The following is a 144,179-nucleotide window of genomic DNA, read 5'->3' on the forward strand; positions in this document are numbered from 1 at the left end:
TCATATTCTATTAAAATCTTGTGAACCCGTCTTTCTTTAACTCCTCATTTACCTATTTTCTTTGTAGCCCAAGGAAATACTGAAATAGCAGACATTGGGTCAGATGAAGAAGATGCCGACACGCTGATCCTTCAGGAAGCTGCAATTGAGGCTAAGAGGCGAGATGCTGGAGAAGATGCGGATATTTCTGAGCTTTTTGGGTACTCGGAGGCTAAGGAAGAGCTCGAAGCAAACACTCGAGCACCTAGGCGGGCACGAACAGTTATGGTAGAAACATCTGATTCTAAGCCTGAAAAGCAACCTAAACCCAAGCAGGCAACTCTAACAGGAAAAATACAAAAGCTCAGACCTCTAAATCCTCAAAAGCTGCATCTGCTTCAAATACCTCTAAGGTTGCTATTTCCATAACAAGCAGGCATAAACAAAAAACCTTTAGTAAGGGCATTTTGCCTCAATCTTCAGTTTATATTTTACGTTTAAGAGATAACAATTTCTTTTTTCTTGCATTTAGGACCCCCGGCATCCAAGAATCCTTCTTTTGTTTCAAGGGATGAGCCATTGGGCATAGAAATGCGGCGGAGGGCCAAAGAACATCAAAATGTTATCCTTAAAGAGTTAGAGGTATTGTAAGATCCCACATCACCTAGGGGTGAGGATCCTGTAAGCCTTATATGTATATTCCCATCTCTATCTAGCACGAGGCCTTTTAGGAGCTCACTGGCTTCAGGTTCCGTAGGAACTCTGAAGTTAAACGAGTTCGCACAAGAGTAATCCAAAGATGGGTGACCCACTGGGAAGTTTTCGTGTGAGTTCCCATAAATAAAATCGTGAGGGTGTGGTCAGGGCCCAAAGTAGACAATATTGTGCTACGAAGGAGTCGAGCCCAGGATGTGGTAGAGCCCAGGTCGGGATATGACAATTTGGTATCTGAGCCAATCCCTGGTCGGAAATGTGCCGACAAAGACGTCGGGCGCCTAAAGGGGGTGGATTGTAAGATCCCACATCACCTAGACATAATGATCATGTAAGCCTTATATGTATATTCTCATCTCTACCTAGCACGAGGCATTTTGGGAGCTCACTGGCTTCAGGTTCTATAGGAACTTCGACGAGTTCACACGAGAGCAATCCCAAGATAGGTGACCCACTGGGAAGTTCTCGTCTGAGTTCCCAGAAACAAAACCGTGAGGGCATGGTCAGGGCCCAAAACGGACAATATGGTACTACGGTGGAGTCGAGTCGGGGATGTGACAGGTATAGCCTGCCATTTCTTCAAATTTTTCCTCTCTATCTTCTCTTTTTTAATAACTCTCTACCTAACTGTTTGTAATAGAAGATTCAGGCATAAAAGATCTCACTGCTTGAGGTTTCTTTTGATTCATCCCTAATTAAGGTAAGCTCCTCCCTCTCAAGCAAAATTCATTCCTTTGGAGGTATTCCCATTTCTCAGTTTAATCGTTCAATTGGGAAGATGATGCACTATGTGGAGGATGACAGTAACTCAGTAAGTGCTTACTTCTAATACTTTCATACTAAGAATCCATTTTCTTTGTATTCATCATCTTCTATCTTTTCCAACCTTCTCGAGCACAGGAAATCCATCAAACTCCAATTTATACTTTTGGGGAGCCCATAGTCCCTGAGATTCCTATGGTTTCAGAGGTAATTATCCCGCAAGCTTCTTGGGTAAATCCTATTGATGTACCCGAAGCCTCTGAAGTGCCTGTTTCCCAACCTCAGGTATATTATTACTTAGACCCTCTGATTTTCTTCTTCATAAGTTAATCACTGACTTTTATACCTACTTCTGTTATTTGTATATCTCTGTTGAAGGTTTGAGCACTGTCTTTCCTCCTTTAGTAAGCCATGACAATCTCCCCTAGCAATCAGGGGAAGTAACTTCCCCTCCACCTCCTTCCAAAGCTTCAGGCTTATCTTAGGTAAATTTACCTTGTCTTCTTTTAACTTGTAAATTTTTCTTTTTAACATGTTTGTCTTGGTTGCAACAATGTTTTGAATAAGGTTTGGGTAAATCTCCACCATGCATGGTGCGCAAGAGAGACCTTCCTCATCCTCATTCGATTTTTGGTATCATAGGAATCTCTGCCCCTAAGCCTGTGAGTAAGCGAGCCAAGACTTCTACAACAGCTACTTTCATTCCTACTCCTACTCCTCTAGCTGAGGCTGCCCCAACTGTTACTGTCGGAGGTGCGAGAGGCACCTTCCACTTTATCAACGTCATCCTTGCCCAACCTGGTAAAGAAGTTCGGGCAAATCAAAACTAAACTGCAGTCACCTTCCACATCTTTTGAGTCTCATTCTTTTCAAAATGCTCGTCAAATCTTCAAAGATTGGATGAAAAAGGACTTCACAGCTTCTTTCAGCCTTAAAACCCTCCATGACGCAGAGAAAGCCCTTATTGAGCTTTACCAAGCTCAGTTGTTGTCCCAGGCTAAGTACAAGTCTTTTTTGAGTTTCTTTGAGAATTTACGGGCACTAAGGGATTAACATCAGAAGGCAGAGCGGGCATCAAATCGAGTGAAGTGCTTTCAGGAAAAACATGGGAAGAGTATAGCCGCACTTCGGCAGTTGGTGGAAGAAGGGTCAGTGATGGAAGAAAAGATTGCAGTGGTTGATTATGAAATCCAGCGCTTGGAAGAGCAGTTGTCTTCACTTAAAGCCTAAAAAGTGACCCTTACCAACCACCTCTCCCGAAAAGTAAAAGAGATGGAGAAAATTTCCCAAGAGGTTGAGGATTCCAAAACCCAACTTGTGAATAGCAACATGTATTTAGGAGAACCAAGCCGAATTTTCACTATTATGCAAACTTACTTCTCTAGAATAGTTTCTTTGGCCGAAGATGTAAAGTTGTTAGATTAAGATTTTTGTAATCCCTTCATGAAACGAAATCTTTTTCTACTTGGACCCCATTTTCTGAATTTTTAATAATAGAAGTCCCTTTCTACCCTTATCAACTTGCTTAAACCATTTTGATAACGATCCTTCATATTTGAAAACTTATCATTTGACTGAACGTTTTTCGTAGACCTCCCCCCAAATTTACCCAATCTTGTAAGAAAACTTGTGAGAACTTCTGACAACCTTTTTAGTTGAAAATTCTCTTCCAACCTTTGGACAACCTTTTCTGATGCTTCTTTTTCCGACTGTCCACAAAACACTTATGCAAGTTTCTAGCTCTTCTTTCTTTCTTTTCTTGATCATCTCATGATTTAAGGATAGCTCCTGTTGCTAGTACCTTTAGCTCACACTTATATTTGCGTTGACTGTATAAAATTACCCCATTTATTATGGCTGCTTTGGATTGTTCGGCCATCTTAAGATTTTCCCCTGTAGATTTTTCATTATGCTTTTTCCTACCAAGTGGCTTTCCCTTTCCCTTTCTTGGACCATGTTAAGTTAATCATGTTTATTGGGGCTTCTGGGAAGGGATCTGTATCGATCATAATGTTGGCATGAGGTTTCTCTAATATCCAGTCTCTAAACTAAACACAGTTCGTGATAAAGTGGTTGAAGGTGTAATGCAGCTTGCAATACTTTTTCCCTCTTAATTCCTCAGGTTTAGGTAGTTTTTTGGTGTTATCGGGCACCATTACTCTTGCTCGCACCAATTCCTCATAGATTTATGTGGCCTTGGTTAAGTCAAAGGAATAGTTTTGGTATTTTAGGGGTTTCATGATAACAAATCCACCGTTGTTCATCACCACCTTTTGATCTTTGACCGGTTGGACCAATCCCTTCACTATCAAAGGTTTAAAGGGAATGGTCATCTCTGCTGCACACATGTCTACCACTTCTCTCCCATGACCATCATTTTCTTCTAGCTCTCCCTTAAGCTCCACTTAATGGATGGCGGCTTTACTTTTGTAAAAAGATGGTGTTTTAGAGGAGTGCTTCAATTGTTGCTCTTCAAGCAACAACTTCTCATACTTAGTGGCCGCAATCACCAACTCTTGCAGCACATTAAACTGCACATTATAAAATTTCTTTTTTAAGGGTAGTCTCAAGGCTTTCTGAGCAATAGCTATAAGCTAGACATGGTTGATAGGAACCTGGCATCTCATCCTCGTCTTCCTAAACCTCATAATGAAGTCTTCAGTAGATTCATGCTCGTATTGTTTTACCTCAATGAGATCGTTAATGGTCATTTCTGGCTCCATCCTATAAAACTGCTTGTGGAAAGCCATCTCCATTTGCCCCCAGCTAGCGATGGAATTTGGGGGCAACAGAGAGTACCATTAAGACATTAAGCCAACCAACGAGTTCCCAAATAACTCGTGCATTTACGTTATGTTTCTCTAGTTATTTTAGTCCTTTATGCTTCCTTTGTGTGTTTTCAGGTTCTAAGGGCAAGGTATGCAAAAGGATGCCTTTTGGAGCCTTTTGGAGCAAATTAGAGATTGGAATGGATATCATATGCTTGGAGCCAAGAGGATGGACGAAATTAAAGACTTGAAGTAGGAAAGTTAAATCCTAAAAGACCTCATGTTTAAGCATCATTGAAGACTCCTACGCATTTTAGAACACAAAAACAACATTCCTTGCAACCTTAGAACATTGTCGTGTGTTTCCTTGTGTCTCCCTTCCTTGCATGGCAAGGAAGGGCTTTATTCCCTATTTTAAACACTTAAAGCATTCACTTATCATATCATTCACTTATCATAAGCATTCACTTATCATATCATTCACTTATCAAACCATTCACTTATCACTTCCATTCACTTATCACTTATCACTTCCATTCACTTATCACTCACCACATATCATTCATTTATCACTTAACATATCATTCATTTATCACTTAATACATCATTCACTTATCACTTATCATACTTATAATCATCTACACATTTCAACCATTTAAACATATGCATTTCAACTCACATGCATCATCATCATGCAACCAACCTTGCCACATGCTTTCCAAGCTTTCCCCCTTCATCATTAAGCCACATTCACTCCCATTTCTCTCCCCTTAACAGCCCTAAACCGTGCATAATTAAAGGACACCATTCAACACACACATGCACCAAAAGACAACATTGGCATGCATCACATGCATTTCCAACACTTCCCCCTTTGTGCCGTGCCTTCCCTTCCACTTTCCAACCACATTCTTTCAATTCCCACTTCATCATTACACCACCTAAGCCACATGCACTCCCATTCTTTAATTCAGCCACTTAATCATTCAACCACAAAACAATCACACAACACACCAACACACATGCATCCTGAAATTCTTTGCCGTGCAATCACATGCATTTCCCTTGACATTTTCAGCCATCACACTTCATCATTACACCACCATTCACTCTTTAACCCACACACACTTCACACAAACAACATTCACATGCATTCACATGCATTTCCAACACAAAACACACTCAAAACCGTGGCCACCTTTGCATTTCAGCATTCCCATTTGCATTTTCAGATTTCCAGCTTTCCAACCTAGCCACATTCACATGCATTCACTCATAATCATTCACCAAACTTGCAGCCACATTTCCACCCACCTTCTAGCTGTCATGTTCCCTCCATTACTCCTATAAATACCCTTGCATTCATTCATTCAAGAACATCTCATTTTCATACACAACACACCACAAACACATCCATTCTTCCTTTGTGCCGTGAGCTCCCATTCCCTTATAATCCAAACACCACTCCTCATCCATTTCCATAATCCCCCAAACCTCACCTTAGACCTTGTGCTACAACAACGAGGAAGATAAGAGGGCCTAAACGTTCATACAATTCAAGTGTGAGTTGTTGGAATGTTTAGGTGTTTCTTTGATTTCAAAGTTTAAATTCAATTCTCTTTGTTTTGTATGTATGAGGAATGGAAGAGAAGAGTGCCTAAACGTTCATACAATTCAAGTTTGAGTTGTTGGAATGTTTAGGTGTTTCTTTGATTTCAAAGTTATGAGGAACTAATCCCCCTTTAGCTAGGGGGTGATTCGAAACTATGTTTATATTTGCAATATGAATTGATTAACTTTCGTTGGAATTTCATAAGTTGTTGATTCAATTTGTTTAACCGTTTGATTGATAACTTATTTATGTATGTTTATTAAGAATGCGCGCTTAATTTTCATGCATGAATATGACACTAGAATATAAGTGAGTTTCACCTAATCGTTATGAACTTATATTCACAAGTAGTGGAGGTTGCTTATAAACAATCGCGTTAAATGAATTCTTGGCACGAGTTTCATGCTCATCATAGTAACGAATGCCTCGTCAACACTTATAGTTTTCATGATGCTTAATAATCTTTGACTGTATCTTTATTGTGCTGTTCACGTAAAGGACTTTTGGAGAATGTTGTGAATTGCGTTGCGCTAACCCATCCAATTCATTAACTTAAGGAAAACTTGATGGTTAATTTAAGCGGACTTAATTAACCCGGGGCGTTGAGTTTCATAATTTATCAAAAGACCAACTGAGAATCAATCTTGTATGCAAGTGTAACATGTATGGAGATGAACCCCTTAGCTAGCATTCATCCATAAATTTCATATTTACATTCTGTCTAGGTTATTAACTTGTTTCGTTATTTCAATTTTCGTAAAACCTCAATCCCCCTTTTGCTTTAATGTTCATTTTAGTTAGAATTCAATTTAGTTTGTGTTTTTAAAGCATTTTGAGTTTTTGGTTTGTCTTAGTGTTTTAAACTTTAATTTTGCATTCTTTGAGTCTAGTTTAGTGTTTTAAACTTTATTTTACGTTTTTGAGTCAGTTTCCAAGAGATTTCCAATCCCTCCTAATCCCCGGTCCAGAACGATCCCTACTTATACTTATACTACAATTGTCAAAAAGAGGGTTTAATTTGTGCGCGTATAAATCTCGCATCAATAACCTCAACTTATAGTTCGGATTATCTTTAAATGCCACACAATGGTTAGAGAACTTGAAGATGTGATCCTTAGATGACACATTGTTATCTTCTCCGCTAAATGTTAAGAATCTGGGCATCTTGAAGTTAAAAGGAAAGGGATTCTGCTCATCAATGAACTCCGAGTAGGGCTTTTGATAGGAGATTCTAAACAGCGAGCAAGCTTGTGGCTAGCCATTCTTCACTAGCATCCTTCTTAACTCAGCCAACTCATCTTTGAGTTGTTGATTGGCTGTATTATTAGGCGAGGTATGATGAAGTGGTTCCCACTTCGGGCTACGATCGTTGCCCGAGTTAATCTCCTTTCTTGCCTTGGGCTTTATTCACTTAACCTCTCGTCGTTTAATGGCCATTGGTGATGGCCTGTAAGGAGGAGGTTTGTCTGCTTTGGTAGGCTCCCATTTCCCACTGGATTCCCCAATCAACTGGGGCATCCCATATTTTGTTCTTTCTTGCCCACTCTGCCCCTACTATTTAGTAAAAATAGGGGTTCGAGCAACTCTTATTCCAGGATTTCTTCCAACACTAGCTGACTGGTTCCGGATTCTTCTTTGTTTTTTCCTTTATTCCTCTTTTCCTCAAGCAAAGGAAAAAAAGGAATAACTGGCTCCTCCACAAAGCTGGCTTCTTTCATCATTTCTCTAACACGGTCATTTTCAGGGGTAGAATATTCCAGATCTAGCCTTCTTTGCAGATTTCCTATTAAAGAACAGGAAACATAGTCTGCTTATTTCCTCTTTCGTTTCTAGAGAGTTTTTCTCCATGCTTTTCAAGAAAGCTATCATGGTAGCCCACAGGTCTTCGTTTGTGACCTCCCTCCTGATTTCTTAGAAGAAGTCGGGCTTTCTATCAAGAAAAGCCCTTGCAAGTCTTCAGGGAGATTTGCCATGCTAGATCTTGGTGTATACTAGGGTGTTTTCTGCTCTGTTTTCCTCCTGAAGGTTTGTTATTTCCTTCATCTTCTTGACATACAAGACTTGTGGTCCCACCAGGCATGCCAAAACTATGTTCGAGCAGGAAATCTTGCTGGGAAGGGTCCATGCTTTGTTGGTTATTGGGCTCCGACTTGCCGAGATGCTGCAAGAGGAGGACAAAGTTAACTCTGAAATGTGCATTTGTGGGGCCTTAGGTGTAGGCCTTGAGACTCATAATCAAAACTAACTAAGTGCTTAGGCGTGCCACTGCCATCTCAGTATGGCAAATGTAGAACAAATGTGTTTAAGCCGATTACTTGCGCTCTAAGTTATTCTGACTTCTTGTTATCAAATGATTGTCGTAGATGGGTTAAGTCTACATTAAGTTCTTTTCTATGCCTTGAGATCAAGGACTTTTAATTGGTTATCCTGTATGCTTAAAGGGTTGAGGTCCAAATCTGATCAAGTCATCAATTTAATTCACATTTAGTCTTCTTATGATAGTAAAACCACTAAGTGAACCAGGTCTGAGAAATGACGGAACTTTGATTCATCAAAAGAATGTAAATAACTTGAATATATACTGGGGACTACATCATAACACCAGATCTATTAACTTAAAGACAAAACAAAGAGAGTCGGGCAAGATTTCACCTTGTCGGGTAAGGTTTAAATGTCTTACGGTCTCTTCTCTTTGTAGTTACAGGGGTTGAGTACTAAAGCAAGATGAGTAATGAACAAGTTTACACAAGAGAATTGATACTATAGAATTTAGAAAAGGTAGCAGAGCTTTTATACTAGAGAAAAAAATGTCTTTTTAAGGGGAGTCTAAGGCTAAAAGGGTATAGAATCTAGGTAAAGCACAACTTTCTGGGTATTTGCTTGACTAAGAGGCAAGTTGTATGCTTGGTTGTTTGTTTGGTTGAGTGTCCTTGTCTCTAGGGCCTCTTCCTCCTTTTATAGACGAATTAGCTCAACTGATATGCCTTTGTATTTGCTCAAAAGTAACTTGGGGGTAGTGAGTCATCAACATTCTACTTGTATTGCCACCATAAAGTGCTTTTTGGCTAATAGTAGGTTGATTTCCATCGGTTGTCACTTCTCTTGTATAGTTCTTTCATTAATAATGAGCCATCATATTGTCTTGAGATAGATAGCTGGGCCTGGTGCTGGGCCTTGGGCGAGTTCCTTCACTTTAGCTCTTTTGGGCTTCCATTCCTTCAAGTCCAAAGTTCAAATATTAACCCAAACACCATGGAAATCAGAACAACGGATTCTTCCCATCTAGCATTCCCATCAAATGATCAAAAACATATCTTCCTCCATCTCATAAACCAGAATGCATGAATTCGTTGGTTATCCAGAGCCGAATGTCTGCTATTTGCAAAGCGGTTTCCATGGCCAGCTTGAAATTGACAAGTATATCTTCATAGAAAACAGAAGCTGCAACAGGTACTTGTCAACATTGATAGAACCAAATTTAAGTATTTACACACTTGCGGGCGAAACTGCTGATATTTATATTAAGGATTCGGTAAAAATGAAAAACACCATAGGCTGCTAGAAAGTTTAGGTCTCCTTCTCCTTGTAAAACCCTTATGGCGAGATGCTATTCAAGTAGATTAACTTCACATAAAGGTAACACACCTTGTTATTTTTTAATGCATAGATGTCATATAGTGTAGGCTAATCCTTCTTCTCAGCCAACACATGAACAACACCTTTGACTTTCCTTTAAGCATGAATCTCATCAAACAATCCATGGGAAGATTATCTACAAGAGCAAAAAGCCCAAATTTTGTGTGAGGTACTTGTCAAAATCTGCAAGTAACAACATGCTGGCGGTGAGCTCCAAGGTACTCTACAATTTTCATCAAGACCCTTGCCCTGCATACAACACAGATGTGGGTCTACTGCTTACCAGATAGATGTCAATTGACCCCATAGAACAGAGATGTATGAATTTTATACCATCATGCGAGTAAATAATAAATTGTTTGCACAGTTAAATATCATATCCATTTGAGTTTATGTACAAATTTGGTACTGAGGTGCTTTTATAAAAAGTGGGTATCAAAAAAAGCTGAGCTAAAAAAGGTGTTTGGTAAACACTTAAAAACAGCTTATTTTCACAGTTTTGGGTGAAAAAAAGTTGAAAACGTGAAGCAGCAAAAATTAGCTTATTCTCACAGCACAGCAGAAGCAGTTTTTCTTCAAAGTACAACAATCCAAACCAGCCATATGACTCCCCAAAATACTCTACATCTCATATGCTGTCAATTATTTCCATCCACGAGATATATAAAATGAATATAATACCTAAATAAATCGTTAATGGCCTGTTTGATGAACTCATAGAACTAAATGTCAACATTATCACTTTTTGTCATTTTGAAAGAGAAGGTTGGAACAACCACAGCAAGTAGCCCAATGGAAAAGGCGCAAACTGCGGCTCCTCAGTAAATAAATAAATGTGGAAGATCCCAAATTTGATGCTCCGAGGTTAGTGAGTTTGCTTGATTGTGGCCACAAACATGGTAAAATTCCACATAGCCTCTTCGGGCCCCGAAAATGATGGATAACCATGACTTGCCACTAATTGTTTCCCTCTTAAAAAAAAAAAAAAAAAAAAAAAGGTTGGAACAAATGCCTACCTCTCATGTGAAAAATGGGGACGACCTTCTTTTGCAACCCAGACTGCATCAAATTTTCTCTCATCTTCAATCCTTATTCTAGGAACAGACCACCGCAATGAAGCACCCCTTCAACATATCTTCTTTATATATAAAACCAACAACTCCTTTTAGGTTCACAAGTTTCACCAAAAAATTTTAGACAAAAGTGCCCCCAAAACAAAAAATTTCAAAAGCAGCCCAAAATAATGCCGAAGTATTTTCATCATTTTAACAGTGTTTTTTTTTAATAATTAATTATTTTTGTATATTTTTTTAATTAATATCTCACAATAGACTAGCAATAATGTGATTCAATCAGTTGTTCATTAAATATTATTTTCTCCATTTTTAACACATTCAAATCATCTTAAGAGGCATGCAATGCCAATAATAAAAAATGTTTTTCGCACGCGCATAATAATATGATTAAATTAGTTGTCAAATGACTTTTTTTTTTTTTTGAACAAACGATATTATCTACACTAAAGGGGAGAGAGCTGGGTTTAGCCTCATAATAGGCTAGCAATAATGTGATTCAATCAGTTGTTTATTAAATATTATTTTCTCTATTCTTAATGTAAATTCAATAGAATGTAGATGGAAATTGGAAGAGCAATTAATTATGTGAATTCAATGCTTTGATTGGTTTGTGAGGGGGTTTTCTAGCACAATCTAAGATTATTCATTTGCTTCAAATATTTGATTTTCATTTTGTCAATTCACGCATATAAATACATTTAAAACGTGTAAGTCGTGCGTAGCACAATGTGATTTAAAAAATACCTTATGCACTCATGTGAGCGCGTGCATTAACGCTAGTAAACAACAACATAACTAATGAACTAATAGGCTAATGAAAATTATATAACATTTAACATATACTTCTGTAAAATAATGAGATTAAGGCTATCTGATAGTATATGGACTCGTGAAGGAGATAGGATCCTCCCCAGATCCTCTTTGCAAGGATCGCGGGGATCCTTTAGTCCTATCATTTCATCGTACATCGTGAGATAAAAAATTATTTTAAATTATATTATTTAAAATTGAGAACAAACATTACCTGACGAAAACTGACCACACGATGTACGATGAATGGACAAGATTAAAGGATTTCATCTTACATCGTGTGGTCACAAACGGGATCCTTTAATCTTGTGTTTTCATCATACATCATGTGGTCACAAATCATTTTAAATTATATTATTTAAAATTGAATACAAATAGTATCTGACGAAAACTGACCTTACGATGTAGATGAACAAACATGATTGACGAATTCCCGGAATCCTTTAATCCTGTCATTTTATCGTACTTTGTGTAGTAAAAAATTATTTAAAATTAAACACAAACAATGCCTGACGAAAACTGACTACACGATGTATGATAAATGAACAGAATTAAAAAAATCCCAAAATCCTCACAAAGGGGATCCAGCGAGGATCCTATCTCCTCATGAAGAAGTGCATGAGAGAGGATCCTCGTTGGATCCTCTTTGTGAGGATCTTGAGGATCCTCCAATCACATCCGTTCATCATATATCGTGCGGTCAGTTTTTGTTAGGTAATGTTTATATTCAAATTTTAATAAAAAATTTACAATATTTTTTAACCGCACGATATACGATGAACAGATATGATTAAAAGATCTCCAGGGAATCATACTCGAGTTGAGTTCAATTACAGATGAAGATCGAAGATATGAGAGCAATGACCAACTAACAAATGAGACTGATTTGCGAACGAATATGTTTGGTTCCAGTTCTTTTCGAATCTTCAAACAGAATGCCATGTGAAAAATGTTGTACCGCAACCATCTTATGCTTTTTCCTTTTTAGACTACATATTTTCTAATGGATAATGAAGTAAATTCCCTAATCTATGACTCATCACAAAACAAAACGTGAGAGGATCCTCCTCCTGGGAAGAGCATAAAGTGGATTTGTGTCAAAAGCTGACAACTTGTCAAACTCCACACACAGAATGGTTTAAGGCTTATAACTTTAGGACTCGTACCAGGTGATCCAAAAAAAAAAAAACTTTATACCAGGAATATTCAAATTAATTAGACCTCGAAATCTCAAGTAGATACCATACCACGAGTGCAAGTGGCTCTAAAAATAGTATTCTTCTTGTACTATGTAACGTGAGTTTAAATTTTGTCGATTTCGTAATTTAATATTTAATTAACGAATCTTGACAAACAAAACAAAAAAAAAAAAAAAAAAAACCATACCGTCAGCAATTTACCCATTTGCCTCCAAAATGTGGCCCGCAGATGAAATTTATCATAAAAGTCAAAATCACAGTGGGTCAAATATCGCCCAATTCAACTTCCCTTCTCTCGCTCATTCCACTCCCACTTAACTTCCAGCTGCCTCAGTTTTGGGTGGCGCAGCCGAAACAAACCCCCCAATTTCTCTCTCTCTCTCTCTCTCTCTCTCTCTCTCTCTCTCTCTCTCTCTCTCTCTCTCAAAATATGGCACTGTTAGCAGCAGCCGTCAAGCGAGCCACATCGATGTCGCGAGCCTTCTCTCCAATCCTCCGTTGCATGAGCAACGTGCCGGAAAACACCGTATACGGTGGGCCAAAGCCCCAAAACCCGGACCAGAGAGTCACGGTGACCCACTTGAAGCAGAAGCACAAGAAGGGCGAGCCGATCACCATGGTCACCGCCTACGATTACCCTTCTGCGGTGCACTTGGATTCGGCCGGCATAGACATTTGCTTGGTCGGCGATTCGGCGGCGATGGTGGTTCATGGCTACGACACCACTCTGCCCATCACGCTTGACGAAATGCTTGTTCACTGCCGAGCTGTGGCGCGTGGCGCCAAGCGGCCGCTTTTGGTTGGGGACTTGCCGTTTGGGTTCTATGAGTCTAGCTCCAATCAGGTATTTACTAAATCAAATGGAAAATTGCGTTGTTAATTTGGGTTTTGATGTTACTTCTTTTATTAGTTTTATTTTTCATGTAGAGATAAACCTGTTTGGATAGTGAGAATGTTAAGGAAAATGACATTTGAAGACTGATTGGTTGCTGAGAAAGTAAAGAAATAAATTTATCAATTTTTCGTTTTCTGTTTTTGACAGATGGAATTTACATCCCAGATGGTGAAATAAATAAATTTACCTGATTTCTTACATTTTCGAATTTCATGGTTGCCAAGCAGAAACAATCCAGTATTGGATTGCAGAAATGAGTGTGTGTTTTGCTTTTCTGATTGGGTTTGTGATTTTGTAAGTGAGCCATGGTTGGTGATGTTGCAGTTTCGATTATGAGCAGGCTGTCGATACGGCGGTGAGGGTTTTAAAGGAGGGAGGAATGGATGCGATTAAATTGGAAGGAGGGGCACCTTCGAGGATTACTGCGGCAAAATCTATCGTTGAAGCTGGAATTGCCGTGATGGGGCATGTGGGACTTACTCCCCAGGCCATTAGTGTTCTTGGGGGTTTTAGGCCCCAGGGAAGGAATGTTGCTAGTGCTGTAAAGGTCTGTACATATGCAAATGGTAATTCTGTTTTGCTATTTAGGTTTTCAGGTTTTCTTTGCTGTAATAATTTGTTGCGTTGGATTCTGTGTGCAGGTTGTGGAGACAGCCCTGGCTCTGCAAGAAGCTGGGTGTTTTTCTGTTGTTTTAGAATGCGTACCTCCACCGGTGGCTGCTGCTGCAACGTCTGCTCTTCAGATTCCTACCATTGGCATTGGTGCAGGGCCTTTCTGCAGTGGGCAGGTTAGTCGATTAAGTAATCCTAATCATGTTGGTTGTATGCATATGCCTTGTGTATGCAATTCCATTTGGTGTTAAATAGATATACCATGTTCGAGGTAGTTTGTTTAGTAGCATATTGTTCAAATCTATGTAGTGTGTCTTTCTGTAACTTGAAATTTTCTTGTTGCAACGGGTTTTTTGATTTTCGGGCGGGGAAATAAATAACAATTTTCATTGTTCCACAGTTTTTTCACATCGGCATTCATAGCTGATAAAAAAGGTTGCATGCTAGTAATTGAATGTAGTCGGTTAGTCAGCTCAAAGCTACTAAATTTGAGTTAGGATCAAGCTCCGGAGATATGTAGAACCAAAGCTAGATGACTCATGAGCTTGAATTGTGTTAATTCACTTCTTTGAACTTGTAGTTAATGCAGTTTTTGCATGCCTTTTCTTCATAGACCAAGTTCCGTTATTTCTGCGCACTAATTCTCTCTTCCCTATATCACGCAGGTGCTAGTTTACCATGATCTTCTTGGAATGATGCAACATCCACATCATGCCAAGGTTAACTCAACAGTTGCATCTCTTTAATAATGCTGTTTACTCTCCAATCATGTGAATTTCATCTAAACAAATAACCATCGCACCTTTTTCAGGTTACCCCGAAATTCTGCAAGCAGTTTGCACATGTTGGAGAAGTCATCAACAAAGCTCTAGTAGAATACAAGGAAGAAGTGACTAGTGGTACGTTTCCTGGTGCTGCACACAGCCCATATAAAATCAGTGCTGCTGATGTTGATGGCTTTTCAAGTGAGTTACAAAAGTTGGGTTTCGACAAGGCGGCATCTGCAGCAGCTGAAGCAGCTGAGAAGATCAATAGAGGCGAATAACCTTGAGGCAACCCCAAAAGTGACCGGTAAGGGCCCAACCTAACATAGCATTTAGCCAGGGCTCGTGGTAGTTGGTTATTACCGATTCAATTCAAGGTTGCATAACAAAGTAAATAGGTATGAAATGAAAATGTGCAACATTCATGCGGTCTCTTGGAAACTCTCAACACAACGGTCTTGCCTTGTCTTTGTGACAATAAGAGTTTGAAGGAACATGACAAATCTATCTTTTGTAACAGTGAGGTATCCGGATTATGCAGTTCGGTTCCCCCTTGTAATAGAAAAGTTTGATCCTTTTGCATAAAGTTATGTTCGGAATTTCGAAGCAAATTCAGAAATAAAGATTTGAAGCCATTTCGGAATTTATTCGAAACTTCGTGTGATTACTATTTGCGCATACGATATAGGGTTTCCCTTTCATTTCCTCTTTTTATATAAGTTTACGTGCGGTCCAATATCCTAGGACAGGTTGCTAAGTTTTTACGCATGCATCTCAAGTTCGATACTTCCCTTTACCCTAAATTATTGTAATGGTTTCAAACTCATCCACTATCCTTAATAATAATATCAAAAAATAAAAAAATAAAAAACAAAGGTTGAGAACATTATTATTTGCGGTAGGATCTGCTGCAATTGAGGAGTGACTTGATTTATATTCTTTTGGGTTGGACAACATATGAATGGTTTTAGGAGTGTGCAATGTACAAAAAATTGTGGAGCTTTGCTAGTTCGAAGAATTTTGTGCAAAATTGATTAGAAAATAGTAACTTTTGGATCCTATTCACAAATTCTACGTCACGAAATACGCTCAAAATTCAGTAACTGACCCCAAAAAAAAAAAAAAAAAAAACAACTCTAAAACAAGGTCTTTAGGATCTTTTGACTTGGACAAGGCCGCTCCACTCTTGATGTCGACCGTGGGATTACCATCCTAACATTTCGTTTACAAAGTTTTATCTATAAATTTAGTTTTTCTAGCATTACCGTTTGAAAAAGTTCATCTCAACTACAAAAAGTCACTAAAAATGCTATTGACTATATCTTGCATGCCCTTCATTCCATCACCTCAATTCAAATTAATCCCGAGAGAGGTTCATTACCAAAGTTCCACATATAAACAAAACCAATCATAAAGAGAGCGCGACTTCAATGCTACGTAGCATATTGTGATACTAGTGTTTTAACTTTTAGATTTGATTTCGACAATTATTTTTATTTTCAATTTCAATCATTCATTTTTCATATCCATCTATATACAGCTGAAAGAAAAAATTGCAGAAAATGGTTTTAAGTTAGAGATGGCGTAAGCAACGAACCCCATTTTGTGTATTCTCCGAAATCCTAGCTCATCGAATCCTTCAATTCCTTGTTGAAAATCATTCAAAGCCTACACTAAAATTTACTCAGAAACTGTCAAAATACTAACAAGAAGTACACAGCAGGATACACTAATAAAAAAACATAAGTTAAAAAACTAAGCTCATGAACCACAAATTTATACAAGTATTAAAATCGCAATTCAATAAAGGCAATAACAAACTAACCCGTAAAAGCAGTATAAGAAGAAGCCAAAGCAAACTTCTAAACAGTGCACCTTCTCCTCTATTGCAAAACCAAAAGTACTGAAAACTAACAATAGGTCTTAATTCAATATTGAGCATACATTTTATCAGAGCAGTGATCACTATTTATAATAGATCAATCCTAAAAATTATCCTATTAGAAACCATAGGATACCAACTATGAATACAAACATATTATAAGTGCATCATCAAAATAGATTTCCAGTCCCACTAGGACTAAGATAATTTGAATTAAATCCTACAAAAAAAATTAGGATAGTTTTAAGCTTTCTAGGAAGACTTTTCTATCTTAATTGAAACACTACAATCGGCTATAATATTCAGTTTCATATTCATATTCTAACACGTGTATGTATTAATTTTTTTTAGTAGAACAATATCGACAATGCACGTCGATAAAAAAAAAAAACTATTTCTCATCACTAGAACCAAAGCTACTGAATTTGAGCTAGGCTAGCTCAAGCTCGGACAAGCCTAGAACCAAAGCTTGATTGGGCACATGAGCTTCACTCCTCTGAACTTGTACGATGCGCATAATTTAAATAATTTTCCTCACAGATTTTGCACGCCCTTGCTTACATGGTTCCGATGTTCTGCACACTTGTTCTCTTTCCCCTCTATCAGGCGTGCTAGTATGTCATAGTCTTCTTGGAATGATGCAGCATCCATATCATGCCAAGGTTACAAGGAAGAAGTGACTAACGGTTCATTTCCTGGCGCTGCCCACGGCCCATATAGAACAAGTGCTCAAGATGTCAATGGTTTCTAAAGTTCGTTGCAAAAGTGGGGTTTGGACAAGGCAGCATCTGCAGCAGCTGAAGCAGCTGAGAAGATCAATAGAAGCAACTAACCTAGCGGAGGCAGCCAGACAAGCGACGGATAAGGGGCGAACCTAGCAGAATTCGTTTCTAAGGGCAGGGCTCGCGTTGAAAGTTAGATAACGAAGTAAATAGGTATGTAATGAAAAAGTGCAACACCGACGCTGTCTGGTGGTCTCTATGCAACAGTGAGGTATCCAAAATATGCAACTGGTTTCCACCTTAAGTTGTCATAGAAATGTTGTATTCTTCTGCATAAAGTTGTGTTTAGAATTTGGAAGCAACTTCAGAGACAAGACTCGAATCCATTTCGGGGTTTTATTCGTAACTTTATGTGATTACTATTTGAGGATAAAGAATATGAGAACATTATTATTTGCTGCAGTTGAGGAGTGATTTATATTCTGTCCGATGTAACAACAGAGGAATGGTTTCTACGAGTGTGAAGTGCATACCAACTTCTCCCGTGGAACTTTGCTAGTCGCATGTATTTTGTGCAAACGGAATCGAAGCTAGAATCTTATACATGTACAATTTCTACGATTACTTGTAGTTGTAACGAGGGAAATAAGAAATTAGGTCTATATACGAGAGTAAGGAATGTGGATTGGATCGACTAGATGGGATCATAGGAGTAGTTGATCTAATTTCTGATTTACAGAGGATTAGATTACTAATTTTGATGTATACTTGCATATTTTTATTTTATTTGAATGTATATTGATTTTTTATGTGTCAGTAAACAGATAAAATGAGAGGTTAGAAATCGAAATCATTCTCTTTTTTCTCAAACAAATGATTGAACAATCACAATTTTACTAACAAACCCATTAAAGAAAAATTAGACACCAAATCAAAATTGAAATAAACAGTCCTAAAGTGCAATCCCATGTCTTCTGAAACCCTAATCCCCTACTTCAAATTTCCCCCAAAACAAAATGAACCACCTATCACTCTCAGCCTCAAAGCACCTCCTTAAACCCCAACCCTCCAAAACCCAATCCTCCGTCGTTCTCCTCCTCCTCAATCACCAATTCTCCACCGATTCCGATCCCAATCCCAACCCCAAACCCAGCAAACAACCCCATGAAGATGACTCGCTAGTAACCCAAGTCGTCCAACTCCTCGAATCCGATGAAAAAGACTGGAACTTGGACCAGCTCCGCCACCTCCTCTTCTCCGACTCCGCCGCCGCTCCTTCTCCTCGCTCTCTCTTCCGCATCACTCGCCGCCTCAACACTTCCTCCAAAGCCCTCAAGTTCTTCGACTACGTTTCCGAGAATGTGGCAACCTCACCAGACTCGGCGGCGGCGGCCTCGCTCTCTTCATCATTCCAGGCCGTTCTCGAGCTCGCTAAGCGAGAACCCAACTCGCAAACTAGGCTTTTCGACATGTATAAGATGGCGAAAGAGCGGAACATTCCGGTTAATATGAGCGCCGCTGTTCTGCTAGTTCGATCGCTGGGCTTTGCTGGTATGGTGGATGAGGCGGTCAATGTGTATAACGGTCTGGACCCCGGTTCGAAGAATACCCATCTTCGCAATGGGGTGATTAGTGTGCTGTTGAAATGGGGACGGGTCGATGATGCACTGAAGGTGCTCGACAAAATGTTTGATCCAAATGCAGAGTTCCGGGTTGACAGTGTTACTGCTGATATTGTGCTTTCCTCTTTGCTGAAGAGAGAGCGGCCCGGGAGGAGCGTCAGTGAGGAGGACATTATGGGTTTGGTGCAGAAATTTGGGGAGCATGGTGTGTTTCGTGATAGTTTGAAACTTACGAAATTGATCACGTCGTTGTGTAGGAACAGGAACACTAGTCGGGCTTGGGACGTTTTACATTACATCATTAATTCTGGTGGTGCTGTAGAAGCTGCTTGTTGCAATGCGCTTTTGACTGATTTGGGAAGAGTTAAAGATTTTAAGAGGATGAATGAGCTTATGGTAAAGATGAAAGAAATGGGCATCCCTCCCAATGTTGTAACTTTCGGTATTGTCATTAACTATTTGTGCAAGTCTAGGAGGGTGGATGAGGCCTTGGAGTTGTTTCAAAGGATAAGTGGAGGAGGAGAGAAAACTGATGGGATTTCGGCTGAACCCGATGTGATCATTTATAACACTCTGATTGATGGACTTTGTAAAGTGGGAAGGCAAGAAGAAGGATTACGTCTGATGGAAAAAATGAGATTGCAAGATGGCTGTGCACCTAATACTGTTACCTACAATAGTTTGATTGACGGTTTCAACAAGGTTGGGGACATCGAGAGGGGTCGTGAGCTCTATGATCAAATGAAGGAGGAAGGTATACCGCCAAGTGTAGTTACCCTCAATACTTTGATTGACGGTCTCTGTAAACATGGGAGGCTCAACAGCGCACTGGAATTCCTTAATGAAATGCAGAGGGATGGTATAAAAGGCAATGTCACGACGTACACGATGCTAATCACTTCCTTTTGTAATGTAAACAATATTGGCATGGCACTGGAACTGTTTGAGCAAATGTTAAGTTCTGGATGCTCCACAGATGCAAAAGTTTACTACTGCTTGATCTCTGGTTTAAGCCAAGCCGGAAGGATGGATGATGCCAGCATTGTTGTATCAAAGTTGAAGGAGGCCGGGTTCTCCCTGGATGTCATTGCCTTCAATGTTTTGATTAACGGGTTCTGCAAGACAAAAAAACTCGAGAAGGTGCATGAGATGATCCAGGAAATGGAGACAGCTGGAGTAAAGCCTGATAGCATCACATACAACACGCTGATTTCGTATTTGTGCTCAGCTGGGGAACTTACAACTGCTAATAGAGTACTGAGCAAGATGATAAATGAGGGCCTTGTTCCTACGGTTTTCACTTTTGGATCATTGATTCACGCATATTGTTTGAAGGGCGATACATACAAAGCCATGAAGATCTTCAGAGACATGGGTTCTAAGTGGAGTGCTCCTCCCAACACAGTAGTATACAACATCTTAATAGATTCTTTATGCAAGAATAATGAAGTGGACGTCGCACTTTCGTTGATGGATAGTATGAAAGATAAGGGAGTGAGACCTAATACCTTGACATTCAACGCCATGTTCAAAGGTCTTAAGGAGAATAATTTGCTGGAGAAAGCATTTAAATTAATGGATCAAATGATTGAACAGGCTTGTAATCCGGATTATATAACCATGGAGATCCTGAGCGAATGGCTTTCTGCTGTTGGTGAAACTGAAAAGTTGAGAAGGTTTGTGCAAGGATATGAAGTTGCTGCTTCCACTGCATAGAGTATCTGCACTTACAGAAGGATGCGAGCATTGATTATAGATTGTCAGCCGTTCTCAGGAGAAAGCATAACTGCTTAACTGAGCCTTTGTTTCTGCAGCATCGTTCGTGTCCTTGGCGGAAGGGATTCCACCCTTCCGTGTTGAGATTAGGCCAAGTAAGATTGCAGCGAATGAGTTTATACTGGTTCCCATTTCCTTGTATGAAAACACTATATTGGTCCGTGTTGATCTCTTGTGGTTGTATACAAGGATTTCTCATGTTTGAGTTCTATTTCATATGGTCCGATTTTTCTGGGGCACGAATGCGTATGAAGAACTAAGAACGACCCATCGGATGGTTTACCAGACTGGAGTGGTGCTACGCCGCTCAATCGGCGAAAGTACCACTTAGCACCACTCCACGGGAACAATGATAAGTACGTGTTCGTTGTGTAGACGGACCCGACGATCATGTCCTAACAAATGTTTTGGTTCTCTAGGACTAGAGTAATTACATCTTTTTGTGTAACGTGGGTCGACCTCCACCGTCGATATGGGCAAGAAAGATATGCCCATTTGCACCATGTTTCATTAATTGAGCCAATCAGTATCCGATGTACAAGTTCTTTGCCTACAACGGGAACCAAAAAGTAAATAAAATTGTAGCATCTTGTTTGTGGAGGTTTCCTCATTTTTCTGATTCCATCTAACTTCTGGCTCGTCCTTGTGTGAATGAGATTGACTTTTCCGAAACAAACTGTTTTTGTTTGTTTTGTAGCATTGATCGATGCACTGAAGGGATGAGGATCCTCTCCATACGTTCTTTGTGAGGATTCTATAAATTCTGACATTCTATCAATCCATCTTATATCGTATAATTAGTTTTCGTTAGATACTATTTGTGTTTAATTTTAAATAAAAAAAAATATAATGATTTCTGCTGCACAATGTACGATGAAAGAATAGGATAAATCATGACGAACACTACCAAACTACAAGCTTACTATGGGCGAAATTTTGTCTTGTTAGGACATTGCATTTATGCTAGCCTCAACCTCCAAGCTTGTCAGTATTTCTTACTTTCTTAATGACCACTGAACAAGATAAACCTCTAAAAAATTATTATGCTTTAAAAAGAAAATTTTATATGTATTATTGTGAGTCATAGAGGATGCATTGCTAGATCCCACATCGCCTAGGGGAATGGATCATGTAAGTCTTATATGTATATTTTCATCTCTACCTAGCACAAGGCATTTTGGGAGCTCACTAGCTTCGGGTTCCATAGGAACTCTGAAGTTAAGCGAGTTTGCGTGAAAGCAATCCTAGAATGGGTGACCCACCGGGAAGTTCTCATGTGAGTTCCGAGAAACAAAACCATGAGGGCGTGGTCAGGGCCCAAAACGGACAATATCGTGCTATGGTGGAGTCGAGTACGGGATGTGGTGGGGGCCCGGGCCGGGATGTGACAATTTGGTATCAGAGTCAATCCCTGGTCGGAGGTGTGCCGACGAGGACGTCGGGCCCCTAATAGGGGTGGATTGTTACATCCCACATCACCTTAATGGATCCTATAAGCCTTATATGTATATTCCCATCTCTACCTAGCTCGAGGCCTTTTGGTAGCTCACTGGGTTCAGGTTCCGTAGGAACTCTGAAGTTAAGTGAGTTCGCGCGAGAGCAATCCCAGGATGGGTGACCCACCGAGAAGTTCTCGAGTGAGTTCCCATAAACAAAATCGTGAGGGCGTGGTCGGGGCTCAAAGCGGACAATATCGTGCTACAGTAGAGTCGAGGCATAAGATGTGATGGGGGCTCGGGCCGGGATGTGACAATTTGGTATCAGAGCCAATCCCTGGGCGGAGGTGTGCCGACGAGGACATCGGGCCCCTAATAGGGGTGGATTGTTACATCCCACATCGCCTAGGGGAATGGATCTTGTAAGCCTTATATGTATATTCTCATCTCTACCTAGCACGAGGCCTTTTGGGAGCTCACTGGATTCGGGTTCCGTAGGAACTTTGAAGTTAAGCAAGTTCACGCAAGAGCAATCCCAGGATGGGTGACCCACTGGGAAGTTCTCGTGTGAGTTCCCAGAAACAAAACCTTGAGGGCGTGGTCAAGACCCAAAGCGGATAATATCGTGCTATAGTGGAGTCGAGTTCGAGATGTGGTAGGGGCTCAGGCCAGGATGTGACAATTTGGTGTTAGAGCCAATCCCTAGCCGAAGGTGTGCCGACGAGGACGTCAGGCCCTTAAGGGGTGGTGGATTGTTACACCCCACATCGCCTAGGGGAGTGAATCCTGTAAGCCTTATATGTATATTCTCATCTCTACCTAGCACGAGGCATTTTGGAAGCTCACTGGCTTCGGGTTCCGTAGGAACTCTAAAGTTAAGTGAGTTCACGTGAGAGCAATCCCAGGATGGGTGACCCACTGAGAAATTCTTGTATAAGTTCTCACAAACAAAACCGTGAGGGCGTGGTCGGGACCCAAAGCAAACAATATCATGCTACAGTAGAGTCGAGTTCAGGATGTGATGGGGACCCAGGCCGGAATGTGACATGCAACTTTTGGGGACTTTCTTCGAAAATTTAGTATTAGCCAGTTTACGTCAAGAAGAAAGATTTAGACCATGTCCAACTGGGCTATTAAACCTATTATGCCATATTTAATCTTAAAATTGATAAAAATAATCTCTCCAAAAAGCTAAAGGGATTCTGACCAGAAGAATTAAGCTAAGTTTAGCCTCATGACACGTGACATGCAGCCCATGGCAGACAAGCTTGGCCCAAAAAAAAGTAACTAAATGTGAAGGAAAATAAAATATAATCATGCATGGTTAGAGATGAACTAAAGTAATTTTTAAAATATTAATTTTTAAAAAGCTAAAACATATATCTAAGGACTACGTTTAACCTTTCATTAATAGAAATGGCTTTACATAAAGAAAGGGTAACTTTAAGAGAGAATCCGACTTTATATTTACGAGATTCATTTCAAACAATAATCAACCAAAACCCACTATTTTTTTAGAACAATGATATTCACACATTCATTTCCACTTCCCACACACTTTGGTCATTGATATTTTTTAATTCAATCAATCCGATGATCGAAAATTAAGAAAGATGTGTAAGAAGTAAAACTTATGTGTGGATAACATTACCTCTTTTATAAAAAAAAAAATACAAATACCGTTAACATTATATTTGTCAATATTAACATTTAGTCTTCAATTTATTAAGAAACAAACTGTAAATTTAAATTACTTATGTGTACTAATCACTTGGGACTCCAAGTCTAAACCTTGCTCTCTTGTGACCACAAACTTGGGCATTGTGTGTATGTTGCTAAAGCTGTGATTGATGTTGATAGTTTCATTAATATAAAGCCCAAATAAGAAAATATTTAGTTTACCCCAACTGGACTTTATACAATCTCTAGAAATTCCATTCTAATCGAGAGGTTAAGTCTATCTTCAAATAAGATATCAAATTTTAAACATATAATTTAAATTTAATAGCTTATGTGACACTTTGACATCTTTTAAAATTTTGTTCTCCACCTGATATGTCAAATTTTAAACACAACATAAAAATTCAAACATGGTATTGGTAATGAAAAGAAATTAAAAGGTAAGGCTTTAAACTAATAAAAATAATAGGATGAAGTGCCGATTTGGTCTCTGAGCTATCATCTCAGTGAAATTAGGTTCCTGAATTATTTTTTCGGTCAAATAAGTTCCTAAATTCATTAAAACTTGATAATTTCATCCCCTCTCTATTCAAAGCTATTTCATCTAATTTTTCATCAACTTCAGTCACTTAACACACCTTAGAGTGTAATATCATCATTTTCTCGCCTATAAGCCATTAACATTTCATATAGGTTGCGAATCTAATGTTTAATTTACGGAGAGTTAACTTACACTATTTTTAGGAAAACTACCAATTTACCCTCCAAAGTTAACTCCATACACTATTTATAAAAACTACAAATCTACCTTCCAATGTGTATCACATGTAAGTAATGTGACTTAAATTGACGGAAAATTGAATGTAGTAACTTTGAATATAATATTAGAGATGTAGTTGACAAATTTTTATAATTCAATGACTGATTTTTCTTAAAAAAATAGATTAGGAACTTAATTTTTACTGAAATGATAATTCATGAACAAAATGAGCAGTTCACCAAAATAATAATGAAAAACATTTAATAATTAATTAAAAAAATTTTAAAGCTTCGTTCAAATTTGGGAGAAAAACTTGTGTGTAGCTTGCTTGCTACTGGACATTATTGAGTGACACTACAATCTAATTAAAACTCATCACATGACAAATCTTAAATAGTATTTTATATTTAAATCTCATAATTTTTCATTCTAATTAATATTCACCATGAAACTAATCTAATAGGTTCATTATTTTCCTCTCTCTCTCTCTCTCTCTCTCTCTCCTTTTTCTTCCAAAATTTCACTACCGTCTTCTTCCAAATTTTCTCTGCATTCCAACCTAGGGTTCAATTTGGTGGCGTTGGGCGGAAATGGGCAATTGCAGGCTTCTTGGGGTTCGATTTTGAGCGGTGCAACCGCGGGTGGTGGTGGAAGCTGCTCTTCTAGTTTGGGAGATGCAGATTATAGGGAGCTTCAGTTCATGGGGCAGGCTGCAAATTCTCCAACGCCATCCACAAACCCTATCTAGTGTAGTATTTTTTTTTTTTTTTTAGACTTGTAGGTTTAGGCCTTTTTCAGACTTTCCCAATATTGTTATGAAGAATGGAAAGACACAGATCTTGGGGAAGCAGTAGAGAAAATTTGGAAAGAGAAAAGAAGACGGAGGAGAGGAGAAGAAATCATTTGAATAATTTCATGTATATATTAATTAGTTGGAAAAATAATTATGGAATTTTAAATATAAAAAATAATAAAAAATTATATTTAAGACTTGTCATGTGATGAGTTTTTATTGACTTGTAGTGCCACTCAGCGAAGTCTAATGCAAGACAAAATCATACACAAGTTTTTCTCTAAATTTGGTAGCAAGGGGAGAGATGTCACTCCATATCCTGCCACATCATATTTGGCTTATCTCTTGGAAAACATTGTTGCTGTCCTTTTTAATGTTATTATTTATTTAGACATTTTGACATCCTCTTTGAAGATGCTCTAAAATATCAAATAAATAAACATAAAAACAAACTTTGGTGCCAAAACTGGCTTTTGGACTTTGGTACCAAATTGGCTTTTGGAACTTGAGTCATGCTCTCTTTAAGTCCTCATTTTGAAGACTTGTGGGGATCAAATACATATTAGTCACATGATTATATTAGTTTAGATTCAAATACTTAAAATATTTGACAACTTAATAAACCAAAATCAACTTAAAATCTATGAACCATTAGAAAACTCATTTTATTGTTTTGTTTTTAAGTTGTCAAATATTTGAAGTATTTAATTATAAATTAATATAATTTTGTGACTGATATGCATTAATCCTCATTCCTTATAGATTTTTAAAATGAAGACCTCAACCGAGCAGGACTCAACTGATTTGGCTATGCGCATGTACAAGAAAGCTTATTGCATCGAATTAAAAAGGGATTCGCTTGATGAAACCGTCACAGGAGCCAACAGCAAAGTGGAAATTTCACTGTTCTTTGTAGTAGTAGTTAATCACTACCATTAACTTTGCTCAAAGTTCAAACAAAAACCAATCAACAAATAAAAAAGATAATTAATTGACTAATCTAAAAATCTACAAGCCTTTTTACCCCTATTATTCTCATAATTAAGCATTAATCAAGATTCCCACCCATAATTACAACCCCTGTACTCCCTCTCTCTAACCCCAATGGAAATTAAAAAGTTAAATATACCCCCACAGGAAAAAGAGAGCTGTTTTTGTTTCCTCTTTTTTTATTTTTCTCTGTAGTTTTGTTTTCTTCACAAAAGCGCTGACTTTTCTTTGCTGAATCAGAAACTACCAGCAGCAGTGGCAGCACTACTGGAAATCCAAGGCATGCCGAAGCTCACCGGCGAGTGATCGGAGAAGTAATCTTCGGCGAGACCGTCCAACCCTTCAAAGAAATCGTCACTCACTACCGAGTCGCATATCCCCAACAACTCGTCCTCCTCGTCGGTAATCAAAGGACTCCCCTTCTCCTCCTTGCAGCTGCTTTCCACGGTCGTACTCCGATCTGCAACGACAGGCTCCTCGTCCACAGAAGCCGAGGTTGTCGGAGATGTAGGTTTCGCAGAGTCACCGCCCGTGGTTTTTTGTGGTGAGAGGGGCTTCTGGCGCGTGGAGCCGGCGAGCGAGTTGCGGTGAGTCGGGGCTGGGTGGTTGTGCTCCGCCGTGTAGGTGACTATAAAAATATTCGGGTCGGACTTGTTCCGCTCCACTTGCTTCCGGGCCATACAACCCTTTGAGCTGCTACATCTGTAATATCCCCTGTTTTTTTGTTCCAAAAACAGAACATTTAATTTAATAAAAAAATTCAAATTTTAAATTTCTGAGAAAAATTATATGAAAAAAAAAATGAAAAACCCACCTTGGATATGGGGAGCCCTTGATGGGCTTTTGGCCGTACTTCCGCCATGCCCATATGTCTGAAGAGAGACCCTCCGCCGGAACTTGGCACACTTTTTTAAGCTGGTTCTTTCTGAAATGTTAAAAAAATCGTAAATAAATGAAATTATGAATTAAATAGCGCAATTTCGAGATGGGTATCTTTCAAAATTCGATATTTTTGAAGTTCGAAACAAAAAAGGAGTGAAAAATCGTACCTTTTTTTGGATCGTGCGGTGGTGGAAGATGATGGCTTGGAGTGCTGGGTTTGTTGCTGGCGGTGATACTGTATGGGATGTGTTTGATCTTTGGGTGTGGTCAGAGAAGAGAGAGAAGTCAAGGGAGAGAGAGTGGGTGGTGTGATTTGTGGGGAGGACAGAGGAGGTTGAGATTTGGGGTAGAAGGGCCTGTAAAGGTCATGTAGTTCTTCAATGGCACTTTTGGGTTTAATGATGGGATCTGAAAGTGGGAGAGAGAAGAGGAGTTGCTGTTGTTGAGAAGTTTGATCAAATGAAGAGAAGGAAGCAGCTGCTGGGTTTGAATGGAAGCCAGAGATATTGAGACTTGTGGTGGCGGCAGTGGAGGAGGCTCTGGTGGATGTTGTAGTGGTGTTGCTTGTGGTGGTGGCGGTGAAGCAGCCTCTGACCACCGCTTGAAGATCCCAATCGTCCTCCATGAGAAGAGAGAGAGAGACAAGGCTTCTGAATCTGTACCTAGTGTCTGCTAACTATCACTGTTTGAGGACAGAGAAAAGGAGAGAGACAAAAGAAGGCGCTGACCTTTTATTAGAGAGAGAGAGAGAGGGGGATGATAAGGGGGTAACGAGAGAGGAATTATACAAACAATGTATTTATAGGGAGGGAGTGGGATTTTGATGCACAAAAGTCTAAAGGGGCAGAAAACAAGTGGTTTTCCTAGTGAGAGAAAGGGGGAGGAGAGAGAAAGAGAGAGGGCATCTCTATGCATTTGTTTTTGCTTTTAGAAAGAAAAAATTAAATAAATTAGGGAAAATGGAATCCGGTTTTGGGGTTGACTTAGTGAAATGTCAAAGAGGGTTTTGATAGGAAAAGTTCCACACGGTGTCTAGGAGTGGAGCTCGTGAGTTATACCGACAGTGGAGATAGAGATAAGGAAATTGAAATTTTTATTTTTAATTTTGATTTGAAATATAATAATATAAATTTAAAAGTGGAAGCCGGTTAATTTGGGTGCTCCTGATCAGCTATTGCAAGATTTTTAGTGGGTAGATAAAGTTGGTAAAATGACGATTCGCATTTAATTAGCAATTCTTAACACCCAATTAAGAGAATAAACACCTAATTATGATCATTCTGGATTAATCAGTTCAATTAAGCCTTCAATTTAGTTTGATCAATTTCGATGATTTTGGCATTTAATTAGTTTGATCAATTTCGATGATGGTGGCATTTAATTAGTTCTGCAATTTAAGAAATCATTGTATTTGAATGTATTTATATTCAAGGATTAAGTACTTGAAACTCTCCAATATTTTAGTGTCATTCTAAATTAATCTCAACTTTTTTAAACATTCCAAACAAGCACCCAACCTATTGAAATCTCACAACCATTAAGTCCAAGTTAATTTTTCAAGCATAAATTATAAGAAAAACTAATGAAAAGAGCTTCAAATCTTTACATTTTAATAAAAAAATCATACACTAAATTTTATTTAATGATAAGGACAAAAAATAAAAAGAAATAAAAAACTTAAAAAAATCCAACCCCACTCCCCAAAATTCTGTAACTCCAACTCACCCTCCTCCGTAACCCCATCCCAATCCCCTCTCCCACAGTACCTATAGTCTATCCCTCATTCACTAATACCACTAATTACGATGCAAGATCATCTCCATCCTCCACTCCCGTTGCTCGTTACTCCTTGCCATCGTCAATTTTCGATCCCCCAACCTTTACAGAAAGCTTCACCTACAACTCATATGCCCAACACTTCATCGTTAGCTCCATCCACAAACACACCATCCTCTCTGTCTCCGCGCCTCCTTCCACGACAAAGCCTAGCAAACCTATACCCTAATTGCCTAACCTTCAAATCAAACCCAATTTCCTTCGTGCCTCATTTTCTAGAAAGCCATAGCTTGATGGAACAAGGTTGCATAAGGGAAGGTTTGCCAATAATAGAAGGGAACAATATCAAATCAAATCAAGTCCATTAACTATATTTTTCAATAAAAAGTGAATTGTTTGAGAAAATTGCAAATTCTGATTAATCTATGGTATCGCAAGTTCTAGATGGTTGCTAACTTTGACTGTATTTTCATAAATAGTGTAGTAAGTTTCATAAACAGTGTCTAAGTTTTCATAACCAATGTCTAAGTTTTCATAAACAGTGTAGTAAGTTTCATAAACAGTGTCATAAGTTTCATAAACAGTGTCATAAGTTTCATAAATAATGTAGAAAGTTTCATAAACAGTTTGTGCACGTGTCAGATTTTTTTTTAAATATTAAAATTATGCCTTTTTCATTAAAATTTAAGTTATTTTGTCCTTTTTATTAAAATTTAAGGGTCTTTCATTAAATGTTAAGTCTTTTTAATTAAATAAAGTTATAGCATGGTTTTTAATTAAAATAAACTTTGCCCAAGCTCTTTTCATGAAAGTTCCCTAAATTATATTCAAAATTCACCAATTGGGTATATCATGGTCATTCTAAATTAGTCTCAACCCTTAATCAAATAAGTATTGATTGAATCGAAAAGAGACCCAAATTGAAATTACATTAGGAGGGCAATCTCCTATCAAAGAAGAGGGTTGAGAATGTAGTTAGGGTTTCCAGCAGCTTGTTTCTGCTCATGTGATTTCCTCATATGACGCTTTTGAGCTCGTAAAACCTCCAACTCTTCTTTGTGGACGGTGAAGATGGTGGTGATCACATCATGATAGTCCATATCATTTCAGCAACCTCTTTGGCCTTCTTGTCGATGTTGGTGGCTTGAGTTGTAGGGTTGAGTTGGTGGTTTTGTGTTGGGTTTGGAGGTGATCACATGATGAAGGTGGTGGTGACCATTAATTGGTGGAGGTTATGCCTTCCATGATCTTCTATTGATTTTGGAGACAAAGTAACCCCTAGTTAATTTAATAGATTTTTTTTTTTTTGACAAAAAAAATGTAACGTCTTTTTTTATTTTTTAACAAACGATAACATCTACACTAAGGGGGAGAGGAGTGGGCTAAACCTTACAATGGGCTTACCATAGTAATGTGGTTCAACTTCGCATTTGGCGAGAATTGAACCTAATACCTCACTTACAAGTGAAAAAGAAATACCACTAGACCGTAGTACTAAGTGTCAATTTAACAAACTTTTAACTAGGGTTTAACGGATATGACATTTTCAATAAGTTGGATACTTATTTGGAATGCTTAAAAAGGTTAAGACCAATTTGAAACGACACTAAAAAGTTGGGAGAGTTTTAAGTACTTAATCTTAAATTCAATGTGACTCAATTTTAATTGAAAAATGCTAAATAGACTCACTAGCGACTCCCTTCAGACTCGTTTTTATACACATGGCTATTAACAGGTGATTCGATTTGATGACAACTTCGTTGAGTGTTGAATAATTTTCTTCTCTGACAACAAATCAATTATCCAATCCCCAATTAGTTTAACTTGAAATTGGATTTGATCGTAGTTGTAACAAGTCATATTATGGTCAATTGTATATATCAAAATTAACTCATAAATGATGTCAAGATTTGTCCATCTATGGGTGACCAACCCTTTAATCAATTCAATGATTCACGCACAAATTTGGTACAAAACTCTACAAACCACAATTGATTTTCATGGTCATTGGTGACCAAAGGATTAAAGCTACTTACATATGTGTTTATATGTTACAATTTAGAAATACTAGTAACATATCAGGAAAAAAAAAATAATTCAAATGCGCACCATATATGTAATTTAGATTCAATCCACAATAGAAATTTTTAAAATAGATTTCATATGAAAAATTCATCAAATTGAAGATGAAGTAGTCATATACATTTGTCGGTCTTTTGGCTAAGGATCAAGTGAAATGAAGAAAAGAAGTGGTCATATACTCTATGTGAGTTTGCCTGATTGGTTAGGGCAGTGTATCCGTTCTCTTTCCTATTACGCACGAATCTGAATTACCCAACCTATAGATTGTAGTAATTTACACTACTGCTTCATTTGTATATAAAAAAATCTATAAATATAATTAAATGGTTGATCAATTCCAACTTTGATGATTTTTTTTGTTTCTTCAAAAGAATCTAAAAAATTTGAAATGTTCCGAACATAAAATCACGTTGTGGCTTGAACTCAATAAAGTAGTATCTCTAGTATTTGGTATGTGTCTCTAAAATTTCCTCCTAATGCAAGAGTTGAGATTTGTGGATACAAATTTCTTCCTTCTTGTTCTTGGACAAAATTGCACTTTCAAAACAAATAACACCTTAGGTCAAGGCCAATAGCCTCACGCGCCCATGATGAATTGGGGGGGGGGGGGGGCTTGAGAAAAGTGTTTGGAGAGTTTTTGGGAGTTTTGCAAGTGTTGGAACTAGCTTTTTAGAGAAAATAGGGTCATATATATAGGGAATGGAGGTGGCCGGCCCTTAGAGGTTTTTTGTGTGAAAATGGGTGATTTAATTGGTGATTAATGGATTAATTAGGAATTAATCCATTAATTAGCCAATTAATCTCCATTTATATGGAATAATTTGTAGGTTATGAAGAAATTACCTAAGATGAGGATGGATGAGATAATTTAGAATTTGTTACCTATTTTGGACACTCTCGGCTGATTGTCCACTGCACGCGCGTAGGACAACCGGTGTTTCTTAAGGATGACTTTGTCATTTTTTCCAAAAATTCACGTGTCGCCTTGTGATTATTTTGGCTCCACAAGATTCACTTATGTTTCCTGTCTCTGCAATGCACGTAGTAGCATCTTAAGAATGTTCTACCTATTACTCAGTACTACGGTCTGATGATCTTTCTCTTCACTTGTAAGTGAGATGTTTTATATTCAAATCTTGTAAATAACAAATTTTATATCAAATTAAATTGTTTATTGTGTAACTTAGTAGAACTCTCCCTCTTCTTAATATAAAATATACGATCGTAATAAAAAAGAATACTCCCCGCTCTCTCTCAGTTGGGAAATGTATACATCGGGGGAGAGGGGTTGCATTGTGGTTGGAATATTAAAATTCCATTTCTGTAGAGGGAGCAGCATCTGTTCCCTCTTTTGGGGTTTTGATGCCTTGTTCTAGACTGCCCCTGTTCCCACTTTTCTCCCAAAAGGAGCACTCAAATCCTGCACGCGGCGCCTCGTGCCCACCACGTGGTCTACTATGATCAACCATCCACGTGTCAACCTTCCACCGCTATGATGTCTACGAGTCAAATTCCAAAGCGGTGATCTAACAGCTGAACGATTGATGATTGTAAGACGACCTGACGGCTCATAGGGAGATTCACACTAGAGTGCCACACTGAAACAGTTGGATCGACGGCGTAGGAAAGCTGATGTGTCGTGACAGCTAGCAGATTTTGTGGTCCCCACACTCCGCATATTAAAGAACAAGTCGCGCGATATCCAGAATTTTATTTTATCTGCATAATGCCAGACATGTGACGTGCCACTATTTTCTTTGACTGATCTGAAGATATGTGCAAATAATACTGTTAAAATGGATTTGTTAATTCATTTCGCATTTAAGTGAGTGTGACATGCGATATTTTTTTTTTTACCAAATGTAAATTAGATGCTGTTGCAATTTAGTACTATGATTTAGGAATATTTCTTTTTATTTGTAGATAAGAGATTTTAAATTCGATTATTGTCAAAGATGAATCTGAATTGCACTGTTATGGCTAGTCCAGTCTAAAACTTAACTCACTTCTCCTCTCCTTTAAAGTACATGATATCGTCTGTTAAAATAAATTAAAAATTAGGTGCTACTATACTCACTTCTTATGTCCAATCATAAATGAGAAATGCTAAGGAACTTTATCAAAAGTAAGACTATTCATGAACTTTCTGCTCTCTCTTTTTTTTTTTTTACAATGTTTTATAATGTTGGCACGAGAATTGTGTAAAAAACATAAGATGTGAGAAAGTCCATAGAATCTCACTTTTGAAAAAGTCTCTTCAGTATTTCTCATCATAAATATTAACCCAACATTATGTTTTATTTCAACCCAAAACCTAATAAAACTAGATGGATTCATAATGCCGCATTGACATTAAATAAGATGGTATTACCAGAAATAAAAATTTTCACTCTCATGTTTAAGTAATTGTTAAGTAGAGAAATCGTATGCAATACTGTATCGAACAACGAAGAATTGTCCGAATTTTTTTTATAAAAACATACAGTGATTTGGGCGACACAAACTCATTGGCCAGACACTTCCACAATAGGCCACTAGAGATGAGACACCACTCTAGTTGGTTATCGTCAAATCTCACGTAGATACAACTTTTAATACACACAAAGACATTTTTTGTGGGAATAACTTGGCCAAGTAACTGATAAAACTGCTCTGCTAAATATTGGAATCGCCTAAATATTTTCTTCTTTCCATACTCTTATGGTTGAGTAATTCTTAAGTAAGACTTTCGTATGAAACATTGAATCGAACAGCGAAGAACAGTTAGATCATTTTATAAGAAAAATGAGTAATTAGAATCTCCACCTCTTCTTTTACATTTTTTTTTATTAAACATTTGTTCGTATTCAAATTTTGCTTAAGACGTTTTGGCTAATAGTCACATCATCACTTTTGAATTTTGTATTTGGCTTATTTTTAGCTATGCTCATAGAACTCTATTTTAATTTCACTTTGTTTTTTGTAACTAAAAAATCACCATTTTACTCTCTACAACTCAAAGTTTGCTTCATTTTGCCTCATGTAACTCGATTTTAATCAAATTTATATTAAACTTAATATTTTCAAAGTGTTGAATGTTAACACATAATGAAGATTTATAATCAAATTTATTGCACATGTGACAATCTTATTGAGTGTTGCGTCACACATGTTAGTTTCAGGGAGATGAGAGACACCACAAGTCAAAGTGAAACGAATTTTGAGTTTCAGAGTAAAGTGATGACTTTCGAATTACAGGGGCAAAGTGAGATCAAAATAGAGTTCCAGGGAACATAGCTAAAAATAAGCTTTTATATTTTTACATGTCATTATTGTGCTTATTTGTGAGAACCCGTATTTTATAATTATATTATTGGATTATTTGTGTAAAAGAAGTTCGTTTTTCTTTTATATTTATTTTTAGTTCGTGCAGCGTGATGCGTGAATTTATACGCACACAAATTAAACCCTCTTTTCGTCAAATTGTAGTATATGTATAAGTAGGGATCGTTCTAGACCGGGGATTAGGAGGGATTGTTAACCACTTGGATTTGACTCAAAAACGTAAAATAACAATATGAAACACTGTACTAGACTCAAAGAATGCAAAGCTAAACTTTAAAACACTAAGACAAACCAAAAGACTCAAAACAACACAAACACACTCAAATCTGCCTAAAAACCACTTTCTGGGCAGATTTGAGCACAAACACAAATTTGGACGAAATTAAGTAATAACTTGACTCAAGAACGTAAAAACACAATATAAAACACTAAACTAACTCAAAGAATGTAAAACTAAACACTTAAAACATTAAAACAAACCAAAAGACTCAAACATCACCCAAAACACTCAAAACTGCCTTAAAATCACTTTCTGGGCAGTTTTGAGCACTTTGGTGAATTTGGACGAAATTGGGAAATAAAATTGAATCAAAACACTTTAAAACATAAACTAAACAAATTCTAAACACAAGAAAGTAAAGGGGGGGTTTTAAATTGACGAGAATTGAAATAACAAAACAAGTTAATAAACTAAACAGATTGTAAAACGAATTTGATGGAATGGAATGAATGGATGATAGAATGGCTAAGGGGTTCATCTCCATACATGTTATACTTGCATAATAAAATGATTTCCAATTGCATTTCAATAAACCATGAAACTCAACACCCCGGGTTAATCGTGATGCACTAATTAACCTTCAAATCTTCCTAACGTTATTGAATTGGATGGGTTAGCGCATACAACAATTCAAAACATTCCCCACAAGTCCTCAACATGAATGCATAGAAGAGATACAAGCAAGAATCATTACGCTCTATGAAAATTATAAGTGTTGACGAGGCATTCGTTACTATGGATTGCATGAAACTTATGCCAAGAATTCGTTTAACGCGATTGTTTATAAGCAACCTCCACTACTTGTGAATATAAGCTCATAACGATTAGGTGAAACTCACTTATATTCTAGCGTCATATTCATGCATGAAAATTAAGCGCGCATTCTCAATAAACATACATAAATAAGTTATCAATCAAACGGTTAAACAAATTGAATCCACAACTTATGAAACGCAATTAGAAGTAATCAAATCAAAATGCAAGCATAAACATATATTTCGAATCCCCCCCCTAGCCAAGGGGGGTTTAGTTGAATTTAAACATTGGAATCAAAGAAACACCTAAACATTCCAACAACTCAAACTTGAATTGTATGAACGTTTAGGCCCTCTTCTCTTCCATTCCTCATTCGTACAAAACAAAGAGTATTGAAATTAAACATTGAAATCAAAGAAACACCTAAACATTCCAACAACTCAAACTTGAATTGTATGAACGTTTAGGCCCTCTTATCTTCCTCTTCGTTGTAGCACAAGGTCTAAGGATAGTTTGATGGTGTGAATGGTTTGGGGAGTGGTTGGAGTGGCTGCAATGGAGGAGAAAAGTGTTTTGGTGGCTGCTGCAAGGGTGTGGAGAGGTTTTGACGAATTTCTGGAATATGGAAGAGTGAATGAGAATGAATGAAGTGTGTATGGTTTTTATAGGGAGATGGATGGATGGGAGAGGGAACATGACAGCTAGGTTGCATGTGCAAATGCTAGAAATCTGAAATGGTGATGGGAGATGCATGTGGCTGCTTTATGCATGTGATTAAAGGGTGGAAATGCATGTGCTTTGAATAAGTGGCTGCATGTGCAAGGGGACAATCTGAAAATGCATGTGAATATGATGGAAATGCAATCTGAAATGGGATAGCATGTGGGTGAATGTGTGGCTGCAATGATGAAGTGAATGCATGTGTTGAATGATTAAAGTGCATGTGCAATGTTTTAAAGGATGGAATGATGGAGGAACAAGTGCATGTATGGTGATAGCATGTGCACGGTTTTGGTTGGAATGATGGCAGATTGTGAAAACATGTGAATGCATGTGTTTGATGAATGATAAGTGGTGAATGATATGATAAGTGATAAGTGGTGAATGATAAGTGATGAATGATAAGTGGTGAATGATATGATAAGTGATAAGTGGTGAATGATAAGTGATGAATGATAAGTGGTGAATGATAAGTGATATGATATGTGATTATGATAAGTAATGGGAGCATGTGAGGGAATGAATAATGAATGCATGTTATGGTTTTGGGAGAAAGGTGGAGATGCACGGCATAAGGGAATTGGAAAGGTTTAAATGTCCTAAAACTAAAGGGAACAAAGTTCCAACACTTTGGTCTTCAATTTCGTCCAACATTTTGGCGCCAAGCATAAGCTATCCATCCTTAGCCCAAAAGTGCTCCAAAAGTCTCCAAAATGCATCTTTTTGCTCCTTTAGCCCTTTGGACCTACAAACACACGAAAATAGCTTAAAGGACTAAAATAACTAAAGAAACATAACGTAAATGCACGAGAACAAGCCATTTAAGTCGCATGAATATGCTCCTATCAAATACCCCCACACTTATCTTTTGCTAGTCCTCGAGCAAAACAAAACAACAAAAGAACACGAAACTAGAGAAAACGAACAAAACACAACCTACACCTTCCAACAATCGTCTCACGGATTTCCAATGCTCATGACAAGTTAAAAATCATTATTCCCACAGATTTTAGCCATCTTTACACTTAAGTACATTCTTAATCATAGTCACCACATACTAGTTCACATTTAAGCATTTAAAACCATTTCGAATGTAGTAACATGCCTTAGAGAATTTCCTCAATTCCTTACTAGAATGCACTCTATTTTCACATAGATTTTCTGACTATACACCCTACACTAGTTATATGTGAGAGATTGATGTAAACATGAAAGACTAGTATCTCACATATGTTATAACAAAGAAAGCATTTTCTGGATTTACGATAATGACATGAATATGATCTCATGAATGGAATGCTACTACTTAGAATGAGAACCAGTGATTCCATAAGCTCATATCAATTCCAAACTCCACATATTGAACACATAACGATCAAGATAGAAGCATAAGGGTTGAAACGGGGCTAAAGGTGTTTGGCTAACAAAGAAAGGATAGGGAAAACAAACGTTCTTTAAGCAATAGTGAGCAAAGTATTGAATTAGGCACTTAGAATTCCCTTTAGAACGCAGAAGTCAACTTTGAACACCCAAGGGGAAGTCACACAAAACTTAGGGCCATATTCAAACTTTTTGGGCCCTTTCTTCAACAATCACACTTGTGAGTCCATTCTCACTTATTTTCACTCTTTTTCTTTCTTTTCTTCTTCTTTTTCTCACATTTTTTTTTTCTTTTTCCCGTGCCTCCTTTAAGACTTAGGCACATACATACACACAAAAATCCCTTCCCCCACACTTATTTTCTGCAACATATTAATCAAAAGGAATTCATTTAAGTCATGCTCACTATACTTCAAGAACAAGGGTATAGGAAAGTCCTACTCTAGGCTAGGTAAGGGGTGATGTGGTTAGCAAAGAAAATAGGCTAAACGAGGCTCAACGAGGTTAAAACTAATATATACGAAATATGGGAAGAAAGGCTATTTGGCTATGGTGGCAACTACACAACTTCATCTTGATATATGTTATGCAACTCAATGTCATGCTTTGAATGAAACGGATATAAGTTCTAGCATTTAGTTCTATCATGATACAATTGCATTCTAAGTAGCAACCAAGCAAGAAATAATGAGATCATGCAACAACTTTAGAAAACAAAGAATCACAGAAAATAACTCTCCAAAGAAAGTAATGGCTCGAGTCTCACAGGGATGTAGCGTTTGTTTGAGTTCCTTCCTTCAAGCATGTTACAAAAACGAATTTTTCTTTTATGATTGCATGTGAAGTCATACATTATAACCATATCCAAGCATATACCAAGAGTAAATCAAACTTTTCTCTATGTTCATAACTCTTTTTAACAGTCATGCAATTACAAACCAAATCCTTATCATTTTGTTGGAAGGTACCCTAAGACACAAACACACAAAAATGACTCAAAACACTCTTTTTAGGTTTTTTAAAACATGTTTTTCAAATTTTTATGTGATTTTCGGAGTTATAAAACAAAACACACTAAAAACACTCTAAAACAACTTAAAAACACCTTAAAACAGCAAGGAACAACATTTGAAGTAATGGGTGATAAAATCCCACGAATTTGCATTAAATATACTTAGTTACCCCCCCACACTTAAATCAAACATTGTCCTCAATGTTTTAAGCATAGATTCACACAAAACATAAGTAAACACACAAAAAAGAACAATTTAAACATACTAAACATGGCAGAATGTAATTAACAAAGAGAAGAGTTTAGGGACGCAAATCTGGTTATGGAGTGTAAATTCCCTCTTCTCCTTGGTAATTGCATTGAGGCTTTGATCATAGTGACTCCACAGGCTTACTCTTGAACTGGTTTCCGGCCATCATTGATTTTCCTTTGTGCTACTTCTTGAACTGGGCAGCAGGATGGTTCTTTTGGTCTCCCCCGAAGGTCTGAGCTTACCCCTTTGGTCTGTTTCTTTGTTCAATCTTTCCAATTCGTATTGAAAAGGGTTGGAGGATAACTCAGCCTATGTTTGTCTCCACATGCTTCAATGTATCATTTTCACTTGCCTTACTCGCTCCCCTTTGCAGAAGTGGTCCCTTCTCCGGAAGTGTATCAACCTTTGAAGATGACTACTCGAGAGCAACGCTAGGTAAGCAATCAGGAATAGATTCCAGGCAGTTGGCTCCAGATCGGAAGACTGACTCCAAGTGCCGGCTGATTGCTTCTTTTACTTTGCCATGCGAGTAAGAACAAGGACAAAGAAAAAGACAGGGAAAGAGCATGATATGAGATACTTTTGCTTTAGACCTTGATGATATGAGATACCTTTGCTTTTGAAGAAACGGTGAACGAAGCAGCACATGTATTTGTTGTGGTTGTCTCCACATGCTTCGATCGACCGTTTCCTTCTGCCTCATTTGTACTCCAGTTTTCTGGTATCTTCTTTGGGGGAGAAAAAATTGAGTATTTCAAGAGGCTTTGCTGGGAGTGCGCCCTCAGAGGTGAGAGAGAGTTGGGCATGGTTCTTCAGGTTTGCCTTGCCATAAAAGACGAAGGTCGACATATATAGAGATAATATCAAATGGTGGTACTATTCTTTTACCCTTGTCGACAAATGTCTCTTCGATATCAGAACGACGCCTCTTCGATTTCTGAGCAGGCGCCCCTTCGATTTCTGAACGACGCCCCTTTGCTTTCTGAACGACACGTGGTAGTGCGGATGCGGCTCCTTTTGACAAAGCTGCACGCGTTTTCTGAAAAGCAGAGAAAGCGTCGCCGAACTTTGCGCTTGTCGGCTAAAGACGTGTAGTTGCGATGATGGCGTCCACGTGTTTTCAGCTTTGTCAGAAATCTTTTGACAAAGTTGAACGCGTTTTCTGAAAAGCCGAGAAAGCGTCGCCTAAATTTCGCCGAAAATTCCGGCTTTTTGAATCGGAGGACGCGTCGCCTTGGCTTCTTATAGAGGTATCGATCACCGCCAAGAAACACACTCTGAACACTTCCCATTCTTGAAAATCGACTCCGGCCCTTTGAAATTTAACTCCATCCCTCCTTCTCTTTGAACACTTTTGAAAGAAAATGGCAAACTCATCGAACCTTAGCTTAGATTTGAGTCTCAGCAGCGATCCGGTTGCGCCCCGTCAAGGTAATGTATGGCGCCCTTCTTTTTTATCTTCTAACGGTCCTCTTTCAGGTGAAGACTCTGTGATGCAGGACGCCACAACAGCTACAATAGTAGCTAGGAACCTCCTCACTCCAAAAGATAGTAGGCTGCTGTCAGGACGGTCCGATGAGTTGGCCGTTCAAGAGTCCCTCGCACTTAGTGTTCAGTGTGCGAGTTCTGTGTCCAACATGGGCCAACGCCTGCTTGCCCGCTCCCGTCAGGTGGAATCATTGATGGCAGAAGTGGAAAGTCTTAAGCAAGAGATCCAGCAACTTAAGTACGAGAATAGAAGTTTGCATGTGCTTGCAAACAACTATTCGACGGGCATGAAGAGGAAGCTTGATGAGCTGCAAGAGTCTGAAGGTCGGATTCACAGTGACCGTCAAAGGTTTTCGTCTTTCCTCCAGAGGCACCTTTTTCCTGGCTCATCCAGCGCTTGGCCAAGTATTGAGGCCTGGAATGCTCTAGCTCCGATGCCTCCCGCTCCGATGCCTTCCGCTCTGATGCCTCCCGCTCCGATGCTTTCCGCTCCGATGCCTTCCGCTTCGATGCCTTCCGCTTCAAAGCCTTCCGCTTCGATGCCTCGTAGTGGGGCTTCACGTAAACAACCTTTGTGAAGCACCACCTTTCTCCATGTTTAGTATTTTATTTAATATATGAAATTTTTTTTTTTATTCTTTTTTTTTTTTTTTTTTTTTTTTTTTTTTTTTTTGCATTGGGTTGCCTCCCAAGTAGCGCTTTCTTTTACGTCTTACAGCCGGACGAAGAACCCAATCACTCCAGGATATGTTCACGAATCGGATGAGAACTCCGAGTCATGAACTAGTACCTAAAACAAGATACAAAACAAAATTAAGAATCTGGAAAAATAAAAACAAACGAAAATAAAACAATCCAAGGGATTAGCAAATTTTCTAATCCCCGGCAACGGCGCCAAAATTTGATGCGTGAATTTATACGCACACAAATTAAACCCTCTTTTCGTCAAATTGTAGTATATGTATAAGTAGGGATCGTTCTAGACCGGGGATTAGGAGGGATTGTTAACCACTTGGATTTGACTCAAAAACGTAAAATAACAATATGAAACACTGTACTAGACTCAAAGAATGCAAAGCTAAACTTTAAAACACTAAGACAAACCAAAAGACTCAAAACAACACAAACACACTCAAATCTGCCTAAAAACCACTTTCTGGGCAGATTTGAGCACAAACACAAATTTGGACGAAATTAAGTAATAACTTGACTCAAGAACGTAAAAACACAATATAAAACACTAAACTAACTCAAAGAATGTAAAACTAAACACTTAAAACATTAAAACAAACCAAAAGACTCAAACATCACCCAAAACACTCAAAACTGCCTTAAAATCACTTTCTGGGCAGTTTTGAGCACTTTGGTGAATTTGGACGAAATTGGGAAATAAAATTGAATCAAAACACTTTAAAACATAAACTAAACAAATTCTAAACACAAGAAAGTAAAGGGGGGGTTTTAAATTGACGAGAATTGAAATAACAAAACAAGTTAATAAACTAAACAGATTGTAAAACGAATTTGATGGAATGGAATGAATGGATGATAGAATGGCTAAGGGGTTCATCTCCATACATGTTATACTTGCATAATAAAATGATTTCCAATTGCATTTCAATAAACCATGAAACTCAACACCCCGGGTTAATCGTGATGCACTAATTAACCTTCAAATCTTCCTAACGTTATTGAATTGGATGGGTTAGCGCATACAACAATTCAAAACATTCCCCACAAGTCCTCAACATGAATGCATAGAAGAGATACAAGCAAGAATCATTACGCTCTATGAAAATTATAAGTGTTGACGAGGCATTCGTTACTATGGATTGCATGAAACTTATGCCAAGAATTCGTTTAACGCGATTGTTTATAAGCAACCTCCACTACTTGTGAATATAAGCTCATAACGATTAGGTGAAACTCACTTATATTCTAGCGTCATATTCATGCATGAAAATTAAGCGCGCATTCTCAATAAACATACATAAATAAGTTATCAATCAAACGGTTAAACAAATTGAATCCACAACTTATGAAACGCAATTAGAAGTAATCAAATCAAAATGCAAGCATAAACATATATTTCGAATCCCCCCCCTAGCCAAGGGGGGTTTAGTTGAATTTAAACATTGGAATCAAAGAAACACCTAAACATTCCAACAACTCAAACTTGAATTGTATGAACGTTTAGGCCCTCTTCTCTTCCATTCCTCATTCGTACAAAACAAAGAGTATTGAAATTAAACATTGAAATCAAAGAAACACCTAAACATTCCAACAACTCAAACTTGAATTGTATGAACGTTTAGGCCCTCTTATCTTCCTCTTCGTTGTAGCACAAGGTCTAAGGATAGTTTGATGGTGTGAATGGTTTGGGGAGTGGTTGGAGTGGCTGCAATGGAGGAGAAAAGTGTTTTGGTGGCTGCTGCAAGGGTGTGGAGAGGTTTTGACGAATTTCTGGAATATGGAAGAGTGAATGAGAATGAATGAAGTGTGTATGGTTTTTATAGGGAGATGGATGGATGGGAGAGGGAACATGACAGCTAGGTTGCATGTGCAAATGCTAGAAATCTGAAATGGTGATGGGAGATGCATGTGGCTGCTTTATGCATGTGATTAAAGGGTGGAAATGCATGTGCTTTGAATAAGTGGCTGCATGTGCAAGGGGACAATCTGAAAATGCATGTGAATATGATGGAAATGCAATCTGAAATGGGATAGCATGTGGGTGAATGTGTGGCTGCAATGATGAAGTGAATGCATGTGTTGAATGATTAAAGTGCATGTACAATGTTTTAAAGGATGGAATGATGGAGGAACAAGTGCATGTATGGTGATAGCATGTGCACGGTTTTGGTTGGAATGATGGCAGATTGTGAAAACATGTGAATGCATGTGTTTGATGAATGATAAGTGGTGAATGATATGATAAGTGATAAGTGGTGAATGATAAGTGATGAATGATAAGTGGTGAATGATATGATAAGTGATAAGTGGTGAATGATAAGTGATGAATGATAAGTGGTGAATGATAAGTGATATGATATGTGATTATGATAAGTAATGGGAGCATGTGAGGGAATGAATAATGAATGCATGTTATGGTTTTGGGAGAAAGGTGGAGATGCACGGCATAAGGGAATTGGAAAGGTTTAAATGTCCTAAAACTAAAGGGAACAAAGTTCCAACACTTTGGTCTTCAATTTCGTCCAACATTTTGGCGCCAAGCATAAGCTATCCATCCTTAGCCCAAAAGTGCTCCAAAAGTCTCCAAAATGCATCTTTTTGCTCCTTTAGCCCTTTGGACCTACAAACACACGAAAATAGCTTAAAGGACTAAAATAACTAAAGAAACATAACGTAAATGCACGAGAACAAGCCATTTAAGTCGCATGAATATGCTCCTATCACAGCGCATGTGGGGTTGAATTTTTTCACTGACCCTGTGTCCGGGGAGTGACAAAATGTTATCAGAGTTGCGAGGGATTAGATACCCTTGGACTTGTAATCTTAGTTTGTCTTGTAGGTTTTGATTGACATTTTGAGGACGAAATTTTTTAAGGAGAGTAGATTGTGAGTACCCATATTTTATAATTATATGATGCAATTATTTGTAATGAGAAGTTCATTTTTCTTTTCTATTCATTTTTTGCTCGCACACCAAGTGCGTGGTTGAATCATTTTATTGACCCCGGGTCTAGGACGTGACATTTTTAAATCAAAATGTCCTATATTAATATCTCAATTTTTTCATTTAGTTGTTAGAGGTTTTTCTTCCTAATTTCATGGTTATTGATTTTTGGTGATTGATTTAATCACCACAATTATATCTTTTTCAATAATATATTTCGGACAAAATATTTTCTGTGTTTCTCTGAAATATTTTTTGTCCAAAAGGAGTTCACAGTATGTCCATCATTTTTTTTTAATCAATTTCGTAAATTTAGTTTTTGACCCAATGTTATTAGTTTGAGTTTGATACGTCTATGGTACATTTCAGTTTAAATGTACCAAAAAGTTGGTACTGTCTATGGTACACTTGGGTTTTGATTTGTGACATTTTTAGTGGTGCTACTATGTAGGAAGATACTGATGTTTTATATTCAACAAAACATAAAAAATAAAAAATAAAAAACTTCTTTTATTTTTTTTATTATAATTTCTCCATTACATTAATAATTTTTTAATTTCATTATTCCCCTATATTGTCACATCCCGGGCTCGACTCCAGCGTAGCACGATATTGTCCGCTTTGGGCCCCAACCATACCCTCACGGTTTTGTTTCTGAGAACTCACGAGAATTTCGCAGTGGGTCACCCATCCTGTGAATGCTCTCGTCCAAACTCGCTTAACTTCGGAGTTCCGATGGAACCCGAAGCCAGTGAGCTCCCAAAAGGTCTCGTGCTAGGTAGATATAAGAATATACATATAAGGCTTACATGATCCACTCCTCTGGACAATGTGGGATGTTATATATCTTCTAGGCAATGAATTGTTGGCTTGTTAAAAAAAAATATTGGTTGATTAAAAATTTAACATTAATGATATTTGGTGTAATGTTGTATTTTGAAAAAGATTTAGTAACTGTTGTGTTTTGTTATTTAAAAAAAAAAAAAAATTCCAAATCCTAGTACGAAGAGAATGAATGGCGTCGTTTGTCTTTTAAAAAAAAAAAAAAAAAAAAAAAAGAAAAATAGACGGTGGAGTGTGGACAACGTCGTTTGGGCATAAAAAGTTATAAAAAAAAAAAGAGACGTTTTGATATAGATGCTTTGTTTTTAAATATCATAGACTAAACATCTATTTCTTTTGCAAATTTGATTAAACATTTTCCCTACAATTTTGGTACTTTAATTTTATTTCATTAGAAGTCTATTCACATTAGTATTCCCTTTTTTCCTCCTATTTTTATGCATCACTTATTAGGATGATTTAAGATTTTTTTTTTTAATTTTTATTAAAATATTTATTTTAGTAAATTAAATAGAATGTACTAAAACTTGTTGTTAGGTACGTTTGGTTATATCGGTACGTTTGATTATAATAGTATATTTAGTTACTTGGTACATTTGAATTTTTAGTCCATTTGGCTTCTTGGTACATTTGAATTTTTGGTATGTTTGTTTTCAAAACATAAGTTTTATTACTTTTTGTCCTAATAATGAGGCATTACTTTAATTAATAATTATAGAAAGAGTCGTTAACAATGTAAAAGTTTAAATTACTTAAATTATTATTTTTTTATATAGAAAGAGTCATTAATTAACGGGCAATAATTTTTTTGTTAATTCAAAATTATATGATTTATTGTTGTTATTTAGCATTATTTACAATAATAAGGATTTATCTCTGATCAACTAAAAGTTATTCCAGAGACTTATCTACCAAAAAACAAGACTATCTAGAGCATTGTGTATGAATCAGACATATTTTTAAACATTCCAAAAAGATGAATATTCATTTTAATATAGTTTATAATTGGGTACGTTTTAATTCGGGGTTGGTACATTTTCGTTTGATGTTGGTATGTTTTCATTTAATGTTGGTACGTTTCCATTTGGCGTGGGTGTACATTTAGATTCGAAAAGTTTAAATTTTTAGATTTAAATATAGTTGAAATTATTTAAAATATATAGCAGATATTTAAATGTAAATTAATTTCATTTAATCTGAAGTAGTTCAAGTCTGAGTATCTTAATCAAATATTTCAAAAGCTTAATAAAAAACTCAAAAAATATAAATGTTTAGTCTACAAAGTCTAAAATGAGGCATCTAATTCTAATTTTCTCTAAAAAAAAAATGGGTTATCTCAGTTTACTACTCTGAAGTTTCTTGATTTTCAACATTTCATACATCCAGGTACCAGACTTGGATGAAAAAAACTTAATATATGAAATGTTGAAAACCAATAAATTTTAGGGCAGTAAACTGAGTTTTACCCTAGTTTTTAATTTTTAATTTTTAATTTTTAAAATGTTCACGTGGTGCTAAATTGATAAGTGGCACTCAATTACTGTCCATGTGGGTATTACATCATCAGTTAACGGAGGTTCTACAGAAAATTTAACAGATGTATGAAAGTGGTCCAAAATTATGACTTGAAGTACTAGACTGTGACGAAAAAAAACTTGATGTATGAAATGTTGAAAAAAAATAAAAAAATTTAAGATAATAAACTGAAATTAACCGTAAAAAAATACAAAAATAAAAAATAAAAAATAAAAAAAAATAACAACAAAAGGGGACCACTCGTCCCCCATTAAGTTAGTAACCCTCACACATTCACTTTCCCCAATTCCCACCCCACTCCACTGCCTTCTGCCTTCTCTCTGTTCTATTCTCCCATTGGCTGCAAGTGCAGCATTCAACTCTCAGCAGCCATCTTCCACTAATATTTTCCATCCCAACAGAGTTGATATAGGTCTTGATTATTGCTTAATTGACATAATAATTATAGCGTAAATTTATATTAACTTGTAATTTAATATAATTTTTTGCTTAATTGACATAAGAATTGTAGCGTAATATAGGTATTGGTTATTGATTATTAATATGAATCATATGATAATTGATGAGTAGGTGGATATGTTTGTCCTTGATTGGAATTTAAAGAATTGAATCTTGATGCATTATTTACCTGATTGTTATTGCAATTTGATCTTTGATTTAGACTACCTTTTCACCAGCCTAATCCTTCATTTTTGCTGCTTATTTCATTGTGGGAGTCAGATGGGTCCTCAAAATCGTAGATTTTTAGGCAAATTTAGTTGCCATTTTCGAAAGAGTGCATCTTTTGTTAAAATTTGATGCTTGAAGGGGGTTGACGCATCAACCATTGGTTAAAGTTGCAGTTTTTATCTGGAAAAGAAAATTTCATTTTTATTGACACACTCCGATCCGGAATGTCCATCTGGATTCTGAATTGAGCTGTGATGGCTGACATCAAGAAGGTGATGAAGCCATAAAGTGTAGTAATGTGAAAAATGTAAGTGAATTTAAACCTAAAAGTGCCTAAATGTGATAGGAGCATATTCATGCGACTTAATTAGCTTGTTCTCGTGCCTTTATGTTGTGTTTACTTAGCTATTTTAGTGTTTAAGGCTACTTTTGTGTATTTTCAGATTATAAGGCCAAAGTGTGCAAGAAGATGCAAATTGGAGTCTTTTGGAGCGAAAGAGGAATGAATGAGTTGAAGACTTGAAGAAACGACGAATTCGTACTCCAACGATGAATTCTTACCAAAACGAGGAATCCTACTCAAACAAGGTTTCCTATTTGAAGAAGGAAAGTTAACCCTAAGTTTCCCATTTTGGTAACCTTTCCTAAACTTAAACGTCCGTATTTTTTAGCCACTTTGACGGCCTTGTATGCATTTTAGGACACAAAACCATAACCCTAGCCGCACCTTGCAACCATCCCTTTTAATTTCTGATTTTATTTCCTAATTCTAGAAGCTTTTAACTTAATTCTAATTCACCAAAATAAATTAGGGTTTGATTTTCTTAAACCCTAGGTTTTCCACCACCTAGCCGCACCTTAGGGACCTCTCATTATTACTTTTCATATTTTTCAGCCACCAAATAACCTAGCAGCCGCAAGAATCTATCCCTTTTTTCCACTAAAAGCCGTGGCCTCCCCCCATTTATCATCTACCCTAATAAACCAAAAAAGAAGATCTAAGCCGTGATTATTCTATCATGGACCCCATTGTTACCATTGACCCTAATAGCCGCATCTATTCACCCTAATTCACTAGCCGTCACAACCTAATTTCTCTCTAAGCCATTCACCGCCCAATCCCATAATTGATTCAGCCTTCATACAAAAAAAGATCACAGCCACAACCTCCCATTCACCTTTTTCTCCATGCTGCCGTAGCCATTATCACCCATATTGCATAATCATTAGCCTCCCATTATTGCCGTGCTGCCACCACACCAATCCGCAGCCAACCATTCACCCTTTTTCTTAAACAGCCGCAGCACCATATCCCATTTTTCTGGACAGCCGCACCTTCCCCCACTCCCCACTCTATTCCACACCATTCCACACCATTCACCAACCTTGCCGCACACCTTTACCTCCCTAAATCCATCTATAACCCCGAAACACATCCAAAAACCAACCACAACCAATCTGCCGCAGCAAGGAGAAGAGAAAAGAGGAGCTTAGACGCGCAGAAATTCAAGTGGATTCATTGGGCGTTCTAGGTGTAATCAATCCTTTGTTCGTTATGTTTAAATTCAATTTTATTTCTCTTTTTGTGAACATGAGAGGCTAAACCCCCTAAGTTGCAGTTTTTATCTGGAAAAGAAAATTTCATTTTTATTGACACACTCCGATCCGGAATGTCCATCTGGATTCTGAATTGAGCTGTGATGGCTGACATCAAGAAGGTGATGAAGCCATAAAGTGTAGTAATGTGAAAAATGTAAGTGAATTTAAACCTAAAAGTGCCTAAATGCAAGAGTGCGCATGTGAGTGGGATAAACCCCAATTAACACATGATGTCAAAGCACAAGTAAAGTACAGTAAGCGTATGATAATAATTACACCATTGAAGGTAATCACCTATACCAAGATTTGCCAAGAATCCTCGTCAACACAGAAGCTTTGCCACTAAAACCTGGAGGGGTGAAAAACAAGGGTGAGTGGGCCTAAAAATCAAGCTATGCAAAAACTTTTTCAAAAACGTATAACCCTTCGCCGTAAAACAAGTATAGTTTCCAAATATAGCATACTATGTATAGTATGAAAATACTTACCGTAAACAATGATATCACAAAAATGCAATGATCCACCATTTTTTGCATATAAAACAAATAATATCTGGCAATCACAATATCTCGCATAAAAGAACATATCATATCGAGTGCTCATTGACATATGTTGACACACGAGCTCATGCAGAAATATTCTGACATGAACGTGATCGGGTGTAATAATGATTTACTCTCTAATACTACAATCACGTAAAGACTGGCGCTATGTACATCACATACAAGTTCTAATTGCCTATAGCACTCTAGGACATGATTGTCACCTACAATGGATCCAAAGTCAGCGTACGGTGCGATGTAAACATACATGTGAAGACTGGCCCTGGTTTGGACGAGTACTAACACTAGTCTAGCACACGAAGAGCAAATAGCATAAATATGATCATACAACGATAAATCGATAATTCTAGTCGACATAATATTATTCAATAAAATATTAATCATAGCCATAAGAAAAATCCCATAATAACACGCATCCCTGTGCATCCCGTAGGATTTAACATAATTTTGTAAATTTCATTATTTCGCTCATTCTTAAAAACGTTAATCTAATCTAGGCATACGTAGAAAATTCTTTATAATATATATATATATATATATATATATATATGAAAACTAAATAAATATATAAAAACAAAGACCCACTCACAGTTACTTGCGATGTCACATTCGTTCGAGCTAGAAAAGTCGGAGTCTCTAATTATTATCACATGTAAGCATAATATTGGGACCTAAAACGAGTAAATTTGAAAAAACGGAGCAGGTTTCAAATCAGGGCGTCGAAAACGGAGTGAGTTCATGGGTTTGACCTCGATTCTAGGAGAAGGATTAGTGAAGGTGGTGGTGTGGTCGTGTTTGCCGAAGCCGCGATATGTGGTGGTGGTGGTATCGGGTTTTTGCCGGATTTCCTTAGAGAGAATAGGTGGGAGTCCGAGAGAAAGAGAGATGAAGTGAGGGAAAAAGGAACACGTGCATGAGAGGAGAGGAGAGTTAAGTGATGTGTGGGCCCACGGGCCAAATAAATTATTAAAATAATAAAATATTTCACAAAAAATTATTAAAATAATAGTATAATAATATAATAATTATGAGAAATATATAAAATATAAAATAGTAGTTTTTACAAAAGTATTTTTCAAATTCGTAGTTCCATAAAACTTCTATAGTAATTCTGATTTCGATTCTGCTTGCGCCTACACGTTCGTATCGTCAAGAATTTTGAGAATACGGTAAAATAGTAGCTCGTACACATCACGAAATGACAGTCAACGAAAATCAACAATCTCACCACTAAGGGCATTTTCATCAATTCACTCTTTTAAAATTAATAAAATCGTAAAATTAGGGACGGGTTGTTGCATTTATTAGGTGGATATGTTTGCAAAAAAACGCAAATTGGTATGATAATGTTTACTACTTTCACATTTGGCATACCACACTAGAGTTGCTTGTACAAAATATAGGCCTCGTTTGGATTCTAAGATTGGATTTGAATGGACAAACATATAAATTTTATTCTTCTAGACCAAACGAGACCATATATTATGATCAAAGTGATGACGTCACCGCAATGCCCCCTTCCCTTAAGGCTATCGAACGAGTAGTAATTATGGCATAAAATCTCGCTAGCAATAATTATAACTTGTGTGTCTTGATAAATTATGAACCACATTAATATTATTTATTATCTAAAAGAATTTGATCATTTACATTTTTTTGAAACCTTTTACCCTCTTAAGTTTCTCTTCTACCCAACACTTCTTGACTTCACCACTGCCTATATCTAAAGGCCCCTAAAAAATGCAGTTATTAGTGTGTGACTCGGAGTCGGTGACATGGAGTTAAGAGTGCTAAGATCATCTCCACCTGTTTGTGGAGGGTAAAGACAATTACAGGGGCAAGGGCAATCGGGAATGGATGGAGATGTTCTTAGAGTAAGAAGGAGGTGAGCAAATGCATGTGAAGGTGGTGCCATAGAAGTGGGTGGCACGAGGCATTGATTTATTTGCAAGCGTGTGGGTCAATTTCCCAATTTTTGAAACAAATAAAATATAGTGGGCAAAAATAAAGAATAACTAAATTGGTTGAGAAACAACCAAAGCAGGAAAATGAAATAATGTGTATCGAAAATAGTTAACCCCCAACTTTGAGGCAGATGAATTGAATTTTGGCTTGCCCATCATCCTATTCTATTTGTATTTTTTTTTTAATGAAGATAATTCAGTTTATTCTCGTTTCTTAGTACTCTTTTAATTTACTCAAGAAGGGTTATCTCATTTCTTTCCTCCCTCTTATCAAATCTTAAATCTACAAATCCTATAGCCGTTGTTCCCTTATTTTGATGCGGGGCTGGTGGCAAACCTTCTTCCATTTTTCTAGCCTTCCTCCTTCATCTTGTCATGGATTGCTACTTATCTAGTTTTCGTCTCAGTATTTCCGTCAATAGTGTCTCTTTGGTGAGATTATTGTGAATCTCTCTGATTGAATATTTTAATTTTGTGTTGGTGTGTTAATCAGCTTCTCTTAGGTCTACTTTGTTAAAATTTGTATCTATGTTCATATTGTTGCGCATAAAATTCAGATTGGTATAAAACTAGTTGGTTTGCTATCTGTTCCTCTTTGAAGTTAGGTCTGCTCATTGTCAAATAGTATCATTCTGTCCGTTGTGTTCAAGATTTCGTGTAGAGATTCTTATATTCCAATTCATTGAGTGCTTGACATTTTCATCAGGAATGGAGTTCCTTCGGTTTTGAAGTACTATCTCAATCCCCTGAGTTTGAGTGTGGAAGATTTCAATAATTGGATGCATTCCTTTGCTTATTCTGAGGTCTGTCTCGCCCTCAAATCCACCAATACAGTAGCTTTGGTCAAATTAGTCGTTCATGTTTAGTTAAATTTCCTTTAGATTAAGGACCTTTTAAATGTTATGTTGAATGTACTTTATAATATTTATATGAATTCTTAATAGGAAATTGTTATTAGTACTCCAAAATTCTCATATGGCACTCCAAAGTTTCCAACGTGACAAACCGTCCCTACTTTTACTATTTTATTCATTTTAAAGGCATGAACTGACGAAAATGCCCTTCGAGGCAAAAACGTTGACTTTTCTTGACCATCTTGTCGTGTCATGTAAGATTCATTTCCTTGGCGTATCCTTGTAGCATTCATCGCTACGAACGCGTGGGCACAAGCGAATTTGAATTTGGAGCAAAAACGAGGATATTACGGAATTCAAAACGTAAAGGTATTTTGGTAATTTTCCAAGTAAAGATATTTTCCACTTAGGACCACTCCTTAGCTGACACGTGGCAACCTCCCACATTTCTGGGTTGTTCTTCCCAATTCTCTCTATCTAGATCTCTCTGTTTCTCCCTCTCACGCTCCTTGTCTCTTCCTCGAGAGCACTTCATTTCTCCGAGCAAAACACATCACCGTGACCTCCACCACTGTGGTTCATTCTCCGGCGACCTCACCACCCTCGAGACCTCTCCATCTTTAATCCTTTATTCTCTTTCCCTGCACCGTGGAACCATCATTGTTCCCATAATTATTCTGGCGAGTTCTTTATGATCCAGGACTAGGTAAGCCTTGCAGACACCTTCTTTCTCTCCCTTTTGATGTTCTGATGTGATTGCTGAGCCTAAATGCATGAATGGGTGAAGTTTTGATGCAGAAATGGCACGGGGGAATTTCCCTAGTTTTCCGACGAGGAATCTGGTAGCTTCGAGCCCTTTTTCGGCCAACTCCGACCACAGTTGAGGAAACTAATGGTATATTTCAAATCCTTGTTCCATGGGCTTCATTTTGGTATATAGAATGATTAGTTTTGGTTAAGATTTAGTCATGATCGGAGCTTGGGAAGCTCTAGCTTTCTTCTTCGTGGAATCCGACTGACCCATGGCATGAAACTGGGTCGACCAGATCCACAACCCAAAACTGGCCCAACCCAGTTGCTGGGCCTAATCCAATAACCCTTGGTCGATCAACCCAATCCAACGCATGTAGGCCAGGCCCAACTCAGCAACCCCGCCCCAGATCTATGGGCCAGACCAACCCGAATCCATTTCTAATTTGGAGGAAATATTCCCTTGGAATATTCTGTTAACCTTCTAGTTAGCTTTAACAGAATATTCCATCTGAGAAAGGAATATTTCGTTAAAGTTAACTGTTCACCATTAGTTGACTTTTTTGAAATTTTCTCGGAAACCCTCCTAGGCGAATTCAATGTCCCGAGTCCATTTTGACATCTGTTTAGTGAAATTCCAAAGTTTTAATGTGGTTGATCACCGGGGCGTCTCGATTGACTTTTAGGGTTGATCGTTGACATTTTATAAAATGTACCTGAGACCCCTCTTAATGTATTTCGATGCTCTGATTCCGAATCCGCACTTCGTTTTTCCGAATTTAGTCATTTAAGATGAGTTTTACTAATGGGTCCCAATATTATGCTTAGATGTGATTACTATCGGAGACTCCGGCTATCCTAGCTCGAACAGCTATGTCCTCGCAAGTATTTGTGAGTGGGTCTTTACTTTTAAATATTATATATTTATTTAGTTTCCATTTATACATTTGAAAAAGAATTTCTAGCGTATGCCTAGATTAGACTAATGTTTGTAAGAATTAGCGAAATAACGAAAATTACGAAATTATCCTAAATCCTACGGGATGCACAGGTATGCGTACTTTTATGGGATTTTAATTACGGCCATGATTCATATTTTATTTATGGGAAAACTTGATATAAGTCCAATTTTTTTAGCCAATAGTAGGAATAGTCCAATTTATTAAAATAGGTCAAATTCCTTAAATTTAATTATTTTATTATCAATAATTATCTATTCAATGATAAGATTTATTATTTCTTCAAATTATCTATTTGATTATTTCTTTTTTTTATTTTATTATTATTATTTCTTGTTCTTCCTCCTGCTTTAAACCCCATTTATAGATTTTATTTTTAATTTTTATAATCAACCTATATCACAGGTTAATTATTTTTATGTATCTATATGACAGATTCTTTTTTATAATTAACGTGTCACAAATTAATGTGTCTTGCTTGTAGGTATATTATGTTTTTTCCTACTTTTTAGTTAGGTTTCATATCTCTCTTGTAGGTATAATATATATTCATAAATTTGTTACTTGAGTTAATTATTTTATGTATCTATATGACAGATTCTTTTTTATAATCAACGTGTCATAAATTAATGTGTCTTGCTTATAGGTATATTATGTTTTTTCCTACCTTTTAGCTATGTTTCATATCTCTCTTATAGGAATAATATATATTCATATATTTGTTACTTGAGTTAAGGTAGAATGTTTTGTAGATAATTTATGTTAGTATATTAGTTTTTGTTGTTGTAAGATATTAATTAGATTTTTTGGAGTTGAAAAATGCATAATATTAGAAGATTTTTAATTGATTTTTAATATTTTAAAAAAATATAAAATGAGTATAAAAAAAATAAAAACATGTAATTAGATAACTGGACTCACTCCTAAAAACCATCTATGTTTTTGGATCTAGATCTAAAAGCCCCTTTATTTATTACTATTATGTCGATGTGAATTATCGATTTACTGTTGTGTGATCGTATTTAAGTTATTTGCTCATCATTGTTGCACTAGTGTTAGTACTCGCTCGGACCAAGGGCAGTCTTTCACGTGTATGTGCACATCACACCGTACACTCACTTTGGATCCATTGTAGGTGCCAGTCCTGTCCTAGATTGCTATAGGCAATTAGGACTAGTATGTGTTGTGCATAGCGCCAGTCTTCACGTGATTGAAGTACTAGAACGTATATTATTGTTACACTTGTTCATGTTCATGTCATAATATCTTTGCATGAACTCGTGTGTCAGCATATGTCGATGACCATTCAATATGATATGTTTGCTTATGCGAGATTATGTGATTACGGACGTCATGTGTTTACTTACGAAATATTGTGTTGTATTTAATTCTTGAGATATTGCATGCTACAATAAGTATTTTCTTATTATACGTAGTATGTATATTTTGGAAACTATACTTGTTTTACAGTGATGGGTTATTATGTTTTTGAAAAGGTTTTTACAAAGCTTGTTTTTAGGCCCACTCACCCTTGTTTTTCGTCCCTCTAGGTTTTAGTGCCGAGCTTTCGTGTTGACGAGGATTCTTGGCAAATCTTGGTATAGGTAGCTATCTTTGATGGTATAATTCTTATCCTACCGCATTGTACTTTACTTATGCTCTAACATCACGTGTGAAATGGGTTCGTTCCTGCTCACATGCGCACTCTTATATTTAGGCACTTTTAGGTTTAAATTTATTCACATTTTCCACATCACTTCACTTTATGGCTTTGTCACCCTCCTGGTGTCAGCCAGCACAGCTAGATTCGGAGTCTAAGTGGACTTTTCGGGACAGGGTGTGTCATCCATAATTAGAAGAAAAATACACTTGTGTGGAGTATAAAATGAAATTTTTGGAATATTAATAACAGTTCCCTTCTTAGTATTACAATAAAATAGTTATTGTTTCATCTAAAAAAAGTTATATATTAATCCAAAGAGAGAGAAAAGTATATCAAAATCATTTCCCTTTTTAATTCATTAATTAAAACAAATTTGATTGTTTGACTTGACAATTGGTATAGCTTGTCAGAAATGGATCTTCTTTGGATCATTTCCTCATAATCCACCAAGTCCAGAGATCCGGACTACTAAAATTTGATTTAACGGCTAAAGTTATTATAACTTTTAAAGTGAGCCTCTATTTGTAGACGTTGGATCAAATTTCAATGACACGGATCTTCAGACTTGGTGGATTAGAAGGAAAGGATCCGGAGAGAATCTATTTCCATAGTTTGTCATCATGTAGTAGTTTTGGGGAAGACCCAAAGTGGTCTAACATGTTTCTCACAAAAAAAAAAAAAAAAAAAAAAAAAAGAAGAGAGAGGTGGTATAACATAGGTTATCTTATACACACATATATATTTTTATTTTATGCGCATATATATAAATGATAATTGTTATTAGCACTTAAAAAAATTTCATTCTACACTTCAAACTTACTATATTTGGAAAGAAAAATACACTTGTAAGAAGTGTAGAAAGAGATTTTTGGAGTGCTAATAACACTTTCTATTTATATATATATATATATATATTTCATTTACTTTTTTTTTTATATAAAATATATTTTATTTAATAGAGGTCAGGTCTATACTTATAGCTAAAAATTTAGTTATATAGGCATGTACCCACATCCACATGCATCATTCACAGATATTTGGAGGACACCAATGCAATCGTTTCCCCTTTTTCCCCTATGGAGGGAGGCTTTCGCACCAAAAAGAATTATAATTATAATTTGTGAAGAAGTTAAACTTTATCCGCAAGAGAATTTTTAGTGTATAGGAAGGGGTGGTAATAAGTAGTGAGATACTTGTATTAAAAAATTATCAACTTAAAAAATAATTTTTTTTTCAATTATATAATAACACGAGATGTATCATTCATATTCCTTAGGCAATGAAAAATTTCTTTTTATCCACAATCTTTAACAGGGCCGAACCTGAGAGGGTGCAAAGCGTGGACATAATCACAGTGTTTTCTTAGTGAAGTTGTCAAGCGCTGGATTTGTCATTCACCTGGGCACGAGTTCGACTCCTCGGGTAACCACTTTGGAGCCTTTTTGTGCTACACTATTTGTTTTCTCTTTTTAAATATTTGTAGTTTAATTTCTTCCACTGTTTATTAAAAAAAAAGAAAAATCTTTCATTAAAACATAACTTTTTCTTATAAATATATAATTAGGAATATCATAATAAATTAAAATTCTTAAATGTTTAAAATAATAAGCTCCCTTGCTTATATGACTTCATTTAATAGAATATATGTAATAACAAGAATCGTTTATTCTTTTGGTCACACTTTAAAGGTCATATAATTAAAATTTTCATCATTCGAAGACTTTAGTCATCCATATATCAAAAGAAAATTATAATACAACTTTGCTCATACCCGCCGTTAGATTATGGTTTAATTGTTTAAGACATGAATCTCGAAATTTTAACTAATCTAACAACAATCAACCTATAAGATGCTATCAATATCATAACCAGTGAGTCATTTAACATAAATTCTAGATGATAATGAAGAGCATTAATGGTTATAGTATTTGTACGGTGACATGACAAGTATATAGCCATCACACCATGCTTTTATATTTACAAGGGAGTTTCGAACAAAAAACATAGGAGATTGCGGAGAGGTGCATAAACACCACACTGTACTTCATTTTTTTATTTTTTTAAATTTTTTTGGCTTTATATCAATTTATACATAATAAGAAAAATTATTAGATACAAAAGAAATGTAGCAATCAAAATTTTATACAAGGTAAAGGCCTCCGTTTGAGTCTCGTACAGGACCTCTAAAATCTCATAACCGACATCTTTAGACTACAGATTTGTTAGCCATGCCTTTAGAATGGTTGCAAGTGTTTTCATATTGTTAGGCCACAAATATTATAATTGTCAACAAGTTCAACCTAGACTTACTTTCAAGAGGCCTAAATACTATAAATATTAACATACATCTCGAAGAAAAAGTAAAAAGCGGTTTTAGGTCATAAAAGAACCTATTTTGCTGATTTTTTTTTTTTATTATGTACTTTTTCAGGAACACGTCCAACAAAATCGTTTATCAACAAAAATGTATTCAGCGACAGCACCCGTAAATAATTTCCAATCGCATAAGTTGAAATTGTGTAGCCATTTAATACTATGATATAGTAGTATTCATTTTCATTTGTAAGTGAGAGGTTCTAGATTCAATTCTCACCAAAGACGAATCTAAATCACATTATTGCTAGCCTATTATTAGGCTAAACTCACTTCCTCCCTTTTAATATAGATAACATCGTTTATTAAAAAATAAAATTGTGTTAATTAAATGGCCCATACTTCATATTGGAGGGATAGAGTTTGGACCACCCCCACACAGAAGTTACTTATGACACACACCTCACGTCACTCACTCTCTCTCTCTCTCTCTCTCTCTCTCTCTCTCTCTCTCTCTCCCCATCCATTTGGGTGGTCAAAGGTCAAAGCATACACGGTCTTTACTCTATTTATAGGTTTCTATTCATTTTGAAATTCAGGAAAATGATACATGCATATGTATGAAGCAGATTTTTTTTCACAAACACATCACAATTTAGCATGTGTTCTTGAACTTCTCTTGTTGAATTTTTAGTTAGTCAGTTCAGTATACGCGTTAGTTTGTAATTTATTGTTCAAGAGCCAAGCACCGTTCATTTGAATGTTTTGTATGTGTCAAATATATAGAAACTTGTGGAAAGGTGGGGGATGGAAAATATGAGAAGCAACCGCACAACCACAAACTTAGGGAATTGTGTGGGCGACGTACACTATCTTACACTTGTTTGATGATCTTTGGTGGCTTTTTCTGCAAGTCTCTGTAGCCCATTCTAAGAGATGAAGATGGTTTATATTAATGGGTTTGGCACAAGCACATCTAAGTGACCTTTGCTATCAGATGAGGTACTCCATTACTAGCCACCCCCACTACACTTTCGATCGATCGAGAGAGAGAGAGAGAGAGAGGTGGGTGCCTATAGGAAGGGTTCTAGAAGACACTAGGTGCTTGTCAGACGGCGGGTTGGGACTTAGTGCCTAAACGGTTAGGTGGGATTTAGGCAGGAGCCTAGGTGAACTAGGTCGATTTAAGTAAATTCATTATAAATCGCATAAATAAGTGTCTAATTATACTAAAAAAATACATAATTTGATTGGGATACTAAACTGCAAAATAGAATGGTATATAGATTAAAAGTATTAGAACATAATAAAAACATGGAGAACAAGCATATAATATGTATTCATCTAAGTATTCAATAAGTCTATTACAATTTATTTAAAAGTAAATAAAATGCAAACTAAAAGTTATGTATTTTCTGTCTAAGTGAGAATCGTGACCTATGTGGGTCTAGGAGGGCGAGACTAATGCCTAAGCACACCTAGACACCATTTCTTAATTGTCAAACATCTAGAAATTAATTAAGACGGTGGTTAGCTGCTGAGCCTAGAAAGTGTTAGGCGAGAATTTTTAAAACAATGCCTATAAACAGCCAAATCTCCATAGGAGGCAGCCCACCACGAATGGCATGGACCTTTTTCCCTTTTTCCGCTCATTCCTGCATGTGATTGATGGACTTGGAGTAAAAACATCACTTCAATGTTGAACCTTCCCTTTAGTGACTTTTGTTGCTGATTTGAGACAACAGTAGAGCTCACTATAAGTACCATAAATTCCAGTGAAACTAATCCGTAGTTAAAAACGTATTAATCCAAAGTTTGACAAGAACATAAGAAACAGCAATACAAAGTTTGACAAGAACATAAGAAACAGCAATACATTCACCTCGAAAATTAGCTACTTTGTTCAACAAATTATCCTCGATTATCTTTAATTTACTTCTCAAAAGTACACTTACAAAAGGCAAACACTGGTACAACGAATTCAAGCTCCCGACTACAAATCTTTGCCGGTCCTCCTATTTATACCTTTTAAACAATATACAATGATCAGTCCAAAGATGATCTTAACCAGACAGTTAACTTAGTTTGAACCAGTTCCCGAGCTTCTGTGCCTCCAAATGAATTCAACTAGAAGTGACATTTTTCTAAGCTCTGGAACCCTTGATGACAAGTAAAATTTGGGAGGTCGTATCTAATCAGCACGTACTGCTTCTGTATCAACTAGAACTTGTCCACAAGGAACTAAGTCTGGCAGCAAGCTTTGCGCTCTTGTAGTCCTCTCGAAGCTCAATAAACCTAATTTGGCATCCGAATTGAAATTTATCACAACATAAAACCTCTAACCAAAAAAGAAATATGATACATTGAGAAAGAAAGAAATGTCGATCTTGACAAAATATTTCAAGCTGAATGGTGTATTTCTTTCCGGATGTTTTCAATATGATAACAGGATATTTTGAAACTTTTCATCATTTGGGAAGCATCCCTTTTCTTTAATTGGAAGATAAACTGAGATGTGCACGTGCGTGCGCGTGTGTGTGTTCTAAGAGTGTCTTTACATTCTACAATTCAACATGTTCAAAGTGATACCTTTGTGCATCTTTCCGTATACTGGGTGTACCCTCAAAGAGAGTTGAGAGACTTTCAGGAGCAACAATGAAGACATTGGCCATTCTGAAGGCAAAAGCTCATCATTAAATTGATATTAAAAATCAAGATGAATAGAAGCTGAAAATTTAGCAATTTCTACGAAACTTACATCCCCAGCAATTCAAAATTTTCATCAACAGACGGAGCATTGAAACTACGCACATATTCTCCATACTCAGTTATGTCACGCTTCAGCCGCAGTCCTCCACTGAGAAAGAAATTAGGAATTAGGATATGTTACTTGTACAACTTTCAACTCTATTAGCCAGCCACAGAAAATATGAGAAAGTCCACCTACCTCGGATTAAAAGTGAACTTTTGCCAATGATTTAGCAGCCCCTTATGCAAGCGGTTACCCTGGTAAACATTTCACAATTACATAAATTCAAATGTGAAGGTTTCCAACTCATCATTACTATATAATCACTACAACTTCCCTAATCCTATGCAGCCAAACCAAAAAAGAGCAAGTTTATACCACACACATTACAATAAAAAGCAACAACAATGAGAAATATCAATAACACGATATAATGTGCATGGCCTTGTAAAATGCAAGTCATTGTGCACTTTACTGTGTTATATCAATTTTGATACAATCATCATTCATTGTATCATATAATAGGAAAAGCATTCTTTGCTGTGTTGAAGCCCTGTGTGATCCCTTCACTGAATTCAGTGCGGAGGCCTCTTATTCTACAGTATCAATCTAATCCTAATCTATGGTTGCAAAAGGGCCATCATAGGCATGAATCACATAAATAAGTCAGGCGAGATCACAAATGAACTACTTACTAATTCAGTCACAAACGCTTGTTTGTTAAGACCTTCAAGTGCTGTGAATGCTGATTCTAGTACACGGGAAAGATATGCTACAACTCTAGACAAGAGAAGAGAAACGTTAGTAAACATCCAGAAACAACATGGTTTATATTGATCAAGATCATTAATTAGTATCAAATTAGTAGGGAATTTAAGTGATAAAATTTGCAAAGTAAATATTACATAAGACAAAAACTAATAATTTTGACCAGGAAAATCATTTAAAAAGCATCAGACATAGCGAAAAGAAACGAAGGTGTCAAAATCTCTAGATCTCAGAACTTATTGTAGCATTAGCTAATTTTTGGTTCATATTAGGCTTCTCCCTCCAAGAAAACAAATTCATGTAAATCAGTTTTTGGAAGCCCTTAAGTTGTAGGCTTTAATTATTCGTTCATCGTACCTTGTACAGGCGTTTGTTGGCCGATGATCAGGAGCAAATCCATCTTCACGTGATCTATAATCTGTTGCCTTCTGTTCAGCAGAAAGTAACCGCTCCACCTGGATAGTAGGAATTTCAGAGAAGGAAAAAGAAGAAACAAGTAGGAAATGTCATAGAGCTCAAATACGTATACGGCCTAATGCCTATACAGGAACTATGAGAATCAACAAGAACAAGTCCATACAGATATAAAGCAGCACCCAGCAAGAAAGACAAGCCATTATTATGTCCAGATACTAACGGGGTTGAAATCATGAAATATTTAAGCCTGTTGACCACCTTCCTTAGACAAGATTCTAAATAGCAGGTCTACAATTCAATAACTGACCTCTGCCATCACAGTTTCAATGCACTGTTGAAGCCCTTTATATGCAGCACCCTCTGCACTGGACATAGCTGTTGCCATTTCTTCACAAGAAGCAGCATGTGCACCATCGACAGGGAGTAGAAGCCGAGATATAGAATTTGAGAAATACTGGAGAGAATCCCAATTAGTTCAACATATCATGTCTTCCACTAAAAGCAACATTCAATGCATTTAGATAAATGGCAATCCAATCAACATACCTGCTGAACTATAGCCACACTACTACCACAACGTTGTACAGCAACCATGAAAGATCTGAAACTGCTTTCACCAGCAGCGGCAGCAGCTTCTGCCTATGGATCAGCCATTGATATCCTTAAGTTCCCTATGGGTAGACTATACATTTTATCTTAACAACTTCATAATTTAGAATGCAATAAAAGGTCTATGATCAGGTTAGTACAGCAGAAGCAGCAGCAGCAGCCACCCTTCTAACGCTAGTCCCAAGTACAAATCTTTCCCTCAAAGCTGCAGCTTCAGTCAGGCCATCTCTTGCTCGCTCAAGACCTTCCGTTATATATTGACTGACCTGAAAAATGAAAAACATACACGAATTTCTGTCTTAATATTAATTTAAAAAAATAACAAGTGAATATCTATGAACTAACATTTGATTGAACCCTCAATTGAAGCAACCAACTTACTTGGTCTAGCAGGGAAGTGAACACCACCTTTACATTTGCTGCAAGTGTTGCAGGCTGTCCAATAACATGTAAAAAATAATAATCTGACAAACTGGCACTATATCTGAAAGATAATAAAAATCCAGTACAATTCAAAACCATTTCAACATCTAAAGAACATTTTATTTTCAATTCCTATTTTACCACTCAGTTTGAGTTCTCCCATCACCCAATTCTCAGTTTTATACTGCATGTCAAGATTTCTTCCAGGCTAATGATCAGCAGTAACATACAGCTGACTTGTGCACCAATGCAATGAATTTCTTATCCACAAGGGAAAGAGCTAATTTAAGTATGACTTTCATACAACTGTCTCTGTATGCAGATACATTTTGAGATTTCAATTTCCATGTTGCACAAAGAACCTTTGTGTATGTTAACCAATTCTTACCAAAATAGAAAAGAACAGGTAAACCCCAACCTATATTGGGGAGTACAGAAGAAAAATTAGACTACAATGGAGTTCAAAGAAAAACGTGAGAGTTATATTTCAAATATGCTCTTCCAGAATTTAAAAGATTACTTAAAAAAGAATTCCGTGAATCCCAAGTAAATTAAATACAAGTTTAAAATGAGCAATCATATGTAGCTTCAATAGCAAACATTACTTGAGATGAAAACAAAGTGCATCTGGCAATTGCTTCTTCATTCCAGCGGACAAACTCTGTCACAACAGTGATGGATATTTGCTGGTGGGAAGATGCAACTGCAGCACCTTTTGAGCGCCCAATTGTTCCACTTGATTCAGATATCTGTTGGCTTTCAGCACGTAGTTCTGCCACCTGCACAGTATAATAACTTTTATGCATTGTTACAACCATGAAAGAATGAGGACTACAGCTTGGTCAGAAAAAATGCAGTTGATGCAAACCTTAGCTAGATATAGTTGTTTAAGAGAGGCCTGCTCATGTTCAGGATATCCATCCTTGTGAGAAGAAAACAGAGATTCTGTGAGGCCTGGACCATCAAAGGAAGTTTCTATGAAGATCCCACAGTTGATAAATACAATAATCAATTTCAACCACGCAAAATGCGGACTGACATTAAAAACACTAACTTCCCACCAAGTAAGACAGCACAAGTTAATATATGTCAGCTTTGAGCCAAGGATTTGTTACTCAAATGGCAAATTCTGCTCTTCTCATCATTTTTTCTGCTTTCAAAGGAACTGGGCAAAGACCACGTATATTGGAGGTAACAAGGTACCCCAATCTGCAACCATCTAGTTACGATTCCACTGCAGAATAACTCATTAAAATAAGAACTAAAAGTTCCTTATATTGTGTTAGGCATCTCGTGTGATGCATCCTTGTTTCCCAATTAATCTTTTCAGTGTCCAGGAACCAAACACAATCCACAAGCTCGTTTTATTTTTTGCTAAAATAACATTGTCCAAATGGTTATCTTGCCTTCACCCACCATCATATCCACACTCGCATTGAGAGAAAAAAAAAATAAACAATAAGGAGACAGATTCCATATAGTTAATTCATACCCTCAATATCCAAGTCACCACATCCCACAGCTCGTAGGTCCCTAGCAAGTTCTTGTGTCTTCTCATATGCCACTGCTAGCATTCTAAGATACTGCAGCATCCGGTCAAATACAAGTCAAGTGACAAGCTGATTGCTACTTCATAAGCATTTGGTGATGAAGCAAGAGATGGGGGAGGGGGAGAGGGAAACAGGCATGGTAATTTACTCACTAATAGAAGTCCGCCTTCTTCCATAGGAGGTAGATTCACCAAAGATGGCTTCACTAATAATTTGTCCAGCAGAGCAGTAACTCTCTGCTCCAAAACTCGCTACACCCAACATAACAAAACTAGTTACATATATGAAGTAACTCCAGTAATACATTAACAGGAAACCGAAAAGGACCCCAAAAGTAAGATTTATTATCACCACCATTAACCCTCTTGTAGCAGAATCAATCCCTTCTAAGGCTGCCATGTGTTGTATAAACTAAACATGGGCTCACCATTGAAATCAATGCATCCAGAGGTAAAGCAGAAAGTGTATTTGTCACAATGCTAATTAACATTCTCTTCATCATTACAGCATATGGATGTCTTGATTGCAAAGGGTTCGGCACGGTTTGTAATATGAGAAGTGCTATTCACACACCCCTTTTTACCTCCCACACACCCTTGTTAATTTTTGTCCATTGATCTTCTTCAATTCATCCGATCCAACGGCCCAAAATTGAGAGGAGTGCGTGAGAAGTAAAAATAGGTGTGTGGATAGCACCACCCTTGTAATATATATGATACATAGCATGCATAAAACGGGATTGGTGAGGCTACCCTGGGTCTAATGCGATGAGAAAATATATACACACCCAAAAAAGATAAAAAAAATTAAATCCTTCTCAGTACCTGAACTAAGATTGACATAACTTCATTTGGAGAAGGGAAGACAGCCATAACTGTTGCAGCTTCCTTACGTACATTATCTGCAAGTGGAACTAAGATATAACAAATATACTGAAGAATTCAACCACTTGTATTAGATTAATATCTATCTTTAAACCTGTGATTTCTTTATACAAGGACGAAAGTCCACGAGCAACATTGCTAGGACTAGCCTGTGAACCCTCATCACCAAGAACCAACCTGGTATCTGCATTCATGACTTCCACGTCAATAAACATTGGACGTGTTGCCACATAATGTTGCATAGCACTAGTGCCCCTGTTAAACTGCATTGCAATTTTAAATCAACAAAATAAGGCAAAGGTATTCATGTGTAAAAACTAAAGGGATCTTTGATTCACTATGAAATTAGAGGTAATGATACAGAGAGGTCAGGAGTCCTGGTGTTAAATTCTCTAGGTACAATGATCCACTAGGTTCAGAAACAATGATTACCTGAGATAATATTTTAGCACATTCTGCCATGGTTGACAGTTCTCTTCTCTGTGATGCAGCATCAAAACGAGATAACAATCTGTTCTCCAATTCTATTCAAAATTTGGAAGCAAAAGTCTTTAATTAGAATCAAGCACCATAGTTTGTAGGAATTATCCCTCCGAAACTAATTTCTAGGATTCAAGATTTTCAACAAAATCATTAAGGAGGTGTGCCATCCATGATTTTGAATTAAGAACAAAAAACGAAAGCAATGAGGGAAACATAGTGTATTCTTCTACAGATTGCATAGAAACCGTAGTACAATTTTCCAATGAGGCTTAATACTTTATGACTATGTAAAAGTCAGCATACCATTGCAGTAGTCCTGAAGATTAGGAACTGCAACTTCTAACCCTCTGCTAGCTGTTGCATTGCCCATAACTGATGGTACAGATATCCCTTGTCTTCCAATATCTTCCTCAGCAAATGCCCCTAATATTAACAGAAGCCTGGAAGGTTATTATATCTCGAAATGATGAGCAAAAAAATTCTATCACTCCTAAAATTAAACCATTCTTGGAAGAACCTTAATACCATTAGTAAAGATCACAACTTTACCTCCATTTTCAAAATATTGGATGATATTACCATAATTAAAATTCAGTTTTAATTGATACCATCAGCTTCTTCTACAATTCTATAGGGCTCCTAGATACTCATTAGAAAGAATGGTAATAATTTGACACTCATAAAGCACAAAGACCTTTTTCACATTAGATGGCCACGTAGCAAAAGGACATTTAATATGGTATCTCTCACAGTTTCAGCCCATTGAACCCAACTGCTCCAGATGCCGATTATATCTTAACATATCTACATAAGTTAGATCAAAATTATTCTGGTTTCATCCACCTAAACATATATCATAACCATATCCTGAAGACAAATCACAGCTACTGCTACTTTCTGATGTCCTTAATCCCCATTCCCAGAAAGAGAGTAAGAGGTGGAGGGAGAGATGCTCATAAATAGTGTTCCTTGGCAAAATAACTACAGATTTTGAAACTAATAAATCCATCTTACGCAATTTTTGTGCAATTTTAGCAGCCTCTGCAACACGGCTATCATCAGAAAATAAGGGTGAAAGTTCCATCAGATCGCCAGGGCTACTATTGAACTCCATCAAGTACTGAAAGAATAAAAGGCAACATGGTGTTAACTTCTTAGGAATAAAGGGTAGCATATAGCAAACGGACGGTGACTACCTTTATGAGCTCTATTGTTTGACTAGCAGTTTCCCTCTGAGCATCTGCACTCTAACAAGAAAACACATAATCATAAAACACAAATATTTAATGAAACGATGGCACAATAGATATCAAGTACCAACTTCAGATGTTAGCCATTGGTAACCGGGCATAGGAAAAGACTTCACCTGCAGATGGTCTCCTATTTTTGCAGCGGTCTGGCCAACACTTGATATACGTGAATCCAACCTGGCAAAGCTACCAAACAAGCCATCTACTCCTTTTTCAAGCTGAGAAAAAAATATGCATAGCAATACAGTCAGTTCACTGTTCATTTCAGATTTCATCTAATGCTTTAAAGCACTTTTGGAATTTAGATCCTCACTTCACATGTGAAAAACTTGCATGTTCTCACTTAAGAGTTAAGATTGGCAGACAATGTTAGAAACGAATTTAAATAGTAAGCATTCATTTTTACCAAAACAAGAACAAGAATAAAATATGTAAATTCCATGGAGCTCTTCACATATGATACTCATTGCACATTGATAGGTGAAATCTACAAAAGATGAGTTGCCATAATTTTCATATTTTCCAACAGTTAATTGTTATTTCCAGCTCAGAGAACTGTATTAGGTTCAACCCAATATCCATATCGCACTCTAACAATGATATTTTAGCTCTGACGGTAACATTCTCAATTGGAAAGAACTTCCGCTCCTTCTCGGAGTGCAGTGTGCAAAACATTTTCTGAATAAACAGTAAAATACATGCTTTCCTCTAACTAACCTCAACAAGTGTCTTGCGGTGCTTAGAATCTTGTACAGAAACCTCCTTCTTAAGATTGTAGAGTCTTCCATCAATCTTCAATGGTGACAGGGTGGAATCAGCAACTTCAGAAAAAAAATTAAAATGACTTTTTAAGTCCAATACCTACACTGTCCCAAGACATACCTGTTTCTGGAGATCAACCAACTCTTTACAAGAATCCTTGAACAGAGATAAGATCTTATCTACTTCCGGAAATAACGGGTCTGACAGTCCTTGTGCAAATTTTGCTGCATCTGATGGTACTCGCATATGTCCATTTTGTAAAGAATCGTTCCCACTGACGTTGCTATGACCTTCAGATGAGTCTGTTTCTTCTTCTTGAAAAGATGGGAGCAGCTCATTTACCAGGTTCCCAAACAATGCATCAAATGAAAACTCACCCTACAAATCAAATGTCAAAGAATATCAATCGTTATTTTAATTCACAGCCAAGTTCACAACAGGTACACTACAAAAGTTACAGAAACACATATGATATGTTTTCCGTTTTTCACCTTAAAGTCGTCTATGTCCAAGATGAGTGGAAGTGAGCTAACGGATGAAGATTTTGACATTCTATTGCTCTTGGTTCCATCTCTACCCTCTTTCATCTGGTTCAGGATAAATCAGCAATGAAGCAGCAGCCAAAAGTTCCATCATTACAGACAGATTAACAACTAGCTTGATTCGAGAACCAAAGTCTTGATGCTCAAATCACAAAAAGCATATTAATACATTCAACTTTGACAATTTTTCAAACTAATAGCTCAAAAGTTCAACCATGATCATATACAAATTGAATGCATTACAGAAACATATTCAAAACCCAATAATTTAAAACATGCTGAAGATAATGAATCAATGTTGCCTTGAATTATGCATGTTAAAATTATCATTTTCTTCTAATTAAAAAGGTCACATATTCTCTAGTTTTGATGGCTTTTTCAGCTGGAAGGTACCGGAGTTGATAACTCCATTTCCAATTTTCCACTATTCTCCTCTATTTTCTCACCAACCAAACACATGGAACAATAAAACAAAATTTACCATTAGAGTCACAGAGTCACAGCTCCACCATCTCTAAATTCAAAGTTACAATTGTCACAGTAGGGTTGCTTAAATTTGAACCCCATAAAATTGCAAAAACTACTAAAAAAAACTCTTACCTTTTCATCACACATTCAGGCAAAAATCGACAACTACTATTCCTAATTTTCACTTTGTAAATAAAAAATAAATAAATAAAAATAAAATATAATTAAATAAAATCCAAAACTGGAACCTGTACCTCTATTCGAATTCAATGAGAGAGAGAGTAGCAGAGAGTTTTGCAAGTTCCCGCTTCGCTGGGTCTGGTTCGGGTCTGATTGAGAGAGAGGAGAGAGAGCTCATAAACGAAAAGACTACAATGGACAGATGATAAAGAGACTTTAAAGTCGATTGTTGTCAACTATTTCAAAGATCTCTTCTCCTTTCGCATAACGACGTCAACTATAGAGAATCTGCCTCACCTGTTCCCGTGTCTTATTGGTGAAGATTTACTTGTCCTAAATGGGGATGTCACCGATGATGAGATTAAAGCTTGTATGTTTGCTATTGGTGGGCTCAAGGCACCTGGACCTGATGGTATTCCTGCTAGATTCTATCAAAAATTTTGGCATCTTTGTGGCAAGGATGTTTGTGATATGGTTAAGGTTTGTTTCAATACAACTCAACTCCCTGACAACATTAATAACACCTTCATCTCGTTGATTCCTAAGGTTGATAACCCTACAAGCATGACACAGTTGAGGCCTATCAGTCTGTGTTCTACGCTCTACAAGGTCATCTCTAAAATTTTGGTGGGTAAATTGAGGTCGTTTCTCCATAAACTTGTTAGCCCTACTCAAGTGAGCTTCGTCCGGGTAGACAAATTATTGATAATGTCATTGTTGCTCAAGAAATCCTCCATAAGTACAGAAACACCAAAGGTAAAAAAGGGTTCATTGCTTGGAAAATTGACCTTTCCAAAGCTTATGATCATCTTCAGTGGAGTTTTATTAGAGAAGTTCTATGGGAGATTGGGCTAAGAGGGAAAATTTTGGAACTCACCATGCAATGCGTTACCACAGTCAATTACCAAGCCATTGTTAATGGTGAGCTCACTGATTCTTTCTCCCCTCAATGTGGAATCAGACAGGGATATCCCCTTTCTCCCTATTTATTTGTGCTTTGCATGGAAAAACTATCTCATATCATTAATGGTTGCATCACTACTAAGAAATGGAAGCCAGTTAAGCTATCTAGCAATGGGCCTCCTGTCTCTTATCTCTTTTTTGCAGATGATCTTATTTTGTTTGCGGAAGCCTCCTCAACTCAAGCCAGATTACTGAAGGATTGTCTTGATATTTTTTGTGCCGTGTCTGGTCAGCAGGTGAATTTTGATAAATCATGTATCTATTGCTCTCCTAATATCTCTCGAAGTAAGGCTATTAAAATTGCCAACATCTGTGGTTCTCCTCTCACTTCTGATCTAGGACACTACTTGGGTGTTCCGTACTGCATTCTAGAGTCAATAAAGAGACGTATGGAAACATTGTGGAAAAAGTTCAACGACGACTTTCTGCGTGGAAGAGCAATACTCTCTCTATGGCAGGTAGGCTTGTCTACCTACAATCAGTTGCCTCAGCTATTCCAATCTACTCAATGCAATCTACTCACCTCCCAGTTTCCATATGTGATAAAATTGATAAGTTGAACAGGAATTTCTTATGGGGTCACACTGAGGATAATTCCAAGATTCACCTTGTTAAGTGGGAGACAGTATCCACGCCTAAATTTATGGGTGGTTTAGGCTTGAAAGATACTCATTTTATGAACCAAGCCCTCCTTGCTAAAACTGGTTGGAAACTTATGCAAAGAGACCCGGGCCTCTGCGCACAAGTTTTGAAGGGAAAATATCTCAAACACTACGACATGGTGGGTGCTTGCTCTGCTAAGTTCACTAATTGTTCTCATACTTGGCGTGGAATCCTCTTTGGTGCCCAAATCCTCCCTAATGGTATGAGATGGAGAGTCGGAACTGGAAGCCAAATTCTTTTTTGGAAAGACAACTGGCTTGAGAGTGGCGTTCTCGAAAATTTTGCTACCATCCCTCTTTCAGCTGACATGCTTGAATGGATTGTTGATGACTTCCTTATTGATGATGGTTGGAATGTAGACTTGTTATATTCCTGCCTTCCTCCTGATAGTGTGGAACATATCTTCAGTTTACATGTTGGAACTGCGAATCATACGGATGATAAGGTAATTTGGAGCCTCACTAATTCTGGAACCTTCTCCGTGAAAACTGCTTATCTCTCTCTCTTTGGCGATGATGATATCATTCCTTGGAAATGGAATTTCATTTGGAAACTCAAGCTCCCACCCAAATTAGTGACTTTTCTTTGGACTATTGGCCATGGGAAAATTCTCACCAATGTGCAGAGAGCTAGAAGAGGTTTTACTAATAACCCGTGTTGTCCAATCTGCCCTAATATTGAGGAATCAATGGATCATATTTTCAGGTCTTGTAGGCATTCCCCTTCCTTTTGGAACGGTGTTGGAATCCCTTCTGAAGTTGCCCATTCCTTTGCTCTTGATTTCCAGAGTTGGATGGCCATAAACCTTAGGACACACTATTCTACCATTCATGGGTTACCCTGGAATCTAATCTTTGCTTCAACTCTCTGGTATTGCTGGAAAGGGAGGAACAATCTTGTCTTCAATGATGGTCAACAACCGCCTGTCTCACCCCAGAAGTTCATTTTTCAATTTGCAAGGGATTGGTATAATGCCAACAAGTGTTCTTCTAGTAAGCCTCCTAGACAAATCATCTCAATCCATTGGATCCACCCGCCAATTGGTAGATATAAAATCAATACAGATGGGAGTTGTAAAGACCCATTTAGGCACATAAGTGCTGGAGGTTTGATTCGCAATTCTGAAGGGGATTGGATTAAGGGATTTGCTGCTAATTTGGGCAAAGGAACCATCATGGAAGCTGAGCTTTGGGGTGTTTTCATGGGCCTTTCTATAGCTTGGGATGAGGGATGCAGGGATGTAATCCTTGAATGTGATTCCTGGGATGCTGTTATTTTGATCCAAAAACCTATTCTGGATTCGCACCCGCTCTACAACCTCATTATTGACTGCAAAGAAGCCATCGGAAAAAATTGGAGATGTGAAGTCACTCATATCTATAGAGAAATGAATGCCTCAGCTGATCACATGGCTGACTTGGGTCATGGGCTATCTCTTGGCCTTCATGTTTTTGTTTCTCCTCCTACCACTGCTAGCAACTGCCTAGTTTCTGACTCTATTGGCAGGGCCCTCCCTAGGGCTGTTCTTGCCTGATTTTTCTCTGTTTTGTTTGCCGGGCTTTGCCCTCCCTTGTACCAAAAAAAAAAGAAAAGACTACAATGAAAATTCGTTTACTCAAATGACGGTTCTACCCATTTCTTGTGATGCAAATTAGTTTGAATCCGCTGTCCCGAAGATCCTCTGCGCACTCTCTGCCAGCACTGTGGTTGTGACAAGTGTCCCACAACTTCACTTCAACTTGACTCTATTAGATCATCTCCAGTCGAAATGACATACTTATATATCATCTTCAGTTGAAATGGCTAAACATATCCCCTCAATAATTTATTAGTTTTAAGTTTATACTTTAAATTTATTGTTAGTTTAATTAAACACCGTTAAATGTTTTCAAATCTAATCGTTGAGTTTGAATCAATTATTACAATTGAAGAGCTGAGTTCCCAAAAAAAGACTAAGAGGAGGGCTACATTTGGCTTTAGCCTGATGTCGATTGCGAAATAATGGTTTGGTGGGCTCCATAGAATTATAACCCAGTCATCTATTGGAGATGAATTTTTGGGCACATCAGGTCATTTTTTGACTTTTGGACCCTTAGCCCTCTCAATTTGAGATTGTAACAACCCATCCCTAATTTTATAATTTTATAAATTGTAAAGGAGTGAATTGACGAAAATGCCCCTTGAGGCGAGGTTGTTGATTTTCATTGACCATTAATTTGTGACACGTACGAACCATTATCTTATCATATACTCGTAGTACTCATCGCTACGAACGCGTGGGCATAATCAGAATCAATTTTGGATTTACTAAGGAGATTTTACAGACTTACAAAGTCGAAGGGCATTTTGGTAAATTCATAATTCTAGATATTTGACCTTTAGTTATTTTATTATCTTTTTATAAAAATTTATGTGTTATGGGTCCTACACCCACTTACCACTCTCATCCCCATGTTTTCTTCCTCCAAATCTCTCAGCGTCTCTCTCATTTTTCACTATTTCTTTATTTCCCTCTTATCTCTCATCTCTTACCTTCATCTCAAAATCCTCTCTGCGTGCACAGTGCACTGATCCACCACTACTAGCCACCTGCAACAGTGGCCACTCCGACGAGTGTCAAAAATCCAGTACACCACTTCACTGTATTCCATACACTCTTAAACTCTCTCATTTAAACTTTCACTCGTCTCTCTACAAGCATCGAGATGGTGCAACAGAAGCATCACCATCACCACTTAAACTCACCACCTCAATGGTGTTCAACAATATTTCATCCCAAAAACTTGGATCTTGAGCTGCGAACTCAAAATTAAAGCACGAAACCGTACACTGTACAGTGTTGCTGCACTATTCAATGTGTTTCCAGCGAGTTTCCTCCGCTCACAACCAAGGTAGGCTTCGGGTCCCTTCCTTTCTTCCCATTTCGTTAAAATGGTTGATTTCTGAGCTTCAATGTAAGTTGTACACATGATTTGACGCAGATACATCACGAGGAAGAAATTCCCAGATTTCTGGATAAATTTGACCGTGCCCATCAGGCCATTTTTAGGTTGTTCCCTTGGTTAACTCCGACCATGATTGGGCCTTGAACTGGTATAAACCTCTTCCCCACATTCCTAGCTTCTAGTTGGCTTTTGAATCATTGCATTTGGTTGAGAGCTCATTTTCAGCTCTGAAAGTTAGCCCAAAAACCTACAAAAATTTGGAAATTGCTTGATGACGGCGCGTGGCTGCTTGTGCAGCCACCTTGTGGCGGCGTGTGGGGGAACCCGAGGTCTCCCCCTAGGTTTCTCGACATGTTGAACCTGAATCCGCCCTCCGTTTTCTGAAATTTGACCGTTTTAAAAGAGTTCCTTTATTAGTCGTACTTTGTACGGAAACGTGTTTATACGTTAGTACATTACATATTTACGTAAATAGTTTTGTTTCTAGGTGAAATGCATTGTAAGAACTCTTGATGTCACGAGGCGGGTTCGACTTGACGACATGATTTGTGAGTGGGTCTTTACTTTTAAATATTATATATTTATTTAGTTTCCACACATATACTTAATAAAGAATTTTCTACGTATACCTAGATTAGACTAATGCTTATAAGAACAAGCGCATTAACGGAAATTTTGAAATTATATTACGTTCTACGAGATGCATAGGTATGTGTAGTCTTATTGATGCCTTAATTGAATTTACGGTCATGAATAACATTGTATTGATTAGAATTATCGAATTATCGATTTACTGTGACAAGATCATATTTATGTTATCTACTTATCGTGTGCTACACTAGTGTTAGTACTCACCCAAACCAGGACCAGTCTTTCACGTGTATGTTCATATTGCACGGTACACTCACTTTGGATCCATTGTAGGTGCCAGTCTTGTTCAAGATTGCTATAAGCAACTAGGACTCGTATATGATGTGCATAGTGCCAGTCTTCACGTGATTGTAATACTAAAGCATAAATCATTATTACATACAGTCATGTTCATGTCAGAATACCTCTGCATGAACGTGTCGATGAACACTCGATGTAATATATTTATTTCTACGAGATATTGGGATTACTCGAAGTTATAAACTTATTTACAAATTTGTGACGTATTGAAGTCTTAGGATATTGCAGGCTACGATAAGTATTTTTTATACTACACGTAGTATGTATATTTTGGAAACTATACTTGTTTTACAACGAGGGGTTACTATGTTTTTTAAAAGGTTTTTACAAAACTTTATTTTTAGGCCCACTCACCTTTATTTTTTGCCCTTCCAGGTTTTAGTGCTGAGCTTTCATGTTGACGAGGATTCTTGGCAAATCTTGGTATAGGTGGTTATCTTCGATGGTATAATTCTCATCCTACTTTACTGTACTTTACCTATGCCCTGACACCACATATAAAATGGGTTCATTCCCGCTCACAAACGCACTCTTACATTTAGGCACTTTTAGGTTTAAATTTAGTCTCATTTTTCACATCATTATACATTATGGCTTTGTCACCCTCCTGGTGTCGGCCAACACAGTTCGATTCGAAGTCCAGGTGGACATTCTGAGTTGGGGTGTGTCAGTTTGGTATCAGAGCATAAGTTTGGGCAATATGGCACTCATCATACGCATAATGTAAGCATTCTTAATTTTTGAACCTAATGTCGAATCTTGCCACCTCGTCGAGCACGAAAAAATGTGTTAACTTTTTCTAAGTTTTGAGTGACTTAGACGACTTATCAACTTTCTAGAAGAACATTTGATAGCCACTTCTAGACTTAAACGAAGAACCTCACTGCCAAGGAAAAATCACGAATTGAGACAAGTCGATGGCCCTGAAGCAGGGCTAATGTATTAATAGTTGTGTGCTACTAGAGATTTACCAATCAATCCTACCACCATTTAGTCATTTTTACCAACCCTTCTGAGAACCAGAAATAGCTTCAATTCCTTGGCAATAGGCGCTAGAATACTACCTATCAGAATTCTTGCAAAGTTTCACTTTTTGTCAAAATCTCTGAGGATGTCTCAAACAACAATGTGGTGCTAAAGTGGTAGCACTCAATGGAGGAACATCTAAGGGACAATCATTTTTGGTCCCCGATAACACTAATCTTCTCAAACGCACTAGTTGTAATCCTGGATCTTCAAGAAGAAAATCGAATTCCATTTAAGTCCATTCTAAAGTAGGTTACTAGTAAATTCCTTTTTCTGACCTTAGGACATTTCAATCGTCACTAGTTCCCAGAATTCCTTTTGATGATTTACTCGACATTTCAATGAGTATAAACATAAGTAGATGAGTTATTATACCTTAACAGTAATCATTTTTCCCTAGAATCAATAAACCAATTCATAGGACCAATTTCTTACTAGTAATATGAAACCATATACCTGAGCGGGCTCTAACCTGTAATCAGCCTATGGTGACGCTACTAATTGACGATATTGTCTGATATCCAGGAACTGTCAACCAATATTCAGGCAGTATGATTTCTGATACCGAACACAGGTACTAGTATCTAGGAGTGATACCTTTATGTCAAAATACCGATTCACAGTTTCAGGATAGCGAACAATATCAAAATATCATATGTGGGTTAATTAGCGGTGCAATTGTTAGACTGATTAACAGTGATTACCTGAGCTGAAAAATAAAATAAAATCATGAAAACTTAGGAGCAAGTCTTGTATTAGGATAGTAAATTCATAGTTGTGTTAACCATATACCCAGTTAGGCAATCCAAACATTCGCGACAAGTCATTCTTGTGGCCACATCCACGGACAAACATTAGAATTGATGCATGAGTTACTTTCCCGCTATGAGAGCAAATTGAGTATTGAGAAAGTTGTGAAGACCTTTTAGTACGTGTTGTAGAGAAAGGAAGTAGTATGGTATGCTTCAAGGACGTATATTTCTGGCGTCATTTCTTAAAATTTTACCTAGGATATCACCAATTTGTGAAGTGAAATACACTATCGATCCACTTTCTCATAATACACCAATTTTCATTGTATTTTTTGAACAACTCCTACATCCTTAAGAGAACTTAGTTACAAAAGCTTATTGATTAGGAACTTACTGAACCAAACACTTTATCTAGGGAACCTTAAACCTAACCATGAAGGCGAAAGACTGAACCTTAGGATCGTACCTAGATTTTTGCAACTCAATCGGGTGACGATTAAAAACCGTTAACTCATACTTCGAATTGGTGGTCTACCCGACCAACCTTTTGAGTCCAAGTTTTCTTCCATAGACTGACGAATTTGTAGTAGTCCTACCGAGGACCTTCTCACCTATTTCAACCACAAGATCAATTCTTTAAACGATGGCAGTAATCTTTATACCAAGTTCTTCAAATGTTAACCTTGTTTAGATCAAGTACTTTTCTTGGGGGATGTGATCTCAATAGACAATATTCTTTTCTTTTCTCCAAAAGGTTGTAGCAAAAAAAAGTTGAAATCCTCACAAAGTGTTGTGAAATATGAGATATCCTTGGTTTCTTCGATTTCTATTGAGGATATATTAGTGATTCTTCAGTTATAGCGTTTTCCTCACATGTCGACCGAGGAAAGTTAGTTAAATCGAAGATGTTGAATGTGAATAAAGTTTTTGACAACCGAAATGTTGTCTCACTTCACCTTTGTCTTACATATTTCGATGACTTTGATCATTTTGAAATCTACTGTGTTGTTTCTCTGGATGTTTTGGTTGAATGGTGATCTAGCATGACGGAGTGTCGATCAATTTCCAAGGGTCAGAACTATACGAAATGAACAATCTTATTCATGTTCATTTGAAAATCGGATGACATTTCTTTGTGAAGAAATGTGTCAAAATCTTTACCAACCTCAAAAACTTCTCAAATACATCTTCATGTGAAATGAGTTTAATTCTTGACAGCGACAATGAAAGAACTAAACCAACATCTACAATTTCACTATCATGTATTACTCGTAAGTGCCAACATAAAAGCTATTTAACGCAGCAAAAGACATATCTACCCTTAAACACCTTCAGTCTATCATATCCCATTTCAGCTAGAAGTCACGAGTATTGATATATGTTATTTACAAATTAGTAAGCAATTTCTTGAGCTTAGGTGTCATCTTGGAGAAAATTTTTCTTGTACCTGTAACACAAGTGGTACACCACGTGTCATTATGTAAGTAGTAGGATTTTTTTTTATTTTTTATGTTATTAATTTTTTTATCATAAGAATCTGACCACTTGTATAGAGACACATGGTATATCACCCCGTGTTCCAAGCACATTGAGGCTACTTTGTCTAGAGTATACAATAAGGTATACAATGGAAAGTCTAAACATATTAGCTTGAGACATGAATATGTTAAACAATTAATAAATGATGGAGTTATTAATATTATTTATGTTAAATCAAGTAATAACTTGGCGGATTCGTTAACAAAAGCACTTTCAAGAGGTTTGGTAGTTAGTACATCTAGTGGAATGGGGGTAAAACCCTTTATTAAAAATTAGCCATCAATAATGGTAACCCGATTTATCTTGAACATCACTAGTTTAAGAGTTTAATAGGTAATAACAAGTTATTGATAAGATGGTAGATATTATTATTAAGTTTATGTAGTTTATGAATTATCGATTGTATTAAGTTTATGTGGTTTATGAATTGTCGTTTGTATTAAGTTTATGTACTTTATTAATTTTCGTGCGCATTAAATTTATGGCTTATTAATTATTGTTTCTATTAATCAAGATGCCTTCAATAATTATTGTACTTATTATTACACACTTTGATGTACAATAGATGCCTTCAATAATTCAAACGGCATTCAATAATTTTGACAACGTACTAGACAAAAGATTTTGCACAAGAAGACACTTCAATTTATTACTAGAAAATACCAACATAGTAGACTTAAAATTATTACATAAAATAACAACATAGCACACTTAAATTTAACACAACAACACATTAATGCACCAACATCATCAACGTTCACCTTCTCGGTGCCATATATGCTCAACCAAATCCTTGCGGAGTGTGTCATGATCTTAAGGAGCTTGAATTCTATTTAAACATCACATATACTCACTCAATGTGACTCTATCATGTCGGGTCTCATATGTGGTTGCAGCAAGATATTCAACATCTTTTGTCATAGCTCTCGCATGTGTTGGTTGGTCATCATCCACATCTTTGTCTAAATCTTCTTCAATTTCGATGTACTCAATTTCCACAATCATGTTGTGCAAAATTATGCATGTCATCATGATTGAATGGAGGTCTTCAATATGCCAAAGTTGTGCAGGCCCTCTAACAATTGCCCATCAAGCTTGTAGGATCTCGAACGCTCTCTCCACATCATTCATATAAGACTCTTGCCTCTGTGAAAATAATTTCTTCTTTGCACTATCGGGATGAGAAAAACTTTTGACAAAGGTAGACCAACTAGGATAAATACCATAAGTTAGGTAGTAACTTAGCTCATACCTATTACCATTTACCTTGTACCGAAATTATGGTGCCCATCCATTGACAACATCATCGAACAGAGGAGAAGACCAAAGAACGTTGATATCATTGTTTAATCTAGAAGCGCCGAAGAATGCATGCCAAATCCATGTGTCGTAAGGTGCCACAGCCTCGAGCACGATGGTTGGCTTGTTATAACCGCTTTAAATTGGCCAGCCCATGCAGTAAGACAATTCTTCTACTCCCAATGCATACAATAGAGACTTCATATCATGCTAGGGAAGCCTTTTTTGTCTGCCTTGCGTATATGCCTCTTCAAGTCATCACGATTTGGCTTGTGAAGATATGTGGTTCCATATATGGCTTCAATTGCCTTATAGAAGCGCTTCACGTTCTCAATAGCAGTAGTTTCTACAAGTCGGCAATACTCATCAGTTGAGTTTGCAAAGCACCCATTAGTTAGCATCCAAAATGCAGATGTGAGCTTCTGATGAGGTGATATAGTTTGTAGGCCTACGACATTTATCTTCCTTGCAAAGTAGTGGTCATGATTTACAACTGTGTTTAAGATGCTTTCAAAAAGATTTCTCCTCATCTGAAACCGTCTTCGAAAATCATGAGCAGGAAATCTCAGACACTTGATGAAATAATCTTTCATCATTTGGTCACAACACTATTCTCTATAATGCTGCACAAATGAATGCCCCATGACAGAACCACGATAGCTAGATTCTACATGGTGCTCATATTGCATAAGCGAGTTTGCAAATTCAGCTTCTGCGCTGATCATTTCTACATCCTCAATGTCAAGGCTTGCTTGGTATTGTGTTATCTGCATTGCCCTGCTACGCCTTCTTCTATCACCCATTGATGAGATATTGAGGATTTTTAGGAAAGAAAAACAGTTTGAAGGTTGAAAGATTGGTGAATATAGAGGATGATTGAAGGTTAAAAGATTGTGTGATCAACTGATATTCAACCTGTGTTTATATAGATGATGATTGAAGGTTTAGGGTTTCATGTGTGTAGGTTTATGTTTCTTGCGTTTCATGTGTTTTGTATGTATTTTGTATGTGTTTCGTGTGTGTCATGTGTTTTACATGTGTTCTGTGTGTGCTTCATCTCTATCATGTGTTTTGTATGTATTTTGTATGTGTTTCATGTGTGTCATGTGTTTCATAATTGTTATGTGTGTGCTTCATCTCTATCATGTGTTTTGTATGTCCTTCACATGTGTTTTGTATGTGCTTCACATGTGTTCTGTGTGTTTTTATGTATTTTGTGTTTATACAGCTCTATTATGATTTTCATATTCTTCCATAGTGTTTTATGAGTTTCATGTATCGATTTAGTGATTTTTCAATATTTATTGGAATTTAAATATTTTTGGATTAAAATGTTCATAAAAGTAATTTACGATAGTCTACATTTTTTTTAAAAAAAGTAAATTTAAGAAAAAAAAATTAGCCTAAGTTCATTCTTTAATAATTTGGGGCTAAAATTTTAGGCCAGAAGGATTAGAGAAGAAAAGTTGTTTCTGCGCTAAAAGCTAAATTTTTGGGCTAACAATTTTGGCTTTTAGCCTAAGGGTTAGAGATGACCTAATAGGATAATATCTAACCCTAGAGAATATTCTAAGATATTCTTAGATATATTAGAATTTATACAATCACATCCTTAATATAATAGAACTGCAACAAATGAGTCATTTTTTACAATTTTCCTATAATAATTTAGCTTACACAAAAAAAAAAAAATCAAACATGGTAATAATAATTTAGTTTGAATCCGCATACCTCCTGCACCTTTTAAATTTAAAAAAGAGAGAAGATTTGAACTCCAAATCGTGAACACACGATAAAAAAGTGTGGTCATTTCCCCTCCCTCCTTTTACATTTTCTTCCCGCGCAGTTGGCTTCATTTTTCAAAATTGGCTCCATATTCCCGAGAAAATTCATGACACAACTAAATCCCAAATCCTAAACCCTAGAATAGAGACCAGAGAGATGCGCGATGCAGATTCCACCAACTTCACCAAAACAATCGGCTCAATCTGTTACGAAGACCTCAAGCCCATTTCTGAGGACCTCCAATCCATCTCCATCTGCGGCCATGTCTTCCACGAGCTCTGGTCTCTCTCTCCACTCTTCTCTCTCTCTCTCTCTCTATGTGTGTACATATATATATGTATTCAATTTGTTTAATTTCGTTGTGCTCACGATTGGAAATTGATGCTTAATACGGCGACGTTTTGGATGTGAAACTTAGTCTCCAACAGTGGTTCGAGTACTCTGCAAGGGCGAAGAAGTACACTTGCCCGGTGTGCAAGCAAAACTGCAAGCAGAAGGATGCCGGCCGGCTTTATTTTCAGTCGGTGGGGGACGCGGCGGATGCGACTCTGAGGCCGATTAGCAAATGAGAAGATCCCCAGGTGCTGCGTCTAGAGGTGAAAAGGTTGGAGGTGGCAGAGCTGGGGATTCGTTCGGCTGTCGGGCTTCAGGCGAGGGAGCTTAAGGAGCTTAAAGAGGAGGTATGGGATTATCTTTATGCTTTGTTGGGTGTGTAAGAAATTGAGGGAGAACAAAGGAAAGGAATTTAGATTAGGACTTTGGTTAATTGGTGTTATAATACTTGGTTACACATTTTAGGGTTAGTTTTGTTTTTCGTTTTTTACTTTTGAGTATTGGATTGAAGCACAATGATTATAGTATCAATTAGAGAGTTGAACTTGAATATTTGTTTGATGATGGTAACTTGGTACTATTCTTTGATTTGATTAATGGAGGAATTTAAAACAATGAAACCGTGATACCGAATAGTTTGTTTCATCCTTGTCGGAAGACGATAATGTCGGAAAAGTTAGACCAGGAAGAAGGTTTTATATTTTAGTTTGGCAATTCTCTACTATTGAAAGACAAAGAAACCATTCATATGGGCTGTGACATCAATTTTTTAAAATGGAATAGAAGATTATGAAGTTTATATTTAATTTCTTTGCTCAAAGGTCGGGATGCTACTATTAAAACTCTGGATTTTCAGTATTTATTTTCTTCAAGATTATAGCAGATTGTTTCTTGATGTGGTTCTCATGAGGAAAGTTTTCTGTCAGCTTTGTCAATGTACGGAGGTGGCACAGAAAGAAGTTGTGTTTTAAAATGAAGCATTGAAACAACAAGCATACATGTAGCTGCAGCTTAAGATGAAAACTGGTGTAGTTTCCAAGTGCTCATTGTAATTTTGTTAATCAGAATGTTTGTACATAAGACTTACTCAACCCTACACATGCTTCGCCACTTGAGCCAACGCCTAAATTGGTTACGTGGGTTGCAATTATAGGGTATCGGATCTAGATCTGGATGAAGATGAGGTTTCAAAGCTTTCGACTCTTGGTAATGGAGCCAACACCAAAGACACGATAGATATTATACGAGAGTCCTTGGAGATGAGTAAGAGGTTAGCCATATAAATATTATCCTGTAATTTACTTAATTCTTATGGATGGAGCAGAATGTTTGAGATTTCCTTGAGTGTTTCCATCTTAAGTAAAATTAAACAGCAGTCACCTTTCATTTCATCCTTGTATGCTTTTTTCTGTCTCATATTTTAATTTGCATTCTTTGATGTTCATTCTTCTAATAGGAATTACAAAGACTTAATAAACAAATACAATGGTCTTGCACGAGAAGCTCGTGAGAGCAAAAAACTGGAGCAGGAGGCTAAAAGATTAAAAAACTGAAGGTAAGTTTGTGATGGAATGAGCTTAATTGAATCTCAATTGATGAGTGAAACCTAATTTAGTGATTTGTTTTGTCTATTATCAGACAAGGGTACAAGACAGCTATCAAAGTAAAAGATAATGAAGTTTTGAGGGCTTTAAAAGCTTCAAAGACAACTTGGGGTGAAGGAATTATGCAGAATGGTGGATTATGTAACACTAATTCAGTGTCTGTCAACAGTTCACCAGAAGTTCAAAGAAAACATCCTTATGCTTCCATCCATAACTTGGATAGGACTGAAAGCGAAAATGATCTACTGTGTCATAGGAAAACAGAAAACTCAAACTTCACTGACCATCTGGATCTAAGTTGTACTAAAATGGTACAAGCACCATTGCTCATGATAAAGTAAGAGATGCCTACTCTTTAATAGATAAGGATGCTCCAAAACTTTCCACAGCTAAGCGTGGACTTTCAAATCCCTAATTGAAAGAATAAATCTATGAGGATGTTGTTAACTAGAAGTGCACTTGATTGAGGTCAGATGCAGTTTCTGATACTAGGAAAGAAACTCCCACTTGTAACGATACTGCCAGGACTCCTGCTACTGACATTGCTGATGTTGTTATTCTTGACGATGTTGAACAAGATTACCCATGTTTAACATTAGAAAGGAGCCTCGTATCCCACAACTGCTTCCCGGACCAGGTAAACTTTTGAAGCAATTTTTTGAGTTACTGTGCAAGATATCATGAATGAGTACATTTTCCTGAAGATTTATGTGATGAGAATGTAATTTTGTTTTTGTTATTCCAATTCAAAATACAGGGGATGTTTGATTTTCTGGGGACTTGCTTGGGTTTGATGGAACAAACAGGTATTTAGGTAAATGGTGCAAGTGGGGTCTGAATCAAAGTTCTGGTAATTTGATTATTGTAGGAGCTGATGGAAGAGGTGGTAGAATCAAAGTTCTCAGATCACTGAATCAATCTACAGTGGTGAGTGTAAGTGCTTGTTTTCATTCAATATTTGTCTAAAAACTTAGATTGCTTGGTTCCACGATTTGTAATTTTGCAAGGGAATCTGTAATTCATAGTCGGAAGGGTTAGAATAAGAAGAAAGTTTGAAACTTGAGTGTGAGTACATCAAAGAGCAGTTGGCGGCGTGAAAGTTACTTTCTTTGCTGAGGGAAGGGTTGCAGGGGTGGTAGAAATGTCAAAACTTTGGATAATTCAGTGATTCATTTTGTGCTAGATTATAACCACAAATGCTATTCTTACCATCTATTTATAACATCATTTGTACCATCTTTGTAATAGAGATGGGACCTGCATGCGTTTGCGGACCCTATCTCTACTAGACAGATGGTCAAGTGATGGTACAAATAGATGGTAAGTGTAGCACTACTTGATTATAATAGCTTGATTTCTGTTTACATGGTTTTTACGATGCAAGTCTTGTTCCAGCTTTGTCAATCCAAGATTCCAAGGTGCAGGCAAGTATACAAGTTGCAACAGCAACTTCAAGTGAAATATGAGGTAGGTACACTATTAGCTGTCTTCTTTCAATATACTTTTAAATAATGCTCATTTTTATAACAAGAAAAAGAAGCTGATCAAGTTTCGCAAATTTTTCATAGGAATTTGATAAACTGTTCAATCTCTCAGTTACATCTTTCCTTTTCTGCTCCTAACATGGTTATGTGTTGCAATCCAGGGTATTCGATTTAGATCTGGATAAAGAGGAGGTCCCATATCTTGCTACTTTTGGTGATGGGGCCAACAAGGACACAATAGAAGTTCAAAGCGTTTCCTTGGCGATGTTTAATTGGTTAGCCATCTAAATCTTATTTTGAACTATAGTTAATTTAATGGACGGAGAAAACTGTTTGACGTTGGCTATATCGTAGTACTAAGTGACTAGTCTTGTTAACTATTGAATGCGATAAAATATAAATTATATTTCCTTATAGGCTAGGATTAAAAGTTTGGGACTTGAGACCCCAACTCAAGACCTTGAATATGAAACCCCATATTTATGACCTTAAACTCGAAACAAACAATGAAATTTCTCCAATGCACATAAAAAATGTACATATTTAAGTTACACATTTAAACAAGAATCGGTAGATGTCGTTCGGACAAATAATCTAATTGCTCTTGTACATATATATAACTTAATTCTACATTTTGATGTGCATTGGAGAAAGTCCCCTTAAAATTTAGCTCTATGTTTGACAGCGGCAAAGCCACCCACAAGGCTAAGGTGGTTGTAGCCCAGGGAGGTTTTCTATAAGGGTAGTGCTATTCATGCGTTTATTTTTACTTCTCATACACTACTCTTAATTTTCGGTTGTCGAATAGAATAAATTGAAGATAATCAACGACAAAAAAATTAATAAGAGTGCGTTGGAGGTAAAAATGAATGTGTGAATAATACTATTCTTTTGTAAACTCATACTTATAGCCTACTTAATTTCAATACAAGTTATTATTTAATATACAATTTAGTAGAGGATAGGTAATAAATAATAAGTTTTATGCTAAAAATTATAAATTAGTTCCATCTCTCGTCCCCCTTTATACTATTTGTAAAAGAAAAGGACCATTTATCCTATGCGATTTAGTCTCTGTGCTTCTTACTCAAGAAAAGAAAAATAAGTTTTTTAAAATCCACTATTAATCCCTATTTCCGCAATTCTTTTCTGTTATGATTTTCCAGTGAAGTCACCTTTGGTACGTTCTTAATCTCTTTATTACTTATTCTTGATTTAATTAGTAGGTTAATTATTTATATGATCCTTGAATTTATTGGCTATGTGACAACCCGTTCCAAATTTTACGTTTTTATTTTATTTTAAAAGCGTGAATTTACGAAATTGCCCTAGAGGCAAGGACTTTGACTTCTGTTGACCATCGTCTAGAGAGACGTATGACTTATTCTTTTAACATATTCTCGTAATACTCGTGGATGTGAACGCATAGGCGAAAGCCGTTTGCGAGTCCGGATTATAACGGTATAGTTACGGACGTTCGAAATTGGTTATTTAAGGTGAAGCCCAATCAGAAAAAGGAAAGAAAGAAAAAGAAAGAAAAAAAAAAAATCCCAGCATTTCCCGTGGGTTTTCCCACTCACGACCACCCATTTTCCAAGGCCGATTCCGGCCAACTCCGGTGGAGTTTTTCGATGCCACCACCACCATCTTAAAGCTCTCATTCCCCTCTACAAAACCCACCCAAGAACCACCTTGATTAACCATGGGATGTGGAGGTTTGAGGCCACGAAAGTTGACGAAAATCAATGGTGCTCCGGCCACCCTTTTCGATTTTCCGGCAAATCGGCAAAGCAATGGCCGATGCCACAACTTGGGCTTTGTAGCCCATCATCCCAGGAGCAAAACCCAACCAACCTTGACCCCGTTGGACCATCGTAGACGACGAATCGACGTCGGGAAGTTTTAGGCACCTGCCGGCTTCATGGGCAAAATTGACCATCTTCCGTCCACTTTTGGACTTCGTGGCAGGTATGAAAGTTGCTCCACTCACTGAGATCTTTATTTCTGTGAAGTTTGAGAATTTTTGGAAATAGTTGGATTTTCCGGCGAATCGGGGCGGTCGACCGCCACCCACGGCGGCGCGTGGCCAGTGGGCCGCCAATGCTATTTTTAGGCTATGTCGAATGTCTTGAATTCATTTTTGTTATTAGAATGACATAGGTTGATCGTTGGAACCTAAATTCGTTACGATACATTGCTTGATGAAAATGTGAATCGACAATCTGACCGTTGGATCGTCACCAAACTTGGGTACATTATAATACGTAATATTTAAAGATCATAGGAATTTATGGATCGGGAATCCGATGTACGGATCTTCCCGAATTGGATTTGTAAGTTAGTAAAATAAATGTTCACGACCACTTGTTTTAGGCAATTGACGGAGATCTGACCGTTGGATCGTAATGAAATTTTAATATGTTATTCTAGAAACATATTGTGGATCGTTGGAAGTTGCTGATTGGAAATCTGATATGCGGATCTTCCGGGTCAGGTTATACAGGGTTGTAAACCCTACCGTCAATCTTTGATCGACGGTTGACTTGTGGTCAATGGGTCTCAAACTATTTTAGAATGTTGTTGAGGTTGTGTTTTATGTGAATTACATATTCTACGGATAAGAGTTCTGAGATGTGATTTGATAATTGGTCACAGGGACCAATCATTCAGGACGCCTCGATGCGTGCGCTAGAGAATCATAGCGTGGACTCCAGGTGAGTGCATCTTTTCCTTTTTATCGTACATATTATTGAGAGTTCTATCGACATCTTTAAATTGATTAGGCATATTACTTTCATATATAATTATTGTGAATGCTTGAAGTACTATGTGAACTACGAATGGCTTGATCCCTGTTTAGGGTACGTAGGCAGTCTAACGAGACGTTAGATGCAGCCATAAAATATTTGAGACAAAAGCCTTGCTTGGGAAATTGAGTAATGCGAAGGAAATTGATTAAGGCAAGTTTTAGTTTTTTTGAATTAGTTAGTTAAATTAGTGTTAATTGGGTTGTCATGAATAATTATCCTTGAAAATAAGTAGTTTGGGAGTAGGGCGTTATTGATTGTACACTTCACACTATATTGTTTATAATTGAAAATGCTACGACATGGTTGAGTGGTAGTTTGCATCATGATATATCCATATGTATATTACTTGCATATAATTATTGGGAATGCTTTCAAGTGCAAAGGTGAACTCAGGACACCCAGGTAAGTTGAGGTGAGTTTATGGTACTAGTTGAATCGATTGCGTTATAGCATGACTACAGTTATGAGTTAGGCAACTTCAATACGGTCGTCTGGTTGCCATGAGTTGCACATGTTATATTGAGATGCATTGAGAGCTCATAAACCTGCACCTCGGTGTTAGTGCTCCCGCCCGTGGACAGGGCACAGTCCTTCACGTGATGTTCACCTCCCGCACCTTACACTCACCTTGGATCCAAGGTAGGTGCACAGTTTTGTCGTACAGACCACTTTAGGTGGTTCCGACTTGTAGGTGACCCGCGATTATTCGCCCAGTCTTCACGTGATCGTAGCACTTGAGCGTATTTATTTACACCTAGTCCTGTCGTACAGACCACTTTAGGTGGTTCCCACTCGTGTGCAGGTATACTTATTGAGCTATTGGCTAGCCAGGATTGACGAGATATGGATAAGTCGTACAGGTCACTATAGGTGACTCCGACTTATATGCTAGCCAGGATTGACGAGATATGGATAAGTCGTACAGGTCACTATAGGTGACTCCGACTTATATGCTAGTCAGGATTGACGAGATATGGATAAGTCGTACAGGTCACTATAGGTGACTCCGACTTATATGCTAGCCAGGATTGACGAGATATGGATAAGTCGTACAGGTTACTATAGGTGACTCCGACTTATATGCTAGCCAGGATTGATGAGATATGGATAAGTCGTACAGGTCACTATAGGTGACTCCGACTTATATGCTAGTCAGGATTGACGAGATATGAATAAGTTGTACAGGTCACTATAGGTGACTCCGACTTATATGCTAGCCATGATTGATGAGATACGGATAAGTTGTACATGTCATTTTAGTTGACTCTGACTGATATATCACTTTGTATTGATTTAGTTCATTTGGCCTACTTATTAATGTATGGTGGATGTGATGGCAAACCGTGGTTTTGGTCATTTCCAAGTATGGTTTGGATATATGTATATATGTTGTACTGTCTTATGGAAAACGATACGGGTTTTACATTTAGGGGCATTACTTTTTGAGAGGTAGTAACTTTGGGAAGCTTGGTTTTATTGCTTACTCACACCTTCTGTTTGGTGCCCTCCAGGTTTTAGCTGCTGAGTTTGTATCGACAAGAATCTATGGCGAATCTTAGTATTGATGGATATTTTTGAGGGTATGATTCTTACCCACATTACTGCACCTTACTTATGCTCTGACATCGCGTGTGAAATGGGTTCACTCCCACTTGTAGCGCACTCTGGTACTTAGACACTTTTAGATTCAAATTTATTCACTTTTTATGCACTATCACATTTTATGGCTTCGTCACCTTCCAGGTGTCGGCCAGCACAGCTCGATTCAGGGTCCGAGTGGACTTTCTGGGTCGGGGTGTGTCAGTTTGGTATCAGAGCATATGTTGGGCAGTATTGTGTTCATCACACGCGTGATGTGAGCACTCTTGGTTTTTGTGTTTGACGTTCGAATGATGCCACTTTGTCGAATATGGAAAAATATGTTAACTTTTCTTCAGTTTTGGACAATTTTGTGGTTTTGACGACATTTTATAAAATCATTTTGGCGGTTGTCCTTAGAATTAAAACGAAGATTTTCCTTGTGGAGGAAAGGTATAAAAGTGAGGCGAGTTGATGGCCTAAGTAAATGTTTTGATAATCATGTATCGCCAGAGATATTACCAAATAATTCTATCATTGTCCTACCGCTGTTAGTATTGATTCTTTAAAGATTGGAAATCTTAGTTAGTCTTGATTTCTTAGTAACATTTCGCGGAAGATCATCTGAGGGATAATTATTGTTCGGTCCCTATTAGCACTAATATCTTCAAGCATACTTGTGTTCATGTTGAATCTTTAGGAGGAAGATCGACTGTCGATGAAGTCTTTTTGAAAGTAGATCTTAAGCAAGGTCTTTTTCTAGCATTGGGATTTTTCAATCAACGCTATTCCTAGATTTTTGCTTTCGTAGTTGTACTATTTAAATGGGTGAGAATAGGCTTGCAAATGTAAGTTGTCATATCCTGGGAGTTGTAGGAATCCAAAAAAAGCAATCATCAAATCCTCCTAGGATCAATGAACTACTTCGCTTGAGCTGAATAAATTAGGATCGTGGAAGCTTAGGAATAAGCTTTGCAATAGGACGGTAAACTTATGATTGTTGTTTTTACCCTATCACTTATCTAGGTAAACGAAAACCCTTTGACTAACCACCTCTCGATCACTTCCATAGGTAGACATTAGAATCGAAATGCGGGATGATATCTCACTGTTAGATTGTTATGAGTGTTGAGGAAACTGTTAAGACCTTTTAGTTCGTGTCGTAGAGTTGGTTAGTAGTACTGTAAATTCGAGGACGTATACTTTTGGCGTCATATCCCAAAAATCTTACCGCGGATACCACCACATTGTTAAGTTGGTATGGCAACATGACGGAGTATTGCTTTTATTTTTCACGATTAGAATCGTTTGAAACGAACCATCTTATTCATTGACCTAAAGTCAACAGTCATCACCTTATTTCGAAGGCTAGATGACACTTCTCGGTGGAGATTTTGATGATGCATAGTGATTGTCGATTGATGTGACAAGTCAATTCGGATTCAGACTTTCTTAGTATGTTAACGCTTATGTTTCTCGGTGGTAGAACCGCTAAAGATGAACCATTATACTTATGACCTAAAATTAACAATTTCTAATTTCATTGGAATATTGATTGGGACTCTTATGTAGAAAAGTGTGTCCAAATCTTCATTGATCCTCAAACTTTTTATTACATTTACTTTTTGGAACAAGCTAAGTTTTGTCAGAGGCAATAGTAGAATTAAATTGGCATCTATGAGTGCACTATGGTGTATCTACTCTCGCACACTTCCAGCCTGTCCTTTTCTATTTAATTGGGAAGTATGAGTATTGATATAGAGTTACCTTTAATCTACCCAGAAATGGTTCAAATGATTTTAATCATTTTGTATGAATGGAGTTAGGAAGTATCTTTTTATATGCTCAGTTCGAGATATGTTGTATATGTAAAGAATGTGAAATTCATTAATCGTGATGCTAAACCAATGATACGCTTATATGATGTTCCAATTGGTAGTTGTTTACTTAAGTAGAAAACAATATTCTTCTTGCTCTAAAAATTGAAGTATTGGCAATAGTTATTTCCTGAAATGGGTGTTGAAATTTCAACAACAAGACACTTGTGAAGACCACTAAGATAGAAGTGGGATGTAGTCAACCTCTTCGGGGGATGTGATCTAGAAATTCTCTTTGTGACGTGATCAAATGTGGAAGTAGGAAAGAGATAAAATCGAAGCTCCCGTTGATGTGTTCTAAATGAATCCTCACTCTAGATGCACCCCACTTTCGTTTAATGTTGTGGGGATATTGAGGATATAAAGTTCAAACTTCCTTGGGCAACTACAATTTTCTAATTGCGTCCAGAGGACGATGACTTTTTGAGAAAACTACTCCTAGACTTCTATACAAATTCAACAAATAGAAACCTGACAAGATTATCATCTTGGTGTATTTATATTTCATCGTGTTACATGTTTCACTTCCAAGCCTTTGGAAGTCGTTATGAAGGTTTTGAGTATTAGAAGTTGTTCATTATTGCATTTCTATCCCTAGATTAACGATTAGTTTGAAATGAGTTACTCAGACCTTTGTGGACGAGTTACATCTTGTTTGTCCCACCAGTAGCATGGTTGCAGTATATCCTTATCTCCATTCTAGTCACTTGTAACCACAGTTACAATTTCGGGTTAACTATGGTATCATTGGAGTTGATGTATGAAGATTTTACACACAACGCATATTTAATGGACGCATACTTTTGTTAGAATTATGGGTAACTACGGTTACATTCCTGTTTAGGAGTATGGTATCCTTCAAAATATAATACAAATATTGTATGCGCAGCTTGTGATTTACAGCAGCTTATTGCGAACAAATATTTGATTGAGATTGTGATGTAGAAAATTTATGTTATTGAAGATGTTGCCTCAGAAGGTAGTGAATGAGTACGATCGAGGTTGGTATGTGTATTTCCCATTGAGGGGCAAGATGGTAATATTGCATCCTCGGGAATTGTTACTTGCTTATCAAGACAACAGTGAATTGTCGGTTTTGTAGGGTGCAGACCGTAATATTAATAACTTATTCGTTGGATTGTTAAGCAAGTAAACAAGTAGATTATTCTACGTTAATATTTGTATTTACTTATTTAATTCGTTAATTGTTATTTGGGCTTGACCCAAAAATATTACATGCTTAATTTCGAAGTGCATTACGCATTGAACACGTTTATGAGAGGATAGTAGGAATTTGGAGGCATGAAAGAAGAGTCACTACACTCCGATCATGACGGAATGTCATCCTCTTTTATGTAGTCGCTATCACTTTGTGTCTTCCTCGTGTATGTATTTACATACATATATCTCTTTAATTTTGAATATTCTACTTTGGACTTATGATTTTAAATTTCGAGGACGAAATTTTCTTAAGGTGGGTAGATTGTGACAACCCGTTCCAAATTTTACGTTTTTATTTTATTTTAAAAGCGTGAATTTACGAAATTGCCCTAGAGGTAAGGACTTTGACTTCTGTTGACCATCGTCTAGAGAGACGTATGACTTATTCTTTTAACATATTCTCGTAATACTCGTGGATGTGAACGCATAGGCGAAAGCCGTTTGCGAGTCCGGATTATAACGGTATAGTTACGGACGTTCGAAATTGGTTATTTAAGGTGAAGCCCAATCAGAAAAAAGAAAAGAAAGAAAAAGAAAGAAAAAGAAAGAAAAAAAAAAAAATCCCAGCATTTCCCGTGGGTTTTCCCACTCACGACCACCCATTTTCCAAGGCCGATTCCGGCCAACTCCGGTGGAGTTTTTCGATGCCACCACCACCATCTTGAAGCTCTCATTCCCCTCTACAAAACCCACCCAAGAACCACCTTGATTAACCATGGGATGTGGAGGTTTGAGGCCACGAAAGTTGACGAAAATCAATGGTGCTCCGGCCACCCTTTTCGATTTTCCGGCAAATCGGCAAAGCAATGGCCGATGCCACCACTTGGGCTTTGTAGCCCATCATCCCAGGAGCAAAACCCAACCAACCTTGACCCCGTTGGACCACCGTAGACGACGAATCGACGGCGGGAAGTTTTAGGCACCCGCCGGCTTCGTGGGCAAAATTGACCATCTTCCGTCCACTTTTGGACTTCGTGGCAGGTATGAAAGTTGCTCTACTCACTGAGATATTTATTTCTGTGAAGTTTAAGAATTTTTGGAAATAGTTGGATTTTCCGGCGAATCGGGGCGGCCGACTGCCACCCGCGGCGGCGCGTGGCCAGTGGGCCGCCAATGCTATTTTTAGGCTATGTCGAATGTCTTGAATTCAGTTTTGTTATTAGAATGACATAGGTTGATCGTTGGAACCTAAATTCGTTACGATACATTGTTTGATGAAAATGTGAATCGACGATCTGACCGTTGGATCGTCACCAAACTTGGGTACATTATAATACGTAATATTTAAAGATCATAGGAATTTATGGATCGGGAATCCGATGTACGGATCTTCCCGAATTGGATTTGTAAGTTAGTAAAATAAATGTTCACGGCCACTTGTTTTAGGCAATTGACGGAGATCTGACCGTTGGATCGTAATGAAATTTTAATATGTTATTCTAGAAACATATTGTGGATCGTTGGAAGTTGCTGATTGGAAATCTGATATGCGGATCTTCCGGGTCAGGTTATACAGGGTTGTAAACCCTACCGTCAATCTTTGATCGACGGTTGACTTGTGGTCAATGGGTCTCAAACTATTTTAGAATGTCGTTGAGGTTGTGTTTTATGTGAATTACATATTCTACGGATAAGAGTTCTGAGATGTGATTTGATAATTGGTCACAGGGACCAATCATTCAGGATGCCTCGATGCGTGCGCTAGAGAATCATAGCGTGGACTCCAGGTGAGTGCATCTTTTCCTTTTTATCGTACATATTGTTGAGAGTTCTATCGACATCTTTAAATTGATTAGGCATATTACTTTCATATATAATTATTGTGAATGCTTGAAGTACTATGTGAACTACGAATGACTTGATCCCTGTTTAGGGTACGTAGGCAGTCTAACGAGACGTTAGATGCAGCCATAAAATATTTGAGACAAAAACCTTGCTTGGGAAATTGAGTAATGCGAAGGAAATTGATTAAGGCAAGTTTTAGTTTTTTTGAATTAGTTAGTTAAATTAGTGTTAATTGGGTTGTCATGAATAATTATCCTTGAAAATAAGTAGTTTGGGAGTAGGGCGTTATTGATTGTACACTTCACACTATATTTTTTATAATTGAAAATGCTACGACATGGTTGAGTGGTAGTTTGCATCATGATATATCCATATGTATATTACTTGCATATAATTATTGGGAATGCTTTCAAGTGCAAAGGTGAACTCAGGACACCCAGGTAAGTTGAGGTGAGTTTATGGTACTAGTTGAATCGGTTGCGTTATAGCATGACTACAGTTATGAGTTAGGCAACTTCGATACGGTCGTATTGGTTGCCATGAGTTGCACATGTTATATTGAGATGCATTGAGAGCTCATAAACCTGCACCTCGGTGTTAGTGCTCCCGCCCGTGGCCAGGGCACAGTCCTTCACGTGATGTTCACCTCCAGCACCTTACACTCACCTTGGATCTAAGGTAGGTGCACAGTCCTGTCGTACAGACCACTTTAGGTGGTTCCGACTTGTAGGTGACCCGCGATTATTCGCCCAGTCTTCACGTGATCGTAGCACTTGAGCGTATTTATTTACACCGAGTCCTGTCGTACAGACCACTTTAGGTGGTTCCGACTCGTGTGCAGGTATACTTATTGAGCTATTGGCTAGCCAGGATTGACGAGATATGGATAAGTCGTACAGGTCACTATAGGTGACTCCGACTTATATGCTAGCCATGATTGACGAGATATGGATAAGTCGTACAGGTCACTATAGGTGACTCCGACTTATATGCTAGTCAGGATTGACGAGATATGGATAAGTCGTATAGGTCACTATAGGTGACTCCGACTTATATGCTAGCCAGGATTGATGAGATATGGATAAGTTGTACAGGTCACTATAGGTGACTCCGACTTATATGCTAGCCAGGATTGACGAGATATGGATAAGTCGTATAGGTCACTATAGGTGACTCAGATATGGATAAGTTGTACAGGTCACTATAGGTGACTCCGACTTATATGCTAGCCAGGATTGACGAGATATGGATAAGTCGTATAGGTCACTATAGGTGACTCCGACTTATATGCTAGCCAGGATTGATGAGATATGGATAAGTCGTACAGGTCACCATAGGTGACTCCGACTTATATGCTAGTCAGGATTGGCGAGATATGGATAAGTCGTACAGGTCACTATAGGTGACTCTGACTTATATGCTAGCCATGATTGATGAGATACAGATAAGTTGTACATGTCATTTTAGCTGACTCTGACTGATATATCACTTTGTATTGATTTAGTTAATTTGGCCTACTTATTAATGTATGGTGGATGTGATGGCAAACCGTGGTTTTGGTCATTTCCGAGTATGGTTTGGATATATGTATATATGTTGTACTGTCTTATGGAAAACGATACGGGTTTTACATTTAGGGGCATTACTTTTTGAGAGGTAGTAACTTTGGGAAGCTTGGTTTTATTGCTTACTCACACCTTCTGTTTGGTGCCCTCCAGGTTTTAGTTGCTGAGTTTGTATCGACAAGAATCTATGGCGAATCTTAGTATTGATGGATATTTTTGAGGGTATGATTCTTACCCACATTACTGCACCTTACTTATGCTCTGACATCGCGTGTGAAATGGGTTCACTCCCACTCGTAGCGCACTCTGGTACTTAGACACTTTTAGATTCAAATTTATTCACTTTTTATGCACTATCACATTTTATGGCTTCGTCACCTTCCAGGTGTCAGCCAGCACAGCTCGATTCAGGGTCCGAGTGGACTTTCTGGATCGGGGTGTGTCAGGCTAGGTTATGATTTTGGGAATAATTTATATTCTATTGTTGTTCTTTTATATTGATTATTATATAATTTTATATAAAAAAAAATAAACATATGATATTATAATACTAATTTCAGCTAGCCCACCTAAAATAAAATTCTAGCATTAAGCATGGCAACTAAGCGTCACTATATGGTAATCACTTGTTTGCTTATGAATCACAGTGAGATTTTTTATATATATTGTTAAAATGCAACACAATGTATTCTTTTTATTTTTCTCAAAAGATATTCTATGATTTCATCTCAAATAGCATTCGTTTTGTTGTTTGCATGTAGTCTAATATTCTAATAGATAAAGTGTTAAGTTTTCACTCAAGCATTCCAAGATTGAAACTCACTTCTCCTAAATTATGTAATAGTTTTCGTCCCTCTCCTCACCTTAATAATAATAAACTTTCTTTACAAAAAAATCTAATTTTATGGAAATTTTGATGGCTTTGGTATTAATGGTAGCGATGGAACTGACCTTTTTATTTTTATTTTAAATTCGATAGCCAAGTGATAAAATGATAACATGTCTTCTTCTTCTAGTGGGTTAATTACACTAATAGCTTATGAAGTATATCAAGTTTTCACAAAACCCCTTAACATTGAGACATTACACTAACACCTTCTTAGGTTTTAATTTAGGGACTTTTAACGAAAAACCTACGATATTGTTCACTTTAACGAAAAATCATATTTTTACACTAAAAAGTCAATCCTGGTATTATTCACTTTATCATTTATTTTGTCCTTATCGTTAAAACTCAAAGTTTTCAAGCATTTTTCATTAGTTTTCATTTTAATTTACTTTCACATAATCCATTCAGTAAAAAATCTACTAATAAATTGACAACTTTATCCTTATAACTAATACTTAAACAATAAGAAAAATCTTTATAATTTATAGGAAAATAAATCAAACGTTAAAATATTATCATAAACTTCATAATCTCTATGCTTGCAGAGCCTCGATGCCCCTCCCACTTTGTGAAAGCGTTGATATAATTGCATTCCAAGTTACTATATCCCTTGTTGGCATCCTCCTACAAACCAGACTGTTGTCTACCAAATTCCCGCACTTTGCATACATGATTAAAAGAGCACTTCCAATTGGTATTATAAGACTGAACACATACTTGATGGTACAGGCATGGATTCACTTTCCTTGTCCAAAAGCACTTATCATCGAACATGCTTTGAGGACACTAGCCATAGTTCATTGTGGCCATCATTCCTCCACCACACCCCCCCTTCTCTCTTTTTTTTTTTTTAATGTTTAATTTATTTTTGGAGAAATTAGGTTCCTATCTCTATTTTTGCTATCCTTTTCAATTTTTGATCAGGGTCCTTAGGTTTTAATAAACATCATTAATAATTTTAATATTATTATTTTTTATTTTAAATATATTCATCTAGTATTATAAATGTTACATTTGGTATATTTATATTTATGGCTAAGTGAGTATGCTTCTGGATACATCCCTTGAGTTTGATAAAACTTCCAAATGAAACTACAAGCATTGTAAGTGAGAAAGTTACGCATACCAATTCCTCGAACAAGCTTCTGGAAAGTAGACTTTGGCAATGACGTCGTGTATAGCTTGGCAAGATTGTTTGGGATAGGACTACTTGACTTCAATCTTCTGATGCTCATGTTAATGTAGACACAATATGCTTGGTGTTGACTTGTTGGATGTATCATGATCTGGTTGATACATATAGCGTTGTCTTCATGGATCGTTGTTAGGACTCAATGATGGATGAAAAACGCAGGGATTTTGAATATGCTCAACAAGAATTCTCGACCATATCTTTCACGTGATGCGATACAGTGAGTCTTGGAACGATATGGAATGATTCAAAGGTTTTGCAATAAAGGTTTATTTGGTTGACCTTCAAGATATTGCGGTGTTCCTTAATGGTAAAGACATAACCATTTGAGAATGTACCTTGTGCGGTCAAATGGGTAATCGAATTCAGCGAATCCCACAAGGTAGACATCATTCCGAAGATCAAGGGGGTGTGATCTATTCTGAGATGGATAAAGATAGATAAGCCCAAATTCGTAGTAACGGAAAAAATGTCTTTAACACCAAATTTGGTGGTGGCGTGTAGGCGTAGTGCTTCTTTATGCCAAAAGATTATCAACACATAAGATGTCTGATTCTAGTGTATTATGCTAAGTACAACAAACGCCAACGGTACTTAGATATGGTTGCCTAACGTTCCAATATAGAACCTTATGCTTCATATCCTTCGTAAAGATCTCATTTGCATTTAGCGTACAGGCGATTAGGGTATACTTAGACGTAACACCTTTTGGGTCTAGTTCGACTGGTGGACCAGAATACCATTAGAACTAGCTTGAAACTTCAGGTCGAAGTAATGTCGAGTTTTCCCAAGATCATTCATCTTAAAGTTCGACTTTAGGTGCGAGTCAGTTTTTTTCAACTCTAGCAATTTCAAATTTTGTACAGGTAGGGGCATATATGTCCCTAACTAATCAAATATTCACTTAAACGGGTATACCACATTCGCCCGGATAATTTTGCATCCGCAAAGTGAAAGCCTATTGAGAACCAAGAGGGTGTTCTTGTGGCTTAGAACTATTTGAATCATTACATGTAAGTTCTTTGGAAACTTTATGTAGATTTCGTATCAGGATCCCAGATATACTACAACCATGTTTGTAATACTGCAATCAATCACATGGCGTATAAAAGAAACCTTGCACTATAAGGCGTCATATCGCATTATTTCATTCTTCTAATTCGTCATCAATTGATTCTTCTAGTTGACCAATCAGTTCTACGTTGACATTAATCAACGGAACGCAGTTCGTTATCGTCGCTTTTCATTTATGTCGGTAGTTACCATATAATGAAACATCATTTATGATATTCTCATGCCAATTCTATATCTCATCCAAACTAGTATATTGGACCAAGAACTTTAGGTCTTGAGAGTAATCTGGATTTAATCTCATGAGATGAAAAGGATTGAGACAGCGATCGAGGGGCGGATTTGTTTGTGCCACGTTCCTTCACTTTTGGGGAAGTGAATCCTCGAACTGAGTGATTTGCCACGCTTCTGGCGTAGGACAGATTGATTGGCCAGTTGCCAATGTACAAGGGTAGGCCACAGTAGTGCGTTCCTGCTTTCGGGATGAAGGTTCGTCGTATATTTGGTACATTCATCTTTGTAAGCATATTTGTAGTTGGTATATGTGATCTCGTCACTTTTTACTAGATCAGAGGAAGTGTCTAGTTATACTTTGACAATTTAGATTAGGATCGAGATGAGACATAGTGGGAACGTGCATGAAAATTTGTGTCACTCTTTAGGAACGTTGACATTCTTATCTCCCCCTAACGGCTAGAAGACTGCCTCATAAAAGTGACAATTCGCAAAACGAGCGGTAAAAAGATCGCCTATTAAAGGTTTTAAGTAACGAATATTAGAAAGAGAATCATGATCGACATAGATTTCCATCTTTCCCTGAGAACCCATTTGTTCTTTTGTACGTAAGGGCAACGCAAAATAGCACATAGACCACACAACCAAAGACATGCAGATGAGATATGTCAGGTTCGTATCTGGTAACCAACAAACATGCGCTTTATAAGGTTGGGTCGTGATGGGCCTTAGGTGGACCAACATGGTTGCTTGCAATATTGCATGGCCCTACGTAAGGCCAATCGGCCACCCAATCATTTGAAAGTGTTTAATGAATGCTTATGCTGGGTTGTTCTGGGTATGAACATATGGTATTGGATGTTCAACTTCAAAACCTAACCAATATGCAATATCCATCGAAAGTTTTCGATGTAAATTCTCTAACTTATCCAATCAAATATATTTGATCAGATAATCAGGGTGGTGAACCTTGAGCTTGTTAATTTGAGCCACTATGTGGAGAATGCAATTTGTGTACAATAATCACACGTGTGACCAACGTGTAGAAGCATCAACCAATACCATAAAGTACATAAATGGTACGTAGGGTGGTTGAATTAGTCCACAAATGTCCCCTTTGAATCCTTTGTAGAAAAGATGGAGGGTGCTAAGGTATATTACGCGTCCAGGTATAATGACTTTACTTCTGGTAAGAGGATGCCCAAAAAGATGCATCACAGATCATACTAGATATCCCAAACGTGAAGTAGCAGTATAGAGAGTAGAAGTTTACCCAATTCTCGGATCTAATTACTACCACACCTGTAAGAGAAATGTACCCCAATAATTTGGCTGAGAGTTACCAAACGGTATATGCGACGATGGTGGAGAGGAGCCAAATAGTCCCTTAGGAGTCTGCCTCCCAGCTTTTCTTGGATCAAGTATGTGGCTCTGTCTGAGGATGCGGGGTTTCAGATTTTTACTGAGACCTTGGAGGCTGGGGAAGTATTGTCAGGGGATGGGGCATGCTTGTCAAATGGTGCATTAAGCTGGGGAAGTATTGTCAGGGGATGGGGCATGCTTGTCAAATGGTGCATTAATGTAGTATAAAAATAGGGGTGTGATATCCACACACCCCTTTTTACTTTTCTCACACCTTTTTAATTTTCGACCATCGGATCGAATGAATTGAAGAAGATCAAAGGACAAAAATTAATAAAGGGTATGAGAGAAGTAAAAAGGGGTGTGTGGATAGCACATCCCTAAAAATATAATCTCCATAATGTTACAGATATACAAGAGTGCAACATATATTAAATACTCAAGTTTAGTAATAATACCTAGTGAAAAAACTTGAGTCGAACCAACCATCTTGTTCTTACAATCGTCTTTGAGAAAGGGACCATGAACACGCACGAGTTGGAGCTTTCGTGCACGTATTTGGGACGTAGGGTGGTGAGTTGGCTACTTAGAATTGCTTCTAAGAGTTTCCCGTTAAGTCTCTCAACCCCCACCTTGGTGAACTGAGTCTTTTGGAGAGATTTGTGTGTGAGGAAGAAATTCCACTAAGGGATTTCGGTTATCGTTGTTGTGGGGTGTGTCTATAACGCTCTCCCTTTGACCTCTATTTATAGTGGTCTAGTTAGGGTTAAGATGGATGCTAGCTAGAAGGCTAAGCCAAGTCCATTATACCAAGCATATTGTTTAATTATTTGCTAATAATTAAAAATATATTAAGAGAGATATAAATATAATCCATCTCCCCATTTGGATAGATGATTGTTTATTTAAACTTTAACTAAATAAAACTTTCTGAAAAAATATATTTGTAAGAAGTGAAAAATAAGAATTTTGAAGTGTCAAACAGTTCTATTAAATAAAACTAACACCTAACATTTTCCTTAACCTAATTATGAGCTGGTAATCTCTCCCAGACAGTTCAAAAATGTTTTTGGTTGTTTCTTTTGTTCCATATCCACTTGTTTCCTAAACCCTAGAGAATAATTTTGGTGGAGGAGAAGAGGGTTAAACCGCATTAAAGTTCCTTGGTGTTGATGTGTACTATTCTTGTGTTGATTGTGATTAGACTTATTACTATTCTTCATATTGTTGAAGTGGTTTTAATTTTCGATCGGGCACCCCCTAGATGTGCTCCCTTGGTTTGGCTTTCTCTGTTTCGCCCCTGATGTGAGAGGTTAAGAAGCGAGTGTGAAATAAGCTCCTAACTAAATAAACAGAAGGAACAATAAGAAGACACGTAATTTTTGCATGATGAAGTATGTCATAGCATGCGTAAGCCATGCACATATCGCTCACAATCTCAATCTGAGTCTCATTTTTCATAAGAAATTTCTGCTCTTTTGTTCTGGTCTGAACGGTATTTTTAGCTTGTTGGAAATTGGACTGAACGTACGTACAGTTTGACTGACTCTGATACATTTATCATGCACCGTCACCCCACCGAAAAATTTGAACAAAGGATTAATCTATACGCTATGCTTTTGAGTGTGAGAAATTTTTAGTTGTGATGGGTGTACATCACGTATTTTTATGTAAGTCATGAGAAATTTTATTTTTTAAGTTATTAATTTTTTAACACATATATCATACCATTTATATAACGATACGTAATGTACCATCCTGTATGACGGTCATACTGAAAAATCTCACTTCAAGTGCATGACGCATCTTTATGCCAAAATTTTGTAATAAAATGGACAAATTTTTTATTGTATATAATTTCAGGGTCAATTAGAGAATTACATTTCGCACTCATGTGTTTTAGATCATGTTACAATTCGTTTCATTTTTTGTATAAAAATTAAAAAACAATGGAAAAATCAACCCTAGAAGATACCAATCCTTAAATAATGAGTCTGTTTAAGTCTAATTGTCAAATTTATAATCATGCTGATAACAGAAATTCACATGCGGTTGTCACTTGAATTTTATTTGTTTTTTTTTACTCCATGCGTATGTTTTGCGTGTTATGGTACGTGACACTGCATCATGTGAACGAGAGCATCAAATTAAACAACATTATTTTCGGAGAGGACACTGCACCATGCACAATGTACACAACGTATGAAGCTGTAGTCAGAAGAAAATGGTAAAAAGAATTATTGTACTGTACATAAGAAAAATGGAAAGAGAAAAAGAACTGAGATTTTCATAACATAGATGCGCAGCAGCAGCTGATAGGGATGGTTGCCCATCGATCCATGCGGGCGTGGGCTGCAGTTAACATCCTGCTGCTGCATGCATGCTGGGAAGTTTTCCCCCTTGCCTTGCCGGGGCTAGCTAAAGATGTACATTTTTTATTATTGAATGAAGCTAAAGATGTACATTATGTGTGTGTATTTCTGGAGTAAGGACCACGCTTAATAGAGACTTTACGAGACTTACATATGTACAATATGTTGAGATCGCCAAACATAATAACGTGACATAAGATTTTGGGTTCCCCGCTCATTTTCTGATTGCTTTTATGTTAATTAGAATTCGATCGCTTAAATTTACCATCATGATATATACAAGAACATACGATAGATATATTCTTGTGTCACTTACTACACATGTTGGTGTCACTTAATACACATATATATTCTTATAGATCTACCAAATTTATTTATAACCAATATTGTCCTTATTATTGATGGTGCAATGAGTTTTAATACTTTACATGTCTATACTAAGAGCAAATCCACTCCTAAAAAAATGTGCTGGCACTTAGCCCATTTAGGATTGGTTTGATATTGTTGTGCTTTGAGAAAAAAAAAAAACTGCTTCTACTATGCTATGAGAATAAGCTCATTATTGCTGCTTCATGTTTTCAGCTTTTTTCACTCAAAACTGTGAAAACAAGCTGTTTAAGTGTTTACCAAACACCTTGTTGAGCTCAGCTTTTTTTATACCCACTTTTTATAAAAGTACCTCAATACCAAACCAGTACTTAATCCACTCAGTGAATAGTGATAGATCCCATGAATTGGCCAAATGCTTCCTCACCCCTAAAAAATGCGCTGACACAAAGTATAAAAATGCGCTAGCACAAATAATCTTCACCCCTACAAAATGCGTTGGCACCCAGCCCATTTTTAATATTATTAATTTTTTATAAAATAATAAATTTTAAATTTAGTTTTATAGGAAAAAATAATAATATTTTTTAAATTTTTATGTATTTTTAACAATTTTTATTAAGTAAATTAATCTGGACCGTTGGATTTGAAAAAGATTCAAATCCAACAGCCGTTATGCCTTTTTTTTTTTGGCGAAAAACGTGGACCGTTGATCTATGGATCGGACGGCCCAGATCACACCACCGCACTAGCCTTTGGTTTTCAAATTCAAAACTCTTTTTTAACCGTTGGAAATCAAATGGTTCAGAAAATTAGACGTTGGAAATCCAACAGTCCAGAACGAGCCACGTGACCACCCATTAGAATCGTGAGTGCACCTACGCATGCGGGCCCTGCCCATTTTTTCTTGTTGGAGACGCACGACCACTTGACGTCATGCTGGTGTCAACATGACGTCACATAGGTTGGGCCTTGGCTCAACACATTATGGGCTGGCCTATAGAACGGCTTGGGCTAGGTGCCAGCTTATTAGGCTGGGCTAGAGGAAATTGGCTAAGGTGCCAGACCATTTTGGCTTCTGTGAGCTGGCCTATCATCTCCCGTTGACTTGCTCTAATAGAATGTACGCTCAATTTAAAATTTTATGAAAAACCTCAATAGGCACACGAATCGATTAAACATTTTATCCAAAGTGTATAGTGGCATTGTCCCTATAGAATATGGGTAAATCTTCTGCCAGTGAATTTTTTCTTATATATACTTGTGTTATGTAACAACGTGATTGAAGGAAATTGAAATTTTATGAGAAAATTATTTGGCATTATAGGAAATAGTCTAGTAGTCCAACTTCTAATAAGCATTTGATGTCAAAGTTTTATTCACATCCTTACACGCGCCCTTCACATATGACAAATTTCCAAGACTAACATGTGAGCAACACAAATTGGGCAAGGTGAAGAATGTGTGGTTGTTGAGCTTCAACGTAAGTCAACATATTATAATACCAGGAAGGAAGTTGAGGTTCTATCATAAAATTAACCAGAAATATAGTAAGGAGTCCAACTCCTTATTATAAGTGTGGATGCAAATTTCCGCCTTCTCCTTATTGGACAAAATTGCACCTACAAAACAAATCACACCTTTGGTCAAGGCCAAAAAGCCTCACGCACCCATGATGAATGGGGGGGGGGCGCTTTGGCTGAAGAACCTCTGATGCCAAAGTTAGAATTTTGAGGGAAGAGTGTTTGGAGAATTTTGTAGAGTTTTGCAAGAGACTTAGAAGTAGTTTTTTGAGAGAATGAAGAACTATTTATAGGGATATGGTTGGCTCTATTAGGAGAATAGGGACCGGCCATTTGTGGTATTTTTTTGGTGTAATTTGTAATTAATTAGCCATTAATAGATTAATTAGGTAATAAATCCATTAATTGACTAATTAACATAATTTAAAAGAAATGTTTTGGGGGTTATGGAATAATTACCTTGTGGAGAATATAGGATGAGGGTGGATGAAATAGTTTTGAATTTGTTACCCATTTTGGGCACTTTTGACTTAGTTGAGGGATGATTGCCCGCTGCTCGCGTGTAGGAATCCTGGTATGCCTTAAGGGTATTTTTGTCATCTTCTACCCAAAAATCCATATGTCGCCTTGTGATTTTTTTTTTACTTCACAAATGACCCCACACCCGTTGGCCTGCTCGTAGAAAAGGGCAATAGGTGTAGAGATTTTCTTGCTTTAGGAAACTTTGGACTACTTCCTATTTTGATGTAGATTCCCTCTTTAATAGGAAATTAGATCCTTCTAGGAAAGGTAAATAAATTTCTCTCAAAACCTATTTAAGTCCACCTTAAGTGGGTTATTAAATCAACTTTGAAGAGCAATTTATTCTACCCTACAAGAGAGAGCTTAGAGGATGTTTGTTCCTCATTCTCTAGCAATCTTCTACATCTTACCCGTGCAAAGGACCGTCTTTCATTACTTTTTGCGTGCCGCACTGATGTAAGAAAAATTTCATTTTTCTTGTCTTCTTCGTAGATAGTGTTGTCACGGGGCAGCTGGCAGGGGCCAGGAGTCCGCTTGGCATGGGCCAAGGAAGTGATTTGGCAGGGGCCATTACCTTTGTTGCTCGGCTTGATTGAAGCCAAGGATTGGCTTGGCATGGGCCGAGGAAATGGCGTGGCATGGGCAACGGTTTGGGCTGCCACGTCTAAGCTGCTTGCCAAAAATGAGGAAACTGCTTGAGTTTGATTTCTCAGCTGCCATAGATGGAGCAGTCAAGGATGGAGATGCCAAGATCAGAGTTGCTGAAGATGAAGTGTCGGATGAGTGAACTTTTAAGTGTAAAAGTGGCTGCTGCCCCCTAACCATTTGTTGCCTAGTTGATCTTCAAGCATTCGATCTTTTAAGCTATATGGCCTTCTCGCATTGAAGAGCTTACCCAAATGGGTGTCGGGGATTTAATTTACCCTATCGCAGTAGAGAGCAATTAGTTTACCCTTTCGCACTGAAGAGCAATTAGTATCATCTCACACTGGATAGTAGACCCATATGGGTGTCAAGGAATTGGTTTACCCTTTCGCACTGGAGAACAATTAGTTTATCTTCTCGCACTGGAGAGGAAACCCATATAGGTGCCAAGGAATTGGTTTACCTTCTCGCACTGGAGAGCAATTAGTTTATCCTCTCACGCTGGCGAGCAGACCCTTTTGGGTGTCGGAGAATTGGTTTACCTTCTCGCACTGGAGAGCAATTAGTTTATCTTCTCGCATTGGAGAGCAAACCTATATGGGTGTCGGGGAATTGGTTTACCCTCTTGCACTGGAAAACAATTAGTTTATCCTCTCGCGTTGGAGAGTAAACCCTTTTGGGTGTCGGGGAATTGGTTTACCCTCACGCATTAGAGAGCATGGAAATCATTGTCGTGAGTGCAGCTGAGGAAAACTGGACTGTTAAGACAACCAAAATAATCCTTAGTCTGCCCCCGGTTCTTAATAGTTGGACTGGTGTGTCATTTTGGTACTCGTCTACCCCCAACATGCCATTAGGCTGAGCTGCTACATTGGTCGGAATAGAAGTAGTCTTTATATCCAGCAATCTATATGGGGTATTTCCCGTCTACTCGATCTTGTCATTGAAAGATGACTCGCTTATGTTGGTCACTCATCGGAGCGTCTTGTTAATAGCTTCGTTGTGTGGGAAATTACGCAATCGCTTGGTCAGGAGCCTTTATACTTCTTCCTGAATTTGCCTTTGTTGGGGGTGATAGAGCTCTTGGTTGCCCCCGATCGTGACCTGTTGGTCTAGGTTGCTCTTCTATGTTTTCGGCTCATCTATGTCGCGGCTGCGGTGGGTGTGGTATGTTCCTAGCAGGCGAGCAGGTAACTCGTAAGCTGCTGGTTGAACTTGAACTGGATTGAGTGACTGTTTCTCTCCGTCCTTTGTGCTGCTTACTTCGATGTGAGGTGGATGATGCTTCTTGCAGGCCTTGCCGCAAATGAACACTTCTCTTAGAAGGTTGCTCATGTTGATTATCGGAGTGTGGCCCCAACCGTGAGTGTATGATTGTCCGTGGGCCTAATTGAGAGTGCACACTCCTCTATGAGCTAAGACGGGAGTATACACTATCTCGGGGATCCAGTTGGGACTGTATTATGTTAGAACCCTCGGTTCATGACCGGTCAAGTGGCTGCTTGCTGGGAGGCTGGTGGAGAGGTTTGTTTGCCCTTGTCCTTCTTCGGGACACCTATTCCGAGGCACGTTGGATCTCGATGCGTTGCAAGAGTTGATTCACCAAGCTTATTTGTTGTGCAAGGGCACTCGTAAACTCTATGACTTGTCGAGACAAGTGTTGTTCGCCATTTGGATTGGAAGAGCTTGGAAGAAATATGCCTCATTGAGCAGTGGAAGTGTGGTAGGCTCGGGGCACGAGATTTGAATCAGGAAATGTCAAATCTATGAAGAAACGTGGTGAAAATGCCCCGTCTCGATGGTTGGTCCAGATGGTTGAGATAGTCTTGGGCTGATTTGGGCTGCTTAGAATGTCGCGGGAGCATGCTGGGCCACGAGAGTAGGCTGCTTAGCGGGAGCATGCTGCTTGGCGGGAGCAGGCTGGGCCACAGGAATGGGCTAGGCTACTAGAACAGGCTGGGCCACGAGAGTAGGCTACTCGACGTGTGATGCACGCGGATGCAAGGCTTGGGCTTTGTTTGGCAACGCGTTGGGCGTGGAGTGACATGGCTTGGGTCGTGGCCTTAGTGTCGTGAGCCGGCTAGGATGGAACGGCTCGGGCCGTGGAGGTGACACTATGGACCTCGCCGCGGTGGTGGAAACTCATGGTGGTGGTGCTGCTGCTCTACCTATTGTCACATTTAGCCTCGTGAATCGCCATGGTCCCATCTCTTGAATGTTGAAATTTTCATTTGTTGAATTTTCTAAATTTCTAGCCATTGCACTTCTCTTTTATGTTTTATCAAAGAATTTTTGCAAATAAAAAATTCTAATAATAAGAACGTACGAAAAATCTACAAATGGACAAGAAAATAGAAAACCTTGGATGCGAGAGTCTTCTACGAGTGTGGGACTCAACTCTCAATGAAAGCAGCAATTTGTGGATGCAGCTTTTTGGACAAACTTGCACCTACAAAACAAATCACACCTTGACCCAAAAAGCCTCACGCCCATGATGAATTTGGGGGGGGGGGGGGGGGGGGATGCCAAAGTTAGAATTTTGTAGATTTTTGCAAGAGGCTTGGAAGTAGTTTTTTGAGAGAATGGAGAGCTATTTATAGGGATATGGCCGGCCCTATTAGGAGAATAGGGACCGGCCATTTGTGGTATTTTTTTGGGTGTAATTTGTAGTTAATTAGCCATTAATAGATTAATTAGGTAATAATCCATTAATTGACTAATCAACATAATTTAAAAGAAATGTTTTGGAGGTTATGGAATAATTACCTTGTGGAGAATATAGGATGAAGGTGGATGAAATAGTTTTGAATTTGTTACCTATTTTGGGCACTTTTGATTTGGTTGAGGGATGATTGCCCGCTGCTCGCGCGTAGGAATCCTGGTATGCCTTAAGGGTATTTTTGTCTTCTTCTATCCAAAAATCCACGTCTCGCCTTGTGAAATTTTTTTTTTTGGCTCCACAATAAGCACAAACAATGTTTGATAAAATTATAATGGTCAATATTTCTTCACATCCTGACACACATATATCCGCCACTACATATTCACGTATGCATCTATATATGAAATATAGTGTAAGTACGTGTTATCCATGCATGGTGTCACTACTAGAAATTATTGTTTGCTCAACGAAATTTTGCCTGTTGGAAACAAATTCGTTGGGCAAAGACACTTAACCTGACGAAATCGAAAATTTTGTTCAGCAAAATTGGTCAACGTTTTTTTTTGTCAGAGACTTTACATGACGAACCATTTCGTCGAGCAAAACTATTTAATTAAAATAATTAAAATAAAACACTTAAAATTAAAAAAGTAAACATTACCCGACAAAATTGTTCATCGGGCAAAACAGTTAAATTAAAAAAATAGTTCTTATACTATTAAATTTAAAAAAAATTAAATTTATGCAATTAAATTTAAAAAACTAAACATTACCTGACAAAATTGTTCGTCGGGAAAAATTATTATTTAAAAAAATTAGTTCTTATACAATTAAATTAAACAACTAATTTTACAAAAAAAAAAAAAAAAACTATTAAATTAGAAAACAAAACCGACAAAATTTTTCATCCGCAAGATCATAAAAAGAAATATACCTAAATTAAAAAAAAAAAAGTCATACAATTAAATTAATTTTTTTTTGAAGTAACACGATTAAATTAAAGTATTAAATAAATTCTAAGTGTTTGAAATATCTATTGTTTTGACAAGATACATAGTCTAGAAAACTAATTTCAACAATCCAACCGTTAAACTTGTTTGAGGATAGTAGAAGATCACATGCGCCAAAAATCACCATAAACAACTTTTTAGGGATTAGGTAACAGGCAAAATCTTTCGACAGCTAGAAACATATCAACACAATTTAACGACTATTTTAACTTAGAGGAGGATGATTATTTACAAATACATTCATTGACCCTAAAAGAATACAATGAAGGGAGCTGATTATTAGTTTAAAATATTTACACTAGTGGTTACAACAAATCTTACTTTCTACTTAATAGAAATATAGAATAAAACTCTAAGTGTTTGATGAATCTATTGTTTTGACGGGATACGTAGTCTACAAAACCAATTTAAACGATCCAACTGTTAAACTTAGTTTGAATAAAGTACGAGATTGCATACGCCAAAAATTACCAAAAACAAACTTTTGGGAATTAGGTAACGGGATAAATCTTTTGACGGTTAGAAACGTATCATCATGATTTAATGGCTATTTTAGCTCTCATTTGGATGATTTTACAAATATGCTAACTTAAGGTAAACAAATATGCTAACTTAAGGTAAAATGACACACTAATATTACCTGATGATCAAATTCAATGATCTTTTATCCTTTTGAATATAAATAAAAATATTAAGAAATTTTTAAATTTTGGGGTTTGGCCTAACGAAATAATTCATTGGGCAAAGGTACTACGTTCCCACCAATTTTTTTGCCAAAATTTGAACTGCGGGGCATTTGTATGCAACCTTTGCCCAACAGATCAACTTAGATTGCTGGACAAAATGGTTAATTGTGCAAAGGTATTACATTCCCACCAATTTTTTCGCCAAAATTTGAACTGCGTGGCATTTCTATGCAAGCTTTGCCCGACGAACCAACGTAGTTTGCTTGATGAATTGGTAATTCATCGGGCAAACATTCTGATATTTTAAAAGTACTAAGTACCTTTCTTTTTCCTCCTCGAGCTGCAACTATCGTCTCTCTCTACAACACTTTCTCTCTACAACTCTTTTCTCCCTCTCTCAAGGTACTCAACTCTCCCCCTCTCTCTCTCTCACACACATAGTCTCTCTCCCTCTGTAAATTTGATGAATATTACGTTTAACCACAAAATCTCTTCTTCTTTTTCTTCTGCAGTCATGCAGCATTGTTCCTCTCGCCAATTGCTCCAGGTACTTATGAATTTGTGTATGTGAATTGATATGAATTTGAGTTCGTAAATTGTTACTTTTGCATTTGAAAATTGGGTTGTGAATTGGTATGAATTTGTGTATGAAATTTGGGTTTTTAAATTGGTATGAATTTTTAATTGTGAATTTACATCTGAAAATTGAGTCTGTGTTACAAATTTTAGGGAATTTTAGGGAATTTTTTATTTATTAGAACTAAAAAAATTAATTAAATAAAAATAAATTAACGATTTATTTTTTAAATTTAACCTATTTCGTGGGCAAACTACTTTTTTTTTAATTAAATAAAAAATAAAATTATTTTTTTAAAATAAATACTAGCATTTGCCTACACACTTTTTTAGAAAATGAGAAGAAGAGAGGGAGTGACATCCCACATCGCCCAGGGGAGTGATCCTTATATGTATATTCCCATCTCTACCTAGCACGAGGCCTTTTGGGAGCTCACTGGCTTCGGGTTCCACGGGAACTCCGAAGTTAAGCGAGAAGGGGGCTAGAGCAATCCTATGATGGGTGACCCACTGGGAAGTTGCTCGTGAGTTCCCAAAAACAAAACCGTGAGGGAATGGTAAGCCCAAAGCGGACAATATCGTGCTACGGTGGTGGAGCGGCTCGGGAAGTGGTCCCACCCTGGGCCGGGATGTGACAATTTGGTATCAAAGCCTAACCCTGGCCGTGGTGTGCCGACGAGGATGTCGGGCCCCTAAGGGGGGTGGATTGTGACATCCCACATCGCCCAGGGAAGTGATCCTTAAATGTATATTCTCATCCCTAATAAGCACGAGGCCTTTTGGGAGCTCACTGGCTTCGGGTTCCGTAGGAACTCCGAAGTTAAGCGAGAAGGGGGCTAGAGCAATCCCATGATGGGTGACCCACTGGGAAGTTGCTCGTGAGTTCCCAAAAACAAAACCGTGAGGGAATAGTAAGCTCAAAGCGGACAATATCGTGCTACGGTGGTGGAGCGGGCCCGGGAAATGGTCCCCCCCAGGCTGGGATGTGACAAATTGGTATTAGAGCCTAACCCTAGCTGCGTGTGTGCCGACGAGGACGTCGGGCCCCTAAGGGGGTGGATTGTGACATCCCACATCGCCCAGGGGAGTGATCCTTATATGTATATTCCCATCTCTACCTAGCACGAGGCCTTTTGGGAGCTCACTGGCTTCGGGTTCCACGGGAAGTCCGAAGTTAAGCGAGAAGGGGGCTAGAGCAATCCCATGATGGGTGACCCACTGAGAAGTTGCTCGTGAGTTCCCAAAAACAAAACCGTGAGGGAATGGTAAGCCCAAAGCGGACAATATCGTGCTACGGTGGTGGATCGGCCTGGGAAGTGGTCCCACCCTGGGCCGGGATGTGACAGGGAGGGAGAGAGAATGTTGGGGATGGGGAGTGGGAGGTTTTTGTTTATGGTTTTTTTTTTTTTAAATATTGGAGGTATTTTAACATTACTTGTAACTGAGGCTTCAATAAAAAAAACAGTAAAATTTAGACTTGTAAAATTACATTATTGCCCATCATTTTTTTTTTGTGTGATAGAAGACAAAGTAGTCTTTTCACCCTCTTTTGGTTGACAAAGAGGATTTCATTAATTAATTGAGATTTTGCCCAACGAAATTTTGTAGGCCAAACGTGATCAACGCCCTTTTCTCAATGACACAATTTTGTCAGCCAAACATAGTTTGCTCGACAAAAATTCTAAATTCGGTGGGCAAAACTTTGCTCCACGAGTTTTGTGTAACAATTTTTTTCTGAGAAAAGTCGATTGGGTAAAACCTTAGGCGACGACACTTACTTGCCCGATGAAATGATTTCGTCTGGAAAGGATATCATTTTTGTAGTGTGTAAAAGAGTAATGTAATGTACAGTCCACACATGCACGTAGACAATGTAGGAACTAGGAATTTCTGGAACCCTTTTATTCAAACTCCGACCAAAACAGGTACATACAGAACACTGTGAGTCTCGTTTATTCAAACAATTCGACTATGAGATCCAGGCATGGATGTGTCAATTATTTATCATGTGGAACGCAACGAGAACGTGATCGTGTAAGCTTAAGTACTAAGGCTATTAGTCTATTCCTGAAAAATTGTGATGAATTACATAGTTACCAAGGTTTAGTGATAAAATAGTTGTATTGACTGTCACTTGTCAAATAGTTAGTGAATTTGTTATCATTGTAACTGAATCTTGTATTCGTAGATTCATCATTAATCAATTATAGTTTCTTTGTCTTCTTTCTTCACTCTCTAGAATTCTCTCGAATTTGTTCGACTCTTCTTTTTTCTCTCTATTTTATCTGTATGGTTTACATGGTATCTTCGCCAATAAAGCTAATCACTTGGTGAATTTTTCCAATCTTGGTTTCTTCAGCTGCTTCTCAGTTTCTATGATCTCGGTCTCTTATTCTTCTCCTTTCTTAATTCTGGGGTTATTCCTCAATTTTAATTCTTCGATTTCTTGAGTAATTTTTCAACCTACTTCTAACTTTTAGACTAACAATAATTTAGTGGTAATTTTATATGAAGTCCAACCTAATCAGTGAAATTAGCTGCATCCTAGCGAAAATTAGATTTCAAATAAAGTTCACCACGTAAAGTTCACCACATGTTCAAATTCTTGACATCATAGTCTGTCTCCTCTTGTGAAAATTCTTGTGAAAATTCTTGATTTGGGGTGTGACATTACCAAATAAAGTTCACCACATGTTCTGAATTAATATAATGTTGAATAATTAAAATCACGTGTTTCAACACCATCAAATCAGGGATAAATAACACGGCAGTGGTGCGTTGCCTCTCCTTGGTGATTGGCCAAATCCATGACTACTGCTCGTAATAACCACGGATTGGAAAATTTTTTTAATGCACCGAGAATAATTTGGTATACTAATTGTCATAAGTGATTGGATATTTTAAAAATAAAATTTCAACTAATTATATTATCATACTTGATTTGTAAGCCGATTGATAATTTTATCTACGGAGTGAACATATTGTTCGGATTTCTAGTAGTGCTGCATGGTGTGCATGCTGATATCAGCAACAACAGCGTTCAGAAAAGAAGGCCCACGTGGACGGCCTAATAGTCAACACTCACGCTCAGATTGACCATTGTCCCTTTGACCATATATTTCAATGCCTCCCCCCACCAAAACAACAATTAAAGCAAATGCTTAGTTTTTACTTTTTAAAAATATTGAAAACTGAAAATTAAAAATTAAAGCTATTGTAGTGAGCAGTTCTGTTTTTATTTTTTAGTTAAAAACTTATTTAATAATTATTTGTAAATTTAGTTTAAAAAAAAAAAAACTTAACGAAATAATTATCAAACCCTACTCTTTACAGTCACTACTTCTTTGAACTCTTGAAACTCATGGCTCTTGCTATCGAACTCAAGTTAATGCAACTCTGAAATATATCTAAAAAAGAAAAAAAAATGCGGTTTACACAAGAAAAGGAGACCATGATGAAATTGGAATCCAAATCTTGACCCACTTGTGATTGTCTGCGAAAGTGAATTGGAAGACCTAAGAAGTGCTTAGAATTTAATTTTTTTTAAATTTTTTTATCCAAAAAAAAATATATTTAGTTTTCAATTAAGCTTCTATAAATTCTAATAGCACAAACAAATTTAACAAATCAACAAGTAGAAAGGTCACGTATTGTTTTACCTTAACTATTTAGAGGGCCAGGATTCGAATTTTCATGTTATTGTGTGGAATTTTTATATTATTTTGTGGAAGCTTATGCTTTTAATAAAAAAAAACTTAAAAAATGATGGAGACGAGGTTCAAACCCATCCCTAGGCCGATGTAAAGAAGCAATAATACAACTTGTGCTAAGGCTCAAGTTTGCAATATTCTACACATACTACAATATATACGTATATGCATGCAAAATTGAAAAATCAGAGGTCCTGTGCAGTGGCACCACTTGCACCCCCTCAGCGCCGGCTCTGTTGTATACCCAAATTCTATATTGGGCCACTTAGAATATGCTCACTTTGTTGCCTTGCCGCCTCAGTCTTTTTGTTTTATTTTATTTTGAATAATACCAAAGGAATCAAAACCAAATTTACATACTAAATGATGTGATGGGTGAATATTGAATTATTATTTAAGCGTTAATTAACATGCTTATTTTCAATTGGTGATACATTATTTGGTTTAAATTTTTTGCCTCCCTAACATTACCTTTTTATTTTAGTTTATTGTGTAAAAAATGCTTCGCAATACAACTCTTTTCTAATTGCAGGGAAAAGTTGAGAGTTCTACAAATCATACTTCTTTTTTATTTATTTTTTTCGTTTTTTTTTTTTTTTTGCATGTGATCTAATATCCTAATAGATAACGTGTTGAGTTTCTACTCATGCGTCTCAGGTTCGAAACTCCCATATCCCCTAAATCATTCTAATAGTTTGGAACTCTTCCCACTCCCCCTCATTATAGTAAAAAGAATTTAAAATAAAAAATTGAAAATATAACTAATTAGGAATATGATTATACCATAGCAAAATTTGATTTTTCTTTATTTTTTTCAATACATACGATATTATCTATACTAAGGGATAAAGAAGTGGGCTAAGCCTCACAATTGGGCTAGCCATTATAATTTGGTTTGAGTTCGCCTTTGTAAATAATCGAACCTAATACCTTTTACTTACAAATGAAAAGAAATGTTATTAAGCCGTAATACTAAGTGACTGATATTTCTTTATTATTCTAAGAAAAAGTAAGGAAGTTATCATGACAGGTTTACATATATACGTGTGTGTGTGTGTGTGTGTGTGTGTGTGTGGGCAAATGACTTCTACACTCCATTTTTTCTAGGTTGTTGAATTCAATAAAAAAACGTACAAAAGAAAAATGAACGTGCAGAAATTATTTTCTTATATATAACTAGGGTAAGTACGCTTTCTCACTAAAACTTTAAACCCTCATGGTTTGAATTTTTGACCTCCAATTAGAACTGCTCAGAAAATAACAATTATGTCTGACACACCACCATACTGAGGAATTTATTAGGTGCATGCATGCCTCGCTAAAACATGCTTAAATGCTTAGGGGGAGCAACATGCACATAATAGTTAACTGCTGTGGTCAGCCAAATATGACTGCTGTGCGAACTTGGTTCCGGTGAAAAATATTATTCAAGTATCTTGGTAAGTAGATACCGACGTCTCTTAAATGTATGAATACTCGTAAAGAGGTCAAAAAGTAATTTTAGAATCTTGTTAAAAAAAGTTTATGCCAATCATATTTCGTACTTTAGAAAATTATAATGACTACGAACCAATAAAATTTAGATATATTGGTTTAAAGTAATATATTAAAACAATCGCCATTAGAGAGCTACTGGAAGTAATCTTCTCTCTTCTTAAATTTAATTAGCTAGCTCTTGAGGAATCCCTTTGTTCTAATGGAAGTACAAAACGGATAAAGAAGTGTGGGCTTGCACAGCACAACAAGTGTATAGATTTTATCACAAAAAGTCTCGGTACCATTATAACAGAACCATTCAGTAATTATTGGTTCTTATTTCATCATTGATTACATGAAGTCATATTGAATAATTGAATGTACATTTTGATAGTCTTGAAATATAATGTACTATAATGTTTAAAGGTGCGATACAGAAATATTTTGAGTAGATGATTCGAAAGTATATATGTAAGTTGTGTGACATTATACTAGTATAATAAAGCAAACCAATACGTACGTATAGGAATGAGAGTTGGTAGTATCTCAAGTACTGTACCCGTATTGGCAAATATGAAAGGGATGCTTAAATTCAATGACAACTATGTCCTAAAGTCAAATACACAATCATCGCCTTCAGTTGGTGCTATATATATACTTTTGGGTGGACATGTTTTATCTTTCAAATCTGAAATTTGAGAGTTGTATTAACCTATAGAGTAACGAGAAGCAACCCTCTCCACCCACCCACAGCCCACAGACCACCTTTAATTTTGCTTGGCATTTCAGTACTACTAGAGACAACCACGTGAACTAAACCAAAAGGTTGGGGGGCCGGAAAGTACATTCATTTGAGATGTTCATCAGCTATCTGTGGCATGGATCATGGTATAAGTCGATTTCCAACCATATAAGAAGTATGTAATTGCATTGTCATTCCAGCACACGAGGGACTTGGAATTTTAGTAAAGATGGTAAAGTAACGCAATTGATCAAATTAACGTGGAGGAAAAGTCCACACAATGTACGATCAAATCACAAGTTCTAACTATACGCTTTCAGTCAGCGCCAAAATCTTCATTCTTTCTCTCATGGTGTTTCAGGGAAGCTTCGTTCCTAGAAACATAAACACCACGCATGCAGCGAACAAAAAAAATTAACACAAAAGAATATACCTAATTAACAAGAAAGTGAAAAACAACTTTCTATATAAGTGAAAAATCACAAATAATGCGTCTGTATACTATATATGTCGGTATCTTATTCATTATAAACAAATAAAGTCAAGATTAATCCGAATAAATGATATTGTGTCAATGTTTTATATTGTGTATGACGACATTATCATATAGTATATCAATTATAAAAATAATGTAACCGTCGCACTGTTAATTGTAAGTGTTTCGTGAAAACGTGATGTATTATATAAGGATCACCAACAGGTACACTACTGGTGTACACGTGGTTGTGCAGGATATTACATGCTTGATGGTTTGGTATCATAGACAACATGCAAGCTTTACGACTCATTGACCAACGCTACCATAATTAAATTTTTATGGAATATCGAAACGGACTTTTCCCTCAAATTTGGTTCCTGTTCTGCTTGCCAATCAATCTTCCACTGCCTATAAATTCAACAACTGCCTCACCCTTTGCCTCACACTTCATTGCTTGAAAAAACAATCACTACTGTCGTTCCAGACTTCCAGCAATAATATTATATATCATTCCCCCTCCAGCTATATTGCTTGTGTATTTGTTCTTTGAAACCAAGAAAATGGCATCATCTGCAAGTAAAAATAGCTTACTGCTATCGAAGATTGCAACCAATGAAAAACATGGTGAGAACTCGCCGTACTTCAACGGATGGAAGGCGTACGATCAAAACCCTTTTCACCCAACTGAAAACCCTGAGGGTGTAATCCAGATGGGCCTTGCAGAAAATCAGGTTTGCACTGCTCCGTTGTTTTTCTTCACATTTTGCACTGCCAAACACAAAATACATGAGCTATTACATTATAGTTAAGAAGTAATTAACCTAACAAAATGCATGGTTTAACTTTCGTTTGTTTCCAGCTTTCCTTTGATTTGGTTGAAGAATGGATTAGGAAAAATCCCAAAGCCTCTTTTTGCACTGCTGAAGGAGTTGAGAAGTTCAGAAGCGTGGCCAATTTTCAAGATTACCATGGCTTCCCAGAGTTCAGACAGGTATACATACACACACATACGCATGCATGGAATGGTCCATGGAAATCAATTATTCAGTAATTAGCATTATAATTAATTTGCATGATCCTAATTAATTTTCAGGCCATTGCTACGTTCATGTCGAAAGCAAGAGGTGGCAGAGTCACGTTTGATCCTGACCGCGTAGTGATGAGTGGCGGAGCCACCGGAGCAAACGAGCTGGTCATGTTTTGTTTGGCTGACCCCGGCGATGCTTTCCTTATCCCCTCACCGTACTATCCAGCGTATGTCATGCTTCTTTCATATCTTTCATTTCAAATATTGTGTTAAATTTGTTTGTTTGTTTGTTTGTTGTTATTTATTTTTTATTTTTTATTTTTTTAACGTACGTACTTTGCTAATCATATTCCGTGCCGAATAGATGAGTGCTTAATTGCTCCAAGAGCCACCAATTTTGTTTTTATTTTTTATTTTTTAGACAGAATAGTCTCTGAGATTGGTATAACTCCACACTTTAGTCTTTGAGATTTTAAATCGATAGAACTAGTCCCTAAGTTTATTCACTGTCAATCATTTTGATCATTCCATGGAAAATCCATGTTAAGTAAGGACCAAAATGATAAAAATACCTTTAATTTAATAAATAATAGACCAAAATGCTTTAACAAAAATTGAGGGTATTTTTGTCATTTTATTTATTTAATGGAGATTTTTTTACAAAATGACCAAAATGATTCATGGTGGACAAACTTAATGACCGGTTCTATTGATTTTAAATTTCAGAGACCAAATTGAGGAATTATGCCAATTCCAAAGACCATTTAGCTAAATTTTTAATTTTTTAATTTTTTTTTTTGTTGCATTCGTTTGGTTGACTAGGTGTGTTTTAATTTGTACACACAATAGAGTAGTGAGTTTAAGAATTTGGTAGAAAGAAACTTGTGGAGCCCAAGTCATGGGCTTGAACACAAGGTTTTGAATCCTTAAAGTCATTATTCTAAAAATTCCCGTTTAGCGCCGCCTAATCCCCGGCCGCTTAGGCATTAGGTAGTTGGCCACCATCCCAATTAATGTCTATGCGTTTGATAATTAAGAAAATGTGCTTAGACCTGCTGAGGCGCCCGCCTAGACCACCTAGGCACCCTCCTAGTCCGCTAAGACCCACCTATGAACCTGCCTAAGTTGCGACTCACTTAGACAGAAAATAGATAACTTTCATTTTGCATTTTATTTTTTCAATAAATTGTAAGAACCTTGTTGAATATTTAAATGAAGAATAATAATAGAAGAATAATTAATAAACTATATATACATATTCATTATATCTATTGTATTTTATAGTAAGTTTTTTTAGTAGTTTAAAAAATTAAAATCATCAAAATAACGTTTTTCTTATCGTGTCAAAATAGGTTATTCGCGTGTCACTCTCGTGTAAACCTGTTAAGGACCCGTTATTAGCAGGTTATTATCGTGTGACCCGATAATGACCCGATTAGTTATCGTGTTGACCCGAAACCCGTTATTTTCGTGTTGTTTACGTATCGTGTTAATGGGTTGTGTAAGAAATTACCAGGTCTAGTTTAGGATCATAATCAAGTACAAATAAGGATTATCATCAACGATGACATACTTTTCCTTTATATGTATATGAGAAGGTTTAAACTTTGAATCTGGCCTACTCTTACTCATCTCTCTATACTTGATTTTAATGATCATGTACTTTAATTAGTATGATATGATACTATCAAACTTACAATAGTATTAAGCTAGATCAGAAGAACTAGTTAAGACTTTTGAGTCCATTGTTGAAATTCAGTATAATATCAAAGCCACACGCATCAATCCTCAACCATACATTCACATTGGATGATATTTCAAATCAGATTAATTAGTCTGCGTAGTTTACAGCTGGATGTTTAGGCAAAACTCCAACTTCGTTTTCTTCTCATCATGAGTTGTTTAAAGTCTTAATCTTTGTACCGTTATGTTAAAATTTTCCAATTAGCTTCAATTTCAGTTCTCATATATTTCTTACCAAACTTAATATGCTCAGTGGGCTAATTGCAAGTCACCAAGCTAATTTAGAAGCTTAATTAACTAATTTTACTCGTAATTAATTATTAATTAAGAATTCATATGTCTAACTGCAGATATTATCGAGACCTCGGATGGAGAACTGGAGTCCAAATTGTCCCAGTCGATTGTGATAGCTCCAACAATTTCAAAATAACCAAAGAAGCAGTGGAAGCAGCTTACGAAAAAGCCAAAAACAACAACATCAAAGTGAAGGGCTTGATCATAACAAACCCATCAAATCCATTGGGCACAACCCTTGACAAAGACACACTTGAAAGCCTTGTCACATTCATAAACCAAAAGAACATTCACTTGGTTTGTGATGAAATCTATGCAGCCACAGTCTTCAGCTCCCCAAAATACACATGCATCACCCAGGTCATACAAGACATGGATTGCAATCCCAACCTAATCCACATTGTCTACAGTTTGTCCAAGGACATGGGGTTTCCCGGTTTGAGGGTCGGCATTGTTTACTCCTACAACGATGATGTGGTGAACATCGGTCGAAAAATGTCAAGTTTCGGGCTGGTCTCATCCCAAACACAACACATGCTCGCATCAATGCTATCGGATGAAGATTTTGTCGAGAAGTTCCTCGCGACAAGCTCAAAAAGGCTTGCGAAGAGGCACCGGGTCTTCACGAAGGGGCTTGAGGAAGTGGGAATTAGCTATTTGAAAAGCAATGCAGGCCTCTTCTGTTGGATGGACTTAAGGAGGCTGTTGAAAGATCAAACACTCGACGGAGAAATGGTGTTGTGGCGTGTGATTGTGAACGAAGTGAAGCTCAACGTTTCGCCGGGCTCTTCGTTTAAATGTGTGGAGCCTGGTTGGTTTAGGGTTTGCTTTGCCAACATGGATGATGACACTGTGGAAGTTGCACTCAAAAGGATTAGGGCACTTGTAGGGCAAGAAAAGAAAGCTCAAGAACAAGCACAAGTGAAAAGTACTAAGAAGCGTTGGCAGAGCAATCTAAGGCTGAGCTTTTCATCGTCAACAAGAAGATTTGAGCAGGAAGGTGTTAGTGTTAAGTCACCACACATGATGTCTCCACATTCACCAATGCCTCACACGCCTTTCGTTCGAGCTATAACTTAAAGAGTATTGGGACCTATACTCTAGTGTGTAAGGGTTTTGGATAATAATTAGGAGGTTGATTATGTTTTTAATTTCGTTTTGGACGTACTCATGATAATTTTGCCCATTATAATTACTTTAGACGCTGATTATGCAGCTGACAAGTCACAAAGTTTAGCTATTAGCTAGATTGATATATTAATTTTCTATCAGTGTAATGACTTGGATTATGTAATTAATTCAGGTAATGAACCTCTAGAATGAGTATAATAATTTTCTTTAGTCCATGATATAGTATTTAATTTGCTTGGCTGCGTAGGACTCTCCACTGTATAAACCACTAATTTATTTTGGAAAAAAATGTTACATAGACTTTGTTTTTTTATTGTATTTTGTATAACAGATGATGTGACAGTTGATAGTTGTATATTTTTTTTAATGATTAAATAAGGAGTTAAACCATCAAATACCACATTATGTGGTATACAAAATATGATTCAAGTGAATAATCTCTCTAACATCATATCACTCGTTTTTCTTTAAAGAAAAGGGATCCAGAATCCTTGCATCAAATCCACATAATCCATCAATCTGGGCTTTTGAAATTTGATCCAATAGCTATAAATAGGGAGTCCCTTTAAATGTTATAATAACTTTTAACTGTTTGATCAAATTTCAAGGGTCTGGATTTGTGGATTATGTGGATTTGGTGGAAGGGATCCGGAGGATCCCTTTCCATCTTTAAAATGCATGTGCAAAACGCATGCATGCTTGTATGACTTTGAAAGTTGAACTAGCTTGTTTGGATGTGTTTTTAAAATGACTAAAAGCGCTTTTGGTGAACAAGTTTTTAGATTTAATTCTTAGTAAAGATGCAAATAAATCTTGGAAAAACATTTAAAGTGCTTCCTGAAAGAAGCACATAATCGGTACTTCTTACAGAAAGCACTTTAAGTGCTTTTGGAATCCAAATTTTTTTTTTCTAAAAGTGCTTTTAGTCATTTTAAAAGTACATTAAAACGAGCTATATATCTCTATTATCCAATGGGTTGTTCAATTAGCCAGTTAGGTGGATTATTGAAAATTAATTAGTTGAATGGTGATTGACAAAGGCCAATTTGTGACATCGTGGCTATGTTGGTTTTCCCTGTGAGTGGCCCAAATATTAAACAGATAAGGCATTGAGGATATGATAATCCAACAAATTAATCGTGAGCCGGGCCTTCTATGTTCATCATCATCGTTATAGAATGTATATAGTTTTATATATAAATATATATATATATATATATATACATACATACATATGTATATATAAATATATATATGTGTATATATACGTACATATATAATATATACGAGTATTATATGATGAGCATGCTGTGTGTTTAATTCATCGTCACACTACACAATGAATCAATTTGAGATCGAGATTTCCAAGTCAAAATGACTCATAGAACGACGTTAAAACTGATGAGATCATCACATACCATAACCAATTAAACTTATGATGATAGATATGTACATACAAACTAATTAATTTGATTTAATCTAAATAATGGGTATGTGACGGATAGTCGGATATGGTGCTATATTATAATTTGTTTCTAACTTAACTCTTCCAATTTTCGATTAATTAGAGAGTGGTTACTAATGAGAAAGTTCTAAATAAAAGTTAATTGTGTATTAGGAAAACCTGATATTGTTCTTCCTACCAAATATTTCTTCTTGAAGCATGCACTTCGAAGTGCTTAAAAGAAGCATTGGGATTTTTAATAAAAGTTCCAACATGTTTTGAAAATTTTAGCAGGCGTTTGTAAGCATAGGTGTGTTTGGAGTGCTAGCAACCTTTGTATTAACATTTGTATTTGTTGTGGGGGGGGGGGGGGGGGGGGGTGGGGGACGGGTGGGCTTAGCCTCAAAATGAGCTAACAATAATGTAGTTCAAATTCGATTTTGACGATAATCGAACTTAAAACCTCTCACTTACAAGTGAAGAGGAATACCACAAGATTTCTCACTTACAAATGCCATATTTTCATTTTGTACACAAAAAAGAGACCTTTTAATGTTTTTGGCTTGGGATTGAAGATGAAAAACTAAAAAAATAGAGAAATGCTAAGGGGTCTATCTCAAAGTAGGATTCTTTATGAACTCTCTATCAGCTCACTGTTCAACGTTAATTCTCATGCCAACATTATAAAACATTATGCTAAAAACATGAGAACGACAAAAAAATCCATAGAGAGTTCCACTTTTAAGAGACTCTATTTATCATTTTTCAAAAATATAATTTCAAGGATATTACACATGTTTGATTTCAATCCCAATTGACATTAAATGTCTTTTTATTTTTGTGTGAAAAAAATGACAGGTGGCATTAAAGTGAAAATGTTTCAAATATAAAAATTAATGCAAAGACCACTAGTGTCACATCTTGGCTTGGGGTCCACATCTCGGGCCCGCTCCACCACCGTAGCATGATATTGTCCGTTTTGGGCCCCGACCACCCTCACGGTTTTGTTTCCGGAAACTCACACGAGAACTTCCAAGTGGGTCACCCATCATGGGAATGCTCTCGCTCCCAACTCGCTTAACTTCGGAGTTCCTAAGGAACCTAAAGCCAGTGAGCTCCCAAAAAGCCTCGTGCTAGGTAGAGATGAGAATATACATATAAGGCTTACATGATCCACTCCCCTGGGCGATGTGGGACGTTCTTATCGACATACCATGGCCAGGGTTAGGCTCTGATACCAAATTGTCACATCTAGGCCCGGGGTCCACATCCCGAGCCCGCTCCACCATCGTCGGCCCGGGGTCCACATCCCGGACCCGCTCCACCACCGTAGTACGATATTGTCCGCTTTGGGCCCCGACCACACCCTCACGATTTTGTTTCTGGAAACTCACACGAGAACTTTCCAGTGGGTCACCCATCATGGGAATGCTCTCGCTCCCAACTTGCTTAACTTCAGAATTTCTAAGGAACCTGAAGCTAGTGAGCTCCCAAAAGGCCTTGTGCTAGGTAGAGATGAGAATATACATATAAGGCTTACAGGATCCACTTCCCTAAACGATGTAGGATGTTACAACTAGCATTTTTCTAAGTGTTTTCTATATAAACGATCTCAAGGCCCTTATTGTTTTTATATGTTAAAAAATAGAATTGTCGAACAAACTCTAAATTTTGTCAAGCACTAAGAATTAAAAAAATAATAATGAAAACTGCATTTATACACATGATTGCGTATATTTGATTGCCCATCGTGGCTTTTACAAACGTTAGAGTTTTCATCAAACTGCTAGAAGGTGGAACTGTGAGGTGGCAGAGAGACATTAAAAAGTCTCGTTTTGAGAGAGTAGAGTCTCCTTAGCATTTCTCTACAAATGCCTATATACTACAAGGCTTGGTTTGATTGTGTACTTGAAAACCCTAATTTTGTTGTCGTTTAATCTACATTTAACACGACTCGCTTTTTAATTATTAACAACACTTTGAGATGTTAATGAAGAGATTTTTTTTTTCTATTAATAATACACTTATTTAAAGAGTTTGTTTGAAATTGCTTCTTAAATGAATAAAAACATATTATGATAACTAAAAAGTGCTTATGGTTGCATTTTGTAGAGGGAAATTAAAATTGTTTCTAGGTCATAAAAGTGTTTTTTCAGAGAAGCACCTATCATATGCTTTTTCATAAAACACTTCCAAGCCCCTTCTCATAATGCACTTGAATATTTTTAAAGAAGTTTCAACGTTTTTGTACTAAAATCAATCCTAACAAAGGTGATTATAAATATAAATGTTTTCTAAAGAAACAACCCATGTAATGAAGATTGATGGAGCGGTTGGTGTTGTCGACGGCACTCGTGGAGTAGATGCTATAGTGCGTGATGCTGACGGAGAATTTAAAGGTGTTGTTGCTATGCCGACACCTCCATTACTCTCGGTTCTTGCGATTGAGCTCCATGCAATCAAGGTTTGGACCTTACACTGGACTTACGATTAGTGCCACTGGTAGTTGAAACAGATTCTATTAGAGCCGTTCAGTTGCTTGCTCAGGATGTTGTTTGCTTGGTTGCGGAAGAAGTGTATGTGGATGTTATACTTGCTTTGTTACAAACTAATCAGGTGGTGGTGACTCATGTATTAAGCGAGGTGTATAGCGTGACTCCATTTAAGATCAGTATAGTTTGCAATGTCCAGAGTTATTGTTTTGGGTAGATACGGAACCATCGTGGTTGACGCCAAGTAACCATATTGTCGAGTCTGTAAACGTGGGTTAACTTTGTCTTGCATGTGATGTCTCTTTTTTCAGAGGTCACCTTCTTGGTATTATGTTTATGTTTGGTTAATGTTTGAATGAAATCCAATTTTACCTTAAAAAACCAAAAAAAAAAAACACTCCAACGAGCTCTTAGTAATCTTATTTCTAGATAATTATTGAATACTTTTAAATGTTGTCAAAACTAAGAAGTATTAGTCAAATTAATGAATCAAACTACATGCATGATTGCATATAAACTTGAGAGTTGAAACGTACGTGCACTGTGTCATTGTTACAAAGGCTGAATTTTTCACCAAACTGTTGGAAGGTAGAAGGTGGAAGGTGAAAGACAATGTATATGTATACGTATTTATGTGTGAGCGTTTTTAAATTTTATTTAGTGGGGCTTGATTGATGTGAAACACAGTGGGACGTAAATCTGAAGTCATTTTCATGTAGCTGATGAGGTGAAGGTTTGACGAGACAGTGTGACCCACGGCGGGACATGTTTATGTTCGATTTTGGTTCCTATGCCGAAAGTTATCGCTTTTTTTTCTCAGTGAAACCTCTATCCATTAATTAATATGGTTTTCTTTAGATCCATTAAAATTATTATTTAGGCTAAAAGTCCATGCACAATCATAATCATAACGCAGTACTCTTAGCACCACAAACCCACAATCTTAAATATTGTGTTTAACTTTTTCTTGCCGTCCAAAACTAGGTGCTGTTGTTTTCTTTGTGATGCTGAACATGAAACTTATACTAGCCAAATGGATTCTCTAATTATTTTAGCGTTGTTTGCCTGTTAAATAATTTTAACTGTGTTATAATTACTAATGAAAGGCATTTATAAGAAAACAATAGATAAGGCAAACTCAAAATGTGAAATAAAGCAAACCTAATTGAACAAGAATACCTAAATCCATAGAAACAAAGGAAACCTAAATATAGTTTCTTCAAAATTGGCTAACTTAGAAGTGCTTAAAGTCTGCTTACTATTTTGCATTTAGTCATCATTACTATAATATTTTTAGATCTAGTTTGTAAGAATCCTTTTAGAGTTGAATTGTTCATGAATGTATCTTTGTTAAGTCTCTTATTCGATGAAATAAATATCGTACTTTAATCAAAAACAAAAATAACTTAGAAAATAAAATATATCCAATACTCAAGACCGTTGAAGTGATAAATATGTATCATGACCTTTTTAGTGTATTTACATTAACCTTATCATAAAAGGAGATCATCATCAAATTATAATCTCAAGACAAGCATAGATTGCTGACATGGCTAATATAGTTCGTTGGATGCAATTTAAGAGTGGATAACGAAGGCATTACAGAAGTTTTAAAGTGTCACACGTCTCTTTAATTAAGTGAAGTTAGTGGGGGATAAGGTCATGTCATATTCCAGCTGATGGTATACAAATTGTCGAGCGTAGCCAGCTGCGATGCAGAATTGTAGCTTAGAGAGAGAGAAGAGAAGAGGGGGGGGGGGGGGGGGGGGTGTGGGGGGGGGGGGGGGGGGTGTGGGGGGGGGGGGGGGGGGTTGGGGTTGTGTATATTCAATTGGGATTTTGAAATTTTTTAATTCTTTTAATGAATTTAGGGGTATTTTAATCAAGATTTTAAATGATTATCTGAAATTCAATGTGTATTCAATCTAAGATAGTTTATTAAAATCCTTAGAAATCCAGGTGTATTCAATTAAAATTTTAAAGAAGTTTATAATATTTCAGGTGTATACAATTAGAATTTGAATTTAAAGAATTTGGAAAAGTTGAGGAATTAGAGTGAATTAGAGAGATTTTGTAATGTATTTTAAGCATCCACAAATCTCACATCTCCTCATGAGATTTCGAGAAAATTGAATCAAATTTTACATGAAATCTCTACAAATCAGTTAAACTCTATAAAAATCCCTGGATCTATAAATCTATTAAAATCTCTCAATTCCCAATTGAATACACCCCCTAAATTCACAAATTGCAATGTTGTATCCCTGTACATTTGATTTTTTTTATTAATAATAAATAAACAAATATTAGAACCAAGGAAATTATTATTTCCGTTTATTAAAATAAGTCACTTAAAACATAAATGAACATTGTAAACAGTATTATACGAATCATGACAATATATCCACACTTGTTTCCAGCAGCATTGGTTCTACTGTATATATCATTGCTTAAGGTGTACACAACTTTTATGTAGATTACACAAGTCGCTGATAAGGCTAGTGTTTGGTCCTTTTCAGCCAATATAGAACGTAACCATTATGGTTATTGTTTATACGTAAATTCAATAACGACATTCCACTACAAAGATATGTGTATCAAAGTTTTGAAGCACTAAGCATCTTTCGACATTGGTATGATGGTTGCCAATTTGACAAAGATTGGCATCTATAATCGATCTCTTTTTATTAGATAATGTAAAGTTTGCTTGTACGGATGTGTCACCACCACTACCAGAAATTGGGGCTTATCTGACAAAATTTTGCTCGACGAACAAAATTTTGTCTAGTTAGGGCACTTGACTAATTTTTTCGTTGGTAGGGCAAAACTGGTTAACATTTAGGTTTACTCAAAACTTTACACAATGGAAGAGAGTTGTAGGGCAAGGTAACATTCATCGGGCAATGTTTTGGCGCCAAGAGAAAAAAAATGACGCAGAATATCTTTAGGTTTGCTTGACAAAACTGAGGTTCTTTGCTAGATTAATGTTGCTTGAATGCCCAATTCGTCGGCCCAATGGGCAAAGGCCCGCAATGACGTGTAAAAAATTCACAGACAAAACCTTTGCTCAATGTTGTCTATGTAAAAATCCTCTTTTGCCGCTCTTCTCTTTTTTCTTCATCATGCTGCCATCGCCGCTAGTGTTTTCTACTCCCTCCCTCCCTCCACACTCACACCCACTCCTCCATCTCTCCCTCTCCCAATTAATTTAAGGTTAGTTCTTTTTAATGGTTGAATAACTTTTTACTTAAATGTGTGATTAATTAATTTTGATTGTTGTAGGTTTGTGATAGGATTGGAAGTAAATTCAAGGAAAGGAATGTATTGTTTGTTAATTATAAATTAGTAAGTTTGAATTTGTTTAATTGTGATATCTATGTATGTTAAAATTGAGTGTTATGTGACATTATGAGTTCATGTGTTAATGAAATATTGTAGCTTAGGCAAATTTAACTTGGACAACATTAGTCTAGGAAATTGTGGTTGAAATTTATTAAAATTTCATTATACGAAGTTAAATATATTGATTAACTTCGTATAATAAATTCGCAAATCCTTATACTTGTTTGAGATTCTGTTGGATGTGTGTGTAGACGTAGTATGCGGCTCCACGATCTAATAGATTCTTGAATTGTCCAGTTTGAACAATTTGGGAGTGCATTAGTATGTGTGGTCAACATTGGTAAGTTTCGTTCGTGAGAAATTTGGTTGTATTCCTGTAATGTTCTTCGAGTGCATACTAGATATTTGTTTATAATATCTATGTCGTGCACTTAGGGAACCTTAGAGAGATGTTGCCGAATTTTTTGTGATCCGAAATAGTCGAGTGACTGCAACACAGAAAGTATACTTTTGAATGGGATATGATCATTACTAAAGGTATTCCAACTAGCATGTCGTCCTAGGGGTAAATGAGAATACTTATTTTCTGGAAAACTTTTTAAGTATGATTCAATTGTTATACACAAACCATAATGAAGTCATATCGTTCAAATGTCATTGGGGTGATACGAACCATGACAAAATAGACAGTCTCATTCAAGATATGTACTTGTTGTTGGTCAGAACAAACACCCGGTGGTTTGAGGATGATCCCTACATCCTTGCCAAAACAGTAGAACAAGTATTTTACCAGGATGATCCAAAGGCGAAGGGTGGTTTGAAAATAGTACAATAAGGGTGCGTTTGTTGCACCGGACTGTCTCGGACTAGACTAGCTTCACGGACTAAACTGGACTGGCTTAAACTAGACTAAGCTGGAGTGACTTAGTAAAACGTTTGGTGCAGTGTCAGACTAAGAAGCAGGACTATAATATTATATTATTTAATCTATATTTATTAATATTTTATTTAATATATCAATTAATATTTTATTATTACTTTCTTTTCCCTTATTTTTCTAGAATCCTCCCCCATCTCTTCATTCATTTTTTTCTCCACTTATCCCTCCCCTTTCCCCTTTTCTCCCATTTTTGTCACTTCATTTTTTATTGCAAATCCTCTACCTCTTCACTTCATCTTCTTCGCCTTCTGCCTCTGCACTTCATCTCTTCCCAACAAGCAACATCACCCACTTCACATCCCATGGCAAGTTGAAATTATGCAGAGGCTTCGTCCTCTTGATACCCATTGCCATGGACTTTGCTGCCTTTGTTTCTCCCACCTCGGAATTTTCTGGGAAGAGGGAAGAATTTTTATTGGGATTGTTGTTTTCGCTTTGCTTTTTTGTTTCGGATATGGGCATGGGTGGGCTGGGTTTCAAATCTGGGTTTAAGATATGGGCATGAAGGCAAATAGAGTTGCAGAGAGGCATGCTTGTAGACGACACTGTTGCACACAACGCAAGTTCGGAGATGGGATTAGCAATCCCAAACGTTTTGAGGGGCCTGGCTATGACCACGCAGTGAAGGACTTAGTCGGCATGAGTCCAACTTAGTCTCATTAAACTTTGTCCTGCTTGCACCAAACATTGGACTAGTAAGCCAATCTAGTCCAGTGAAACTTAAGAAGGTCAAACAAATAGGCCCTAAATATTAAAGAGAAATATTAGGGACCTGACGAACCCAAAGCAGGACGACGGTGACCAAAATGTTCACCAAGACAATTCATTCGCAACTACTTGAAACCTTCCTGGAGTACAGAGCAACCACATCATTCAACCACCATTTAAGATGTCGGATGTCCCCACACTTGAAATAGATGCATTAGCTATTGACCTCGAGTGCCTACCACCAATTCAACGAAATTCCTTGTTTGAAGATATCAGCGATGATTCAAGTAATGAAAGCGATATTAAAGAGGATTATAAGGAAGTATATGAGTATACTGATAGTGATTGAGCATTCACTGATCAAATATTATTAAGTACTACCATAAAATATTCTATTAACTTTATTTAAGTTCAAAGCTCATTTATCTTATTGTGCTTAAAATAAAATTGACACTTTGCCGGACGGAATCCAAAAGAATCGTCGGGTAAAGAAGTCTTGCCCGATGAAATCCTAAACTATTTAGTGCATCGTAGGGATATGCAATATACGAAATTAGTTTCCACGATCCAAACAGTTAAACTTGTTTGAATATAGTACAAGATCGCACAGTGAAAAAAATCACCAAAAATAAACTTTCAGGGAGTAGGAATCCTGGCAAAAGGTTGGACGATTACAAATTGAGCATCATGACTTAATGGCTATATCACCTTTGTTTTGGGTTAGTTTTTCAAAGATGCTAACTGAGGGTTAAAACCTATATTGAACCAAGGTTCTAAAAAACGCTAGGCGCTAGTCGGGCAGCGGGCTAGCGCCTAGCTCCTAGGCGGCTAGGCTGGGTCTAGGTAGGCGCCTAGGTGGATTTAGGTAAATTTCTTGTATATCTTGTAAATAAGTGCATATGTCAACTTACAAAAAATTAAACTTGTATGAAATCCATGGATAAGATAATAAAATGCAAAAAGACTATCCAACAAGTCCAAATTTTAAAAACACATTAAGCATATATGTCATAGAACCATAGTGAGAGGTATTGTAGGATAACACATGTACAATAAGTTCCCAATTTTAAACCACACAAAATGCAAAATAGGAAGAAAATAAGGAAATATAGTAATGTAGATAGGATTTTTTTTTTATTTAAAAAAAAAAAAAAAACCTCCTAGCCGCCTAGCCCGCTTAGCGCCTAGCCCGCCTCACCCGCCTAGACCCCAACCGATTTGCAAGAAAACACCTCAGGTCACCACCGCCTAGGCCGTTTTTTAGAACATTATATTGAACACACCTGATCATCAAATTCGATGATCGCTTAACCGTTGCAACCAAAAAAAAAAAAAAATCAAAGTGTGGAGATCTTTTAATTTTTAAGCTTTGTCCGACGAAAATCATATATTTCATAGGGCAAAGTGGACAAATTTCATTGGGCAAGCCTGAAAGCCCCGAAATTTTTTTTCCCAAAGAAATAGAATTTCCCTCCAAATTTAGGGGTTGCCCAACAAATTGCTTAGGTCTTTGTTAGCCAAACATTATTTCCCACCAAATTTTTTTCGCCCAAATTTCACTTGGCCACTGTTTTTTTGAAACCTTTATCCTACGGAATGGTACTTTGGGCAAACTTTAAGTTAGACTCATGTTAAAAAATTAAGATCCTTGCATGATGAAATGGTTCGTCAGGCAAACACTAATAGAAAAAATAATTTGCGCAACCAAACTTTACGCTGCACACCAAATTTCGTCGTGCAAAAACATCTTGACAAAAAAAATTATTAAAGTATTATGCAACGAAGCGTTTCGTTGCACAAGAAGACTTTGCACAACGAAATTAAATGTATGTCACTCAAAGGTTGAGAAAAGAGGATTGGTGCCAAAATATCGCACAACGAACAATTTTCCGCTAAAATCTTGTGCTAAGAAGAATTTGTCACGCAAAGTGCTGTAAAATGGTTTGTTGAGACATTTAAGGTGAAGTAATTACTGCAAGCTTTGCATGATGAAGCCTTCATCGCTCAAAGGTCCCACGAGTTTTATAAAATCACATATTCACTTTCCCTTTTACTCTCATACTTTCCCCAAAACCCTCAAGTTCCCCTTGTTTTCTTCCTCGCCAAACCCCTCATATCCCAATTCTTGTTTTATTTTTTTGTACGATGGCCGATTCCGCTGCAACTCCAACTAAAGGATGTGAGGGAGAAGGATCTCGGAAAGGTAATACTAATTTTTTGTGGATTTAATAGTTTTATTTTTATTTTTGAAAAAATTTATTGGATGATTATAAAATTGGATGAATTACTTAGTTTGATTAGGAAATTTTTATTTTTTTGGTAGACATAAAAAACAAGAGAAGGTTTAGGCGGGCCAGAAGGGGGATTAATAATGATGGGCTAAGGCGAATCAACTACGATGATTTCAATGGATTTGAGAGGGAGTCGCACATCATGCTTGCGCATGACATTGGAATAGTATTGCAAAGAACAAATGTCTTACAGAGTGGACGTCTTTGAAAAACGTGCTAGAGGACTTGAAGAAGTCTATGTTGGATGACTTATCAGTAAATTCTTATTATTAAATTAATAATTATTTTTATTATGTAATATATGATAATGTTTAATATTTAATATTTTTTTTTGCATAACTTATTTAAATTTTTTCTTTCAATTTTTTTTGTACTACTACCGTCTTACTTGAGCAAATGTGGACCTTATGCTGGTTGGTCAAGTTGGCTCTTGGGTGCCCGAGGTGCCCGATTCATCGATGTATTCGCTTCCACTTAGCATTCGTTAGACTCACCGATGTTCTCGTATGCCCAACACCCCTCAACTTCGGCATCTACTGTCGAATGAGAGGGATCCCAGGCAGGTAAAATATAGTAAATATTGTATTTCGTTAGGCTTTCATTGTTTAAATATTTTATGTTGAATATCATCATCGATCGCCTGCTCTGAATGTCGGTTTAATGCCAAATTGTGTCATTGACCTGTTGAAATTGTTGGTTGGATATGGAATATTGTTTGTAGGTTTTGGGAAATGTTATACTTATAAGGGAAATTCTGTCAAATTTTTGGTAGAACTTGAAGTTTGTGTTTGACCCTGTTAAATTTTTTTTTGCAGCCAAGAAAAACATTCAGGGTCCATGCCGACATCTGAAGACGGCGAAGGTCATAAACGCGACCAACGCTCGTATCATTGTTGGATTTGACGAGCGACATCAGGCAACCCCAATGACAAAGCAACGTAGCAGTTTGGCCCACGACATAGGGCATGTAGTCCGGACCAATTGCCCTATGCGATGGGATTCTTAGTAAGCAATGTCAGAGGAAATGAAGAAGATGATACACCATCATTTGTCGGTAAGTATCCAAATTCTCAACTTTTATTCACCTTTCAATAAAGTATAAAAATATTAATAAAGTATAATATTATTAAATATTTTTTCAACATTTTTGTATTTGTAGACAAACTATAATATTGACGACATGGATGAGAAGATGGCCACGTACATATACGAGTAGTTCACAACCCAATACAAGTAGTGGAAGAGCGACCTCCACAAGTTTTTTGAGCCCTATGATGGTCGAGAGGCCGCTCTCCTTGGGGAGGCCTTTCCGAGTTGGAAAAGCGCCTAGAGGACTGAGAGTGGCTTTGCAAGCATTTTCAGAACAAGAAATATTTGGTACGTATACTAATAATATTTTATTAATTTCTTAGTAATATTATTATTTTTTTTTATACACTCGGATCCGAAATGTCCACTTGGACTCCAAATTGAGCTATGCTGGCCGTCACCCAGAAGGTGACGAAGCTATGAAGTGTATTGAGGTGCAAAATGTGAATAAATTTAAACTAAAAGTGCCTAAATGGAAGAGTGCGTATGTGAGCAGGAATGAACCCATTTCACACTTGATGTCAGAGCATAAGTAAAGTACAGTAAAAGTAGAATGAGAATTATACCATTGAAAGTAATCTCCAATGCCTAGATTACCAAGAATCCTCGTCGACACAAAAGCTCTGTCACTAAAACCTGAAGGGGTGAAAAAAATAAGGGTGTGTGGGCCTAAAAGTAAAGCTTTGCAAAAATATTTTCAAAAACATACCCCTCACAGTAAAACAAGTATAGTTTCCAAAATATACGTATGTATAGTATGGAAATACTTATCGTAGCCTACAATATCTCAAGAATTCAATACGCCTTAACATTTCGTAAATAAACATCTAACGTTTGGTAATCACATAATCTCGCATAAACAAACATATCATAACCAGTGCTCATGAACATATGTTGACACACAAGTTCATGCAAAGATATTATGACATGAGCAAGAATGGGTGTAATAACGATTTACGCTGTAGTACTATAATCACGCGAAGACTAGTGCTATACGCATCACATATGAGTCCTAATTGCCTATAGCAATCTAGGACAGGACTGGCACCTACAATGGATCCAAAGTGAGCATGTGGTGTGATGTGAACATACACGTGAAGCTTGGCCCTTGATCGGATGAGTACAAACACCAGTATAGCACACGATGAGCATATAACGTGAATATGGTCATGCCACAAAAATACAATAGTTCTAGTCATTATAGTACTATTCATGGTCATAAATATAATTAAGTCAACCCTTTATAGTATGCATACCTATGCGCCTCGTTTGACGTAAAATCATTTCATAAATTTCGTTGATGCACTAATTCTTATAGACGTTAATCTAATCTAGTGTAACGTAGAAAATTCTTTATTAAATACATAAATGGAAACTAAATAAATGTATTATATTTAAAAGCAAAGACCCACTCACAGATACTTGCGAAGTCGTAGCCGTTCAAGCGAGGGAAGCTGGAGTCTCCGATAGCAATCACACCTAAGCATAATATTGGGACCCGTTAGTAAAACTCAACTAAAATGATTAAATTTGGAAAAAAAATGGAGTGCGCATTTGAAATCAGGACGTCAAAATACGCTAAGAAGGGTTCTTGAAAAATTTTGTGAAAAGTCAATGGTCAACCAAAAAATCAACTGAGGCGCCAACTTGGTTAACGTAGTTAAATCTTTGGAATTTCCCTGAATGGATGTCAAAAAAAAGGCTGGGGCATCAAAATTAGCCTAGGAGGGTTTTCGAGAAAATTTTGAAAAAGTCAACGCTAGGAATTTCTAGAGAATATTCCAGGAATATATTCCAAGATTTCGAATCCATTTGAAAATGGAGGAACTAATACGTTGATTTTGTGTTACAGAAGAGAGCCAAGGCCAACAAGATCAATCGATTGAAGAAGATACCTTTCCACCGGTCGGGTTCCAAATTCCGCGAGATCGACATGTTTAAAGACGATTATGTTCGACCTAGGGATGAGGCAACTGAGCAGCTACATGTAAGTATATTTAATTGTTATTATTCTCAAACTTGTAATTAGCATAAAAGTTAATTAAATTTTAATTAATTATTAATATGCTTTTTCTTATTATTACGAGCGATGATGCTAGAGAAGGGCAAGGCTGTTCTTTAGGCAGTGGCATTGCAGCTTTCCCTGAAGACCCCGTTGGAAGACGTGACTTCGACCAAGGATGCAGGGTTTCATATCCAAATTGAGACCCTGGTTCATGCACTCAGTCGGAGGCTTGGTAAGGTTTGTTGGGGGGATAAGGAATGCCCGGCTTCGACCCACTGATGCCTCATCTTCCAAAAAAGCCACGAGCCAAGTCACCACTTTGACACAAGAAGTGGCAGACCTGAAGCAGAAGTTTGCAGCCCAGGATGTTTACATTGCGGCCCAGGATAAAGCGATGGCGGCCCATGTGGGTAAGAAGTCTCATATCTTACAGACCATGTAGTTGTCCAGCATAAGTCTCCCACCAGCTTCTCCTCCATCATCGAGCTCCCAACCCTCCATCTGAAAGAGACCCGGCATACCGATGCCAACATAATAGACTTCACAGAACTTTTTACGTAGCTTTTTTTTCCCTGATATTTTAATTTTTTCTTACTTGTGTGTACATTTACATATATAGTATAAATAAATAGTTTATTTATTTATTAATTATTGTTTATAATTTAATTAAATAATTGCAAACAAATTAAATATATTTAATTTAATAAAAGATGAAAAATAAAATAAAAATAAAATAAAATAAAAAATAAACAAAATAATCTTTGGGCGAGGAAGCCCTTCATCGCATAATATTAGAAGCAAGAAAGGTATTCGTCGCACAGATTCGTAAACGACGAAAATTTCATAATTAAATAATAAATTACTTGAATTTTGTTGCATAAAGGTTTACTCAATGAAGATGATTTTGTACCATTGTTATCTGCGTGACGACAAGCTTCGTTCCCTATATTTTATGCAATGAAGCAAAGCTTCGTTGTGCAAGAACCCTTGCGCGAGGAACGGCATTTCATTCAACATACAAACACTTTTTCACAAGATTTGCACGACGACAACTTTGCAACCAAGCTTTCGTTGTGTTAATCTTTAAAAGACGAAACATGTCTTTGCACGACGAACTTTGCTTCATCACAAGAAGTGTTAAATGTAGTAGTGAAAAGCCTTATGTTCTTTATCAAGCTGAGACCTCTCCATTTGCAGCAACTTTCAATTCTATCTCTCTCCACAAAATCCCCCACTGCAAATCAGCTCCAAAATCCCTCCTTAGCTTTCACACTTGCTATCTCTTTTGACAATCTCTCCAACTCTAAACTCCCACAAAGGAATGATATTATTCTCAATCATTTTGAAGTTGTGATTCCTATGTTTGAATTTATGATTACATTGTGTGCTTGTTGTGAAGCCAAAAATAATCACAAGGCAACACGTGGATTTCTAGACAGGAGAGGACAAAAATACCCTTGAGGTACAACGTGTTTCCTACGAGCGATCAGTGGGCAATCATCCTTCAACCAAGTCAAAATGCCCAAGAAAGGTAACAATTCAAAATCCATCTCATCAAATCCCTGTTACAAGGTAGTTCCCAAAACCTATCTCGTTCCATATATTTTTTACCTCTTTTTCACTTTTTTAGCTAAGCTATCATTCCATAACTTACAAAATATTCCACATAAATTACATAACCTCCCAAAAACATTCCTTTTATCATGTTAATTAGCCAATTAATATATTTATTCCTAATCAATATATTAATTGCTAATTAAATCACCAAATAACACCCCAAAAACACATAAAGGGCCGCCCACTCTTTCTCCAAAGAGGACCGGCCATGCCCTATAAATAGGACCCATTATAGGACCCACTTTTCTCTAAAAACCTAGGTTGATACTCTTGCAAAATTCCAAAACCTCTCTAAACACTTTTCTCTTTAAATTCTAACTTTGGCATCGGAGGTCCTTCGGCCAAAGCCGCCCCCCCCCCCCCCCCACCAAAACAAATTCATCATGGGTGTGTGAGGCTCTTGGCCTTGACCCTAAGGTATTAATTGTTTTGTAGGTGCAATTTTGTCCAAGAAGATGGAGGAAGAAATTTGCATCCACAAATCCTCGACTTCCATCGAGCCAAATTTCAAGCCCCGAGGCTTCCAAAAAAAATTATGAAGACAAGGAAATTAAATTTTTTCTTACCTAGAAGCAATGAGAGGACGAAGCAAGCAACGAAAAACAATCCTTTGCACGGGCAAGATGTAGAAGATTGCTAGAGGAGGGGGAACAAATATTCTCTAAGCCCTCTCTCTCTCTCTCTCTTGTAGGGTAAAGTAAATTGCTCTCCAAAGTTGATTTAATAGGCTTTGAGAGAAATTTATTTCCTTTTCCTAGAAGGATCTAATTTCCTATTAAAAGAGAGAATCATCATCAAAATAGGAAACAATTCAAAGTTTCCTAAGGCAAGAAAATCTCTACACCTGTTGCCCTTTTCCGCGAACAGCCCAACAGGTGTGGGGGAATTTGTGGAGCCAAAAATAATCACAAGGCAACACGTGGATTTCTGGACAGGAGAGGATAAAAATACCGTTGAGGTACAACAGGTTTCCTACGTGCGAGCAGCGGACAATCATCCTTCAACCAAGTCAAAAATGCCCAAGAAAGGTAACAATTCAAAATCCATCTCATCAAATGCCTCTTACAAGGTAGTTCCCGAAACCTATCTCATTCCATATATTTTTTTACCTCTTTTTCCCCTTTTAGCTAAGCTATCATTCCATAACTTACAAAATATTCCACATAAATTACATAACCTCCCAAAAACATTCCTTTTATCATGTTAATTAGCCAATTAATATATTTATTCCTAATCAATATATTAATTGCTAATTAAATCACCAAATAACACCCCAAAAACACATAAAGGGTGTCACATCCCGGCCCGGGGCGGACCACTTCGTGGGCCCGCTCCACTACCGTAGCACGATATTGTCCGCTTTGGGCTTACCATTCCCTCACGGTTTTGTTTTTGGGAACTCACGAGCAACTTCCCAGTGGGTCACCCATCATGGGATTGCTCTATCCCTCTTCTCACTTAACTTCGGAGTTCCTACGGAACCCGAAGCCAGTGAGCTCCCAAAAGGCCTCGTGTTAGGTAGGGATGAGAATATACATATAAGGATCACTCCCCTGGGTGATGTGGGATGTCACAAAGGGCCGCCCACTCTTTTTCCAAAGAGGACCAGGCATGCCCTATAAATATGACCCACTTTTCTCTAAAAACCGAGGTTGATACTCTTGCAAAATTTCAAAACTTCTCTAAACACTTTTCTTTTTCAATTCTAACTTTGGCATCGGAGGTCCTTTGGTCAAAGCCCCCCCTCCCACACCAATTTATGGTGGGTGCATGAGGCTCTTGGCCTTGATTCTAAAGTGTTAAATGTTTTGTAGGTGTAATTTTGTCCAAGAAGATGGAGGAAGAAATTTGCATCCACACTTGTGATTTATACTGTGAATGTATGATATCTATTGTGCATTTGTGATTTGTAGGTTATAATTTTGACGAAAATTTGGGTTGGAAAAAATTGGGGAGATTGGCGAAGGACGAGTTTAGGAGGGTGGGGGATGATTTGAGGGGTTGAAGAAAGGGGGTACGCGTTGGGGAAGGGGATGGGGTGGAGGTGCGGGCATGAGGGACGTGTTGAGAAGAGGGACAGGTTATGGTGTAGGGGGAGAGGGAAAGTGTTGAGGAGGAAGACTGGTCAGGGGGGTACGTGCAGGACGGGTAGGGTGGGAATGATGGGTTTGGGGGAGGTGAGAAGGACTAGTACAAACTTTTAGAAAATATTAACTATAATTTTTGAATACAACTCAGAACATAGGCGCGCGGGATTCCGGCATGGAATATTGAACCAATCGATAGGAGCCCTCGTTTGGAATAAGTGCTCTATGCAACATCAATCGTTGGGTTAAGGGTTTATCTTTTATTTTATTTTTTTGTTAATAAAGCTTGCCCGACGAATTGTTCGTGGGGCAAATTAGGGTTTTATTTTAAAAAAAACAAAAATTTAAAAATTTGGCAAGGAAAATATTTCGTCAGCCAACCATTTGTCGTTGGGTCTCTTTGGTCAATGCGGGCTTGCCTGACGAACGTTTGTCGGTATGTTTGTCGGAGAAGGTGTTGTTGCCTGATGGATATTAATTTTTGTTGGGTAAAATGTCCAACGATTTGTTTTGCACGACGACCTTTGCCGACGGATTTCCATTGCCCAAAATCTTAGGCGATAAACTCCTACTTTAGGAGACGAATGTTTATGCCTAGCAGGTGTTTTTTTTTTTTTTTTTTTTTTTTTTTTTTTTTTTTTGTAATACACTACGTTAGGAGAATAAATTTTATTGACCAATATGTCATTATGGTTGTGACCTTATTTCATATATGTTGTTCTCATCATTTAAATACTTTCATTAGAAAATGCATGCATGGTTGTGCAAGAAAACATTTGAAGTGCACCAATTATTGTTTTCGATCTAATTGTAATATTTTTCGAATTACTCCATGCGTTACATATTTCAAGCTCCAAAACCTTCCAGATACTTCCCAATGACCAAGCTTAACCTCTTTTCAGATTCTTCCAATACATACGGCATTAGAATAAAGAATAGTTTGCATATACATATACATATATATATATATATATATATACCAAATGGGGCGGAACTAACAACTGTAGACGGCAGAGCCGTCCATAGAATTTAAAGTGCAGGCGGCAAAGCAGTCCATAGAATTTAAAGTGCGGAAGTAAAACATATAAAAACAGAGTAGCATATCAAAATAATGAATTAAATGTAATGATGCAAATAATGCAAATATATTTTGAAAATAAGTTTTATTGAAAACTTACTGCAATGCAGATTACAAACAGATGTTGCCGAATGGCAGATGAAACAAGTAAACAAGGTGGAGCTCGCAGGCATCCTGAGTAATATATGTATTACAAGTGTTTGGAAATATTCTCCGTTCTATTGAATACGCAGAGAGTGTTTAAAAAACTGTGTCCTTCCTCTGAAGCTGAGTTCTTCTTTTATAGAGGGAGTCCCGCTGGCATGAGAAGAAAGCTGGCAAATCTGGCTGACTAATGATCCTCTACTGTGGAGTCACGTTGTTACTTTTACAAAAGCTGAATGAATAGTGAAGATGCTTTGATTCTTTTACAAAAGTTAAATGAATAGTGACCTTTTTGTTTTTCACTATTGTGAATAGTGACCTTTTTGTTTTTCACTATTGAAGAATAATGCCTTGTCTTTTGCGGAAGAGATGATAGCAGCTACTGCTGATGATGTTGTTGGGCTGACACAATCACATGGGCAAATAATGCAGTTCAATAATCAAACGGATCTTGAGCATCTTGAAGGTCCACTTGATCAGCCCAATTGGCGGAAGGCTGAGACCCTGCATCAGAAGCGTCTGAGTCCGAGTCGGAACCTTTCTTTTTCTGTAGCCTTGCTGCTTCAGCCATGAGCTGTTGAGCCAAGTCCAAAAGCTGGGAGGACTTATCAGAATTCTCCTTTTTCTTTGAGCTGGAGGACTTAGAAGGTTTTCCTTTGAGGGAAGATGACAGACTAATGTCTGATAGGGATTGAATCGGCTCCTGGGTTTTTAGCAACTCAGGAAATTGCTGATGAACTGGCAAAGCTTGTGAGGACGAAGTTGAAACTTTGATTGGCAGTGCCTGAGAAGATGCCTGGGGAAATTCCACTTTTACAAGATCAATAACTTTTTGGTGGTTGAATTTATCCCACCATTTTACCCATCGGGTTCTGTAAATACCACCAGTGTCCACTTCAAAGTTCCATTTGAGAATCCATGGGATCTTGTACTTGGCCATGAGCAGTGAAAAAATAGTAACTCTGTTGTCGAAACGACTTCTGTCAAAACTGGGCTGGAAGTTGTTTGTGAGTACATGACGAAGGTCCTCTGGAATGATAGAAGAGCTTGGGCCATGGGAAACCCACCAATCTGGAAACCATGCAGGAAACCGCAATCTGAAATTCTTATCAAAGGTTATGAACCATGAATGACTAAAGTCTTCTGTCTGGTGGAGAAAAATGTTGGTCCATGCTTGGATATAATCATAGTAATTGTAATGATTGTTTGGGATGAGAACATGCTGAGTATGAAGGGGTTTTGTGTGATAAAGGGGAATTCCCCATTCGAGTTCGGTAAGGAATTTTCCAATATGGAGTGAATGATACAATATTTTGTTTTGGTGAGAGGTACTGTAAATTGGCTTAATAGCAATGCTTTCTGTTTCTGAAAGGATAGCCTGGTAATATTTTAGGCTTTTATAGGATTCAGTTGGTAAGAAATGAAAATTTGGTGGAAGGAGTAATTTAACAATGCGCTCTGGGGGTTGGTTTTTGTCAATGTGAAGAGGGATGCTAAAAAGCTTTTCTGAATTGGGATTTTGGACATATGGAGATGTTTTAGCATAGCTAGGTGTTTTAGGTTGTGAAGGTGCTGGAGAACGAACTGAAGAGTAGGGATCATAAGGGGTGGCTAAGGCCGTTTGGTAATTTGGTCGGATATTTCCTACTGTTGATCCTAAGGGAGTAAATCTGTTTGTAATGGCGAGGGCCGATGAAGAGTCGGGAATAGACTCTTGTTTTACTGGTGCTGGGGTTTGGGTAAGGGTGGCTGGGAGCCTTCGTTGCTGAGTAAGATTAGTACCCATTCTTCCCCTGCAAAAATTCTCTGGTATGCAATTCTGGCTGCCCTTAATGTATTCAATTTCAAAATAAAAAATACTTAATATGGCTTGCCAGCGTGCAAAAATTTGTTTTGATGCAATGTTTTGAATATCTTTTTGTAAAACATGTTTTGCAGATTTGCAATCAACACGAACTAAAATTTTTTGATTTAATAAATCATCTTGGAATTTGCTAATGCATAATACAATTGATAAAATCTCTTTTTTAATAGTACTATAGTTGCTTTGAGCCGAATTCCAAATTCCTGAATGGAAACGAACAATTTGTTCAGGAGATTCGGAAGAAGTTTTCTGTTTGAGGATACCTCCATAACCGATATCGGATGCGTCGGTTTCGACTATTTTGAGAGAGTCGGGAGTTGGAATGCCAAGGCAGGGCAAAGTCTTGACATGATTTTTTATCTGTTTAACAATGGAAGTATGATTTTGAGACCATGATGGAGGATTCTCCTTGAGACGATCAAACAAAGGTTTACATTGTTGACGAAGATGAGGATAAAATTCTGAAACATAATTGAGAGATCCAAGGAATCTTTGAAGCTGAGTTTTATCAATAATTTGATCTGGAAATTTATCAGCAAACTGGATGACTCGATCAATTGGTTGGATGGTAGACCTGTAAATACGGTAACCTAAAAATCTAACTTTGGTTTGAAATAACTTAATCTTAGATGCCGAGACGACTAACCCATTAGACCTAATGATCCTAACAAATGCATGCAAATGCTTCCAATGCTCATCTATTGAGTTTGAGAAAATTAATACATCATCAATATAAACAATCGAAAAATGGCTGTATTGATTAAAAATCTCATTCATGATATTTTGAAATTCACTTGGTGCGTTTTTCAAGCCGAAGGGCATTACATTCCACTCATAGTGTCCGAAAGGAGTTACAAAAGCAGTTTTGTACTTATCAGATTCATGAATTTGGATTTGCCAAAAGTCTGATTTCATATCAAATTTGGAAAAAACAGTTGCTTGAGAAAGTCTTTTTATCAAATCTCTTTTGTTAGGAATTGGATATCGGATCCATTCTAAAACATCATTCAAGGGTTTGTAGTTAATAACCAATCGTGGAACGCCGCGTTCTAATTCTGCATTTTTCTGGACATAAAAAGCAGGACAAGACCATGGAGACTTGCTTTTACGGATAATTCCTTTTTCCAAAAGTTGATTAATTTCTGTTTTACAAAACTCTAAAACTTCTTGGTTCATTTGAATCGGTCGTGCTTTTGTGGGAATTTTTGATTCAGCAAAATCTTTAATATAAGGGAGTTTAACAATATGTTGTTTTCTGTGCCAAAAAGCATTTGGAAGATCGGAACAAATTTCTTTAGTAAGCTTATTAGAAAACTGACGAATAACATTTAACAAAGATTTGTTCGTCAACTGTTCTTCAATTCTTTTGTGAATAATTTCTTCTTGCAGAAATGCAATTTGTTGGGATTTTGCAGTACTCTGGTTGAGGGTTTTTGAAACATTATCTTTTTGAAGTTGTTTTAACTTTTTAAGATCTGTTTCCATGCAAAAGTCAAAAGTAATTTTTTGGCCAAAAACCTTGGTAGAAATACAGTTATGATGAACTTTGAAAGGATAAATTAATGCAATGAAAGGGAGTCCCAAAATAACTGGATTAGAATATTTTTAATTAAAACGAATGGAGTTTTAAAACAAACATTTTGTTGACAAACGTGAGCCTTGGGAATTTCATAGTTTAATTTCATCGGGGATTGGTTTGCAGCGCTAAGTGTTTACGTCGACTTGTGAAAATATTTAGTAGGTATTAACCTTTCTTGAATGCAATTTAAATCTGCACCTGAATCAATTAAAGCGATGGTTTCTAAATGAAAATCTTCGATTACTATCGTAACTTTAGAATACCATTTTCGAATTCTTATTTTGTCTAAAAGACTTAAAACAAGTTCTTTTGAAGAAGAAGATTTAGCTGAGTGAGCGTTGAAATCGGAATTTGAGGGAGAACCATCTTGTTTTTGGACGAGCTCTTGCGTACGTACTCTACTGAGTTGTGAACGAATTTCGGTATTTTCGGATTTTAAAAACTTAATTTCTGATTTAATTTGATTAATCTCTTTTTGTAAATCCTTGATGGTTAAATCATTTTTGGGTTTATTAAATCGTTCCAAAGTGGTGCTAAGAGAAATCTTTTGAGAAGAAGTTTGACTAGTGCCAGGTTCATGAAAAGAAATCAAATTTTTGAGTTTTTTCAAATAAAAAGATTTTAAATCAGGGTCATCGACTTTACTAATTAATTCCATTAAAAACTCTTCTTGTTCTTCTTGCTTATTAAGCACTGAAATTTTATTACAACAAGTGTCCGTGCACCCAAACTTAATGTTTGGTGAGGAGACGTCGCTAGAACTGCTAGAGT

The 144,179-nt window shown here is 37.1% G+C and overlaps 5 protein-coding genes, 2 long non-coding RNA genes and 1 pseudogene across 9 annotated transcripts; 6 read left to right on the plus strand and 2 right to left on the minus strand.

The window, feature by feature from the left end:
• Positions 1–12,824: 12,824 nt before the first annotated feature.
• On the plus strand, positions 12,825–15,481 carry LOC137735385 (3-methyl-2-oxobutanoate hydroxymethyltransferase 1, mitochondrial). The gene is made up of 5 exons (XM_068474809.2): positions 12,825–13,400; positions 13,792–13,998; positions 14,093–14,239; positions 14,729–14,782; positions 14,875–15,481. Exons 1-5 carry the CDS (start codon positions 12,987–12,989, stop codon positions 15,106–15,108), a joined length of 1,056 nt encoding a protein of 351 aa, XP_068330910.1. The 5' UTR covers positions 12,825–12,986; the 3' UTR covers positions 15,109–15,481.
• Positions 15,482–18,244: 2,763 nt separating this feature from the next.
• LOC137735257 (uncharacterized) lies at positions 18,245–21,068 on the plus strand. Its single transcript, XM_068474667.2, has one exon. The coding sequence runs from the start codon at positions 18,448–18,450 to the stop codon at positions 20,767–20,769; it is 2,322 nt and encodes a 773-aa protein (XP_068330768.2). The 5' UTR covers positions 18,245–18,447; the 3' UTR covers positions 20,770–21,068.
• A 5,321-nt stretch (positions 21,069–26,389) lies between these two features.
• On the minus strand, positions 26,390–28,133 carry LOC137733245 (WRKY transcription factor 22-like). The gene is made up of 3 exons (XM_068472392.2): positions 27,538–28,133; positions 27,303–27,413; positions 26,390–27,202 (listed from the first exon to the last, which is right to left on the minus strand). Exons 1-3 carry the CDS (start codon positions 27,993–27,995, stop codon positions 26,725–26,727), a joined length of 1,047 nt encoding a protein of 348 aa, XP_068328493.2. The 5' UTR covers positions 27,996–28,133; the 3' UTR covers positions 26,390–26,724.
• Positions 28,134–59,651: 31,518 nt separating this feature from the next.
• On the minus strand, positions 59,652–69,073 carry LOC137735708 (exocyst complex component SEC10a-like). Of its 2 annotated transcripts, none has more exons than XM_068475151.2 (25): positions 68,951–69,073; positions 68,178–68,273; positions 67,807–68,064; positions 67,642–67,716; positions 67,041–67,142; positions 66,871–66,921; positions 66,689–66,794; positions 65,978–66,097; positions 65,624–65,715; positions 65,286–65,454; positions 65,132–65,208; positions 64,460–64,558; positions 64,250–64,340; positions 63,626–63,711; positions 63,363–63,536; positions 62,716–62,769; positions 62,475–62,600; positions 62,272–62,364; positions 62,033–62,179; positions 61,666–61,763; positions 61,236–61,320; positions 60,739–60,797; positions 60,550–60,648; positions 60,381–60,464; positions 59,652–60,086 (listed from the first exon to the last, which is right to left on the minus strand). In XM_068475151.2, the coding sequence occupies exons 2-25, from the start codon at positions 68,271–68,273 to the stop codon at positions 60,008–60,010; spliced, it is 2,520 nt and encodes an 839-aa protein (XP_068331252.2). In that variant the 5' UTR covers positions 68,951–69,073; the 3' UTR covers positions 59,652–60,007. The 2 variants fall into 2 exon arrangements, with proteins under 2 accessions (XP_068331252.2, XP_068331254.2); XM_068475153.2 differs by having other exon boundaries at positions 68,945–69,056.
• Positions 69,074–80,762: 11,689 nt separating this feature from the next.
• On the plus strand, positions 80,763–84,632 carry LOC148695803 (uncharacterized; annotated as a pseudogene). Its single transcript, XR_015963942.1, has 8 exons — positions 80,763–81,080; positions 81,218–81,479; positions 82,059–82,402; positions 82,589–82,687; positions 82,771–83,373; positions 83,494–83,669; positions 84,132–84,203; positions 84,382–84,632. The product of XR_015963942.1 is annotated as an uncharacterized LOC148695803 (transcript).
• An 854-nt stretch (positions 84,633–85,486) lies between these two features.
• LOC148695804 (uncharacterized) lies at positions 85,487–90,108 on the plus strand. Its single transcript, XR_015963943.1, has 3 exons — positions 85,487–86,188; positions 86,876–86,934; positions 88,542–90,108. It is a non-coding gene; the product is annotated as an uncharacterized LOC148695804 (long non-coding RNA).
• Positions 90,109–116,985: 26,877 nt separating this feature from the next.
• LOC137735438 (1-aminocyclopropane-1-carboxylate synthase 1-like) lies at positions 116,986–121,083 on the plus strand. Its single transcript, XM_068474862.2, has 4 exons — positions 116,986–117,264; positions 117,393–117,524; positions 117,627–117,787; positions 119,654–121,083. The coding sequence occupies exons 1-4, from the start codon at positions 117,094–117,096 to the stop codon at positions 120,675–120,677; spliced, it is 1,488 nt and encodes a 495-aa protein (XP_068330963.2). The 5' UTR covers positions 116,986–117,093; the 3' UTR covers positions 120,678–121,083.
• Positions 121,084–132,259: 11,176 nt separating this feature from the next.
• Positions 132,260–135,045, plus strand: LOC148695805 (uncharacterized). The gene is made up of 4 exons (XR_015964880.1): positions 132,260–132,508; positions 132,761–132,999; positions 133,105–133,322; positions 134,887–135,045. It is a non-coding gene; the product is annotated as an uncharacterized LOC148695805 (long non-coding RNA).
• The last annotated feature ends 9,134 nt before the right edge of the window (positions 135,046–144,179 follow it).

Source organism: Pyrus communis, chromosome 7 (genome assembly GCF_041283825.1).
Source record: "Pyrus communis isolate YQ-2024b chromosome 7, ASM4128382v1, whole genome shotgun sequence".
In the NCBI taxonomy this organism is placed as follows: Eukaryota; Viridiplantae; Streptophyta; class Magnoliopsida; order Rosales; family Rosaceae; genus Pyrus; species Pyrus communis.

Coding starts and splice junctions, on each gene's coding strand:
- LOC137735385 (XM_068474809.2), top strand. CDS start 12,987: ATGGCACTGTTAGCAGCAGCCGTCAAGCGAGCCACATCGATGTCGCGA. Junction 13,401..13,791: donor ATGAGTCTAGCTCCAATCAG/GTATTTACTAAA, acceptor GATTATGAGCAG/GCTGTCGATACGGCGGTGAG. Junction 14,783..14,874: donor AACATCCACATCATGCCAAG/GTTAACTCAACA, acceptor CACCTTTTTCAG/GTTACCCCGAAATTCTGCAA.
- LOC137735257 (XM_068474667.2), top strand. CDS start 18,448: ATGAACCACCTATCACTCTCAGCCTCAAAGCACCTCCTTAAACCCCAA.
- LOC137733245 (XM_068472392.2), bottom strand. CDS start 27,995: ATGGAGGACGATTGGGATCTTCAAGCGGTGGTCAGAGGCTGCTTCACC. Junction 27,414..27,537: donor ACCGCACGATCCAAAAAAAG/GTACGATTTTTC, acceptor TTAACATTTCAG/AAAGAACCAGCTTAAAAAAG. Junction 27,203..27,302: donor AAGGGCTCCCCATATCCAAG/GTGGGTTTTTCA, acceptor ACAAAAAAACAG/GGGATATTACAGATGTAGCA.
- LOC137735708 (XM_068475151.2), bottom strand. CDS start 68,273: ATGAAAGAGGGTAGAGATGGAACCAAGAGCAATAGAATGTCAAAATCT. Junction 62,180..62,271: donor GTGTGGCTATAGTTCAGCAG/GTATGTTGATTG, acceptor GATTCTCTCCAG/TATTTCTCAAATTCTATATC. Junction 60,465..60,549: donor AATTTTGAATTGCTGGGGAT/GTAAGTTTCGTA, acceptor TTTTGCCTTCAG/AATGGCCAATGTCTTCATTG.
- LOC137735438 (XM_068474862.2), top strand. CDS start 117,094: ATGGCATCATCTGCAAGTAAAAATAGCTTACTGCTATCGAAGATTGCA. Junction 117,525..117,626: donor GCTTCCCAGAGTTCAGACAG/GTATACATACAC, acceptor ATTAATTTTCAG/GCCATTGCTACGTTCATGTC. Junction 117,788..119,653: donor CCCTCACCGTACTATCCAGC/GTATGTCATGCT, acceptor GTCTAACTGCAG/ATATTATCGAGACCTCGGAT.